We start from the raw sequence: 141,894 nt of genomic DNA on the forward strand, positions 1-141,894 counted from the left end.
AAACTCCAGAATGCCAGGGCTCATGTTGTCTTTCCTTCTGAAAGCTCCTGCTTCTAGGGCACAGGGGTATCCTCAGTCCCCATCACTAGTTGACCCAGGAATATTTGGGGTGGGAAGGCGGGTGCTGGGGGCCAAACCCAGGGTGTTGTGCATGCAAGGCACGCACGAGTCCACAGCAGAGCTGAATTCTTGCCTCTTCCTCAAGAATTTGTATTTTCTAGGGAGAGAGAGAGAGAGAGAGAGAGAGAGAGAGAGAGAGAGAGAGAGAGAGAGAGAACAGCAGGTAGGGCATTTGCCTCATACGAGGTTGACCTGGGTTCTAATTCCTGGCACCCCACAGGTCCCCTGAACCCCACCAGAAGTGACCCCTGAGTGTAGAGTCAGGAGTAAGCCGCGAGGACCTCTGGGTGATGCCCATGTATCTGTGAGCCGTTCTGGGGTGTTCCCAAAACAAATCAAATTTTATTATTATTTATTTATTTATTTATTTTTTGCTTTTTGGGTCACACCCGGCAATGCACAGGGGTTAATCTATACTGGATCTATACTCAGGAATTCTTCCTGGCGGTGCTCGGCGGACCATATGGGATGCTGGGAATCGAACCTGGGTCGGCTGCGTGCAAGGCAAACGCCCTACTCGCTGTGCTATGTGCTATATCGTTCCAGCCCCCCAATCAAATGTTTTTTAAAAACTGTACTTTCTGTCATCGATGCCACAGGGCCATGTTTTGCTCTCCCTTGAACAAAGGCCTCCTATAGCAAGCTGTGTGTGTGTGTGTGTGTGTGTGTGTGTGTGTGTGTGTGTGTGTAGGTGGATACTGGGTCACTAGGATGTGGGAGGTGAGGTGTTGAGGGGTGTCAAAGCCTGAATCCCAGGAGGTATGTGTCAGGGAGTGAGGGCCCTCATCCTCGAGGAAAGGACGGAAGCAGTTGTAAGTCCCTCCATGGTGAGGAAGGGTTCAGGGGGATCTCTGGAGCAGGTTTCCTGCTGGCTGTGTCCTCAGGGGCTGACCTGCTTGTGATGAGGGGCTTGAGTTTCTCTCGGAGGTTCGGGAGACACATGGGAGACACTTCAGGGAGCTCCCTGCCTCATCTGCCAGCCTTCAGGGACACCAAAGAAGCCTTCCATCCGGAGAGCCAGGCACTCCTCCTACCCATCTGTGGCCCGGGAGGTTGGCCACCCCACACCGGACCCCCACTCTCCCTGCCTGCACCCCTCAGCCCAGCCTTTCCTGTCAGCTGCAGGCAGACTGGTTCCCCCTCAGCTGACGGCCCCCAGCGCCTGCCTTCCTCCTCTCTGTAAGGTCACAAGGTTGATTTTACCTCGGGCTGGAAGCTTCCTTAGAGCAGACGGTGGGCCCTCTTCTCAGTATCCACCAGACCTGAGGACCAGTGGGCACTGCACAAGTGTTTGCTGAGCAAATTAATTTGTTTCCACTTAACGAACTAGCTAGGACTTTCTCCTCTTCATAACTAGGAAGCAAGAAGTTTGCTTTTTTAGTTCTCCTGAAGGCAATCCTCCTTTGGGGGATGACGGCTGAACTGCAGACCCTGGCAGCAGAAGGCAGGATTCCTGGGGCACAGGGCCGGATCAGAAAGGCGGGTTGCAGCAGAGATAGTAGAGTGGGTAGGGCGCTTGCCTCATATGCTCGATCCCTGGAAACCCATAGGGCCCCCCAGGCACTGCCAGGATAAATTCCTGAGTTCAGAGCCAGGAGCAACCCCTGAGCATCACCGGGTGTGGCCCCAAAACAGAGAGAGAGAGAGAGAGAGAGAGAGAGAGAGAAAACAGAGACAGACACAGAGAGAAAGAGACAGAGAAAGAGAGACAAAGAGACACAGAGAGAGAGAGAGAGAGAGAGAGAGAGAGAGAGAGAGAGAGAGGGAGAGGAGAGAGAGACAGGAGAAAGAGACAGAGAAAGAGAGACAAAGAGACACACAGAGAGAGAGAGAGAGAGAGAGAGAGAGACAGCAAATGAGTGCTTGTCACTTGTGCAAGACAGCCAGCCCCGGGGCTGCAGTGATAGCACAGCGGGTAGGGCGTTTGCCTTGCACGCGGCCCGACCCAGGTTTGATTCCCAGCATCCCATATGGTCCTCTGAGCACGGCCAGGAGTAATTCCTGAGTGCATGAGCCAGGAGTAACCCCTGAGCATTGCCAGGTATGACCCCAAAACAAACAAATAAAAAAAAACCCCTCTGGGATGGGAGCAAAAATATAAAAAAAAATGTAAAAATGTAAAGAAGTGCTTGGCAATGCTCAGGGGTTACTTTTTTTGGCTTTTTGGGGTCACACCCGGCAATTCACAGGGGTTCTTCCTGGCCCTGCACTCAGGAATTATTCCTGGTGGTGCTCGGGGGGCAATATGGGATGTTAGGAATCGAACCTGGGTCAGCCTCGTGCAAGGCAAATGCCCTATCCGCTGTACTATCGCTCCAGCCCCCTCAGGGGTTCCTCCTGCCTCTGCACTCAGGAATCACTCCTGACAGTGCTGGGGGACCATCGGGGATGCCGGGACGGGAACCCCGGTGGGCCATGTGCAAGGCAAAGGCCTCCCCGCTGTCCTATTGCTCTTACCCCACATGGCTCAATCTCGCAGGGACAATCAAAATCTGATGGACACTTAGGTTCAGGGGGGTGTGCAGGAGTCTCTGTCCTGTGATGCAGAAGCTGAGACTGGACCCCTCTGTATCCCCACCCTCTGCCCTGCTCCCGGGTCCCCCCAGTAGCCCTGAGCCTCCTGCACAGACAGTTCTGGAGTGTGCTGCTACCTTCAGCCTGGTTGGAAGGGGGTGGGGAGAGCCCCACACGGCTCCCTGGGCCAGCCAGGACTCTTCAAGGGTATCCAGTCTTGCCCCCCATGGCAGCCCACCCATCTGCCAGCCTTCTGTGAGCACCATTCCCCCGGGCCCGGCCATCTGTCCCCACTCGGTCAAGTGACCTCAATGACTTTGGGATGCTCAGGCTAAGTGCTGGGGGCCGCAGGTCAGAGAAGAGCATCTCTGGGCCCGTGAGGCCACGAGAGCAGAGTGTGGGGCCGAGGCTGGCCCCGTGGGCGGGGGGCCACGGCTGGCACTGCATCCGGCTCTCCCTCTCCCGGCGCCAGCCCAGCCGCCGTTCCCCCATGCACTGCACACCCTTCTCCCCAGAGGCCATCAGCATGGGGGGGACTCTAGGCTCCCCTCCCCCACAAGTGGGACCCCTCTCTCTCCACAAAGACTCCTTTCTTTCCGCAGACACCTTCTCGTTCGGAGGGGCTGCCAGAAAGGGCCTTGAGTGGCCGGGACTCAAGGACTGGGCTGCTGAAGTGGCCTGGCCATTGTGGGCGATAATGAAGCCGGCACCTGAGGGAAAGAAAGGAAAAAAACAAAACAAAACAAAACAACAATAAAAAAGAAAAACAGGCCTGTGTTTCCGAGCAGCAGCCCTGGAGTGCCCCGGAGGTTATGTTCTGAGACAAAATACGGAGGCGAGATACTGTGCGCCAGCTTTTTTCTCTCTTTCTCTCTTTTTCCCCCTCAAAGAAACCCAGCTCAATTTTCCCCCCATTAATTGGCAGCAGATGAAAAAAGAAAAAGGAAAAAAAGCCCAAACAAAGCCCAAAGCATCGCCAGTAACCTGAATGAGCGCGCTGAAAGGGAAAAGCGGTTTGGATTGTTCGATGTCCAAGGAAACCTGGACACACGCTACCAGGGGGACAGTCACAAGTAGATGGAGAGGGGGAGAGAGTCACACGCTGACGGGGAATGGCTGTTAGCAGCTCCTGGCCTGAACGTGGGCTCCTCTGCCGGCCGCATCTCTAGGACCAGACACTGCTCTGCAAGGGAAACTTCGACCAGATGAAGGCAGGGTGCAGGGGTCCCTGGAGACGTGAGATGCTGGCGCTGCCATCTACGCTAGTAAAGCTACAGGCAAGTGTGAGCCACCGGTGGTACCTGCTGGAGTCAACACATTCAAAGAGCAAAGGCAGAGGCCAGAGTGACAGTACAGCAGGTAGGGTGTTTGCCCTGCATGTGTCTGACCCGGGTTCAACCCCTGCATCCCACATAGTCCCCTGGAGCACAGCCAGGAGTAATTCCTGAGTGCAGAGCTGGAAGTAAGCCTCAAGCATCACTGGGTGTGATCCCCAAATCAGTAACCAAACGAATAAAGAGCAAAGGCAGAGCTGCTGGGAATTCCCCTCCCATCAGGGGACCCAGCCTTTTCTGAGGACAGGACCTACTGAGAAGGGTCAGCTCCCGCACCCAGGACCCTGCAGCCCCTGGGGCTTGCTGGTGGGAGGGGAGGTGGGGCTGCCTCCCCTTTCCTGAGGTAGGACTGGGCCCTCTGGTCCCAGTCTCTTTGGTACTTCTGTTTGGACAAATAACTCCTCACTCGTCTTCTCATTCACACACACAACAAAGAAATCCTGGGACTAGACTCCCTCAAAGGACACTGAGGAAATCTGAGGAAAATGCCAGAAGAGGTGAAAGCTCAGCGCCTGTCTTTGAAGACGGCCTCGAGACGACTGACAGCTGTGTGTGTGAGGCTTGAGACGCATCAACAGCGAGGACCTTGGTTGCCAAGGAAACAGATTTGGCTACACCCCTCTGAAATCCTCAGCCGTTACCCGCAGGTACGGTACAGCCGGGCACCATGCCAGCCCTCTCTGTCTCCACAGCAGAACTCGAGTCAGAGCCACGGCGACTCCTCACCTTCCAGATACCCCAGAGATGGGCAGACTCAGACAGATCCTCCTCCGGGGGCCCCTAGCACCCACCTTCTATTCCACGGAAACTGGCTGGGCAGGCAGGGAAAGGTGCACTTGGAGAAAGTGCCAGAAATTGGTGGTAGCTGGAGTCCACAGAACCCAAGTCTGTGGGAACAACTTTGAGACCTGAGAGGCAGGGTGAGGGTGAGGGTGAAGACAGGGCTAGGGCTAGGATCGGGATTACACTTAAGGCGAGGGTTAAGGTTAGTGTGAGGGTGAGTTAGGGTAGGGTGAGGGCTAGGGTTTAGGTTGGGCTCTGGTATAAATGGAGACTAAAAATCAGGATGAAGGGCAATGTTAAATTTCTGGTGATTTGGAGGGTTTAGGCGAAGGCTAGGTTAGGATTGGGGTTCGGGTGAGGATTAGGGTTTAAGTTTAGCTACAGTGGATGTCGAGAATGAAAGTTATGGCAATTGGTAGGTTTATTTTTATTTATTTTTTCTTTTTGGGTCACACCCGGCGATGCACTCAGGAGTTACTCCTGGCGGTGCTCGGGGGACCGTATGGGATGCTGGGAATCGAACCAGGGTCGGCTGCGTGCAAGGCAAACGCCCTACCCGCTGTGCTATCGCTCCAGCCCTGCAATTGGTAGGTTTAGTTCAAGACACGGTAGTGGCTAGAAACTAGGCTGGGGTCAGGACTGGGGCTAGGATGAGGGTGAGAGTGAGCCATAAATTTAAGGTGATGGTTTAGGCTAGTGTGAGGGGAATTGTTAGTGCTAGGGTTTAGTTCAGGGTTAGTGTCATGGTTATGTCTGAGGCCGAGAACACCAAGGTTACTAGTTTTGAGAGTTATGGTTGGGGTTAGTTATGGTTATGGTTAGTTACCATTAGGTTTAGAGTTATGGGGAGGATTGGGGCTAGGGAAATGTTAGGTCCAGGGCTTGGGCTAGGGTTAGATATAGGGGTCGAATGAGGATGAAGCTGAGGATATGACTGAGAGGGTTAGGCTTACGTTTAGGGTTCGGTTTTTTGTGGGGGGGGGGATAGTGAAATTTTATTTTTACTTTTTTATTAGTGAAACACCATGACGTACAGTTGTAGACTTAACAATTTTTGTGCTTGGGTTTCAGTTATACAATGATCAAGTAACAAAATAGAAGACTAACACCCAAGAGTGGCCGAGATTAGTACCAGGAATTTTGCTCCATGGCTTGGAGGCCAGCCACACATGCTAGGGGGAAAGGGAGCTCAGATAGAGAAGGGAGCACCAAACAGAGGGTGTTGGGAGGATCCTCCCAGGATGGGAGAAGCATGCTGAAAGTAGACTATAGGGTTCGGTTTTGAGTTAAGGCTTGAAGCATCTTCCGAGGCTGCTGGTTTCTGAGAGTTAGAGGAGGGCTAAGGCTACAGCTGGTAGTTAGGCATAGGCTTAGGGTTCAGACGAGGGTGAGGATGAGCATCAGGGTTTGAAGTTGGCCTAGGCCTAGGCCTAGGGTTATGGTGAGGACTAGATCTGTGGCTCAGAATAGGTGCAATTTTGGGCTAGCGTTAGGCTGAGACAGAATGGGATGAGAGTGTGAGTATTAGGGTTATTACTGCGAGTCAAGTGGTGCTCCAGGGGACGAGACCCGGCTGGGCTGAATGAAACGCTATGAGCAGGATTTGGACTAGGTAGGTGAGGAGAGAACAGCCTTATCCTTTCTCTGTCCTAGCTCTCTGGCCTCTCCAACTTATTTTTTTTTTTAAACTTTGGGTTACACCTGGCGATGCTCAGGGCTTACTCCTGGCTCTGCCCTCAGGAATTACTCCCATGGCAGTGCTCAGGGGACCACACTGGATGCTGGGGATCGAACCCAGGTTGCCCACGCCAGGCAAACACCCTCCCCGCTGTAGCATATCACCCAGGCCCCCAACCTCTCCATCTGTGACTGCAGTGTGGTGACGGAGATACAGCAGGAGCTGAGGTATAGAGCAGCACCAGGTCACTTGAAACCTCTGCCCAGGGAACAGGCAGCAAATCAGAAGGTAGGATAGAATGGTTGGGGGCGAGATTTTGGCTACAGGTAACAGGAAGCCCCGAGTCAGCCCCTCTCTCTTCTCTCTTTTCAGAACACGCATTCTCTGGCCCCACCTCTCTCTTCCAGGACCCCCAGGTCAGTTAGGGCTGCGTGAGCCTGTAAGGGCCTGGTACAGGTGGGCGGCTCGTGGCCAGACAGGGGCAAAACTCAGGCAGGGCTTAGACGCCCGGGAGGGGATCTAGTGCTGAGCATGGGACCCTCACTCACGCACGTGATCATGGCCAAAGAGTAGGAAAACTGAGACTAGACTACAGGAACTGTTGGGACACAGCTGGGAGTCTCAGTGACGGCATGGAACACGGGGATCTTGTCCTCCCCACCCCTCCCACATACACATGGGACTGTGGCCAGGGACCGGGAAGGCACCCATACAGAGAGCAGCGTGGAACAGGAAAGTTGTTCACAGGACTGGGCAGCCCAGGGACAGGACCTGGTCATCATTCATGGATAAAGGAAAGGCCTTGGGCATGGGGGGAGGGACCTGGAGCCATCTACCTTTTCTGTAACAAACTTTAATATTTCTGAGTTTTGTATGCAAATTTTTCATACAATTCTTTTTTTTTTCTTTTTGGGTCACACCAGCGATGCACAGGGGTGGTTACTCCTGGCTCATGCACTCAAGAATTACTCCTGGTGGTGCTCAGGAGACCGTGTGGGATGCTGGGAATCGAACCCGGACGCCCCCCTACCCGCTGTGCTATCGCTCCAGCCCCTCTCTCATACAATTCTCAAGAACCCACCAGCACAGGAAAATCTGCTTTTGGGCTAACAGGGGGAAGGGGAAATAAACCCAGCACCTCAGGGTCTGTCAGTGCCTGCCTGGGGCAGGGGGCGCCTTGCTGCTAAGTTTGGGCTCAGATGGAGAGTGAGTGTGGGTGACCTGAGCTCTCCCCTGGGGTGCAGCATGACAATAAGGCCTAGTGGACCCAGAGCATCCCTGGCCTCTGGGTGCAAGTTCTGCTCATCTCAGAGAGGACGAGGGCCTGCTCCGAGCAGGGAGTGGGGCCAGGGCCTCTCCTGGACGCCTGGGGGGCCGGGCCCTGGAGGGCTTCATGCAGCGCTTCAGCCACGGGTGTGGACACTCCTGCACCCTCCTAGATGCTGCTCTGGGATGAAACCAGCAGGTGATGCCGCCCCCGCGCCCCCTCTGCCCCCATCCCCGCCGAGGTATAGAAAACAAAGGGAGAAGAATGTATATATATATATTAAATGACTATTTTATTTACACACCCTATTCATAAATAATTGAATCCTTGTTTGGACGACACAATGATTCCTTGATGGTCTAATGATTACACTTGAGTGAGTGAAAGTGGATCCGTGGGCTGGCTCATAGCAATGGTGGAGGACCATGGCTCTCACACCTCACAGGGGCTCCTTAGGCACCCCTCGGGGCTCCCAGCACTAGGGGGCGTGGTGGGGAGATCTGGTGGGATTCCGGAAAGCTTGAACACGGGAGACTCCACCTGGGCCCAGCCCTGCCCGCCTGCCGGCCCAGCCCTGGCCCCGGCCCTAGGAGCTGCAGCCTTTGTTCAGGTTGCAAGGCATCTCTTTGGATTTGCAAATATTTTAATTCACAGGAACTCAAGGAAGGGGTGGGGGCGGGTTGGTAGTGAGCAGCTGGTCCCTCGGGGTCTCCGGGTGTCTCCAGTGTCCGGTCCAGACTGACTCCAGCTCCTCTGCCCCACATCCGCCCCTGTCCCTCTCCCGGGAAGTGGCGACAGCATTCTAGAGACATGCGGTGGTGGCGTGCCACTACCATGCGCACGACACAAAGTGGACGGGGCCGGTGGGCTCACAGGGTCCGCACGGCCACCGGGTAGAGGAGGGACAGGTGCTCGGCTCCTTTGATGGGGAGCTTCCTGGTGGTGTAGTAGTGGATGACTTCTGGCACGCTGTCGAAAGGCGGGCTGTTCTGACCCAGAACGTATTTCTCTTTGGTTTTGGCCAGTTTCATGTGCATGAAGCCCTGGTTGCTCCTGTGGACAGAGCAGAGGATGATGAATGTCTGTCCTGAGCCATGCGAGACAACTCCCCCTCCCCCCCCAAACACACACCCGCAACGCAGGAAGCTGGGCAGTTGGTGCTCTGAACCTGTCCCACGCTTGGGGGAGACGCCCTTCCTCTGCTTCCCAAGCTCTCGGCCAGGACTTTCACATACCCCCCTTATGGTTTTGTTGCCACCGCTGTGGATAGCTGCGTCCCAGGTCCACCTCATGAGAGGCCCCAGGTCCTATGTCCCTGCTCCCTGCCTCCACTGGACTCTGTCCCCTCGATAACCTGGGACCAGCCCACGGGGCCCAGCTTTAGGGAGGCCCGAGGCGGGCTGCAGGCAGTGTGCTGATGGGGATACTGGGTGGGGAGCCCGGGGGGGTGGGAGGGTGGGGGGGCGTGCTCTACTCAGCCCCTCCAGCCAGGTCCAGCCCCCCCACCCCCACTTAGCCATGTGCGGGTCTGGGCTCCAGGACCATCTCGCACTGGGCAGAGCCCCCTCGGTCTAATGAAGTGCGGGCGGCGCGGAGCAATACATCTGCGCCTAAGAACGTATTTAGAGATGTCACCCTCGGCTTAAAGGAAATCGTTCGGAGAGCAATTAGGCTCCAAGAGAGAATAATTCCGGTAAAGAAGTGAAATTTAAATCAAGCTTTTTTTTTTTTAAAAAAAAAAAGGCTGACAATGTTCTAATTACAGAGCCCGTGGCAAGCTCTGCTCCTCTGTGAGGGGTCATTCCGCGGGAAAGGCACCGGCTGCGGCAGTGAGCACAGGGGGCACGCAGTCAGGGCTGTGTGTGTGTGTGTGTGTGTGTGTGTGTGTGTGTGTGTGTGATGGGAAGGGGGCGGCACAGCTGTGCTGAGGGGGTCAAGGGGAAAGGAGACCGGAGCATGACGACACAACCCTGCACCCTCCCCAACACACGTGGAGAATCCAGGGGCTGCCCTGCCCACGAGACAAACGGGGTGATGAGTTGGGGTGTCGGTGACCTCAGGATTCTCTAGGGGGTATGGGAGTGGGGGGGGGCGTGCCATGAGCCCAGCTCTGTCCCAGCACCCTGGTGGGAAGGGGCAGCGCCGGGGCAGAACACAAGTGTTACTGATTTCAGTCTCCGGCAGATTTCGAGGACTCAGGGACCGTTTCTCTTTGGGGTCTAGAAGCTCTCAGTAGGAGCAGTGGCAGAGACCCATGAACAGTCCTGTCCCCAGGGGCCACCAGGTGTGAGGACGCCACGGGATGTGGCGCCAGCCAGGGAGGCAACCCCTGGCACCTCCCGCAGTACCTCCTGACATGGGGTTTCTGAATGTTCCCCCCCCCCCCCCCCGCCACCCCGACGCTCAGAGGCTTCCAACCCATCTGGGCGGGATGGATGCGGCGTGGGAAGTGGGAGAGGCCTGTGCTCTGGCCCTCACCCCGGAACCCCCGCAGGCTCCGACCTTACCGGTCTTGCTGTCCTTCCTCCTTGAGGGCTCCCTGTAGGAAGCGGCCTGGGGGCTTGGGTGCTGCCCTTTCCCTGCTGCCCGCGTTCTGCCATGAGCCAAGCTGGGCAGTGGGCTCTGAGGTGGGATGGGGTGGCCAGCCCCAGGCTCCAGAGTCCCCAGCCGGGCTGTGGCTTCTTTCTCTTCCCTCCCAGGTGAATTCAGGCCAGGAGAGGCCCGACTTAGCCCCCCCCACCCCTCTTCCGGACTGCGCTGCAGGCGAGACTCTAGAACCCCAGCAAGGGACTCTGTGACCCTAGTGAGCCCCAGTCTCTGGGGTGTCTCCTCGGCCAGACCAACGGGGTCAGGGGGGTGGTGGTGTCAGGAATAGGGGCCTTCTACAGCTCAGGCCAAGGTACTCCCAGACCCCGATCAGCCCCGAGGTCCCAAGGAGCCAGATGTCCCTGAACAACAACTGATTTGTTATTCATTTTTTGAGGCCACGCTTGGCAATGCTCAGGAATCCCTCCCTGAGGTGCTCAGAGGACCATTTATGGGACGCGAGGGTCGGCTGTGTGCTAGGCAAGCGCCCTCCCTGTTGTCCTATCTTTCAGGTCCAGCGGGGCTTTTTAATTTTTGGCTATACCCGGGGATGCTCCAGGGCCATTCCCAACTCTGTGCTCAACGGGGAGCACGTGTGGCAGGGACCAAACCCAGGACCCCTGCGTGCAATCGCAGCCCCAGCCCTTGAGCTATCTCTCTGGTCTGTGTGTGTAGCGTTGCGTCACTGTTGTTCATCGATTTGCTCGAGCGGGCACTGGTAACATCTCCACCTGGTGAGACTTGTTGTTACTGTTTTATCGAACACGCCACGGGGAGCTTGTTAGGTTCTGCCGTGCGGGCGGGATACTCTCAGTAGCTTGCCGGGCTCTCCGAGAGGGCTGGAGGAATTGAACCCGGGTTGGCTCACCCGGGTGCAAGGCAAACGCCCTACCCGCCGTGCTATCGCGCAGCATTGTGTGTGTGTATGTGTGTGTGTGTGTGTGTGTATATATATGTACGTATATGTATATTTATATATTTTGCAGTGCCGGGAGATGGTACCCATGGCCTCTCACACGTGAGCTGTATCTCTGACCGACAGCTGAAATTTGGCTTGGTTGATTCATAACTTCCCACCCCAGATACATACGGCCAGAGGAATTTAAAGGCCGGCTTTCCAGCATGGGTGTGTGGCCTCAGCACAGAGAGTGGGGGTCGGGGGGGGGGGCGGGGAACACAGCCCGGGAAAGACTTTCCATCCAGGGGGGAACTGGGAGGAGAGTGAGCTCCGAGAAAGCAAAGCAAGACTCTGGACAAAGCCAAGACCCAGCAAGGTGGGCCACAAGCCTGCCACGGAACCTGGGGGTGGGGGCCCTGGCCCACACTCTCACCACCCACCGCATTCGTGCGGAGAGCGCCTGACTTGCTGGCTCCCGCATCTCCTTTGATCGGCGTCTTTTGAGGCAAATCACAGCGAGGCGTGTCTCTGGCGGGTGACCTGTGTTCACGCGTTCTGTACGGCGGCTGGGGGCCAGCGTGCGGGGCTGCGTCGCACACACATCCCCTCATTATCATCACAAAAAGGCTCCCCCTTGTCACCAGGATTATCAAAACGTGCCGCGTGTGTGCGCGCGCGCGCGCCGGGTCTAATGACAGGCCCCCTCTCCGGCTCATAATCACGGGCTTTAATAAAACATCACTCAGCCCGCAGCTGTGGGGCCGGGCAGGGTGCGGGGAGGCCTCACCTCTCTCTTCCAGACCTAATTGCTTGATGCATATTTCATGAAGATTCCCGGGTAATAGTTATGTTAAATCGCTTCTTTTCATGATAAAATGACTTAAAAAAATACTTGCATATAATATTTATGCGGGAGGAGGCAAGGAAATTGCCCTTTGGGAGGGGAGCTGGGCTGGCAGGAGCCAGGGTGCCCCCCCCCTCACAGAGTGCACACGGGGAGGGGGCTTGGGGGACACCTCCACTTCATCTCTGAGGAAAGGCAGGAGGGGGCGGCTGTCCTTCTCCAGGCTCTCCCAGAATGCTGGGCACGTGGTTCCCGGGAGCCACGGCAGATGAGTGTCCCTCGATACCAGGCAGGCCCTCTCCAGACCCCATAGCCCACTGAGGCGACACACGCCGGGGCTGGGGCTGATTATCACTATTCATGGACAGGAAGAGGAGGATACGGAGAGGTGGAACCTGCACTGGGGTCCGTCTGACTCCCAAGCACACGAGTTCTCATGGCAGCCTGATGTTGGCGTCCCGAAGTGCCCACAGCGGTTCCATCTTCCTGCACGCTGCCTGCAGCCCAAGGGGCCCAGCGCCCTGGGGTTGGGGTGGGAGTGTGCTCGGAGGCCAGTTCCGTCCAGAAAGGTGCTCCCCTGAGCCCCGAGAACTTCTGGACCAGGAACCGTCTTTTCTCTCTCTCTCTCTCTCTCTCTCTCTCTCTCTCTCTTTTTTGCTTTTTGGGTCACACTCAGCGATGCTCAGGGGTTACTCCTGGCCTTGCACTCAGGAATTACTCCTGAAAGTGCTCGGGGGACCATATGGGATGCCGGAGATCGAACCCAGGTAGGCCGCGTGCAAGGCAAACGCCCTCCCGCTGTACTATTGCTCTGGCCCCATGGAACCGTCTCTTTAATAGTGACTTTTCTTAGCCTCACCAACTTACTTCTCCCCCAGCCCTTTGCAGGTGCCTGGCACACGGACTCTCCATCCAGTCCATCCAGTCAGCCAGCAACTGGGTCTGCTTGGGGGGCCACATCTTGCTGTGCTCAGGGCTCACTCTTGGCGGGGCTCACAGACACTATCATCATGGGGGCGCTGGGCATGGGACGGGGCTCAGGGAACATGCGTAGTGCCAAGCAAGAGGTGGCACTCCTGCTCTCTCTCTCTCTCTGCCCGGGCCCCCAATTCTAAGTCCCACACCTCCCTCATCCATCACCACAGATTGTTCTCCTTGGAGAGGGCACTAGAGGTCCCCCTGCCCACTGCCCCGCGGTGACCAAGGTCAAGTGTAATGCCCACGGGGTCATGGGCCTGAATCAGCCTGTCCGATTCCTCGGTGGAAGGGACACAAAGCAGAACTGGCTAAAGAAAGCTCCGGAACGGGGCCTGGGTGACAGCACCTGCCAGGGAGAGGGTCACACTGGCTTTCTCAGCAAAGGGCAGCTGGACCGTGAGACCAGGGGCCCCTCCTGGGTGAGGAGGGCGCAGATGCGAGATCTGAGACAGGACCCACTGTGGGTGCCTCTGGACACTCAGGGACAGGCCTGGCCATAAGCCCAGGTCCCGGAGACTCCCCAGATCTGGGTCCGAGTCTCTGCCTTCTCAGCTGAGCTTCTCTCTGTGCCTCAGTTTTCCCCTGGTTCACCCCACCAGGAGGATGGCTCTGAGGTCTGAGCTGGACAGTGCTTGCTGGGCACTGGCTGGCTAGCAGCTGCGGCGGCGGCTTACGGGGAGGGGGCTCTGGCAGGGCTAGTTCTTCGCCTGCCCTGGACCCCAGGAGCCTGAGCCCGTTGCTGCCCATCTGGCGGGGCGTGCTGGCTGGGCACTGGTCTGTCTTCCCGTCTGTCTGCCGTGAAGCTACAGCTAGCCAGACACAGCCGGCTCCAGCGCCGTCCCCCAGCACTCCTGCAGGCCGGGAGGCCGGGGATCTGGCCCCGCTCTGCAGCAGGGGGCCCCCGGGAAGGATGTTTGCTTTCCTGAGCTCAATCTCCCCAAACAGCAAAAGCGGGAGGGGTGTCCAGAAACCATTTTAGCACATTGTCACACCTTGGAGGTGGGGGAGGGGGGCACAGATGGGCCACGGGGCAGGAATCACGAGGAGTGGGCTCTCGGGTCAGCCACGCTGGCCCAGGATTGAGGCAGCACAGAGTTCGGGGACATGCCCCGAGCCTGCAGCCAGACCCGAGCCTGGCGCTACATGCCCCGCCAACACCACAGGCCGCAGTCCTACTGGCCTCTGGCACGGCACGGCCCTTGCCTTGAACCGCCAGCCTGGTTGGCACAGCTTGGAGTGAACTCCTGACCCTTGAGTACTACCTGGGAGGTTCTCCTCCTCCCCCCTCAGACAGAGTGGCCATTGGCGACCGATGGCCCTACTCAGGGCCCCACTGCCTGGAATGTTTTGGATTAACATTCCCCAGGCAGAAAGATGAGGCTTCTGAGATTCGTCCTGCCGAGATACGGCTGGGCACAGGTGTCCTCAAGTTCCACTGCCGGTCACGACCACTCCTTCTGCCCCAAGCACCCCCAAAGCCTTAGAGAGCAGAAGGCAGAAGCAGCTCTGGGTCTCAGGCCAGCCAGCCCGTCCACCCCCATCCCGGTCCTCCCTACTGCTCACCCCCACCTGCAGCCTCTCTGTGTTCATGATGGCCAGTGTCCCTGTATCACAGCTGCATCTGCCCGGCTTCGCCACCAGCCCTGGGACTCCATCTATGTGAGTATCTCCAGTCTTGGTGGTCTCCCCGGACCCTAAAGTTTGTATCTCATTAACATGAGAGTATCATGAGCCATGGGGCTGGAGCGATAGCACAGCGGGTAGGGTGTCTGTCTTGCACGCAGCTGATTCGGGTTCGATCCCTGGCATCCCATATGGTTCCCCGAGCACCACCAGGAGTAATTACTGAGTGCAGAGCAAGGAGTAACCCCTGAGCATTTGGGTGTGATCCAAAAAGCAAAAAAAGGAAAGAGAGAGAGAGAGAGAGAGAGAGAGAGAGAGAGAGAGAGAGTGTATCATGGGCCACAAACAACACGACCTTGATGAAAAGGGTTTTTTTGTTTTCTTTTGTTTTTGTTTCTTTGCAGCATACCTCCTGATGCTCAGGACTTACTCCTGGCTCTGCACTCAGAAATTACTCCTGGCGGTGCTCAGGGGACCCTATGGGATGGGGGATCGCACCTGAGTCAGTTGCATGCAAGGCAAATGCCCTATCCACTGTACTATGACTGCAGCCCCCCCAAAAGTGTATTTTTTGGGGGAGTAAGGTGGAGGGGTTTGGGCCATACTGGCTGCACTCTGGGGCACTCTTGGAGTTGCTTGCATGACCGTGGGGTACTAGGGATCCAACCTGAGATTCTAGCATGCACACTGCCCTTTAAGACATGCCTCCTGGCCCTGATATCAACTTGACCAGCACGAGTGCTGTGTGTATGTGTGTGTGTATGGGGGTGGGGGCGCAGTGCTCAATGCCATGGCTTTGCATACAGGGAGCCTGGGTTCTAACCCTGGCACCACATGGTCCCTGGAGCACCGCTGGGGAGTAGCCCTTAAGATCATCAGGTGTCCCCCAACGAGAACCAAGAGGGCATGAGTCGAGATCATTAAGCAGAAGGTCGGGTTGCAGAAAGGCTACGAGGCTTAAGGCACATGCCTTGCCTGCAGCCGACCAGGCTCCATCCCCAGCACCGCATATGGTCTTGCAAGTCCCAGCAGGAGGGATCCCTGAGTGCAGAGCCAGGGGTAAAGTCCTGAGCTGGGTCGGGTCCAAGACCAAGCAAAAAGTAAGAGTCCGCTGGCTGTGGGAGGGAAGTGATATGGAGAAGCCGCTAGGTGCAGGAATCTGAACTCTGCCGGGAGAATGCTCTCCTGGGGGCATGGGGGGGAGGGCGGGGGGGGGGGGGGGAAGCCTCATTCTCTGCTGCCTGAGAATCTCTTTCCACAGGACCGAGCATTCCCTCAAAATTAAATCTCTGGTTCTCTGCTCCCTAATGAAATTGATTTCTGCTTTGATATACAACAAAGCCTCATTTTATGATTTGGCTAGAGCTTGACCACATTACTCTGTGTGTGTGTGTGTGTGTGTGTGTGTGTGTGTGTGTGTGTATTTGTGTGTGTATGTGTGTTTCCAGCATGGCTGCAAGAAACTGGAATTCCCTTGAGTTACTTTGTATTGGAACAGATTTGCCTTCTATTTTTAATTTTTTTGTGTGTGTGAGGCAGCTTACTCCTGGCTCTGTGCTCAGGGATCACTCCCAGCAAGGCTCAGAGGACCATATGTGGTACTGAGGATTGAACCTGGGCCAGCTGTGTGCAAGGCAAGTGCCCTACCCACTGTGCTCTCTCTCTGGTCGACCAATTGCTTTTTTTAAGAGCACAACTTCCGCAGGAGTCAAAGGGGCAGCCCTCCTATCTTTCTAGGACAATTTTGGGGGGTGAAGATGATGGGTCTCATTCTCCTAAAAAGCCTTGAATATAATCTCAGGGCTAGGATGAAAGAGACGTTACTGGGGCCTGCTCGAGGCAATCGACGATTAACAGGATGATGAATGAATGAATGAAATGAAGATGGAGCACTGAGAGGCAGGGGAGAAGCGTTTTCCTAGCCTGAAGTGAAGTGGGTGACGGGGGAGTGGGGACCGGGTGCGGTTGTGCGGGAATGCCGTTCTCAGGCCTTGGTTGACTTTGCCAGCTTCACCTTCCTGTGTCACAACTCATACACGGCCCCAAGTTTGACTCGCGGCTCCTGGCATACTCTGACCAACTGGCTCAAATCCTCTTTCTGCCTCTGGATACTACTGACAGCGGGTTCGCTGGCACCGTGTGAACACACACCTCCCCACTGCGTCCACTTCTGGTGGGGAACACATCTTTATGGTCAGGGGAAATGATAGGCACAAGGTCTGGGGGTGGCGAGGGGCTGCAAAGGGCCCCCCAGACTGGGCTGGAAGAGCTTGGGGGGCCTCAGGCCTCTCAGATCCTGAGGGCAAAGAATGGGGGTTGGCCCAGGGCAATTGTTTCAACCTTTTTTTGTTTGTTTGTTTCGGGGTGCTCAGGAGCCATCTGGGATGTCAGGGACCAAACCCGGGATGTGAGGCAAGTACCCTACCCCCTGTATTTTTTTTTTTTTTTTGCCTTTTGGGTCACACCCAGTGACGCTCAGGGGTTACTCCTGGCTCTGCACTCAGGACTTACTTCTGGACAGTGCTTGGGGGACCACATGGGATGCTGGGGATCGAACCCAGGTTGGCTGCATGCAAGGCAAACACCCTACCTGCTGTGCTATGGCTCCGGCCCTGCCCCACTGTATTACTGCACCGTCCTTCAACCCTTTTCAATACCTGCAAAAGGGTGGCTGAACCCCACAATGGAGAGCCGGGGAGACAGCTCACAGGACGGAGCACATACTTTGCACGCAGGTGCGAACTCTGCCACGGGGTCCCAAGGGCCTGCCCGTGAGGAGCAAGTGAGTTCCCAACACGGATCTGTCCCCAACCTCTTTTCCCCCTTCTGAGGATGTGGAAAGACAGAGGCCCTCACTGTACCCGCGGCAGAAACCCAGAGCGCACCATGAGCAGGAGGCGAGAATATGAGTTGCAACAGGCAATCCGGTCACCCCGAGTGAGAGTGCCCCGGATATCAGAAGCAATGAGAAGGATCCCCAGAGACAGTCCAAGAGACGGAGTTGGGAGCAGAACCGGGTGGTCTCACATCACAGCCCGGAGTTGAGTTTCCTACTCTGCCTGGTTAAAAGCAAACCACAAGACCTAATTATCAGAGAGAGAGAGAGCACACCTAGAATACACAAGCTGACAGAGAGGACAGCCATCGGACACCCCTGGCCGCCTCCCCGCCTGGAGAAAGCTGGTCATTCACCTGGGCTTGGTGCCTCCCCAGCCATGTGTTGTGCGTACAACATTCTGGAAGCAGGGGTCGCTGGGAGCTGCCGTCAGTCACGTGCAGGCCTTGACCCCTGACCACTCACAGGGACTGAACGGGAACAGAACCTGCCTGTGGGGATGTTACAACTGGCAGGAAGGAGGCTGTCCCCAGCTGAGGCCAATGCCAAATGCTTCCAGCCAAGGCTGATTCCTGTTTCCTCCAGAGTTATTTACCTAGCTCTAAGGCAGAGTAAGACCACAAATGCTTTCCTGTGGTGATCTAAGTCTCCGCAAACAACCTCAGCTGCATTTGTACAGAGCTTTCACTTGCCCTGGTGGCAGAGGTGACCCCGGCAGGCGGAAGCCACAGGCGGGGTCCAGGCCTGTCCCCAAGCCTCGGGAACAATCTCCACCTGGCTGTCCCTCCCCACAAGGCCTACCTGCCTCTGGTCTGTCCCTCTGGCACCCCAAGTCCCAGATGGCTCTGGCAGCAGTATCGTTCCATCTGTCTTATTCGAGAAGAGTGACAGGAAGAATGCTATTTGGGCTTTGGAGAGATCACCTGGGGGCTTTGGGGGTGAGGGGTGCTGTGCCGGGGACATGGGCTGGTGTGTGGGTGCCAGCGTGACAGCAGAAGTCAGCAGGAAGTGGAAGCAGGTGGCTCAGATACTGGGGAACAGCTTGAGTGGCATGGCCAGGCCAGTGGCCGTCCTGGAGAGTGGGCTGAGTGGGCTGAGAGTGAAGAGGGACCCCCAAAGGGTCCAACCCTCCACCTCCTCCTCGCTGGGGTGGCCGGGATGACGCCAGCGCACACATCACCCTGGATAATTTAGCATAGGCCTGCATACCTGTGGGTGTAGGAGGCAGTGGTTCTTTTTTTTTTTTTTGTTAAAGCACTTTGGGTCACACCCAGAGATGCGCAGGGGTTACTCCTGGCTCTGCACTCAGGAATCACTCCTGGCGATGCTGGGGGGACCATATGGGATGCCCGGGGATCAAACCTGGGTTGGCCATGTGCAAGGGAAATGCCCTACCCACTATACTATCGCTCCAGCCTCAGGCAGTGGTTCTTATTCATTTCTTGGGCTGCATCCCGTGATGCTCAGGGATCACCCTGGTGGGACTTGGGGGACCAGGGGTTGAACCTAGGTCAGCAGCGTGCAAGGCAAGCCCCCTACCCTGTGTACTATTGCTCCAGAGGGCCCATGCCAGGGGCATCTGAGGCCACTGAGCCATTTTAAGGCTCTTGTCTTTGGGTTTGGGGTACGGTGAAAGAGGGAAGTGAGGTTGAAAGGTACAGTTTTCCTGAGTCTTCTGTTTTGCTGTGGTCTTGGGCCCACACCTGGCAGTGCTCAGGGGACCAGAGGTGGTTGGTGCCTGGGATCCAGCCCAGGCTGACCCACTGTCCTACCTTCTGTTTCTATTTTCAATTTATCTCCTGGCAAGCTCCCCGTGGCGTATGCAATATGCCCAAAACGGTAACAAGTCTCACAATGGAGACGTTACTGGTGCCTGCTCGAGCAAATTGATGAATAATGGGAGGACAGTGCTTCTGTGTTTTGGCTGCACCCTGCAATGATCGGGGGCTCCTCCTGACTCATGGTTCAGGGTCACTCCTGAGGGTGCTTGGGGGACTGGGAGGTGCTGGGGCTCAACTCTGGCACCCTTAGAGCATGTGCTTGGCCCTCCGAAGTCTCTCTCCGGCCTACCTTTCAACCTGAGGGGACTGGGGGTCACTGGGAATGGAGGAGAAGGCTCATCTTCCCTCCATCAGCTCCAGAGGACGTAGTCCTCCACATAACGAGGACAAAGTCACAGCCCACCGTGCTCCTCTACCCCGGCCCCCCACGAAGGATGACAGGAATCCAGGAGGTGGGCAGGCTTCACCCCCTCGCTGGGCCTCAGGCCCTCTGCCTGGAGCAGGGCACCGGGCCAGCTGACCTGAACAAGCCCTTCCCGCCCCCTGAACCTAGCGTGTACTCGCAGAGCGGATGCCCTGGCTGGTGACAAAAATGCTTCCCTGTGAGGTAACTGAGGAGACCCAACCACGGCCAAGTACCTGACTCACATCTGGAGTGAGTCACGTGCCAATACACACTCCACAAAGACCTGTGTCTCGTCACTGACAAAACTCAGGTGCCAATGGGGAAACCGAGTTTCAGAGAGCCCAGAGGCTGTCCGCCTGACCACCCTGCTCTGACACGGCAGAGGTGGGCATCCGGGGCCTGAAAGTGACCTGTCCCGGGGCAAAGGCATGAGTATCCATGCATGTGTATAGGCATGGGGTACATTAGAAACTTTTCTCTCGGGCCCGAGTGATAGCACAGCGGGTAGGGCGTTTGCCTTGCACGTGGCCGACCCGGGTTCAATCCCTGGCATCCCATAGGGTCCCCTGAGCACCACCAGGAGTAATTCCTGAGTGCAGAGCCAGGAGTAACCCCTGAGCATTTCTGGGAGTGACCCAAAAAGCAAAAAACAAAAAAACAAAAAACACCTTCTTTTCCCCTGGGCAATTCTAGGGGGGGGCCATTCCCACCCTCCCCCATCTCCATGCCAGTGTGGCCATCCCCCCCTCCCTCCCTGGCCCTCAGCAGCAGTGGCATGGTCGGGCAGCATGCAGCACTTCCCTGTGAGCCTGCAGGAGGAGGACTGGGGGCCCCAGGACCGTTCAGGTGGGTGGGGGCAGGGGGCTTGCCCACGGGAACAAGCTGTCATGGTGAAGCTCCGGAGCTGAACCGGCCAGGGGCGGCTCACACGATGGTGGGGGTCCCTGGGGCCAGGAGAAAGGCAGGCAGCCGGTCTGCGCCCCGCGCTCCCTTCCTGCTCCCCCACCCCGCAAACCGTCATTATTTCTTGCTCCTGGCTGTCAGCGCAACAAACTAAGATTAATCACTTGCCCGCCTGCTCAGACCCAGGCCAGCCTCCTGTTTGAAAACTCTCTCCTTCACCACTCTATAAATCAACGAGGGACGAGGAGCAAGAAAAACAACCTTAACTCAGTGCTCGTGCGCCCACCGAAGCCCGTCAGCGCGTCCCGCCCTGCCCTGCACCCACTACCTCCCAGGAGGGCCACAGGAAGGGGAGACTGGATGGGTGGGGATGTTCGGCACTGGATGTCCAGTGCAGGAACCAGGAGGCGCCGTGCAGCCAACAGAGGAGGACGCAGCGTCCCTCCCTGCCCCGGGAGAGATGGGGACCTTGGGCGGGGTGGGAGTATGTGCCAACCATCAGCCCTCAGCCTGGAAGCAAACCAAGGGGTCAAACTCCAAGGAGTCAAACTCCAAACTCTAGCTCCCTCCCCCTTGCCCCATCGTCCTGTGGCAGACACAGCCTGCATCCACCGCGCCTGGACCCTGCCTGGCACTGGGCCCCCTTGGCAAGTCCTAAAGGCTTCCGAACGGAGGGGCTTGGAAGACCATGGCACTCCGCTAGCAGCACCTAGCAGGTGAGATGGAGCCTGGATTCTACACTGGGGCTGTGTGATTGCTGTCCCCTCCTCGAGGAGGTGGGGAAGAGAGGGAGAGCTTTGGGGGCGCCAAGAACCAGCCTCTCCTCGCGGGGAAGCCTATCCCAGCGAGGTACCACTCGGCTCACCTTGGAGGGTCGCACTGTAGGCCATCCACAGGACACTCTTCCCACTGGACTTGGGATGGCCCAGTGCGTGGGGGTTTGGGGTCCCCTGGCTGGACTCCACATAGCTGAGCCTGACTCCTGCCTATCTGGTGGCAAACCTCCCGGCTCTGAGCCCCCTTCCCACGCCTAGTTGGGACATACATGCGTGCGCGCGCACACACACATACACACACTCTCTCTCTCTCTCTCTCTCTCTCTCTCTCTCTCTCTCTCTCTCTCTCTCTCTCTCTGCCGGAACTTGCAGAATCCCTTGGGACCCAAAGGAGCTTCTTCCCGGGACTTTCCAATCTTGGCCCTTACCGCTTTCCTCCTGGCTAGGAAACATCTATGGGGCGTGAGGTTCTCTTGCCAACCCTGCGCTTCCCTGGGGCTGGAGTGAGTGTGGCCCCAGGTGGGAGACAGGTGCTAGGGTCACTCCCAGAAGGGCTGGGGGTGGGGCGTCTTGCCTGCAAAGCAGGTGTTCCAGAGCTTGGAACCGCGGCCCCAGCAGTAGGATTCTTGTCCCCTTCCCATTTTCAGGGACCAGGCCCAGGGCCTCCTGCACGCAAGGCACATGCTCTCTTGGACAGCCCCCTCCCAGCTCCACCAGGAGGACGCCTGATGGATTTTCCGAGAAACACGGCAGCCTGAGGACACCTGGAAAGCTCTTCGTCCCGCGCCCCCTCTCGGAGCCTCTGTCTCTTTGCCCAGTACCAGGGACACACTCATCCGAGGGTGGTGGTTGGGTCCCAGGGGGCCGAGCTTAGACGCCAGCTGGGGCAGGCACCCCTCCAGCGGCGGGAGGAGTGCATGGGAGCGGGCGGGCCCCCCGCACTCACTTCAGGGAGAGGGAGTAGTCGTGCCTGCTGGTCTGGCTGTCCCGCACCAGGTAGCTGCACTCCTTGCACAGCCGCAGCAGGTTCTCGGCGTCTCCTCGGCTGATGGAGCCGTGATACCATCTGGGGAGAGAGGGCAGACCGTCAGGGCCCGCAGCCGGCCAGCACCCTGACATCAGGAGGTCCCGGGAGGGGGCAGAGAGAGACCCCGCCAGATGCCCGCATGGCCACCCGCTGAGTGACAGAGGGAACAAGCAGGCAGGGAGCACGGGGCTGGGCTGCGTGCCACCTGGGGGTGGTGGAGGGTGGGACGCAGTGCCCACTACAGAGAGGTGTCTGGTGTAGGGGCCCAGGCTGGCCAGGGGGCAAGTGCTGGGGCAGGGAGATGGGGGGTGGGAGGTGGGAGGTGGGGCAAGATGGGGGGGGTGGTCAGGATTCACTTTCCTGAGACATCAGCATGTGTGCCAAACTCCCGCATGCAGGGGGACCCCAGCATTGTGACCGGCATGGTCACAGCATGTGGCCCAGCGGGATGTACCCTCTAAGCTGTGGGCATTTCTCCCTGTATCACAGGTGGGGCAGGGATGAAGGGGAGGGGGCGAGATGTGGGGTCTGGAAGAGAAGCAGAGAGGGGCCAGATGGCGGGGCTGGAGCATGGTTGGGCTGCGGGCGGGGGGGTGGGGCACGGGCTGAAACAGCTCTCGCTCCACCTGTCTCTCTCAACTCCTGCAGAGGGGAGCACCCCTGGGGAGCTGCCACAGTTTCCCACAATCCCACTGGGAGCAGGTGGGCTCAAGTGACCCGCTGAGGAAGGCTGCCGGGGTGGCACCTGGGTACAAAAGGCCTGCTGACTGGAGCTGCTGGAGAAAGTGGGGCCAGAGGGCTGCCCCACCCGCGTGGCCCACCCCTGGCCAGGAGCAAGCCCTGAGCACAGCTGGGAGTCACGCAACACACCAATAAAGTAAAAGGCAGTGTGTGCATATGGGGGGGGGGGGGGCAGCAGGGTGTGGGGAGAGTGGGAGGGGAGCGTCACAGCTCTCCAGGGGCTGGGTGTCACTGGACACTGTTAAACAGACACCTATTATGTGTCAGGGTGGTGCTGGTCACTGAGGATGCAGGGGCCACCCAGACAAGCACCAGCTCTGACAGCTGAAACTCTCAAGGGGGGGCGGGAGCCGGAGGACAAGAGGGACCAAGGTCGTATATTGTCGTATATTGACACCAAAGATGCTTGCAACTAGGACGTGCTTGTGTGCAAGAGTGGCAGGAGCATGGAAGATGACCGGGTGTGTGTGTGGGGGGAGAGGTGTAGGGGTGTGTGTGTGTGTGTGTGTGTGTGCGCGCGCGCGCGGCGGGGGGAGGGGGGGTGGCAAGCATCTTTCCCCACGGTCCCAGGAAGGGAGGCTAGGGCTATGGGTCCCCAAGAGGATGTGTGGCCATGTGCTAAGATCTGGGGCAGCCCCTTGTAACTCAGCGCCCCCCGAGCTACGGGCATGAGGCGCACGTGTCTCCTCCTCTCTAGGGCACCACCAGCCCAGTGGAGGAGTGGGGGAGCCTCCGCTCAGGGCCACCTGGCTCTGCCCAAGAGGGGCTTTACCCCAACGTGCCTCTCGGGTGATGAGTCAGGGCCTCGGCGGGCCAGAATAATCCCCGGAGAGTCGGCAGCCAGACGAGAGGGGCGGCAGAGCCAGTCCCAACTGCCGAGAGTCTTGCTGGGCGGAGACAGGAAAGGAACGGGGAGTGGGAGGCCCTGGCGTCCCCATCCCCAGCGTCCCCTGCCAGGGTGGGAGGAGGGCGAGGGCTAGGCTAGCTGACCCCACAGACCATGGCCAGGGCAGGGCAGGGCAATCCAGGGGGCAGCTCCCAGGCCGCCGGGAGGCGCGTCCTTTGGGATCTTTGAAAAAAGTGGCGTTTGATGTTTGATGTGAAGCCAGCCCGGCCCGAGGTGCCCCCAGCAGGGTGGCGAGAACTGACCACCCCCACTCCCGCCAGCTGCGCATGTGCCCAGAGTGCGTGCTGGGGACGGCGGGCGTGGGGGCTGCAGCATGAGGTCACTCGGGAAGCCCAGCATCCTGCCCCGCCAGCAAGCGTTTCCTCCGGGCAGAGACCAGGATACCCCCCGGGTCCTGCTGCAGAGACTGGCCCCTGCAGGGCGGGGGAACTGAGGCTTCTGGCCTTGGAGGGTGCTGACAAGGTTCCAGGTGGGCAAAGGCAGAGAGGAGGGAGGAGAGAGAGAGAGTGGCACGCTTGGGGTCAGCCTTCGGGTGGTGGGCAGGGCTGCTGGTGGCCGCGGGAGGGGAAGGCTCAGGCCAGGCCAGTGGGTGAGGCTGCTGCTGATGCCACTGCGCATGCTGGCGTTGGGCCACCAATGCCCCCCGCCCCACCCCCTTCCCACTCTCCTGACTTACATTTGTTTCTCCAGTGGGACAGCGGGGTCCACTCTCTCTCCCAGGATCCCGCAGAACTCGGGGCTCCCGTGTTTGATGGGCTTGAAGCCCCCTCCAGGAGCTCGAAGCTGGCGCCGCCGATCCCGGGAAGGCGAGGGGGACTGACGCTTCTCGTTGCCGTTAAACTGGGCTGCAGGGGGGAGAGAGAGGGCGGGGGAGAGAGGGTTACCCAGGATCCACCCCAAGGGGTGCTGAGGAGTGCTGCACAGCACGGGGGCAGCCAAGTGCCCAGCTGGGAATGGATAGTTCCCCATGACCATGGCCTGAGAGACCAGGGCAGGGTCCTTCCCAGGGCTGGCTGTGTCTCAGAGGAGCTCTGCACGCTCTGCTCCCGGAGGAAGCCCCTGTAACCCCATACTAGGAGAGCAAGAGATGTGTGCAGATGCTTGGAGACTGAGGGGATGGAGGGGGGAGGTAGGAGTTCTGCACCCTGCACAGTTCTCAGGGGACAAAGCTGCTCCTCACTTGGTGCCTCTGGGCCAACCCTGCGGAGTTGGGGGCGGGGTGGGTCTCAGCTCCCTCTTTGCTAAGTGCTTCTAGAAGGCTCTCCGCACCGTACGCACCCTGGAGTATGGTCTGAGCTGCACACAGCATAGCGGGGTCCCCCCACCCAGGCTCCTTCCTCCCCAGTCCAAGCCTGAGGGGCTCTGGTCTCCCCTCGAGCTAAGGGCAACACCCTGACAGAAAATCCTGGACTGCCAGAGGGGTATGTACTGTGGGCACTGGTCAAAGCAGCAGGGTAGCACAGCTCAGACCTGAGCACCCCCTTTTCCTGGGTACCCCTGCACAGCCCAGGGCAATGGTGCAGAGATGGAGCTCGGGGTCCTAGCAAGGAGGGTAAGGGTGGAGTGTGGGTCACGGTACCCCACGCTGCTGACACAAAGGGGAAAGAGGGGAGTCAGCCTGTGGAAGTCACAGGGGACAGGTGACAGGCAAAGTCCAGTGCGAGTTTATTTCCTAGGGCAATAAGGTGTGTGTGTGTGTGTGTGTGTGTGCACACGCGCGTGCGCGGGGTGGGGGCTGGATGGAGGGCACCAGGGCCAGATCAGGGACACACGGTGGGCTGGCAAAGGACTTTGGCTTTATTCTCAGAGAAGTGAACAGTGACTCTCAAGTTTTGCTGGGGACAGTTTTGCCCAGGCACTTCTGAACATGATTATGAGGCTGGAGAGGAAGCCCAGGGGCAGATATCATGGGGACGCTCAGAGCCTTCTGCTCAATTTTTTTTGTCTTTTTGGGTCACACCTGGCGATGCTCATTACTTCTGGCAGTGCTCAGGGGACCATATGGGATGCTGGGGATCGAACCCGGGTTGGCTGCGTGCAAGGCAAATGCCCTAACCGCTGTGCTATCGCTGCAGTCCCCCTTCTGCTCGATTTTATCATGAACTACTCTTTAAAAACTACTCTTTAAAAAAAGAAAAAAAAAGCTATTTGATTACAAAATGAGGGGGGGATGGGTGGTCGTGTGAGCAGGGATAGGATAGCTCTTAAGGCGCTTGCCCCAAAGGTAACCGACCTGGGTTTCATCCCTGATGGTCCCCTGAGCAGAGGCAGGAGTGAGTCCTGAGCACTGCTGGGTGTGGCCCCAAAGCCAAGTCACAAAAGGAAAAAAAAAAAACACAGTAAAAAGAAAGGCGGAAGGTGGGTTAGCCCGTGGTGGAAGTCAGGCACAGCAGACATGGCACATGGTAGGGGTGGAGCTCGGTACGTGGCTGGCACCACATGTGGTGGTCAGCTTCTCTTCCTGATCCTGGCCTGGGGGGTTCACCATGACTCCCGCTCTGTGGACCCCACTTGTCCTTTCGGGAGCCTCTTCCAGGGAGAAGCCTCCTCTTACCTACCCTACCCTCAGACGACCTGGCTCTGCCAAGGGACTCTAGCTGCCAGTGAACCAGTCTGGCTCCCCATGCATGAGCTTCTACCCCCCACGCCCCGGGAGCAGAAGCTGCGCCCGCCCTTTGACCCCCACCTGCTCCCTCCCGCACATACCCCCAACAACACGGGCGCTCAGAGAGCGAGCAGAGAGACTTAATGAGCTGCTGTTCTGCGTTACTGGGAAAACTATCGGTTTTCGCACCAGATAAATTGGATAAAACCTAATAACGTCCTAGTCAACACCGTAATTCCCCACTGAATTAATTCATACATTCGCTTGCAAGCTTAATAATCTAGCCATATATTTTAGCAGGAACAGGTGGTGATGAATGACAGCCTTAATTAGGCAAATCACTTCACCTAAAAACACACAAACTCCAAGCACAGTGATTCAGTAGCACACAGGGGGAGGAAAAAATAAAAAACCAACCACACACACACACACACACACACGCACAAAACAGGTTAGGAACAAAAGCTCTAAACACAACTGCTTTCGTTCCTTCTAATTAAGTTTCTCTTTAATCTGCAATTGAAAATGGCAATTCTTTTAATTTAGTGATTTTTCTGTAGAGGATTAAAAAAAAAGCAAAAAAAAAAAAAAAAGCACAAGCCTGCAAAAGAAAATCTGCATTGAGGGAGGGGAAAATAAATCACTCCACCCCTGAGTCTGGTCCGAAAGAAAGAATCTCATTAATAGCCCCCGGCGATGACAGGTGGGGGCAGCCAGGCTTGGGGACTCGGTCTGGGCTGGGCCCAGTTCACCTGCCCTCGGGGAGAGGAGAATCCAGGACCTCCTGGTCGGATGCCAAGACCAGCCTCCACGAAGTACTCCAGAATCCCCCGTTTCAAGGAGACTTGCCTCCCTCTGGCTGAGAGGCCAAGACTGGGGGGACCCCGCCCCACTCTAACTTGTAGGTTTTATTATTTTTGTTATGGGGGCGGGGCTGGAGCGATAGCACAGCGGTCGGGCGTTTGCCTTGCATGCAGCTAACATGGCCGACCCGATTTCGATTCCTTCGCCCCTCTCGGAGAGCCCAGCAAGCTACAGCGAGTATCTCGCCCCCACGGCAGGGCCTGGCAAGCTCCCCGTGACGTATTCGATATGCCAAACACAGTAACAACAAAGTCTCCAATGGAGACGTTACTGGGCCCGCTCGAGCAAATCGACGAACAACGGGAGGACAGTGACAGTGACAGCTATTAGGGGGCGGGGTACTCGGTGGTCCCACACCCAGTGGTGCTCAGGAGCGACCCTGCACTTCTCACTCTGGACTCCTTATCCAGTCCATGATGCCAACTGGCCCCCGACTTCGATTCTTGTCGACATACGAGGCCCAAGATGCCACCCCTTACTGGGATGGGACGGGGAGAGATGAGGTTCCCTTTGGGGGTCTCTGAGGGGCTAGGGCAGGTCCGGGACTGGGGTGTCTGGGGCGAGGCTCACCCTACCCTGGAATCCTTCCCTACTGAGGACGGCAGGTGTCACTGTCCTCACTCTTCCGCCCCCTGCTCCCTCCTGCTCTGGTGGCTCCCCATCTCCAAGGCCAGCCCAGCCCTGGTACCAGTGCCCCTGCTCTTGCCCCTGGGGATGGCACAGTGGCATATGGTCCGCCTCTCAGAGCCTGGGGCCCCACGCCCCTCTCCCTGATCCGCCTGTGGGGTGGGGTGGGAATTTCTCTCCTCTTCCTCCTCCAGACACGGAGCTGAGGAAGTGTCGTGTCCACGCAGACGAAACCAACGTGTTCCCAGCTCCTGTCTGCCCGCTGGGCCTTGGCCATGCCAGCTCTCCCAGTGCCCACCTGACCTCCTGGATGTCTCTGCCCCCACACGACCCGCTGGGCTCCACATCCTCCCCACAGCGCAGGCCATGCTGGTTCCAAGTCCTCTTGAGCCCGGAGCCCTGTGTTCTAGCCATGCCCTCTACGGTCCCACCCCTCCTTGACTCCCCCGCCCACCCCATGATCCATGATCTCTGAGCTCCCCTGGCACGATATGCTGCTGGCCCTGAGGTGGTGTCCCTGGGAATGGTGAGGCCACAGTGGCTCAGCACCGTGGCTCGGCCGTGGGCTCTGGAGTCTGGAAGAGCCGGGTGTGGGGTCAGCCTCTGCCTTTGCTGGGCGATGCGGGGAAAGTCTCTAACTCTCTCTGAGCCGGCGCTGCCTTGTTGGCTGGCAGGGCGCTCAAACTGGAGTGGATGGAGGAGGCAGGTTAGTGGTGAAGCAGATGCTCTGCAGACAGGAGACCTGGGTTCAAACCCATGGCAACACACACACACACACACAACCCCTCTGGAGTCAGGAGACACACACACACACACCCTGGAGTCAGGACGGACACCCCTGCCCCGCCTCACACATGCAAGGCATCACTGCGCTGCATCTCTGGCTTGGATTATGGAGCTGGTGAGTGACAGGCGGCATGCAGGGGCCCAGCCTCGGAAAGGAGGGACTCTCCCCTCCCCCAGGAGAGCCCCTCTCCGTGGTCGGATGAGAATGGTTTCACGTCAGCATCCTCTCCGGGTTGCTGGTGCTTGAGGCCCTACTGCTGGGGCTTGAGCCCAAGGCCTCACACTCGACCGCCTCAACCCATCTTCTTCCCCCAGTGTCCACTGGAGTGCCAGACTACTTGGAAGCCTGGGAGGACAAGCCAGATTTTGTTCCCCTCCCCCCCTCCCCCCCCACCCTGGCCGGAGCAGGCCAGACCAGTGCTTGGAGCATGGCGGGTATCAGGACTAGCTCAACGAACAGATCAAAGAACCTGCATCTGCCTGTGGAGGAAGGACAGACTGGCCGGAAGGTAAGGTGGGTGGGGCAGCACTAGCTGCTGTGCCTGCCGGAGAGCCCGGGGGACCCCTGTCCTGGACACTCCTCTGTCCAGGAGGCCCTGGGTGGCCTCTCTTCACCTGGGGGTGCTGTGGGGTGCCTTGGCCTGGAGAAGGGGAGAGGGTTCATGGTCTGACCAACACCCTCCGAGGCATCCCAGGGAATAAATGGGGGGGGGCTGAGCAGAGTGACCAATGAACTCGGGGTTCAGAGACCTGGAGTCTTGGTTCCCCCTTGTGCTGGGCTGGGCTGAGAGCATGGGGTGGGCCACGCAGAGCAGCCTGTCCCTACTCTGGCTCCCCTGATGACCTTGTTTCCTTCCTGTCCTGTCCTATCACCTGACCCGCAGTCTCCTGCCGTGGCCCCAACTACGGGGTAGATGGGAGATGAACCCCAACAGGAGATGCCTAGGGATGTTATAGCCCCACAGTTCCGGGGCACCCCGTTTCTCGGAACTCACATGGGCGCGGCACCTAGCAGGGAGGTGCCGAGAAGTGAAGCCCCCCCCCCCCCCGCTGCTGCCCCCGAGGAAGGCAGAGGCTGCACCCACTTCCCCAGCTCACTTGAGTGGCAGAGTCTGGACCTGGCACCCGGCTGCTGGTGGCACGGCAAATATTTGGCCCATGCCCCCGGGCCCCGACAGAGGCCTCTGTGCTTGCTCGCACCTTGCAGCCATGCACAGGCCCTGGGGCGCTGCGGCTGGCCACACGCTGGAAGCGGGCCCCGAGAACAGAGGTCCCCATTGTGAGGGCAGATGGTGCCCGGCTACATTCAGGGAGGCTGCGAGGCTGGCGTCCAGCTGCGACCGAGGCCCCGGGAACATGGCCCGCACCAGGGCATTGTGCCTGGGCTGGGGATTGGGGGTCGGAGGTGGTGCCTGCACCAGGTGTAGGCTTATGCCCTCTTTCTCTGAAGCCCCCCCCACCCCCACAGAATGGGGGCATCCCTGCCAGGGGCAAACACCCTGCCCCGTGGCTGCTGCACGGCTTCAGGCCACGCCAGGAGAAAAATCCTGAAAAGAAGGACTCAGTACCCAAATGCTGAGGCCACAGCAGCTTCCGAATGTCTTCTGACTGCCTTCCTGGCTCACCAGGGCTGGCACACGGGCCGCTCAGCCTGACTCCACTCCTCAACCCCGTGAAGAGGCATGCGTTTCTCCCAATCGAATGGTTCCACACAATCCCTGACTGTCTGACTCCGAGGCCTGAGTGAGTTCACTGCAAATCCTGCCCACACGGTCCCTGTAAACCCTGGGATGGCGCGGGGAGGGCTCCCGTCATCCAGCACTTGCCTCCATGGGGCCCCTGTGGTTCCGCCACAAAACACTGTCCTCCCGTTGTTCATCGATTTGCTCGAGCGGGTCCAGTAATGTCTCCATTGTGAGACTTGTCACTGTGTTTGGCATATCAAATACACCATGGGGAGCTTGCCAGGCTTTGCTGTGCGGGCGAGTTACTCTCGGTAGCTGGCCGGGCTCTCCCAGAGGGGCGGGGGAATCGAACCTGGCTCGGCCGGGCTGGCTGCACGCAAGGCAAATGCCCTACCGCTGTGCTATCACTCTGCCACAAACAAACAAAAATTTAAAGCTCCTGTTAGTGGGCCAGAGCGATGGTACCGGGGTTAGGGTGCCATCTTGTCCACCCTGGTTTGATTCCCGGCAATACATATGATCCTCCCCCGAGCACGGCCAGGAATGAGTCCCCGAGAACGGAGCTAGGATTGGTCCCTTGAGCACTGCCAGGTGTGGCCCCAAGCCCCCAAAAAACGTGTTATTGTCGTCCTGGGTATCTATGAAAGGCAGTTTCTGGCTGGGGAGAAACTTAAAGGGCTGGAGCACCTGCCTTCCACGTCGGGTCCCAGGCTCCATGGAGACCCCCCCCCCCCCCCCCACCGCCGGGCCAGAGCACGTGAAAGCAGATTAGACCCGCGCTGCCCTCTGAGTGGAGCTGGGAGTGCAGCCCCCGCCCTCACCCCTGTTCCTAAGCACCGTGGAGTGTCCCCCTCCTGCCCCTCCCCCCCAAACAGCGATCGCTACAAACACAACTAACAGAAGCCAGCGACTCCGGGCACACGCGCCTGAGCCCAGATCTGCTGCCACCTTCCCTAGCCGAGGAGCCGGCAGCCTGCACCTGGCAACCGGTGCCTGGGGCTTGTACTCCTGCCCCTTCTGTGCCACCTGAACCTGCATGTCCCGGACACACTCACCCTCAGACATCCAAGGGAGCAGCCTGGAGAGGAACCGGGGGTACCCGCCTCTCCGGCCAGCAACCCACCCATAAAGCCCCAGCGCTGCTGCCTGCGGCCACGTCTCTCCACAGGGGTGAGAGGAGGCAACAAACCACCTGGCTGGCCATCAGGGGGCGCCCTGCCTCCAGGGCCACACCTGTGTCCCCACTCCCAGGGAGGCAGTGGGTCCCACGGGCAGTGACCCACGCACGCTCAGGGGCATCCTGAGGACCACCCTTGCCCTGGCCACTCCAGCAGGCAGACTGAGGCCGCCGCCCCGCAGGGTGCTGGCAGAGAGCGTGGAGTGTCCTGGGGGGAGCTCAGGTGGCCGGTCAGTTGGTCTCCTGAGCGGAAAGGGCTCCTTAGCGTTAGGGGCCGGGCACAGATCTAGGCGGGGGCCCGTGGGGGGACAAGGCCAAACCTCTGACCTCACTAGGCGTCACAATCTCTAGCCACAAGTAGCCCACAGACGCCCCCAGTGCCTGGCAAGTGCCACACTCACATCAGTGTATGTGTGTGTGTGTGGGGGGGGGGGGGTTCCTGGAGACAAAGGCATTTGAAGGAATACCTCTATCAATCTCATTAGCAAATGTATCAAGAATGTATCAAAACGATTAAACACTTGCTCCCCCCCTTCCCAGGTTACTAAATGAATTCATTTATATGTCAAACAGAAAACTCAACTGGAAAAACCTGTCCCTCCGTAACATATTAGCCCAGTTCTCTCCTTTAAACACGCCCCCCCCCCCACTCGCCCCCGCCCTCCTCGCTGCAGACCTGCTGTTCACACGTGTTAAACATTAATTACAACTGTTACTCATTACAGAGCAGAAAGCTCCCGGAACAAACACAATGGTGAATTTCCCCTCGCGCGGGGCCCAAAGCATGCTGGGAATGCCCTGCATGGGGGTGTGGAGAGGAGGGGGGTGCGCGGCAGGACGTCAGGGGAGCCGGGGAGGAGCGACACAGAGGAGGAGGAGGAGGGGGGCCAGGGGCAGTGGTGGCAGGGCTCAGGTTCCTGAGAGGCCTGGGGCACGGGGCCAGCCTGTGGGTTCTGCGCGGCCAGGAGGCTGAGCTTGGCACGAGGTGCGGCCGCGGCCCCATTCAGAGACCCCCCGCAGGTGAAAGGAAGATTCAGACGGGCCCCTGCCATCCCCGCGCCCGAGATGCCCTCGCGGAGCCCCGAGCAGAGTCATCAGCGGGATGCACGAGCCACACCTGCCGGGCTCTCACCTGAGGTGGGGGAGCCCATGCCGGTTGCGTAACTGGGCCTCGCTGGGCCCTCACTTCCTGTCCTGTCCTCCCCCTGCTCCACCCTGCCGGGGCTATTTCCAATCGGCCATCCGGGCTGGCTCAGCGATGACTCACGAAGTGTTTAGGAAATAGACGTGATCTGGGACCTTCCCTTCCTCCCTTTCTCTGCCCTTTTACCCTCTCTTGAAGCCGGCGGGAAGGTGTTAAAACTCCAGGGGGCGCCAGGCAAAAGGGGTGTGCCGCGCGGGCGCGCCTCTGGCGGGCCCACACGGATCAAAACTGAACACACGCTTGGGTGGCATGTGGCAGGAGCAGAGGCCAGGCCCGGCCTGGGGTGAGAGCGGGGAGGGGATGGTGGTGTCAGGGAGGACTTCCTGAAGGTGGTGTCAGGTTGTTCCCATTGCCCCCCCCATCCCGTCCCCCCAGGGAGCTCACTGGTAATGCCTGTTCTCATGCTTGGTACCCAGAACAGACTGACTCGAGAGCCCCAACAGCGCCAACCGGGCGTTTCACGTTTCCCTCGGGGGACTCAGACGCGTGCGCAGGACACGGGGCCTGATGCCACCCCCAGCACAGTAGGCGAGATGGGGCAGGCAGGGAGTGGGTAGCCCGCAGCCAGAGAGGGACTGAGGAAAGGGGCTGGCCTCGCCACCACACTCCTTCCGGCACAGACGGGTCCCCCGCGGCCTCTCACCGTGGCTTCACACGGAGCCGTTTTCACATCTAATGACCTGTCAACCCGGCACGCCTTCCCCGAGCATGGGTGACCTTTCAGGTCACTCAGAGCTAGCTCGCTTTCCCAGATCTTCACTGAGATTCTGGGCCACCGGGGCTGAGGCCACCCCGTTTCGTGGCTGGGGAAGGGAAAGCTGCCAGAGCTTTGCTGGGCTTCTCCCGGACAGGGGTAAGGAGGAGCCAGAGGCAGGTTTGGTGACAAGTTCTTTAGGATCACCTATGGAAGTTGCACACCCATAACCGGGGAGGGGTGAGGGGGACAGATTTTGGGGATGGGAAAGGAGAGGGGACAGAGCAGGTGGGGGCCTCGGGGTCCTTCTTACCGGCCAGGGCGGGGATGGTGACGCGGTTCCACTCCCAGGGCTGGTCGTACTCATCGGCAGGCCTGTCGTCGTCCTGGGGCAGCTTGCTCTCCCGCAGTCGGGGGCTGACAGTGCTCTCCGAGTCTGAGTCAACGCTGGGGGGGCCCGGCTCGTAGGGCGTGTCGTAGAGCTGGATGCCTCTGTGCTGGGACCGCACGCTCTCCTGCCGCTGGAACTCTGCGGGCAGAGGGGAGGAGGGCAGGGGTGGGACAGGCTGCAGCGTGGTGGGCTCCCATGCAGGGAGCTCGGAGCCACCAGCCGCTTCCTCCCTCTCGGAGCCCTGGACACGAGCCCTGGACACATCGCAGCCTGGACGGGCAGGGTTCAGTGGGTTGCACTGGGGGAGTGTGTGTGTGGGTGCGTGTGTGTGCGTGAGGGTGGGGGGCAGTTCCCTGTCCTCAGCGGCCATTTGTCCAGTCTCCTCACAGTCAGGGGGAATCCCGAGCAGCTCCAGACTCCCCCTTCCTGGCCGTGAGAGGCGAGGAGACTGGATAGATGCCCTCCACACCGGCGTTTCCCAGGGTAGCCTAAGGTGGGGGTCACAGCTGAAGAGCATGTCAGTGGGCGTGGGGGGGGGGCGCACATGAGACCAGGGGCGGGGCAAGGGGGGGCACTGCAGGAAGGAAACGTGGTAGGATGGTGGGGAGCAGGGGGTCGGGGGACAAGGCTTGAGAAGCTCTCGTGTCCATTCCATCTCAAGCCCAGTAAGGGGCCGGGCAGATGGAACGCATGCCTGGCCCCTGTGAGTCCCGGAGTTTCAACCCGGTTTTGATCCCTGGCATCCCATACGTCCCCCAAATACTACCAGGAGAAATTCCTGAGTGCAGAGCCAGGAGCAACCCCTGAGCATCACTGGGTATGAACCCCCCCAAAAAGAGAAAAAAGCAAACAAAATACCTCAAAGCCCAAAGAAGAAAGAACCCCCAAAATGAGGATTCTTTTAAGAAAAAAATCCACTTCCTTGGAGTGCAGGAGGAAACTGAGATCCTATTAGCTGAGAAAATGAGGCTCCCTTTTTTATGGGGGAGGAGAAGGAGAAGCGAAGAGTCAGGAAAGATAGGGCAAGTCGCTTTAAGGTAAATAATAATAATAATTAAAAGAAAACGTCACGTACTAGCCCCAAGTCTGTGAGTCACTCCCGAGCCAGGGGAAGGTGGATGGGGTCAGTCACGAAGGTCCCTGGCCGGAGCTGAGCCGGAAGCCTCCAGTCTTTGGAGAATGCCGTGGCCCGGGGAACCACTGGCCTCTCAGGCTTCCTCCCACGAGCCGGAGCAGCGAGCGGCCAGTGCACCCTCCACAGCACGCAGAAGGCCTTATACGAGCCCACGGGGCCTTACTGCCACACACGGGGGCATCTCCTGGACACCCCCCGCCCCCAAACTCTCCTGAGCACCCTGACCCTCTCACGGACCTCCAGTGTCTGTGGGTGGGGGTGGGTGAGTGATCAGGGAACGTCAGAAACTGCTGTTGCCCCCGGGCCCCTTCCAGCTCAGTGACACAAGCCCCCCACTGCCGCCAGCAGGCAGCTGGAGCCAGGCTGCCTGCTACAGTTTTGTGTCACACGGGAAGAGAGGGCGCTGCTCCGTGAAGCCGGCTTGGATGGAGAACTCTGAGGGGGGGAGGGGTAGGGAAGATAAGCTAAGAGACCCGAGGGGCGGCTTGGCCTGGGCACAGGACTGACTGCCCCTGCAGAAGCACCGACCCCTCTCACCAGAGAGGGCCCGCTGCTGGCGCGGGCCACGCAGGCAATCCCCGCGATCATTAGGACGCGCTTCCCTTGTGCTACACGACAAATTCAAGTTTTCATTAAGGCCCACCCGACAACAGGGAGCAGTTAAGTAAATTACGGCGCGCTAACTGGATGGAATATTAAGCGGCCATTAAAATGATAGATCTGCGGGAGTATGTGGCTACACGGAAAAGCGTGCATGAAATTAGGCGACGTTAAAGAAAGGAGAGCGCGAGGCTGGCTGTGGGTCGGAGGCGTGTCCTGGGGCTTTTCCAAACCAGCCACGGGCAATGAACACCACCGGGAAGGGAGTTCGACGTTTGCTCGGACCCTGAGGAACCTGTGGCCTCCCCCCCGCCCCCCCCCCTCCCGGCACTTTGCCCGTCGGATCTGTACACTGGGACAGCAGAGCCGCTGTTTGCACAAACAAATACACGTGACAACGGGCAGAAAAACCCGGTACAGACAAGGGAGCAGCTAAGGCGGGGAGGCAGAGGAAATGCTGCCTAATTATCTTGATAGCTGTTTTAAATAATGGATAAAGGATGCTAGTAAAGAAAAAAAATGTAATTAAGACAGGAACACGGTGAGATAGAAATGTTGGCAGGCTGGACGTAAAGGAATGGGGTGCTGAGGAGAGAGCTGCCTTTTCTGAGAAAATGCCTATTTAGGGAGCCTCTTCTCACCCGGGGGAGAGCCACCAGGGGCCCCAGGATGCTGACGCCTTCCCTTCCCGCTTGCCCAGGACAGTCCTGATCCCGTGGACCCCAAGGCCGTCCTCCCAACTATGCCTGCACCAAGACGGGTCCCAAGAGGGGCCGGGAGCCGCGTGAAGCCACGGGGGCTCTGGACGTGAGGGCAGAGACCTTGGGCGGGGAGGTGACCGGCTGGGGTGGGAGGCCTCTCGGGAGGGAAGCAGATGGGGTGGGCAGTGTGGCTGCTGCCTCCAGAGAAGCAAGTGGTGTGAGGAGAACCGTGGATGGAGAAGGCACGCGGAAGGACCAGGCACTCTGCAGAGGCAGAGAGTGCTGGAAGGGACCTGGGCACGTCCCGTGGGCTTGGGGGCGGGGGTGGCAAACCAGCACCCCCCCCACGTCCTCTCAACTCTCCTTTACTCCCTCACCCATTCTCGGCCTCGTTCTCCCCCACTAGCAAGCTCTAGTGCATTCTCTTGCTCTCTGTCACTCTCTCCCTGGCTCTCTCTCTGCTCCCCCCACCTCAGCCCCATCCGCCCCCAAAGCTCAGAGTTCACTGTGGGCTGAGCTCCCACAGCTACGTTTAGATTAGGTGCCGGTGTGCCCACGGGGACGTGGATTTAAGTATCATGATACCCGCCTCGCTACACTCATTCTTTAAAGAATACAATTATGGATAGCCTCAAACCTAAATGCCAAAACACAGATGGATATAAAACTAAACCAACAAAATGACTGACCGTGCTTTATGGCAAGTATCTCTCATTCATGAAGAATAAGAGCGTGGGGGCCGGAGCGATAGCACAGCGGGTAGGGCATTTGCCTTGCACACGGCTGACCATATGGTCCCCCGAGCACCGCCAGGAGTCATTCCCGAGTGCAGAGCCAGGAATAACCCCTGAGCATCGCTGGGTGTGACCCAAAAAGCAAAAAACAAAACAAAACAAAGAATAAGAGGGTGGGGGTTGGAGAGATAACAGAGGGGTGAAGTTGCTCACTTTGTCACTGCTGACCCTGGTTCGATCCTGGGCATGACACACGGCCCCCAGAGTCCTGCCAGGAGTACACCTCCCCCACCTCAAAATACAAAAGCAGGCAGGAGGAACCAAACCCCTTTCCACACCCACCCCCTTCTCCCTTCAGGCACTGAGCGAGGAAATGGGCAGGGATGTCCGATGCCCTCACCTCTCCCTGCCATGCCAGCACCCACTGACCATGCGGAGGGGAACCAGGGGGCCGTCAGGAGATATGGGCACAGGAGATATGGGGAGAGACTGGGGAGGGCCCTGAAACCAAGACCTGGGGTCAGGACACAGGATGGTGGAATTGGAGGGAAGGGGCCAGCAGACAGGCTTTGAGTGCAAGAGGAAGCAGATGAGGCCCAGGGGAGAGCCGGCGGGCCGGGCACACACAGGATGGACCCCCCATCCCCGCCCTGCCCGACAGGCTGGACGGGGCTTGCCAGAAACGATGGAGGTGGGTTGGCAGGCCTCACTACTCAAACCTGCCACCAACCCCGCTCACACCCGGGGTGGTGGAGCTCAGAAGTCAGGGCGGAGGGTCCACAGGGCCCTGCCCAGAGAGCCACCAGGATCCAGGTGCAGACAAAGGTACAGATGGGCCCAGAGACCAAGGCTGTACCTGCCATAAACCATGGCTGTGTGGTCACAGGTGCTGCCACCTGCAGACAGGCCTGAGCGGGAAGGTTCAGCGGGCGGCAAAGGGGTGGCAAACCCTAATGCCCCCCAACCCCATCCCTGACCAGCTGAAGCTGGAAACCAGCACAGCCGCACAGCCTCCTCACCACCGAGGGTTGGACACACAGCCCGCCTCGGAGAGAAGCAAATGAGGACGGAATGGGTTCCCCACATGCCACAATGGGTTCAATGTGCTCAGGGCACGGGCCCTGCTGCCAGACGCCAGCCCCCGACTCCTGCCCATCAGTGTCCACCGCTGAACCCACAACTCTGCTCTCGGATGTGGCCTAGGGCCACACCTCTCAGCCTGGAGCCATGGCCAAGACTGGCCTGTGTGCAAGGTAAAACCTCCAGCAAAGTTGCAGTGATGGGGGACATTTTATGGAAGTGGCAGGTGGGGTGGGGGTGAGGGGCCCGGGACCAGGTACAGATCTTCCTGCACCCTGGCCCCTCCACCTGCCCTTCCCGGACATTCCGACGTCTCTATCAGTCTCTCTTTTGCTTCTGTTCTGCAGGTGAACCAGCCAGGGCTTTTTCCCCCTGAATGACTGTGGAAGCAGCAGCAGGACCCCCTGGGTCCTGGGACGTGTATATGCACGCCTTGATCCAGGGGGACCTGGGGAGGGAGTGGGGACGAGGGGCCTGGATTCAGTCTGGGCTGACACAGGAAACGTACTCGTGTGCATGCACACACAAAGACACAAAGACAGACAGACAGACACACACACACATCCTCTTTTTTTTTTTTTTGCTTTTTGGGTCACACCCGGTGATGCTCAGGGGTTACTCCTGGCTCTGCACTCAGGAATTACCCCTGGCAGTGCTCGGGGGACCATATGGGGTGCTGGGAATCGAATCTGGGACGGCTGCGTGCAAAGCAAACGCCCTACCCGCCGTGCTATTGCTCCAGCCCCCACATATCCTCTTTAGAAGGCTTTGATTAGATGCTGACGACAGCCTGAGGGTTCCATCCTCCAAACAGAGAGGACCCCCATATTTGGAAGTGGAGAGAAGATATCAGGGGCACCTGTAAGAAGACCACAGTCCCGGGAATGGATCGAGAGTGCTATGGGTGAAGCATTTGCTCTGCATGTGGCCAACCCAGGTGTGATCCCTGGCATCCCATATCTTTCCCCCAACCCTGCCTGGAAGTGATTCCTGAACGGGGCCAGAAATAAGCCATGAGCATCACTGCCCCCCCCCCAACAAAAAAGAAAAAGAAGAAAAAAGAAAAATATGGTCCAGCGACAAAGCCCCTCTCTTGCCCTGCCTCCCCCTGCCCCTGCAGACCTGTGAGTGCTGCTCTGGGGATTGGATTGGGGGCACCTGTGCCCTCAAGGCTGGCTGAGAGGCGGGCACCTCTGCCAGGGCCCAGCAGGGGGAGTTTCTGTACTCTTAGGAAGGGCCATACTCCTGGAGGGGGCTGGACCGGCCGCCCCACGGGGGCATCTTCCAGTCTGCTGGGCTCAGCGGGGCTCGGCACGCAGAGGCCTTGGGCTGCACGCTAATGGGTAAACACCACGGGGGATGGGGCCCGGCTCCCCACAACTCCGGCTACACTTTCTCACGAACCTCAGGGAGACTGTCTTGGGGGAAGGAAAACGGCCCCCGCCCCGCCATCCCCCAACCCCCGCCCCAGGCCTTCTGCCACCCGGCCAGCAGCAGGGAACATGCTGCTTGGACCAAAGGCTTGATAGTCAGCCATCCATCAGGCTGCGGGGCGGGGGGCTCTTGGCTGAGAGCATCCCCAACCCCGCGGGGGGGTGGGGGTGCGCTAAGTGCTAAGTGCTTTCAGTCTCAGTCTCACCACCGCGGAGCTCCTCGGGGCTGAGTCATATGGCCACACGCCGAGGGGGTAGTACAAGGGGCAGCCCGGCCCGTGCTCACCTACTTGCTCTGCTTTTTTTTTTTCCTGCTTCTGTGTTTGTTTCAGGGCCACACCCTGAGATGTTCAGGGGTTCCTCGGGGCTCTGCACTCAGGGATCACTCCTGGTGGTGCTCAGGGACCACACAGAATGTCAGGAATCAAAGCCAGGCGAGCCCCAGGTCAGGCAAATGCCCTCCCCACTGTCTGATTGCTCCAGCCCCTTGCCCTGCTTTCCTTATTTATAGGCGTCCCAGCCAGGGACACGGGGAGCGGGGGTTTTCACTGCTCAGGTCTGGGAGGAGGGACCCTAGCAGGGGCTCGAGGGGCCAAGGGGAGCAGGGAACTGAGCTGGCCTTGTGCATCCCAGGCATGTCTTCTACGGCTTGGAGCCGCACCCCAGGGTGCTTCCTAGCCATGTATTGCTGGGGATTGGACCTGGGTGGGGCCCCCACATACAAAGGCCTGAGTTTCCAGCCCTTGGAGGGACCCAGCCAGGTCCCCGCTCTAGAGCCGCCTTTGTACCACTGTCGGAGCCACGTCCCCGCTCTGGCTCATGAGCCAGGGTAGCTGGGGTCACCGAGGGCTTCCTCTGCAGCCCCAGGGGTTAGGGGAAGCAGCCTCGGCGAGAATGGAGAAGGCCGGGCAGCCTGGGACAAAAGCTCGGGGTGCCATCACCCCGAGACGGAGGCTACCGGGCCAGCGAATCCAGCGCATTCCGTATCTTCCCGGGGCAGCCCGCCCAGCCGCCCACACGGCTGACCCCCGCCTGAACAGGGTGCGGGCCGCCAGCCTCCCTCTCCAGGGCACAGCCCTTCCTGTCCCTGGGACCTCGCGGCACCTCATGCCACACACCACGTCTGTTGTCCATCGGTCACACCTTCACCTGTCCCCACTGGGCTTGCTCACGGGGTCACCGTCCTGTACCAAGGCGAGTTCTTGGCTTAACGCCCAGTGCAGCTGCCCGGCCGGAAGAGCCTGGCCTTGGAAATGCTTCAGGAGAGCAGCTAATCTCCCCCAGGCCCGCCCCCACCCGCTGCCCAGGGCAGGTGTGTCCCCGGCCCTGGGCCTTCTGCCCACCCATTGGCTACGCAAGCCTGGCCAGCTGCCCCACCCATCAGGGACACCACACCTTGCACAGGGTGTGTGTGTGGGGGGGGAGAGCAGGGGAGAACTTGGTGATCTTGGAGGCCTTTCAGCTCCGGGGTGCCCCTGACTGGTTGTGGGAGGCCGGGCTGCCCAGCACCAATGTGTGAGGAAGGAGACTTAAGAAAGGGGGTTGAGAGGCTGGAGCAATAGCACCGCGGGTAGGGCGTTTTCCTTACACGCAGCTGACCTGGGTTCGGTTCCCAGTATCCCATCTGGTCCCCCAAGCACCGCCAGGAGTGATTCCTGAGAGCAGAGCCAGCAGTAACCCCTGAGCATTGGCTGGGTGTGACCCAAAAAGCAAAAGAAAAAAGAAAGGGGGGGCTGGTGTGACCCTCTCTGGTGGAGTTAGTTGCAACCTTCCATTCAACACTGCCCAAATCTGACCACACACACACGCAACAAGACCCTGACACACGGGTCAGGGGTGGGGCTTCTATTTGGGGGCCACGGCAAGCAACTCAATGAATCATGGGGTGCTGAGCACCGAACCCGGGATGGCCACATGCAAAAGCATCTCCTTGGCTGCTGAAATGTACCCTTTGGGGATGTGAGGGAGGGGGAGTGGAAGTCTGGTTCTCGGGGCTTCCTTTTGGTTCTATACTCGGGGATCACTCCCGGAAGGGTTCTGGAGATCATTTATATGCAGTGCTCAAGGCAAGGGCCTTAAATCCTAAGACCTACCTTTCGAGCAGTATGCCAATAAAGCGGATTGAAGAAATAGCTAAGAGGACGAAATAGCGGATTAAAGAAATAGCTAAGAGGACGAAGAACCTCCGGCTCCGGGCACATCTCTTTGATTCCACTGTTCTTCCTGCATTAACATACGCCTCAGAGACCTGGGCCCTACGCAAACAGGATGAGAACGCTATTCGAGTCTCCCAAAGAGGAATTGAAAGAGCTATGCTTGGAATATCACGTTTCACTCAAATGAGAGAAAGAATCCGGAGTTCCGACATCCGTCGACGATCAAGAATCAGGGACACTGTCTCATTTGCCAAGGTGTCAAAAATCAGATGGGCTGGTCACGTAATGAGGTTTAAAGACGACCGCTGGACTAGAGCTGTTACTGACTGGATACCATGGGATGTCAAAAGACCGCGTGGCCGCCCACCTACCAGATGGTCAGACTTCTTCAAGATCATGAACGATCGGTTTGAGGCCCTTCATGTTCCCAGAGCGAACAGATGCCATTGGGTTACACTAGCACGCGACAGGGACAAATGGAGACGTTATTGGCGCCCGCTCGAGCAAATCGACGACTAACGGGAAGTTAAGTGATTAAGTGTGATTAAGCCCTCGCTCCTTCTGCCCACAGAACGGAAGGCCCATAGAGAGCAAGTATGGACCCAGAGAAGGGAGAGACAGAGCACCACAAAAAGGCTCCTGCTTTGCAGCCTGGCCCCCTCGTTGGAATCTCTACCACAAATGTCAAAGATGCTTTGATCTCATTGGATGACTGTGGAGGCCTCTGGGCCCTGAGGACCACCAGGGGTCATTCTGGAGCACAGAGCCAGAAACAGCTCCTGGGCATTATTGGGTGTGCCCCCCCCATCACCCACACCTCCGCACACCCACCCACCCACACACATCCACACTAACTCATCCAAACTTACTCACACACTCACACCTACCCACCCGCCCACACCTACTCACACCCTCCCACCCACACACATCCACACTAACTCATCCAAACTCACACCCACCCACCCATACCTACTCACAACCTCCCATCCACATCTACTCACACCCTCCCACCTACCTCCCCCCAACTCACAACCCCACCCCCACTCACTCAGGGACCTTTTCCCTAGTCTTCCTCCCCTCAAATTTGACCGGAAATGCTGTGCTCCCTGGTCTCCAGCGTGGAGTCAAACCAGTAGTCCCCTGGGGCCTGCAGAGGCCCTTTGGCCTCAGACTGGGCTCTCTTGCGCTCTCCAGCTTGCGAGCCTCTCAGGTCAGCTGAGCCCATTCCTCCTAGGGAACCGCGTTGTGGTTTGGAGAGAGAGCGGGTGTGTGCTGCGTCTAAGGCCCAGGCTCCGTCCCTGCCAACAAGGACTCCTGACTGCCACACTGGGAGTAGGAGCCCCCAAGCACCCAAAGATTGCCTCTCCCCACAACAAAACAAAACAAAACAAAAATATTCTCATTCGTCGTGGCTCAGTTGCTGTGGCAAAGCCTGGTTGAGCCCTGCTGCAAATCCTGAAGCATCCTTCCCCACCCATGGGCCTCTCGGGGGTTGGGGGGCTCTGTGGGGCTACTTCCCCCTTCCTTTTGTCTCCAGAGTGGGCTGGGATTGTGGAGCGACCCATTTATCACACTCCAGAGAGGGGCTACCAAAGTTCTTTGCTTTTCTTTCCAAGACTTTCTTGGAGATGTGGAGGTGCGTGGAAGGGGCCACCAGAGCTATGCCCAGCAGTGCCAGGGAGCAAATCCGGGGTCCTGTGAGTGCCATGCAGGAGCCCCAGCCCTTTGAGTGGGCTGCTCAGTCTGGGGACTGCCTGAGCCTGCAGAAGCATGAGCACAGCCCTGCCTCTGCTCCCTGAGAGGCACCCGCAACCCCCATCCCAACACCCCCCCCCCCCATCGACTCAGGAGACCCAACCAGAGCAGTCATCTGGAGATGGGGGTTGCTCACTGGTGACCCCCTAGGACCCGTGAGCCAGCAACCAACCAAGGGCCAACTCACACTTGGCCTCAAAGGCCCAGCAGCCGGGCCCCGAATTCTAAGGAACCCTTTGGGCCCACAAGCCCCCACCTTTGGTAGGTCCTGATGGGATTCTGGCTCTGGTGGGCTGCCCCAGCTCAGAAACCCAATAAAGCCCCCCGTGAGGAGTCAGCACGGTTCTCTACTGTGGACCCTGCAGGTCTGCCAGGGCCCTGAATGATTTCTGTGCCCGTCTTTCCCGTAACAGCCACTGCAGATGACACCCTCCACTGCAAATGCCGCGACCTTCGTCTGGAAGGAAACATCTGGACAATGAAGGTGTTCAGGCTGGAAAACAGCTCCTCCTCCTCGGGGCCTGAGGAAAACATCGTAGAGACTGGGAGAGCTTCTACCATGTTCTCGCCATCTGCACGCTCAAGACAGCTCCCACCCCTCCTCCCCTAGCACCCTCGGGACCATCTTGGCTTCTGAAGGCCAAGTTCAAGCCCATCAGAATTTAGAGGCGGTTCCCCCGTGATTTACATCCCAGAACCCAGCTCCACCAATGTCCTGAATACACCGGGCTGAGAGAACACCCCCCCCCCATTTGTTTGAAAACAAACAAAAGACTATGTTCACCACATCTGTCTAGTCGAGGAAGGGAGCATACTTTGGGGGATCAAATGGGCGGATCTCACCAAGCTTAAAGATGGAGGGAGGGCCTGGTCAGTTTCCACTGAGAAAAACCCAGTCCACAGAAACCCCCAGAGCCAACTGCAGAAATCAAGGTATGTGACTGTTTGGGACAGTCCGGAAACAACAACAACAACAACAACAACAACAACAAAAACCAGTTCACAGCGAATGGCTGGAGAATGACTGACTGCAAGAATACAGGCCCCGTCAGAGAATCACTCCTGGGTCGACCCCCGATGAGACTTATGACGCAGAGTGCTGTTTAAAAGCCCAGCCTTGGGGCTGGAGCCATAGCACAGCGGGTAGGGCATTTGCCTTGCATGCTGATGACCTGGGTTCGATTCCCAGCATCCCATATGGTCCCCCAAGCACTGCCAGAGTAATTCCTGAGTGCATGAGCCAGGAGTAACTCCTGTGCATCGCTGGGTGTGACCCCCCCCCCCAAAATAAAAGTAAAATAAAAAGCCTGGCCTTGACGGAGGGGAAACGTGTGTGGACAGGCAGAGATGTGTATATTTTGGGAAGTGAATTAACAAGGGCTAAGGGAGTACCCAGTATACTGCATGATGCGAGCGCAGAAAAACAGCAGGTGAAGCACTTACTTTGCATATGGCTGGCAGTGATTGATCTGGGTTCAAATCCCCAATACCACCTGCGGTCCCCCCCACACTGCCAGGGGTCACTCCTGAGCTGGGAATAACCCCTGAATATCTGGTGGGGGTCCCTTCCTGCAGTGGGCGATGTGGTGCCAGGCTAGAGCCCGGTTGTTCAACATGGACTTTTCTTACTCAGAGCACAGGAAATGCGAGCCCAAGAACTGGAGATGCTCAGGGTTTCCTCCTGGCTCTGTGCTCAGGGATCACTCCTGCTGGGGCCGAGGAGAACATATGAGATGCCCAGGACTGAACTTGGGTGGCTGCGTCCAAGGCAAGTGCCTTCCAAGGCCAGTGTGCTCATGGTTCTGGATCCTCGAAGTGTCAAGGGGTGTTGTGCATGGGTGTGGCGCCCGACTCCACCCCCCCCCCCCCCTCCACAGCAGCATTGATCCTCATGGCTGTACTGCTGGGGGGTCTGCTCTGAGCCCTGTGCTCGGCGGAGAGTCTCCCCTGTATCCGGCACAGAAGAGGAAACTGAGGCTGGGACGGGATGGGCAGAGAACCAGTGTGGCTCAGAGGAGGGGTGGGCCAACTCTTGCCTTCTGCTTCACACTCTGCAGGAACAGATACCAGAGTTCCTGCATCTTCCCAAGCCGCCTCCACTTCGTCTCATTGTTCCGCAGTAGCAGTCCCGGAGTCACAAGGAAATGATATCTTTGAAGTGAATTCTCAGATGTACATTTTAATTGGAACATGGCCCCAGATATGCCCCTGGTCATCCTTGGATGAAGTACTTGACTCTTGGGATTGAAGCCAGAAGTAGGGCGCTTGCCATGCACGCAGATGACCTGGGTTTGATCCCCCCGCTGCCCCCATACAGACCCCTGAGCCCGCCAGGAGTGATTCCTGAGCGCAGGAGGCCTGAGGACCACCCAGTGTGATTTCTAATGCTGTTTCCCCTTTCAACCAATATATATTTAAAAAAAAAATTTTTTTTTAAATTGCACTGTAGGGGCTGGAGCAATAGCACAGCAGGTAGGGCATTTGCCTTGCACACGGCTTCGATTCCCAGCATCCCATATGGTCCCCTGAGCACCACCAGGAGTAACTCCTGAGTGCAGAGCCAGGAGAACCCCTGTGCATCGCTGGGTGTGACCCAAAAGGCAAAAAAAAAAAATTGCACTGTAGTTTAGGTCACATGGTTACCATAGTGTAAACACGGTTTTGATGCACCACGAGAGTGGACAGGACATCCTGCCGCTGTCCCTGTGCCTCTTTTACCGTGCCACACCCTTCTTGGTAATCCGAGTTTTGCAATCCAAAGCCAAGGGTTTGCTATCCTTCAGTGCTGTCTTGTCCCTTGCTTTGTTTCTCTATATACCTCAGATGAGTAAGACCATCGGAGACTAGTCCTCCCCAACTTACCTTCACTTAACACAATGCCTTCTAGTTCCACCCAAGATGCAGTCAACTGTGGCGTGGTTTCAACTCTGCTTACGACTGCACTGGATTCCACTATGTAAGTGCATCACAGCCCCTTTAGCTGTCCATCCCTCACTGGACACGGGGTAGTTCCCACATCCTGGTGACTGTACTCAGGGCTGCAGCGAACACAGGGGTACGTGGATCTTTTAGAACTAACGCTTTGGTGTTCTTGGGAGAGAGGCCAAGCAGAGAATGAAACTGCTGGGCTATAACTTCCATATCCTAAGAGTTCTGAGAAGTCCCCATACTGTTTCCCACAAACAGTACTGGATCTGGGGTCGAAGAGTTAAAGCTCTTCAACCCCACACTGGCTGCATGTGGCCACTCCCAATTTGATCCCTGAAACTGCATATGGCCTCATAAACACTGCCAAGAGTAATCCTTGAGCGCACAGCCAGGATTAAGGCCTGAGCACCACTAGTTATGGAACTATTCATTCCTTACTCCCTCCCCTCACTCCCCAATCCTGCCCAGACACTAGACTAGGCATTATTCCTGCCAACAGGCAATAACGAGGGACCTTTCCCACCCCATCCCTGCCAACACTAGTTGTTTACAATCTTTAAGATACATGCCATTCTCACTAGTGTGAGACAATATCTCAGATTTTTGTTTGTATTTCTCTGAAAGTAAGTGACATTGAACATTATTTCGTGGAGGTGCTTGATTTGTTAAAGATGCATAACGTTACAAGTCTTGGCACCTCGGTGAATGTATGCCCCCACAATACAGCCACGAGGCATGGCCTAATCACTCTTGGAGACACAGGTTTCACAGGAAAGGTCCCTCCCTGGGAGAGTTCCCAGGAGCTTATTATCCTTTCCTTTCAGTTGTTTCCCATCAACTGAACAAAGTTGATTCCCATCAACCAACAAAGACCAGCAAGTCGTGAAGCAAAAATCAGCCCTCAGCTGATGAGAGCCAACAGGCTCACTCTGGAACAGGGTCCTGTAGACCCTGGAGGTGGATGAGGCTACCTCCTGAAGGGCAGTTCTCTGTTGTCCGATTGGAGAATTTTCAGAAGCAGAACCAGTTCGCACCCACAGGACTGGCAAGGGATTTTGACACGGGAATGAGCCGGGAGAGGGAATCCACGCCTGAGCAGTTGGGGGAATGCCAGAGCCCAGCCAGTCTTCATTTGCTTGTTCTGCCCAGCCGGACAGTCCCCCTTGTTGGCTTGTGGGGAGACACGGGTTCCCATCGAACCCGGCCTTGCTCTGGAGAAGTTCAGTCTTCTCGGGGGTGCTCCTTAGTCAGCATCTGCTCGGGTACCACTTGGCTAAGAGGTGCACATTCCAGCAGAGAGAACATGGGGCGTCTCCACCGGCGGGGGCTGCCTCCCTCACAGTGCTTTACCTACTGTTGGCCAGAGGCCATGGCCTGTGACCCCACATTTTAGACGCTTCGTCACCACACAGAGGGGAGAGCAGCCAGCACGACATGGACCACATGAGTAACAGCAGAGTGGTATGTGGAGGGGTCTGTGAAGGCCTGTGAGGCAGCATTAAATGCTCAGGTACCAGAGACAGAAATTGGGCCTGTGTGTATGTGTGCACCTGTGCGCGCGCGTGTGTGTGTGTGTGTGTGAGAGCAAGAGAGAGCACGTGCATGTGTGTCTGTGTGCAAGTGTGCATGTGTGAGTGAATGTATGTGTGAGTGTATGTACAGGTGAGTGTAAGTATATGTGCGTGTGAGTATAAATGAGTGTGAGTATTTATTTATACCTGAGTATTTATATGTGAGTGTGTGCGACTATGTGCATGAGTGTATGTGTGTGAATGTGTTTGAATATGTGAGAGAGAAAGCAAGCATGTGTGTCTATGTGTGTGAGGTGTATGCATACATGAATGTATGTGCATGTGTGAGTATATGTACATGAGTGCATGACTGTGTGTGTGTGTGTGTGTGTGTGTGACTGCGAATGTGTGTGCTCATGAGTTTGTGTGCTCCGTCACACAGACACGTGTATGCACGCATGACGGCAGCACTCTGGCAGGCTGACGGTGCAGGCTCCCTCTAAGGCATCCCTGCCCCCCCGCATCCCAGCTGGGACTCACGTCCACAGGTTGTCCCTAGGCAGGGTGGTGGGGGGGACAAAAGGGGGGTGGGCTCCAGGGGTCAGCAGCACTTATCAGGCATGTAGGCGTTAAGTGTCTGTGCCGGGGGAGCACAGGGTGAGTGACAGGAGAGAAGATTTGAATGAAATGAGTGGTGGCCCATGGTACAAGCAGGGCCAGGCACTTGCTGAAGCCGCCTTTTTTTTTGTCTTGCAGGAATGAGATGAAGCTTTGTGCTTGCTTTTCGGATTAAGGCCTGTGATGTAGTGAATGAAAACCACGGGAGGAGGAGAGGGGGAGGAGGGAAAAGGAGGAAGCCCACTGGTATGTGTTCTGTGTTAAGTCAGGAGAAAAAGGAATTCTCAGGAAAAAAAAAAAAAAACAAGACCGGCTAAAAATAAGGCAGTTCCAACATACGTGCTAGACTGAAAACATAACCCAGCCACACAGGGAAGCCAAAGTGGGTCGAGAGAGAAAACAGCAAATTCCCACCTAAAAATAACCGGGCGTGTTCACGCGGGGAGGTCTGCCGGGAGCCGAGCCCCGAGCGCGGTCTCGCCTGGTGGGGCTGGTGGATTCGGCTGGAATGCGGGTCCTCTTCCAACCATGAGAGGCCTGACATCAGCCCCCAGAGCATTCCTCCCTGATGGCTCAGAGGCTCGGGGCGCGCGGGACGTGGGTCTGGAGGGGAGCCCGGGCTCCTGCTCGCTCGGGGCCGACAGACCCTGGGCAGGCATGTCCGGCCTGGCAGCTGCCGGCTCTGTCAAGTGACCCAGAGGTCTCGCTTGCTCTTGACTTGTACACATCGTCCTGACCCTGGGCTCCACTCTTCACTTGTACACTGCTCGGGAGCCATAGCAGACCAGTGGCACAGGCGAGTGGATCAAGGTGAGCGCTTGACCCTCAGCCAGGGGGCCATGGAGCGTCCTTCTACTTCCCTGGACCTCCCTGCTAAAACGACCCAGCCTCAAGGAGAGACAGACAGATGCCACTTCCTGTGCAAGTCAGCGCCTGCTCTTCTGGCCCATCTCATGCTCGGGTAGGTAGCGCGCGCCCCCCATCTCCTGGCAAATCAAGGCAGGGAGCACGGTGAGCCTCCCGCTCCACCAGACAGCGCTGGGCTTCCATCCCCAGCCCTCTGAGAGCGTGCGGGTGCCTCCAGGCCCTCGGGAGATGTGGGTTCAAGCCCCAGCGTCACCTCGGCATCCTGTGCAGTGGAGCGGAGAGAATACAAGCATCAACCTTGCAAGACTGAGAAAACAGAGCCGGACAAAGGACATAACCGAGCCTCGTAAACCGCCAGGTCCTACGCAGATGCCACAGCTCAGAGCGGGCACCCTGGCGTGTGCACCGAGTGCTGTGGCCTCCTCCCAGGGAGGTCCCCACGACTTGTTGCTGTCCACTGGGAGAGGAGCCTCATCGCACCACGCTCTGGTAAGTAGAGGCCAGGGACACTTCCCCTCTCCGAGGCTGCACAGACAAAGGCCGGCTTTTTTTTTTTAATATGTCCATCTTTTAATCCATTTCAATATATGGCAAAATTTGAAACACACACATACAAAAACATGTACACAAATATTTATAGAAATTGTTCTTGCAATATCTAGAGATAGAAGACGTCATGGGTGATGAATTTTATACAGTGAAATATTACTCAGCAATAAAACGGAATGAAGTATTGAAACATGCTATAAAAACATGCTCAAGAACAGTAAGCTAAGCAAAAACAAAACCAGTCATAAAGTACCACATATTCTATGACTCAGTTATATGAAATGTCCACAACTAGCACATCTATAGAAAGAAAGTAAACTAGTGGTCCCCACGGCTGAGGGGGAAGGAAAGAGGATGGAATGGGAATCACTGCTAATGGATATAGGGTTTCTGTCTGAAATGATGTGAATGTTTTGGGCTGGATACACAACAACTCCAGGCTTTCCCTCAGCTCTTTTGCCCCCCACAGGCCCCGCGGGAAGGGCCCTAAGCCTGGGACAGGGAGCAGGCAGACCCCTCTGTGCGCTGCACCTAACACCCCACAAAGCAGACACACTGGGGGCGCAGAAGGAGCCTGGCTGGAGGGGAGCAGGGCCCCAAGGTGTTGAGGGTGCAGCTGTGTGGGAAAGTGCCTGCCTGAGACCCGGGTTCGATCCCTCGCACCAGACACAAAATACATGCAGCGTACGTGTACACACACACACACACACACACATGATTACTCATACCCCCTGCACATACACAAACACATATGATCACTCACACACATATACACGCAACATGCACGCAAATACACATATGCACGTACACATAATCACACCAAACATATACTTGTGTGCACACACACACGATTTACTCACACCCACACATTCACACACGTGCATACATATACACACATGCATGTACATATAATCACACCCCCCACATATATGCATGCGTGCACACACACAACCCCACACATCTAAGTACAAACATGCATTCATGATCACTCACACATATACATACGTGGGAGCACGCACCCGATAACACACACACACACACACACACACACACACACACACACACACACCCCATCACTCACACATACCCACGCGAGAGCACATCATATGCCGGCGCTTGGCTGTTCTCCACAGGCTGGGAACCTACAGGAACTGATATGGAATGACAGCTGAGCTGGGGCTGCCAGACAAGCCTCCTCACTCACAAGCAGCAAGGGGCGTCCCTGCCGCCCCTCCCCCTCCAGCAGCTGTCATGTTACAGCTGCCACCGCGCAGACACTTCAGATTTCATTCACGTCCCCGACACAGGCCACATGACCGCGGGGGCTCCAGGCACATACATCCTCCTCCTGCTGAGACAAAGAGGCCGACGCAGGCCCCCAGCACCAATCCCCATCCTGGGACACGCGCCCCTCCCAAGGGATCTCTTCGCTCTCCCAGAGTGCAGGCTCTGCCCTGGCCCCGCGGGTAAACCCGTGTCCTCTGGGTGCTCCCCAAGGCCCTGGTTGCTGGCCGGTGAAATCATTCCTTGGCCTGTGGGGGGAGGGCTGGGATGCGGGTCACAGCATGCTCTCAGCCCCAGGGAGTGGGGGAGGCCCCCCTTCAGGCCTCCTGTCAAGGAGGCCCCTAGAATCTCTCTCGCGCCCCTCCCCAACCCGCGGAACAGCCTTTCTGCCCAGCCTGCTCTCCTCTGGGCCGTGTCCAGCGGCGGGTGTGGCAATGACACTGTGTGGGTGAAAGGAGGAGGGGGTGGAAAGAAAAGGGGGCGCTCCACAGGAGGGGGCCAAACTGTCACACATCTGCAGGGACCCCGGCTGTACCCCGACAGTGGGCTGGCTGGTCCCCTCCTGTCTCTGCAGAGGTGGTCTCGTCATTAGCCCCCGCCCCCCCGCCCACTCCATCCCACTCCCTGCCTGTAACCCGCCCCCACCCTGCCCCCTGATCCGACACTTATCAGAAGAAACGGCGTCAGATCAATTACCCCGAGAGCTGAACCGTCATGGCGGGCAGGTGTCTTTCAACAGCCAGTTGGCACGCACCCAACTGTTCCAACACCTGAGGTCAGATCGTTCAGTTTCCTGGGGCTTTAATTTGCCACTAATTTCTCGTGTAAACCGTCGGAAACGGCTTTTTGAAAACTGGGGCCTGCTCCTGCCCGGGGCAGCCTCCCCACCGAGCTGCTGGGCCACCTGTCCAGCAGAGAGACTCAATAGCCATCCAGGTTAGGCAGGGCTAAGGCCAGGGGGCAGAGGGCTGGGGAAGGGAGGGCTGTGCCGCCTGGCCAGGGCCCGGGTCCCAAACCGCTTTCAGTCCTGGAAATGGCAATTCTTCCGAAACAGCTGCAGGGTCACCCAACCCCTGGATGATCCTCTTCCTGGTAATGCACGCAGGACACATCTGGAATCACAAATGCCAACGTGCCTCCTCTGGGCAGAGCATTGGATCAGGCATGGCCAGAGCCGACTTCCTAGCCTCTGCGGTTGTGACTCTCCCTAAGGAGCCTCAGTTCCCACCTCCCACGCACCCTCTGCCCCCCCCCCCCCCCGTGTCGGGAAGCATCTGGTCCCCGGATGTCTCACTGGGTGGGTGGCATCTGCCCTGTCCGTCACACTCACCCTACCACATCTCCCCATGCCAACTTGAGGCACCCTGACTGTTCTTTATTGTGCTTTGGTTTGGGGGCCACAACTGTGGTCCTTGGGAGCTTTACCGGCTCAGAGCTTGTTGGGGGTAGGACGGCATTCCTGGTACTGCTTGCGGGGTCCATGTGATGCTGGGAACCAAACCCAGGTGTCCTGCATGCAAGGCCCGTGCTCAGTCCTCTGAGTCACCTCCCTAGCGTTAGGCTGTTTTTTTTTTTTTTGGTTTGTTTTTGGGTCACACCCGACGGTGCTCAGGGGTTCCTTCTGGCACTGAGGAATCAATCCTGGCAGAGCTGGGGGTGGGGGGGGGCGCTTATGGGATGCCAGGAATCGAACCCAGGTTGGCCCGTATGAGGCAAATATCCTACATCCTGTACTATTGCTCTGGCCCCTGGATTTTAGTTTTCTGGGAGGTGAGTGGGAGTGGGTTGGGCCACACCTGGAAGTGCTCCTGGCTAGTGCTCAGGAATCGCTCATTCCTGGAGGGCTTGGGGGATTCTATCAGGTGCCAGGGAGTGAACCCAGGTTGGCAGTGTGCAAGGCCCATGTCTTACTCGCCATGTTATCACTCTGGCCCTTGAGTTCTTGTCCTGGACTGATTTTCCATCACAACCCACCCAAGGCTGTCAGGTGCAGAAGTCAAGCAATACCCACTGACTGCCTTGGGACCTCCCCAGCTCTGTGCTCTGATTCAGGGACTCGAGAAAGGTACATGGAGTGTTTTGTGCGGTGGGGGGGTGGGGGGGGCGGGAGGGGCAGCCTAACTCCCAACAGCTCTCAGGGTGAAGCCCAGGCTGCCTTCTGGGGAATCAGCAAGTCCCTCGTGAGCTGCCCATTGGATATCCGGCAGTCATGCGCCTGCGCACTTTGAGGCCAGCGCCTCCCTCTGAGCTGGCACCCGGGGAAAGGAGCAAGAAGTAACCCTGGTGACCCCCAACCCTGCGCCTGGGAAAAAACAAACAAACAAAAAAAGATGGAGATTGAGTTTCATTCAACCTTTCCCGCTGCTGCTTCCTGGGGAATTGAGTGGTCACAAGCATGGGTGGGCACTGCGGCCCTACGAACTGTCATCTTGGATGCTTGGGGGCCCCCCGGGTCTCCTCACCGGCTGGGCACAGGAATGGGCACAGGTGTATGCATGTGGGCAAACCCAGGCCAGACACCCAAGGCCAAGTGGGGCTCTGCCCCTGTGCCACTTCCCTGGGCCTCTTAGAATTCTTTGACTTTTAATTTTTTTCCTTTGGGTCTGTCTGTTTGCTTTTGCTCTTTGTCTTTTTTGAGTACTGGAAGCTTTTCTTTTCTCCCGCCACGTTCTCAGAGGGCAAGTCAGGTCCCTAGATTCCCAGTCAGCAATGCTGTATGGCTGGCCCGTGGCTCGTCTGGAACACCGGCTGGGGGGTCCAGGGAGGCCGCTGGGAACAAGCTTCCTTTTCTCTGAAATCTGCGCTGGGTGTGTGTGGGTTGATGGCAATGAGTCCTGCAGCCGCAGCCGCCCTGAGCAGGAGGACAGAGGGTTAACAAAACCAAGGACCTTCCCACAGAATATCCGTGTATTCAAGGAACTGAGCTCAGGGCCTGGGGCTGGGACCCACCGAGGCAGCCCGGAGCTTTTCATTAGCCCCGGGAGCCTGGGGAATCCACCACAGTCTCCATCCGGATGAAAATTAGTTTCACGTCTAGAGGGTAAACAGGTCGAGTATATTAATAACAAACCAGCCCTTTGTCCTGATTTCTGGGTGTGAATTATGAAAACTAACGCCGCTCTCTTCTGAGGCTCAATTCCACAGAATGCCGCCTTTTGGGAGTGGGGTGGGGTGGAGGGGGTCGCACCTTGCAAGCAGCTGCCCCAGGTGGGAGATCCTGGAGCAGGGGTCTGGGACAGTTTGCCCGGCTCCCCTCTGCTCTGGCTACTTCCAGCTTTTGCCTTAGAGTGCAGGGCTGGACCTGCTCTCCCAGCCCCCAGCTCCCCTGTGGTCCCTGCTGTGCCTACCCTTCCCTCCCAAGGGGCAGGCAGCTAGGACTGGACAGGCCACATGGATCCACCTGGAGGACTTGGGGTGAGAAGAGGGAGTGAGGAAGAGACATGCGTAGGAGGAGGTCCCTGACAGTGTCAGGACTGTGTGGGCTGGGTTGGGGGGTGGGGCAGGATGGGTCAGGCTAGGATGGGGGGTTGGAAAAGATGGGGGCTCAGGTCCTAAGCAACCAGGCCCTCCGGAAGGGCGTGAAGGGCAGCTTGGAGCCCCCAGTCCACTGATAAGATGCACGAGAGGGGCCTGAGTGCTTGTGCCAGGGGGTGGCGCCAGGCCTGGGGGTGGGGGTGGGGGTTGCAGGCAGACGTCATTTGGGCAAGTGGGGTCAGAGCACAGGGTCAGTGAGGGTGACTCCTGTTCCTAGGACCCAAACACCTTTTCCTCCCTGGGCTTAATTGTTTACTGCTCGCTCGCACCCCAACCCTGCTCATCCTGACCAGGAAGTGATTCTCGGCGGAGCTCTGGGCTGGGCTGGCCAACACTGGAGCAGCCAAGGACCAGAGAGGCAGCCCGTTGTGGTGGGGGGTAGCGGGGAAGTGGCTCAGATGGAGGGCACATGTGTGGGGCCCTGGGGTCCATCCCCAGCACCGCCCAGCAGAGAAAAGGGGAGCAGAGTGGGCCCTGTCCGAGAGGGACTGTCATGCACCAGGCTGGGTGCCGGAACAGAGAGGCCCGGCCACTGAACCGGGAGCTGAGCCCCTCTCACGTTGCCCAGCAGCCCAGGAGAGCGTGTCAGAGAAGCTGCCCCCCAACCCCCCTATCAGGAGGCAGTGGGAAGGGCCAAGTGCGAGGGAAGCCCAGGTTCCATTCCGGGCACCTGGCAGGGAACCCCGTTGGCTGAAGGAAAGCACCCCCCCCAAACCCAACCCATATCATGCTACACTGCTGTCTCGCCCGAGTGCCGGGTGGGATGCCCTACAGGGAGACGGGGGCAGAGCGTGGCCTCCTTGTCAGTCAGGGGCAGCCGTCATGCTTGTCCCACTTCCTTGCGGCCGAGCGGGCAACCTCCCGCATCCTCGGAACACAGCCTCCTGCCTACCTGCTCACCCTCTTCCCCACAGCCCCGGAACTGCCTTATGACTGGGGCTGGGCTCAGTCACCAAATCTCCTGTGGACTCCTGGGGGTGCAGGAAGTGAGGCCGGCCACCTCCTGGAACAGCTCTACAAAGTGGTTTCCCCAGCCGGCAATGATGGGGCGGGGGGGGGGGGGGGGCGCGGAGCTGGCTCTGACCTGCCTTCATTACCCGCTCTAAGCCCGCCTCTCCCTAGAGACCCCCCTCCATCCCCTTTTGGGCTGGACTGACATCCCAGATCCTCCCTGGCTTTTGCCCAACGCACCCGATGGCTGGCAGGCTCTCCCATGCCTGCCCCCCCCACGGACAGCCCCCCAAACCTCCACATCACCTGTGACCCCCGCCCCACCCACCAGGTAGGCAGGATTCTCTGCTTGTGTGGAGGGCAAAGGTACATACGGGCGGGCTGCCCTTTGTAAAAACGTTTATCTGAGTCTGAAAATACATCACTCATGCACATCAGCACAGTAAAATTCTTAACCCACGCAATAGAGTTGTTAGGAATTCGCAGAATGGAGAATGACATTCTTCATCTCCTTTGCTGATTTGAAACTAGCAAGCTAAAAGCTTAAGATTTTATACACACACACACACACACATTTAAAAGTCAGGTTTTGAAAGCTATGGGGAGGGAAGAAAATCAACTGATGGTTCAAATCTAGGCTAAGGGCTGAGAGATAATACAGAGGTTAAGGCACTTCACTACATGGGAAGTATTAGTCCCTGGCACCCCACGGGGCTCCTGAGCACAGAGCTGAGAGCAGGTCCCCAGCACTGGGAAGTGTAGCCCAAACCTTTCCCACTCCCCTCAAGAAAACCCCACAGAAATATAGGCTCAAGCAATGAACTATAACTAAGATGAATGAGCTTTGACATTAAAGCACTGCCACTGTCACTGTCCTCCCGTTGTTTATCGATTTGCTCAAGCGGGCCCAGTAACATTGTGAGACTTGTTACTGTGTTTGGCATATCGAATACATCACAGGTAGCTTGCCAGGCTTTGCCATGCGGGCAAGATATTCTTGGTAGCTTGCCGGGCTTTCCGAAAGGGGCGGAGGAATCGAACTTGGGTCGGCCATGTTGGCTGTGTGCAAGGCAAACGCCCTACCGCTGTGCTATCGCTCCAGCCCAACACTAAAGCACATCATTGTCAATTGCGTAAACCCATCAGTCAGAGAGGACCAAATCCAATGACACCGCTTTGCTTGTGAAAAGCAAAGCGGGTTGAGTGCCTGTTTTAGTGGGGAAGGCAGGCAAGGTGGGTTTCAGGGCTGCTCCCTGGGGGTCTGGCACCCGGGGGACACACATCTCTGGAGGCCAGGCCTCTGCAGAGACCTCCTTCGGGGGAGCAGAGCACTGTGCTCTGCTCCTGACTGCCAGCTCCCCCAGAGGTTCCTGGTACCCCGAGTCCTCGGCGTTGATAGGACTGGCCTAGCAGTTAGATAGCGCCCAGGGATCCTGCCCAGTGGCCTCCCAAGACGGGGACCTGGCAGGGCTCCCAGCCCGAGCCGCGGGCCCACACGGGCCTGGCACCTTCTTCCCCGGGGCCCGTGGCACGGCGCGGGGTGTTGCTTTTAGCAGGCTGTCCACGTCTGTCCGCGCCTCGTCCTTCATCTACTCTCTCACTCGTTCACGATTAGACTCGGATTCCTGCAAACTGTCCTCCCTCGGGTGAGACAGGCCCGGGGTAGACGGGGAGGGCAGGAAGGTCCCTTCCTGGGAGGGACGGAGGGAGGGGGAAGGAGACACACAGCTGGACTCTCCCCCAGCACAAACAGCGCCGACCACCAAGGCACCCGTGCTTCCCACCCCACCCCCTCCCCCGGGGGCCCAAGCTCAGCAGACACGTCTATCTCCAGAAAAGGAACTCAGGGTGGCCATGACGCGGTGTGGGTGGGGGGGAGGGGGGACACAGCAGCTGTGTCCTCCAACTGGCCATTAGCACCTTATGGACGCGCACAGCTCAGGCTGAGTGCCCCACACGGTGGGTGGGAGCTCAAGGGTCAGCAGGGAGTGGGGGCGGGGGCCTCTCTGCCCCGTGAGCCCAGCAGGAAGATAGAGCGGCAGTGAGAGGCCCAGTTTCCTGCACAGTGGAGGGTGCCGAGGTGCTCAGGCAGGGGAACCAAAGTCATCTACGGCTGGGCAGACTTCTGAGGTGACACCCTCGGGTGCTGCTCTGCCACTGTCTCTGTGCGGCCCCATGTGGGTGCCCAGAGCTCTGTGTGCCCTCTTCAGGCTCTCTGTCCAGTACCTGCCTGCCGGGGCGGGGGGGGCATCCTTGCTTGTTGGGGCCCTGTTCAGCTCCGGCCCCCCACCCCCAGCCCCTAGCCCCAGGGCTGCCAGAGTCAGCCAGTTCTCTGTGTCTGTTTGTGCCCTGACCAACTTTCCTGAAAGGCTGGACAAGCGGGGCCTCAGGGGTCAAGGGGAGAGAGGACACATGGGGCGGGGAGAGAGGAAGTGGCTACCCCTGGTTGCCATGGAAACCCAGGCCTTAGGCTTCCCCGCCCCAGGAGGGCCGGGGCTCAGCAGGTGAGCCCCACCTGGCCCTGGGCATGTGCGAGGAGTTTCCCAAGAGCAGGAAAGTCATGGAGTGACTAATATGAAACCTATTTGCATTCGATTAGCTCCTTCCTGCCCAGTAGGTGAGTCCTGCTGGGCACGGGCGAGGCGGCCCAGAAGGCGGCGAAGAGCTGTGCCAGGCGGCAGGGACAGGGCAGGCTTCCGGGCCTCGGCGGGGCTGCCGTGGGACCCCTCGCCATGCCAGTGACCTCTGGGCCCTCCAGAGAGGGCGCTGGGCCTGGGCCTGGTGCTGTGGCGGAACGCTGCCTTGCATGTGTGAGGCCCTGCGGTCCCCACAGAGCAGGGAGGAAGGGGACAAACATGAAGGAAAGAGAGAGAAAGGGGGAAGGAGTGGGAGAGAGCAAAAGACGGAAGTTCCAAGCCTGTCCAGCCCGAGGAAAGCAGTGGCCACACCCGGCGGGCGGGCAGGGGAGAGGGAGGCTGTGGACACGGGGCCTCTGAGCAAGGGGTGGCCATGCAGGAGCACGGCAAGGAGTGCTTGGGGGAGCAACGCTGCAGAGACATCGTGGGAGCAGAGTCCCCGAGGACCGTGGCGCGGAAAGGGCCCAGCTCAGGGGCCACAAAAGAAGCAGGAGGCAAGTCACACGGTCTCCGACCGGACAGACAGCACAGAAGGCCAGCGCGGGAGGCAGGAGGCAGAGAGCACGGGAGAAGGGCTGGGCCGGCCAGAGACATGTCTCCAGCGCCCGGTCACTGGCAACCATCCTCCGGCCTTGACTGCAGGTCCCCGCTGCCGAGGGCTGGGGTGAGGGCTCAACGGGCCAGACGCGACTCTGCATGCAGGAGGCCCATGTTCTATCCCCCGCACACTGCCAGGCCCCCAGAGCACTGCCAGGAGAGACCCCGGCACCCAGCCAGGAGGTGCCCTCGAGCACCACTGGGGGCGGCCCCCCCACGCTCTTCTCCCGGTCCGGAGAGTGGAGGGCAGCGCGCCTGATGCCCGGGGAGGCCAGGGCCAGCTCTGCCCCATAAGAACCACGGGAGATGAGGGCTAGGGGAGAAGCAGGTGCTGCACCCCTGACCCAGAGAGAGCCTGAGGTGACCCCAGAAGTGGGGGATGCTCCAGGTTCTTAAAGGGCCTTGTGTGCCAGGGCAGAGAAGATTCAGAAGTGAGGACCCAGATGAGGACATGTAGAGGCCCAGAGAGGGGAAGGCCCCTGCTCGAGGTCGCACAGCATGGCGGGGCAGAGCCAAAGCTGGAACCCCACCCCTACCTCTCTGCTCCTGAAACAGGCCACAAACTGAACCTGAATGTAGAGGACTGGCCAGGGCACCCATTCTCTCAGGAAGGACATGGGGGTACCCCTATTCTCAGGAAGGGCATCGGGACACCCCCATTTTCTGAGGAAGGAACTCAGGCCCCATTCTCTCAGGAAGGACACAAGGGTACCCCCATTCTCTCGAAGAAGACACTGGGACTTCCAGTTCCCAATTCCTTCAGACAGGACACCGGGGCCCCCATTCTCTCAGGAAGGAACTCGGGGCCCCCATTCTCTCAGGAAGGACAAAGCTGCAGGGAGGTGGGATAAAAGAGGGACAACGCTCTCCAGCCTTCAGGGCCCGCGCCTGCCTCCCCTGGAGTGTGCAGGGCCGGGAGGGGCAGGGTTGGGGGCCCTGGAGTGTGCAGGGCCGGGAGGGGCAGGGCTGGGGAAAAGGGGCCCTCCAGGCAGCCAGGGCTGTGGGAAAGGCCCTTCTTCCCATTTCCTCTCATTATGCTCTAAAGTCGATTCAATAATAAAAACCCGCTAAGGACTCCGTAATTGCTCACATATTAAGATGTATCTGAAAAACACTCTCCATTACTGATTCCGCTGGCGATGGCACTGGGGATGGCTTTCTAGGGAAGGCGGGCGGGGCCACGGGGGAGGGTGCCAGTGTCACACAGAACAAGCGCCTCAGTCGCCTGGCGCAGAGTTCAGATTCCTGGAGCCCCTGTGGCCACCCCGGGGGAGAGGGGGACTGGGGAGAGGGGTGGACGGCTCCGGTGGGTGTGACTGTCGGGGCTCAGCCATGTGACCTTTCCGGAGGCTCAATGTTCTTGTCTGTGAAATTGGGAGGGGGGGAGAAGCACACGGCCCCGGCCCTCCCATGGGGGCAGGTGTGAAATCAGGGGGTGTGCTGGGAGTGCCCAGGTGAGCAAGCGGAGTGAGGGACCCCCTGGCAAGGTGCCCCTGGAGGAAACCTGTGTCTTTAGGCTGACTAGGGCGTCCAGGGCCACTCAGTCTTTTATGGGGGGGGGGGGGGGAATGAATGGTGTCACCAAGCACGGTTGAGGGCTACTCCCACTCTGTGAGCTGGGCAGATGGATGGTGTAGTGCTCGGCCGGGGGTGAAGGGCTGCTCGGGTCCAGCAGAGCTGGGCGCCCCCAGGCCCACCTGGAGCTTCAGGTGGGAGCTCACAGCACCAGCATGGGGCCTCTCACGTGCTCCAGCCTTTTGGGCTGTGTCCGTAGCCAGCCCGCACCCCCATCCGAAGCAGCCTCTCGCCCACCTCCCACCCCGCTCTGGGATGGCCAGCCCTGGTCTCTGAACTCCAAGAGAGGGAGATTTGCCCTCGGCGCTCCCACTCCTGACCACACCTGGCATGGACAGTGGGTGTCATGGGCGGCCAGAGGCAGTGGGGGTGTCTGTCCGGGACCCAGCCCAGTGGTCCAGCACAACCGGCCAGGGCACAGCAAAAGGGGCCAGGTCAGCCTGACCAAGGGCACCACTGGGGACTCGAGGATCCCCCAGGCTCCTGGTGTCCAGGTGGGGACCCCCAGAGAATTGGGCAGCAGGTGTCCCATGTGAAGGGCCAAATTCCCAAGAGCCTCGTGCCCCACACATAAGTGAAGCCGCAATGCCGCAGACTTCAAGGGTCAAGACCCCCGCAGGCACCCCTGGGCCTGACTCAGAGCCCAGTGCCCTCCCCACATCAGCCTCAGTCAGGGATGGGGTTAGGCAGAAGGGGTGCTGTGACGCCAGGCCGTGGAAGGCGGCCGGTTCTGCCAGCTCAGTGGAGATGTGCCAGGGACGTGCCAAAGGCCCAGGGGTGGGCAGCAACGGGCCCCAGACAAACTTACTTTCTTTTTTTTTTTTTTTTTTGCTTTTTGGGTCACACCCGGCAATGCACAGGGGTTATTCCTGGCTCTGCGCTCAGGAATTACCCCTGGCGGTGCTCAGGAGACCGAATGGGATGCTGGGAATCGAATCCGGGTCGGCCGCGTGCAAGGCAAACGCCCTACCCGCTGTGCTATCGCTCCAGCCCACAAACTTACTTTTTACGTGCTCAGTTTTGGGGCCGTTCCGGGTCAAGGGGGCGGGGGAGGCGCTCAGGGGACCGACTCTGGGACTCCCACACACAGCCCTGACTGCTGAGCCTCCCCCAGAAACGTTTGCTCTTCCTCTCTTCACTCGACACAGGAGGTAACGGAGGGCACAGAAAATGCCCGGATCAGACTGTGACGAGAGAGAGGATCCAGGTGAGGCCCACAGCTGGCCTGGGGCGGCCCCCGACTGCCGTGTGCCCAGGACTCGAGCCAACTGCCCCTCTGAACTTTCACAGACGCCATGTCCTCTTGCAGGATGCCTCCAAGAACAGGGTGCTCACTACCTACCTCGCAAGACAGCTTCCGGTCACATCAGTTGGTTTAAGATGGTGACCCTCAGAGGAATGAAGTCTTGTCTGATCCCTGGGTCCCCACAGCCAAGAGGACACCTGGGACAGATCTGCGATGGGATGGCCAGGGTTTAAGGGAAGGCCTGTGCACAGCTACCATGTCACCCAACCAATTTGCACCGAAAGGCTAAGCCCCATTTTCAGTGCCACTGCTATAACCCACATGCCTTCAGCTCACCAGCCTGAGCTGCGTGGAGAAGCCGGGCCCCTGGCTTAGGACAGCTCCAGGGACTGTCCAGGGGTGGAAGGGATGTGCACAGGTGGAGGTGATGGCACAGGGTGGAGGTAATGATACAGGGTGGAGGTAATAGTATACATGTGTAGGTGATGACACGGGATGGAGGTGATGTACACAGGGTGGAGGTGACAGCACAGGGTGGAGTTGACACAGGGTGGAGTTGATGACACTGAATGGAGCTGTGATGCACACAGGTGGAGGTGATGGTGGCACAAGGTGGAGGTGATGTGCACAGGGGGAGGTGATGGCACATAAGGAGATGATGACACTCAGCTGGAGGTGAGGCATGTGGCAGTGGAGGCAGGGCGGAGGGCGTCATACTGTCCTGAGGTGAGGACTCCAGCACCTGGCCGTATTCCTAAGCCTGGAGGCCAGCAGGCTGCCCCCTCCGTGGAGGCCCTGGCCACGAACTCATGCTCGCTCCCTCTGCCTCCTGCTGCCCATAGCAGCCGCTCTGCCAGAAAACAGGAAGGTGGCAGCGAGTATGAGGGCCCCAAAGCAGACCTCCGTCACTCTGACCCATGGCTTCCTGCCTCAGCCCCTCACTAAGTGGCCAGGTATGTGGGAAGCCACTCAATGCCAGAGAAACTGCAGGTCGTGAGTGCAGGAGGCTGCAGAGGGTCCTAGAAGCAGGGTCCAGACTTGCACTGACCCTTCGCAAACTGTCCAACGGGGTCTGGGCAGCCAGCTCGGAGCTAAGAGCTGGCACAGGGTCGGCTCATGGAGGCCGCTTCCTTCTCTCTCCTTCTAATGCAAGGGGAAGCGAGGGGTGGGAGAGACAGGGCACCAGACGAGGCACTTGGCTTTGCATAGGGCCAACCTGGATTTGACCCCTGGAAACTCCTATGGTCCCCTGAGCCTTGCCAGAAATGAGCCCTGGGCACTGCTAGATACGTTTCCAACCACCAGATCCCCCACCCTGACAAATATAATTAAGACCAAGTAGAAGCAAGAGCATGTCTGAGAATGAAATGAATGAAGAAACAGATGTGTATACACACACACATACACACACGCTTTTTTTACTGGGCCATAAAAAAGAACCGTCTTGTGGCTGAAGCAATAGTACAGCGGATAGGGCGTTTACCTTGCACGTAACCGACCTGGGTTCGATTCCCAGTATCCCATATGGTCCCCCGAGTACCGCAAGGAGTAATTTCTGAATGCATGAGCCAGGAGTAACCCCTGTGCGTTGCCAGATGTGACCCAAAAAGCAAAAAAAGGACTGTCTTTGATAACACGGATGAACTGCAAGATCTTTGTGTAAGTGAAGTTAGACAGAAAAGACAAATACCATCGGCTCTCCCTTACAGGGGGAAGTCTTCAAAACAAAACCAGATCAAACTCCTAAGAACAACCAAGGGTCCTCAGCAGGGGACAGGGGTAGGGTCGGGGTGTGTGTGTGTGTGTGTGTGTGTGTGTGTGTGTGTGTGTGTGTGTGTGTGTGTGTAGGGGTGGGAGGGTGCAGATAGGGGAGAAATAGGAAAAGGGCGTCAGAGGTACAAGCTCCCAGTAGCCAAACACATCTCTCCCAGGAGTGAACACGCGGCGTGAGGAGTGGGGCGCACAACACCCAAGAGTCTCTCCACAAGCGGATTGGAGAGGAGATCTCCAAAGTCCACACGCAAGGGTAAATAAAAGCCGACGGGTGTCAGATAACGTGCTCTGCAGGCGCACTGTGGGGGGCCTTTGGATCTCACGCACTTACACAGCATCCTCACGCTGTGCACGACACGACACAGGGGCAGCACAACCACGCTGACAAGGCAGCAGAGAGCAGGGCGAGGGAGGGCTGATTCCCTGGGCTCCCCGCCCGCCGCGGCCATTGCATGGCGCTTTCCACGGGACAGAGGGGGCCTGAGCGCACACAGCTGCTGGCCTTCTCTGGGCTTCAGGGCCACGAGGACCCGGGGAGGCGGTTTCCCCTGGAGCTGGTGGTGCCTGGATCAGTCGACCAGCCTGCCCAGAGAGCCAGTGGTTAGCCCATGCCCTCCTCAGAGAGTTAGTTTATCCTGCAGGGGCCAGAGATACAGGGCCCTCAGCCCCACTCTTCAAGGCGGGGCGGAAGGGTTGGATGGTGAAAGACAAGAGAAACAGGGCAGAGGTGGGAGGAGGGGGTGAGGGAGGCTCCCGCTTTCCCCATAAATCTGCTGCCAGAGCCCAGGGTTCTCTAGGCTGCAGGCACCCCACCTGCTCTGGTTTCGCAGTACCCTGGCGGCTAGGAAGCGCTCAGTTTTCTGTCCGATGTGCTGTATCTTTGGTGAGAATGCTCCCCCCACCCCCACCTCTCACCTGACATCGTCTCCCCCACCCCACCTCCAGGTTCCCCATCTTGGCCCTTATAAGGGTTCACTGGACTTGGCATCTCTACCCTGCCCCCTTCTTTCTGCTGCGGGTGAAGCATGTGACCTAGGATGGGTGGGTGAGTGCGGACACTCCTCACCTCCAGCTGAAATCCCCAGCCCATCCCTGGGGCAGCCGCTGGTGGGACACCCTCGTCCGGGCTCTCCGGGGCTGGGTCCGGCCCGAGCCGGCCTCTCCGCTTACCTGTCATGATCCTCTGCGCCTCGTACGGCTCCATGTAGCCTGCGCTCTCCCCCTTGCCCGCTTTGCTCTTGAGGTCATTCTTGGCATCGAAGGGGTCCGAATAGTCATCTGCGATGATCACCTGCAGGGAGGGACACGGCAGGGGTGAGTCCACCTATGGAGGCCTGGCTCTGTCCCTACACACCAGAGGGGCCTGTGCTGACACTCAGCTGTGAATTGTCTGTTGGGTTCTGGGACCCAAACCCGGTGGGGGCTTGGGGCCTATTCCCGGCTCTGCACTCAGGGGGCCAGACGGGATGCCGGGGACTGAACCCCGGCCCAGCCAAGTGAACGACAAATGCCCCAACCCGCTGCGCCATCTCTCCGGCCCTCACCAGTGAATTCTGCCCCTTCCGCCTCAGGGGTGACAAGTGGCACTCGGTGGCCTGTGTCACTGCAGGCAGTTTGGTTGCTGTACACCTGGTGGAGTGGGACCAGGTGCGTGAGGGGCAGAGAGGCACAGAGACAGGAACTGGAGGGCATCGGCGGGGAGGTGATGGGCAGCTGGGGGCTTGGGAAACACGTGAACCCTGGAACTAACCACGACCCAGGAGGGCAGTCGGGCAACACTGGGGGGAGATGGACACACTGCCACATGCCTGGGACCCCAGAGGGCCCTGCGCAAACGCAAAAGCAGCTCAGGAGTGGACGGTGAGGCCCTGGGTGCGGCAGAATGAGCCTGGAAAGGCACAACTTAGGAAGAGAGGGGGAAACTGAGGCCCAGAGCAGGTAGGGGTTCCACCAAGACCCTCTGACTAAGAGCCTCTGCCTTAGGGGCCCTCCATGGCCCACTCACTCGTTTTGCTCTAGGAAACAGCCCTGCCCTCTGCCCAGAGGAAAGTTCCAGAAACAGAGTAAAACACCTGGAAGAGGGTCAGGGCAAGGGGAGATTCCCCCCCAGACCCTGCAAACATGCTCGTCCAAGGGGAAGAGGGGCAGGAAGTTCATACCGCTGTGTCCCCCCAGACACACACAGACACGGAGACACACACAAAGACACAGACATAGACACACACTCACATACACACACACACACACACACACTCTCTTACTCCTGGGCTTTGTCCGGTTCTCTGTCTGTCCATCCCTCTGATCCTCAGCCTCCCAGCTGAGCCACCTGGCTGTTCCCCGCACCCCCACTGGGTGACATGCATTGTTATTTAAATGGTGGGTTTGATTAGAAACCCCAGGAGCCTCCGTCCCCCCAGGTCCTGGAATGTGAGGCATCCACCGGGCGGAAAAGCCCCCTTTGTCTGCCAGGCCGGCACAGCTGGTGGCAGCAGCCCTGTGGCACGCAGCAGGCGGGGGTGGGGGTGATGGCGGTTCACCCCAGACAAGATCCAGTGGAGCAGCAGCAGGGGCTGCGGCGGCAGGGAGACACCCATGGGGGGCACCTGCCCTCTGGGCATGCCTGCTGCAGCGAGGCCGGCCGGTCTGGGCTAAGGTGGGTGGGGGGCACTGGGGGTAGGGATGAGCTCGTCCTGTGGGGCAAGCGCCCCGTACCCATGCAGACCGCCCCAGAAGAACTGCCCAGACACACATTTTCACTCCCTTTTCTTCTGCGAGGAGGAGGAGGGGGAGGAGGGGGAGGAGGGGGAGGAGGAGGAGGAGGAGCAAGCAGGGGGCAAACAGGGCTTGCCACTTCCCCGTCTAGAAGTCGACCTTATAGATCTTCTCTCAAGTGCTCAGGGACGGGCAGAGGGGACTAGAGGCTTGCAGGAGAGAAACCCAATCTGGGCTGGCCCTGGACTCCAGCGGGCCCTATGTGCTCTCTAATTCTAATGAGATCTGAGCTGGGGCTGTCACTGGCCCGGGCGGGCAGCCCTGCTGACTTCCGCTGCATGCCGAATGCACAAATCCCAAAACCGGAGGAAGCCTCTGGTCTCGCGCTGACAAACAGCTCCAGTGAGACCCACTGACAGTTGAAAATCTTTCCGTTTAGAAAGAAGAAGGGGGAGGGAAAAAAAAAAGGCAAAACAAGAGAGCATTCTGATTCAGGGTGGGTTAAGCCGCAAAATCAGAAGGATCCTAAAATGTACATTTAATCAATTTGCTTTCCGACTTCAAAGGGAGGGCTGGTGGCAGGCAGGGAAGTCGAGCTCTGAGCAACCGGAGACTTGGCAAACACTGGGAGCCGCCTGACATTTTGCAGAATCGTGTCCGAGGTGGAGGGAGTCAAACTTTAACCAGCCCAGTCGGCTGGGAGAGTGGAAGGGGGTGGCCATGCAAAGTCACCGGCCCCGTGACAAGCACTGGGCAGCACGGCCAGTCTCAGGGCAGCTCACTGGCCGGACCCTGGGGCGGGCGTGTGAGTGGAGGGGTGCCGCTGGTCTTTATCCAAAGAAGGGGAACAAGGGCTGGGAGATAGGACAGGCGTTAGGGCAGATGCCAGGTACCACGTGGTCCCCTGGGTATCAACCAGGAGCACCAACATGATGGCCTGGGTATCCCGGGCACCTCGGGGCCCTCGCACTGACCCACCAGCCAGGTTGGTGGAGAATTGCGATGAACCCTCCCTCCCCCACACCACCTCCTGAGCACTGACTGGGAGATAAACAACCCCCCCCACACACACACACATACACACACACACACACACACACACACGAAGAGGGGAGGATGGGTTTCTCCAGCTATGGGCCTGGAGTCTGGCTTTTTAAAAAGTCTCACTTTGGGCTGGAGAGAAAGCAGCATAGGCTTTGCACGCAGGAGGCCAGATTCCACCCCAGAGCACCGCCAGGAACAACCCCTGCTCTCCGTCGACGAACACCAGCCCCTCACCCCTCTGGTCTAATGGAGCTGTCCTCCCCAGTCCCACCGAGGGGGCCTGCAGGGGCTTGCATGCCGCATGGGCTTCCTGGCTCCGGGATTCCCCAAGACCTCACAGGGCATCGAACCCCCACGAGGAGCCTGTGGTGGGGCCCTTGGGGAACTGGCCGTGGGACCCCATGGTTGCAGAAAGGCCAGCTGTGGGAGTGCAGTAGCCTTTCCAGATTGCTTCTGCCTCTTCCTCTGCTTGTTGGGCCTCTTGGACCGTGAGTAACCGGCCCAGTGCTGAAAAGGTGCAGGGCTGAAGCTAAGACCTGGGCAGTCTAGAGACACCTCCCACCCCCACAGCAGCCCCCTTCTCTTCAAGGACTTTCATGGGCTCCCAACAGGGGAAATGGGGGAGGGGGTCCCCCTGTAGAGACCTGCTCCAACCTCCCTATGTGAGAACGCCAACACGCACGAGGCCGGAACAGAGCCCCAATGAGCTCGGAGCATCCATCGGCCAGGGAACTGGAACTCCACAGCCCATGGGTGCCTGCCTATGTGGGGGACACGAGGAACGGGATCTCTGTGTAGGCGCTGACAGTGTTCCCCGTGGCACGGCTGGGGATGGAAGCCAGAAACGCAACAGAAACCTGCATTTCTTCTTACAGTAAGGAAAGGCTCGAGGGCTTTGCAGCTCAAATGCCACCCGGCCCTCTGGGAACAGAGCAGCTGGTGATGGTGCTGGTCGTGGCGGGGGGTGGGGGGGGACATCAGAGGAGACCACGCTGGGATGTGACCACGTTTACTCAACCACGGAGAAGAGACTCATTCCCTCTTTCACAGAACGGGGCTTTCAAGGCATGCTCTTGGAGGGCCGCCTGGGTCGGGCCTCGTTTCAGGCCACTTTCCCAAACCTGCCAGAAGATAGGAATGCTCGGGACCACCGGTTTAACCAGCGGGCTCCTGGCCCCAATAATTGGTGTGTTTCCTACACAACCCGGGGATCCTTATCAGGACAGTCTGGGAGACGGAGACGGAGCATCGGCTCCGTGGTCTAATGCAAAGCCTCGAGGCCAGTGTTTCCCCAAGGGGGTGAAACCTGCAGCAAATCCACTCCCAGGACACTGGCAGTCTTGAGGGGCGACTGGGAGGGGGGAGAGGGGGAAGACCCTGTTTGATCCCTTTGGGGAGGTGGCTCTCCAGGAGGGACACTGAGCCCCCCCATACCCCACCCCCACCCCATCCGGGAACTTCTACCCCAGCTATGTCTGGGGAATGTCACTTTTCCCGGCCATCTCTCAGCCCCGTTTATAGAGGTGAAGCAAGACGCCTGGACGAGCTAGCCTCTCCGCTTTCTCCCCTCGGGGTCAGCAAGCAGTGAGCAATGACCCAACACGCCTTGGTCCAGGTCCAGAATCTCAGACGCAGAGGGAAAGGCATGCTCTGCGCAATCCCGGGGGCCGGCACCAGGTTGAGCAATGGGGCCCCGCCGACGACAGGGGGGATGCGGGTACGGCCGCGTCCTGCCCCCAGCGTGGCTGCCAGCCCGAGGAGGCACGGGGCTCTCAGGTCAGCCTGGCCTCCCCGGCCAGCTCTCCCCATAGCTCGCTCAGCTCAGAGCCGGAAGGCGGAAGGCAAGAGCAGCTCTCTTCTGGGGGCAGGGGAACCCCACCAGCACCTCCCGGGGGCCTCCCGTGGGCTCTGCTCTCTGTGGGAAACTGGGCTGGCCTTGAGGCAAGAGGAACCTGCCCAGGGAGCTCTGTCTAGCTGCCCTCCTCTCTCTGCTAAGAGGAAGGGTGACACCGCACCTCCTGGGAACTTTCTGGACCCTGCAGCGTCCCATGGGCGTGGTCTTCATGCTGCTGTGACCACTGGCAATTGCACACTTGGCCGTGGCACCTGCTCGCATATGCAGGGCTGGGGTGTAGCGTGGGGGCACCAGTGTGTGCTGCCGGGAGCACATGCCTGGAGAGCCCTCTGCATGGGTGGAGTACCGGAAAATCAAACCCACAACCTCACGCCCACGGCTTCTTTCTGCTTTCCTCCATAGCTGGGAAGGTCCCGTGGAAGCCCCTCGAACCACGTCCTGATTGCCCCCTCCCCCCACCCCCATGCCCCAGAAACACCACACAGCTGCTTGCTCAGTGCTCAGGAGTACCACACTCCACTGGTGGTTCAGGGTGGGGGCCCGAGGACACCGGCCTGCAGTACCAATATTGTTCAGGCCACCCCCTAGGCCTAAGTCCCCGCTTGGGGATGGAGGTGGGAGATTACTGGGGTCAGTCGCTTGCAAGGTAGGTGCCCCAAACCCTGTCCTATCTGTCTGGGCCTCTTCTACTTTCTCAACAGTTCTTTGGGGGAAGATCAGGTCTCCCAGGGAACAGATGAGCGGTAAGGCTGAGGCCCCCTCTGTGCCAAGCAGCGAGCACATTTCACAGTGGTCAGCAGCCCAGGGCCAGCACAGCAATATGCAAGCCCTTATAGAACAGCTGGGGGGGGGGGGGGAGGGGAGATGACTCAAAGGGCTGGAGCACATCTAGGGAGAAGCCCCAAACTCCATCCTTAGCACCTGACGGTCCCCCAAGCACCAGTGGCTGTAGGCAGGGAAGGGAAATGAAGAGATGGGGAGGCTTGGGGGGCATGAGGTGGAACTCTTGGAGCTCCCGGGGTCTCGGCTGCCTGAGTAAGAAGGCGGCTGCTGTGTATGTGCAGGGCCTACTACTGTGAGGCGGGGACGGCTGGAGCATGCCATGGATTGTCACCTCGACACCCAGGAGCTGGGCTAGAACAGGTCACGCAACCAAGAGGTGGCTTTGAGGAAACTGGGCTACGGGGGCAAGAGAGGGCGTTTACATGACTGGGAACTGGAGATGGGGGGCCAATTGCCCTCTGCACAGACCTGGAAATGACAGGAGCCAGCTCGGGGAGTCACGCAGGTCCCAGACAGGTTGCCCGGGGAAGGACGGCCGTGGCTGGGGTCCAGGCGGAGAGATAAAGGCAGTCAGTGTTCCCAAGGCCCATAGGGTGGTGGGAGCCAGCTGGGCTGCCCGGGGTTGTGAGAATACAGAGTGGGTAGAGGCTGAGGCATGGCAGAGAGGACCCAGTCAGGCTGGGACACTGGGCACCAGGGCAGCCAGCCCTCCCAGGCCATCCACTAGGGAACTCTGGCCACCAGCCTTAGGTCTGAGCTTGAGCAGTGTGCTTGTGACACCGAGGGGCTGAGCGAGGCGAGTCCCAGGGCTGGGTGCACGCTCCGTCTGCAGGAGGCCCCTAACACCAAGGCAGGAGCAGCCCCCGGGTACCACCTCAAAACCAGAAGAAGGGCGGAACAAAAAAAGATTTGGGGTCAGTACCCAGAGGCCTGGTGATAGCACAGCGGTAGGGCGTTTGCCTTGCACACAGCCAACATGGCCGACCCAAGTTCGATTCCTCCGCCCCTCTCGGAGAGCCCGGCAAGCTACCGAGAGTATTCGATATGCCAGACACAGTAACAGCAAAGTCTCCAATGGAGACGTTACTGGGCCCGCTCGAGCAAATCGACGAACAACGGGAGGGCCTTTACTTTACTTTACCCAGAGGCCAGGGTGGTCTCAGAGAAACTGAAAAAAACAGAACAACACATGACGGGGAAGACAGAGGCCAGGAGATGCTTGGGCTGGTGACGGCTCATGGAGAACACTGTGAGGTCTGGCAACAGCTGCTTGGTTTCCCTGCCAGGGAAAGGAGGAGGTTTGGGACGGACCCTTGGGTCCCCTTCCCCACTTTTAGGGGAGATGCACCACCTAGTCGGGCCACCCTGCAGCCAAGAGCTGCAGAGCTTATGGGACCCTTGGGGTCCCCCACCGCATCCTGGGAACCACTACATGCCTCAGTTCCATAGTCAGGGTCCCCAAAGCCCACAGCCCCACCCATACACACACACACACACACACACACACACCCCTCGCTCAGTCTCCCCCTTCCCGGCCTCAAACAACTCCCACCCTGGGCCAGCTGGGAACTCACATCCCGCCCACCGGGAGAGAGACGAATCTGAGGAGGATGAATTAGCGAGGTACCACCTGCACCTCAGCCTGGGCCCCTCCCCCATGCCTGCAGGTCCAGAGCTGCTGCACCCCAACACCTGCCGTGGCCAGGACCCCCACCCGCTCCAGAGATCCACCAGCTCCGCGGGGAACATGGGTGCTCTGGGGTGCTCCCAGATCAATGACCTGTCCCACGGGCCAGGAGAGGGGGGTGGTGGCTGCCGTTCAAGGGGTCCCCACTGGTCTTTCCGGTCCTGCCCCTCCCACGGCCACAGCTGCCTGCCTAGAACCTGCAGGCTCCAACCTGTCAGGAAAAATGCATCCAAATTACAGCCTGTCAGCTCCTCTGGGCCTCTGGCTCCCCTCCCTTCGCCGACCCCCCCACCCCGCCTTCGGCCCAGCCCCCCGCGTGGAGAAGGCTGTGGGCCCTGAGTAGGAGGACACTGGAGAGAGGCCCGAACCTAGAATGTCTTTGGTTTCGAGGAGCCGGGGCATGTGCACGCTGGTGGTCCTGCACATGGGCATGTGTTCAGCCCTCCAGGATCACCCCCACAGCACCACTCCCGGGGGGAGAGGGGGCTCCAGGGGCAGAGTCTAGGGTGGCCCCTCCCTAGAGCACAGCTGAAAGGGCCTGGCAGCTGGATTAGAAAAGGGTCTTGGGGCTGGAGGATAGCACAGTAGATAGGGCATTTGTCTTGCACGCGGCCGACCTGGGTTCGATTCCCAGCATCCCATATGGTCCCCCGAGTACCGCCAGGAGTAATTCCTGAGTGCAGAGCCAAGAGTATCACTAGGTGTGACCCAAAAAGCAAAAGCAAAGAAAAAGGGTCTTGTCTGCTCTCTGCGTTTCAAACCTTCTGCAGGTGCCCTGGGCCCAAGAAACATCCCCGGGCACCACCAGCTACTGTCTGCAACCCCTGGGAGAGGATGAAGGTCGAGGCCAGAGACAGGTCAGGTTCCCTCGGTCCCTCTAGGGGTCACTTGGTTTTGGGGATCCCTGCGTGGCTGGGCCAGCTCCTGTTTCTACAATCAATCCCAAGTGGCCACAGAGATCGTCCAGGGTGAAAGGCACTCGCCCTGCAGGTGGCGTCCCTGGTGTGACCCCTGGCGCTGCCTATGGACCCACCAGCATCACCAGGAGGGATCCCTGGGCACAGAGCCAGGAGGAAGCCCTGAGTACCAATGGGTGTGAAGCTCTCTCCAGAGATCATTCCCAGGAGGGCCAGAGAGATAGGAGGGGGGGTTATAGTGACTGCCTGGCATGTGGCAGACCCTGTTTCAATCTCTGGTCCCTGACAACCACCAGGAATGATCCCCAAGCATTGCCAGGTGATGTCAAACACACAAACATTAAAACAAACAAACAAACAACAACAACAACAAAAACACACACACAACCTTACATATCTTTCCTGAAACCCTGGAATATATCACGCCACCCCACCCTTTCCAGAAATGGCCCCTCTGTGCCCTTACAAGGACAAATCTCCACAAACATCCCCTGGGAGAAGCCAGCCCCAGGCCAGGCTTGTTATTCGTGGGACCACTCCCCCGCCTAGCCTTCCTGGGGCCAAGGCCAGAGAGCAGAGGTTCAGGGGCCAGCAAAGCCCTCCATGGGCTCAGCCCTCCGCCTCCTCATCTGCAAAATGCCAACAGGGTGGTGACCTACAAACGGGGGCTGTGCAGCCAAGCAGATGTCCTTTCTGCTCCAGTCCTTTCTGCTCCCACTGTCACAGCCTAGCCCTGCCGTAGCAACAAGGGCTATATATGGGTGCCCACAGGGCCGCCTCACAATTAGTAACATCATGCACAGGAAATAAACGTCTATTTATTTGCTCGTGAGAAACGCAGGGAAAGTGCTATGAGGCTGAGTGAGTTGAGTGACTCCACCCTGCGCCCCCCCCCCCCCCCCCCACCACAGAACTAGGAGTAAGTCTCAGTCTCAGGCACTGCCAGGAGTAGCCCAAAAACAGAAATAGAAATTTTAGTTGGTGACAACCAGTTAATTCTGTGGTTAATGAACTTTGGATTTCTTTACTGAGAAGATATCTGAACCCCTGACCCCTTTTGATTGTACTTGATGATGAGCTCTCGGGATACTGGTTTTCATGGGTCTGTTAGCCGTCTATTCTGTCTTCCCTAAAGAGATTTACTGAGAAGAGACTCAGCACTGGCCCGAGTGCCAGCACCCGCTGCCCTGGAGAAGCCCCAACGCCTTCCCTTTAACACAGACCCAACATCTCGGAGGGCTGAGGCACTTTCAGATAAACTGAGTCGCCCTTGGGAAGCCCCTCACTCATTCTCAAGCGCAGCCCTTCTTCCTGGCCAGGAGGCTCTACCTGAACCCCAAAGCGTTCCCCATGTGAACCCAGTAACTCCCTATGTTAGAAAAAGGTCACGGGGGCGGGGGTAGGGATGGCACACACACAGTGCTCTGCAAGGTCTGCCCGGCCCAGAAGGGAGCCACCGGCTGGCCTCAGGCAGCACTGCCTACCAGGGGGCCACACCGCGGGGTGGGGGACCCAGGAAGGCCAGTGACCTGCCAGAATCTTCGGTCTCTCTGGGAGTCAGTGGGACTCAGGTTGCCTCTCTGGTGAAGGCAGGTGGACAGGGGCAGAGTTGGTTACTCAGTGGGCCTCTGCCTGCGGGGACTGGGTGTCTGGGCAGCTCCCCCCCCCCCCCCCACTCTGCCTGGGAGCACAGCTAAGGTGTCACCTCATGTGCTGTGCCATCCACACCGTCGCTGACCAGAGCTCAGGTATGAGTCGCAGCGGTTGGCCAGGAGCTGGACGGAGGGGGCGTGCATAGTGGTCCTGGGTTCAGGGACCAACAAACAGCAGTATCCCCTGGTGGCTCACTGGCCACGGGGCTGGGGCCCTATCTCCCGCCTTCTCCCCTAGCTTCACGAGGAGGAGGAGGAGGAAGAGGAGGAACAGGAGGAGGAGGAGGAGGCCAGCGGGCAGAGGATGAAGGGGTGTCGGTGTGGGGACTGGGTGCTGGCCTTCTCCCCTGAAACAGCCCAGGCTGGGGCTGCTGGGGACCCTCCATCCACAAGATGCTGCCCCTGAAGTGGACACAGGTGCTGGTGACTAACCTGGAGTGGGTGGAGACAGAGGCCAGGGAAGGGAAGGCAACTCTGTGCAGAACCTTCCCCCTCCGGTTTTTCATTTTGGGGGACACTCGGTGCGGGGGTCTGCAGGGGGAAGTATGCAGCACTGGGGGTGGAACCAACCCTTCTCTATGCAAGGCACACGCTGGGCCCTCTGAGCCATCTGCTGGCCCCGGTGGTTCATTTTTTCTTCAAAAGGCCCTTGGAATCACTCCCCCCTCCGACCCCGCCCGTGACAGTGCCCAGTTCAGGTGGGCAGGGGGCGTGCGCCCGGTCGAGGCTCTCCTCCCAAAGTCCTCAGGCGCAGGGGAGAGGAGATGGCCAGGCTGCGGGCAGAGAAGGAACAAACAGAGAAGGACGCTCCCTGTTAGTGGGGCACAGGGCGAGCAGCAAGGAGGGGGCGGTGAGCGGGGTCTCCTCTTGGGGGTGACTCTGAGGGATGGGAGCAGCGGAGGCCCTGTGGGCCCCCAGGAGTGGTCCCTGAGCACAGAGCCAAGGAAAGCCCCCGAGCACCACCGGGCACGGCACAAACGACCTCCCAAGTGACTAAAACCTTAAAGGAAAATAAGGGGCTGGAGCAATAGCACAGCGGGTAGGGCGTTTGCCTTGCATGCGGCCGACCCAGGTTCAATTCCCAGCATCCCATATGGTCCCCTGAGCACCGCCAGGGGTGATTCCTGAGCGCAGAGCCGGGAGTAACCCCTGTACATCGCTGGGTGCAAAAAGCAAATAAATAAATAAATAAATAAATAAAGGAAAATAAAAGGCTTTAGAGAAGGGTGCACGGGAAGATGCTGTGCAAACCCGGGCTTGGGAATCAGCAGTGGGTGCTTCTCTGTGCTGAGAGGGGCGCCTGGTTCTCAAGAACCTTCCCCCGCCCTGGCCTCAGGCCAGTTGCCTGTGCTCCGTACCTCAGTTTCCTTGTTTGTAAAACAGGGACCTTCATAATCACCCTCCTGACGGGTGGTGCCTCAGTCTCTGTCCCATGCTTCCCTCCACCCATTTCTGTGCCCGGCAAACCAGGGCACTGCAGCACACGTGTTTGTCACCATGGTCGTCCCTGCAGTTGCCCACCAACTCGCTCCAGGACGTGACCTCGACTAGCTTGCTCAGCGTGTGCTGGGAGGACAGCTGTGTACCTCCCCCACAGCCCATGGACAGAAGTAGCATGCAAGGGCTGTCATTTGCCCTAAGTCAACAGCAACAACAACAACAACAAAAAATAATAACCAATCCCGTGAGCAAAGTCCAGCACGGGCCAGCACACCCTGCTCCCCTGCACTGACCCGGGCATCTGCCCTGCTCCTGGCACGAGGTGCAGCATCTACCCAGGCCCAGCCGGCGTACACAGACCAAGGATCTGGCACAGTGGGGGAGATGAGAACGAAGATGATGATCCCCTATTTTGTCCCTGCGGGGAACCGGGGGCGACCAGGGCAAATGCTGGCAGGAGAGGGAGTGGCCCTGCCCACCCCTACAGAGTGAGGATCAGCCTCTTCCATGGTGCACCTGCTGCTTCCTCCCAGGCCCTGAGAGTTTCCTTATAGATGTGCAGCCAAGGAAGCTGAGGGAAAACTAGGATCGGACATTTGCAGTGCCCAGGGTCTGCGTCACGAGCAGGCGGGGGTCTTCACAGCTGCAGGGGGTGCCTCATACCCGGTTTACACTCTTGCTATTATTACTGACTGGGACAGGGTGAGTGCGTTTGTGAGTGTGTGTGTGTATGTGTGTGTGTGTGTGTGTGTGTAGTGAGGGGTGCCTTCTCCGTGACACTCTGGGGGAGCCACGAGGACCACAGGAAGTGGTGCTCGGGACCATGTGTACCAGGGTTCAACTCAGGGCCTCCTGCATGCAGTCATGGACTCCCATCCTCAGAGCCATCCCCTCAGCCCTGTTATTCAGGGGTCGGTCTCTGTGCTGAGTGGATCCCACAATGACGGTGCTGATCCTGATGGCACGCTTCCTCATCGGGACCTTGGCATCCCTGGTGGTCCCCATAGGGAAAGCGGGTCATTGGGGTTAGAAGTCTGGATTTGACAGACCACTGTGCATAGAGAGGAGACGCAGGGTCATGGCCACAGCTACCACCTGCCCTGACCAGCACTTAACAGAGGGAAGGATGGGGCCGGAGCGACAGTGCAGCGGGTAGGGCATTTGCCTTGTGCGACACCCAACCCCAGTTCAATCCCTGGCACCACATATGGTCCATCCCGAGCACCCCTATGTATAACCCCTGGGCACCACGAGATGTGTCCCTACCACAAAAAGTTAAGAGGAAAGAACGATGCGCAGTCAAGAGGAAACGGAGACAAAAGCATAGTCCTTTAAAGTGAATCAATTCAGTATCATAAAAAAAAAAATACCCTCCCCAACTGCTCACTCCTTGCCTTATTCTACTGATGAGCCCATGTTTGGGGACAATGAGGGCCTGACTCAAGACATTCCAGTCCTCCCAGGATCATTTTGTCACGGTGGACCCCCAGAGCCTCCTGCAACGAAGCCCATGCTCTGTCTACCACTGAGTCACCTTCCCGACCCGCCTCAGAAAGGGAGCCCCCATGGACCAGAGCGACAGCTGGTTTGGTCCCCAGCATCTCATGTGGTTCCCAACCGCTCCCCGAGCCAGGAGTGAGCCCTGAGCACAGCCAAGTGGGGCCCCCAAAAATCGTTTGGAATCTGAATGTCTGGATGTTAGCTATCCACCCCCACCTCAGCCCCTCCCTCTGGGGCAGGTTCTGGATCAACGTGAAGGAAACGGGGACCAGTGGGCAGTAGCCTCAAGCGTCAGGCAGGCGAGGGTCCTTCTTCCTGAACACACACCATTGAAGCCCTGTTGGCAGGGAAGGTCATAAAACAACCTCCTCCCTCCGGAAACAGGCCGGCTTCGAAAGGAGGCAAAGGTGGCTTGAACCAAATCCCAGACGTCCCGGTTTCACGGGGCAAACTGTGATCCCCGCTGCCCTGGAAACCGGGACGCAGCGGCTGCACCCAGGCATTCCCAGCCCTCTGCCTCTGTCCTGCACCCTGCCAGGCCCAAGGCCCAGTGCCAGGCGACCCCCCCTGACCCCCCTGCCCAGCGTCCGGGCCTTCGGCCCTGTGCTCTGACAGGCATCATCTTCCAGCGTCCAAACTCCACGTGTTCAGATGAGAAACAAAGTTCAGAGAGGCTGAGTCACTTCCCCCGGGCATCGGAGCGAATGGGAGCTGGGCCCCGCTTGTGGACTCTGGTTCTTCCCAACCTCCCGCAGAACCCTGGGGTTTCTCACGTCCAGAGGTGGGTCTGGGCTCCTTCCCCGCCGCAGCAGGCAGAAGGCTCTGAAGCAAGGGAGTGCTGCCCACCAGACCCCGCTGGGCCAGCCCCACGCAGACTGGGACCCTCACTCATCTGGGCGCTGGAGGCGTCCCCTGTCCAGGCTGCCACCTGTCACCTTCCCGGGCCACATCTGCAGCTTCCTCCTGCCCCCTGTGCTCCACCCCCACCCCCAGCACTTCCCCAACCGTCCTCTCCTGTCTCGGCCTCACCCCTCCAGTGGGGGGGGGGGGGTGTGGGGGTGGGGGGAGGTGTTGCTCCCACCTCCTACCCCATGGGCCCCGAGTGGCATGATTTGGGGGAGGAGGCACTCCAGTCTGCATGGTTCTGGGACGGTGGCGGGGGCGTGGGGCTGGGAGGGGACCTCGGAAGAACATGGAGCTCTCCTACACAGGCCCCTCCAAATCAGGCTCCCAAATCAGGCCCCCTCCTGGGGCGTCAGACGGGTGGGTGGGGCCTCCTGACAGACACAGAAGGACTGCACTCATTTGTGGAATATAAAGTAACAGAATGGGAGACTAACACCCAAGGATAATAGAGGTAAGGGCCAGGAGGATTGCTCCATGGCTTGGAAGCCGGCCTCACACGCTGGGGGGAGGGGGGCAGCTCAGCTAGAGAAGGGACCACCAAGTAAAGGGTGCTTGGAGGACCCGCTCGGGATGGGAGATGCAGGCTGAAAGTAGACTATAGACCAAACATGATGGCCACTTAGTACCTCGACTGCAAACCACAACACCCTAAAGGAGAGAGAGAATAAAAGGGAATGTGCCTGCCACAGAGGCAGGAGGTAGGGGGGACGAGCGGGATGGGGGTGGGGTGGGGGATGGGTGGTGGTGGGAGGGATACTGGGAACATTGGTGGTGGAGAATGAGCACTGGTGGAAGGACAGGTACTCGATCATTGTACGACTGAAACGTAAGCATGAAAGTTTCTAAGTCTGTAACTGTATCTCACCGTAATTCACTAAAAAATTTAAAAAAAAAAGACGAATATGCTCATTGGAGAGACTTTAAATCTCAGCTAAGCAATTCCTTTGATGCTTCTGTCCAAGGGGCATGCCCCCAAAGAGCTCAAAGAGTTCAGGGGTCCCTGCTGGTGCCAAGCCAAGATGCCAGGTCCCCTGCTGGCAAAGCACCTACTCAGCCCTCTGAATTCTCTCTCTGGCCCCTCTTTAAAAGGCTCTGTTTCGGAGCACGTATGGGGACTGACCCACCGTTTCCCAGGGGCTCCGTCTGGGCGCAGGGCGTGTTCTCTCTGTTCACTCTTCACCACCCCCGGCCCCATTTCCTCGTGCCCATCCTCTGATCTGGTCTGACTGGAGCTCCCTACTACTCACCTGGGCCTGTGACAAGCTATAGAGGCCCTGGATTCTGGGGCCGAGAGACCAGCTCGGGCAGGACTAACTCCTCCACCTGCCCTGCAGCCCTGACCGGGCGAGCTGCCGGAGTGATTAAAGCAGGGAGGACCCACGGGGACAGCCCGCCGGCTAGGAGCCTTTTCCACCCCAAGAAAAATATGTCGTTAAAAAAAAAAAAAAAGAAGAAGAAGAAGGGGACACCCTCCCCAGAGCCAGGAAGAGCCGCCTCCCAGATTTAAGAAGGGGAGAGGTAGCTTGGGTTTTAAAGAGAAAATTGGATCCCCATTCATGAACTTCCCCACACCACGGGCGCCCAACAGGTAAAACGGGTTCCGCCATTGATTAATGAGCTGGGTAATAATGGGGCTCACCCTTTGCGCCATTAAAAACATTAACCTCGGTCTTGGCTCTGCTATGTCATAAGCCCACGGAGCCCTCTCCAGTCCACACTCCCCATCCACGGAGCCCGATGGGACAGCCAAGGACACTCCAGCGAGCCCTCAGCAGGCGCGCAGAAAGGGGCGGAGAAGGTTCGTGCCCAGAGATTCATTTGGGTCCAGCAGTGGCCCCCTGTAGCTTCCCACACCCCTGTGAGAAGGTGGGGGAGGGGATGCCTGTCCCCTAACCCTAAAGATTTGGCAGCTGCTGGACAAACACATGCAACTCCAAGCTGTCAGCTGCAGGGCAGACGGAGATGACTGCTCGCCACCCAGGAGCGGGAGCGTGTTCTGGGGAAGTTCCCGGACATGTCTGCTGGACAGTGATTCTGCCCTGGCAGAGTGGGAGCAGGAGGACACACAGGCTCTGGTCAGAGAACACAGTGGGAACAAACTGGGAGAGCAGGATTCCCTAAACTGGCCCCTCCACCAGTAGGGAGACAGTGGAACCTTCCAGAAGGCAGCGGTCATCACAGGGACAACTGGGGGACACTGTGTATAGGCTTAAAGAAGGCAGATTTCCACAGGGCCGCCGAAGGACTTTCTGCAAAGGGGGCGTCTGACCAGTGGGAACCTCTGTGGTAGAGGTATGAAAATGATTCCATCTTTGTATTTTATTTGAGGGGAGAGCCTGGGAGGGTACCATGCAGTGCTTGGGGGGATGAAACAGGGGTGCTGGGGCTCCTGTGATTTTTTTGGTTTTTTTGGAATCCCAAGGCTCAGGGCCATGGTCGGCAGAGCCAGTGCCATAGAGGGGTTGGCCCAGCCCAAGAAGTGCGTGCCTCTGTCTCTGTCCACACAGAGCCCACAGACTTTCCTGGCTTGGAGGGCCCAGAAGAGCTGCTCTGGCAGACCACCTGCTCACCCCAGCACTGAGTGAGGGGGACAGCTAGAGGCTGCGTCACCACCGCCACCCACAGTAGCAGAAGGGGGTGGGCTGCCACTCAGACCACAGGGATGGCCCCAAGGGATGGCTGAGACCAAATCACTTCCATCCAGGAATTCAATGCAGGCCCCCTGGTGGGTGTGGCCAGACCCCAGGAGGGGACAGTCCAGCAAGAGGGGACAGTCAGCAAATTTCTCCTCCAAGAGAGCCCAACGGTAAAATATTTCGGTTGCAGGCAACACAACCTGTGGCAATCACATCACTCCACTATGCTATTGTCATTCAAAAGCCTCCATCCCCTGAACTGAATGAACAGGCGTGGCTACATGCCAATAAAACTTTATTTACAAAAATAGCAGCAGCTGGCCAGGGCCCCGCCCCATCCTCTTCCCTCTGGTCTGGGCCCTGCCTTGTCTCGAGACAGGGCACGCCTAAGGATTACCAGGGTAGCCTGTGCGAACCACCCCAATTCACCCCAATTCAAGGGGCCCCGAGGTGGGCCTGGCATGGGCGTCTACTGGTTTGTTTGTCTGTTTTTGACCAAAGCCCTCCACAACTGTAGTGCATATGGCCATGACTGAGACGCTCTCATCCAGGACAGGAATGTCAGGCAGGACCCCACACTGTCCCTTTACTCTTATCCACAGGCTGTCATGGACCCCAACCCCAGAGACGCAACCGGCTCAGGGCCACCCCATGAGTCCAGGAGCTCGGCCCATGAGCGCTCCTCTCCCTGTGTGCACCAGAGCACACCCCCTACCCCTATCCCGGAGCTCGGGGTGCTGGCCCCTGCCTGCTCACTTCATCGTTGCAGGCAGAGGAGGATGTTCCTGGAGAGACACACACTGGGAGGGCAGAGTGGCACCGGGTGGATCCAGGAGCTGCAGCAGCCCCCTCCTCAATCACCCCCTGGGGCTGTCAGGGAGGAGCACAGGATTCTGGTTGCCCCCCTTCCCCCAGCAACCCCCTCTCCAGAGAAGCAGCATTTTTTCGCCCCATTTTCGCCTGATTACTAGCTCCTAGGAGGAACAAAAGAGGGCTGTAAAAGCTGCATTTCCTCAGTCCTAACAAGGCAGCCACAGGAAACTCTTAACCAATGACACCATGAAGGACCTGCCAGAACGTGCAACCTGCCCAGAGCCCTGCCCACGCAGGCCTCTGGCACAAGGCACCCCCAGAGTCCTGGGGATGTTGCGAGAGCGTGGCCGGCAGCGATGAGCTCAGCGTCTACAGCGCCAGGTCTCCCCGGCCTCCCGAGGGGCCCAGACCCTTCTTGCTCTGCCGGGATCCGGGGTCCCAGTGCGCCCGAATGCCCACAGACACAGCACAGCCGCCATGGGGGCCTCCACCCAGGTTTCCTGCTCCCGGGCAGGATCACCCTGAGAGCTGTGTGTTCCCACCTGCAGGTGAAGACACCTGCCCTGGGGTTGTGGGCACTGCGGAGTCAGGACCCAGGCCCCCTATCCCCTAAGGGTTAGACCTAATGACTTGGGAAGTGATGATATTAACGCACAATGCTGGTGCAGGCCACACACACACACACACACACACACACACACACACACAGCGCCTGGAACCAGAGTCACCCAATGCCCCTTCCCATGGAGGGAGGACCCAGGGTCAACCTCCTCTGCCCTATCACATGAGAACCTGATGAAGTGCAGAAACCAACTCTGCAGCCGCGGCACCTGCAGCCCTCCAACACCCCCTACCCCAGGAACACCTTCGAGGAGACCCCCGGTCATCCCGGGACTTCCTGTCGTCTCAGGCTGAGGAGGGCTGTGTTGGCTCCTGGGTCCCTGTCCCCACCTCCTGACCCAGGACTCACCGACCAGCTCCCCGCAACCCCCACAATCACTTCAAAATCATACCCAGACTCACAATGTTACTGGGCCCGCTCGAGCAAATCGATGAACAACGGGAGGACCGTGACCGTGACCCAGACTCTAAGGCCTGATTTCAGAAAAACACGCGCTGGAGTCCAAAGCCTGGCTGGGTCATCTAGGGCAGCTCGTGGGCTGCCCTGGGCCACCCCCTCTGTCCCTTCATTCCCCCCCCCCCCGCCCCGTGAGCAGAAAGAGGAGCCCTCCTCAGTGCCCACAATGGCATCGTCATGGACCAACTAGGCACTGCCCTTGGGGACACACACACACACACACAGAGGCAGGCGTGAACCCCACTTCTGTCTGCCTGCACCTCCCCTCGCACCAGGGGCTGGGGAGAGCGCTGGAGGGCCGAGAGGCAGCTGCCCCAAAGCTGGCTTGGTGCCGGCCAAATGAAAACATTCTCCCTCTCTCGTGACAGGCTGGACGCAAACTCAGTGAAAAATCACATTTGAACCGTATCTGGAGAGCTGTGCAGGGCTCCCAGAACCAGGCCCCCTGCACCCCAGGCTGGTGCTGCCTGCATGGTTTCCGGTCTGTGCCCTTGGCCCACAGTCCACGCAGACAGCAAGTCCAAGGGCCTTGGAACAGAAGGGACACACACACACACACACACACACACCCGCAGGACTCAGTCACAGAGGCAGAGGGGTTTGCCCCCCTGTCCCGCCCCACCCCCCACCCCAGAACTGGGGCTCTTTCCATTCACGCTGGCAAAACTTTTGCAACTCTGCCAAGTCAACAACAGCACTTGCTTCTCCCAAACACCCATGACGCCATCGTGACTACGAAGCCCTCCTAGTCCGAGCGCCCCAGGGAGAGGCCTGGGCCTACACGTCTCGCTGGGTCCTGGTGTCTCCTGTGAGAAGACGGATTGCCACAAGGGTGGAAACCGGCTCAGAGAGGCAAAGAAACTTGCCCCGCAGCACACAGCAAAGGAAGACAGAAGGTCTGCTCGACTCGACTCCCCCTGGTGTCAAGCTGTCCACCCGGGGTCACTAGCCAGCCCTGCTATCTCTGCTGATCCACATGCTGGCCGGGCATTCAGGGAGAATGGGGTGGGGGAGGAGAGTTGACAGGGGGCAGAGGCCCACTCACAAGGGCAGCGGCGAGTGAAAAGTGACAAAGAGAAGGGGCCCAGGCAGGTAAAGCCCAGGGACAAGGAAGGGGTGGCATGGAGCTGGGCCAAGAGCAGAGGGGGCGGGCTGGGCGTTCTGAGCCAGACTGTCAGCTGTGAAGGAGAACATGTCTCTGAATTCCTGAAGCTTATCAGGCCGGGCTGGGAAGAGGGTGTGTGGCGTCTGAGGCCAGAGCAGAAGGGCGCAGGGCAGGGCCTGCCACACGCCCGCCACCGGCTTCTGCCATGGAAAAAATGCGGGTGACGGGCTGTGCTATTAGGATGAAAGTCATCCTTTTATTATTTAGAAACAAACCACCAGGGAGGGAGCTTCACATGGGGGGGCGGGGGGGGGCCCGTGCTCAGTCCCTGGCACAGGGCACTCTGAGCACAGAGCCAGAAGGAACGCCGGAAGCAAGCACCCGGGTGTGACCCAAGAACATAAAAGACAAAAATAGCTGCAGGAAGGCAGGAATAAGCCCTGAGACCGCCAACTGTGACCCCAAACCCAAAGAAAGGGAAGAGAGAGAGGAAAAAAAAAGACAAAGAAGGCACTAACACTTTTCACATGTGCAAGCATTTCTCAGCGGCATTTCCAGGCGACAGGCACACGTACTTCCCCTGTTCGGTTAGGCCACCAGAGACACGCAGAAAGTGATGGGATCTCCCCACTTCCATCCGCGCCGCCCCCTTCTGTGACCCAGTGTGAAATTCATTCATACTAAAGTGCTGTCACATGCCCCATGTCTCTCCAATACTGTCCCCAAACCAGTCAATTGAAAGATTCAAGACTCTTCTCTGCTTTGTCATTACATCTAACTCTGAGGGAAATCAGACAAAAATGGGCTCTTTCACCAAAAAGAAAGGAAGGAAGGAAGGAAGGAAGGAAGGAAGGATTTTGAATGATAAACCCAAGAGGAATCCCACCTGCAAAGGGCTCTGCCACTAGCCTATTCGGGTAACTGCACATTTCGGGATTCCAACATCCAAATAAAAGGGGACTGAGACCCCCCAGGATGCTCCCACCACACCTCACTGTGTGGACCAGCGCAGGCCTGCGGGTGACGGGCCCTGGTGTCTGCGGGTTTAGACCCTCTGATCACAAAGCCCCAGGATCCCCTTGTAACACACTTCAGGGGATGTCAGTCTGATTTCCGAACCCTTAGACTCTTTGACCACAAGGCCCACCGCTGTCTGGAAGCAACTGATGGATGAATCGGCCCGGACAGCGCGCTCTGTCCCAGGGCCAGGCTCCAGCCCGGCTGCCCATCACCCACCTGTCTGGAGACAACCCAGCCCAGCTCCCTTCGGGGGGCTGCTCATGTGGGGGGGGGGTGCTCCTCCGGAGAGAACATGGAATTCCGCCGAGTGGCCCTGCCAGGAGTCCACTCTGCTCGCAACTCATCTCAGCCATGGTTTGTTTTGGGGCCGGGACCATGTGTGGATCTGGAGGTTCTGAAGCCACGTTCAGGACTGCAGTGTGGACAGGGGTGCTGGGCAGCCTGGTTCTCGCACCATGACCACTCAGAGCGTGGGGACATGACGTGGCCTACGGCAAGAATGGCCCCTGCTCCCATTTTGGCCCACTGAGGCAGGGAGTCAGAGAGAGCAGAGCGGGTAGGGCGCTTGCTTTGCATGAGGTTGACTGGGGTTTGATCTCGCGACGCCCCAGAGGGTCCCCCCTAAGCCCCGCCAGGAGTGATTCCTGAGCACAGAGCCAGGAGCAGGCCCTGAGCACTGCCGAGTGTGGCTCAAAACCGAGGCAAAACCCTGTGTTTCTGCTGGTCTAGGGGCAGCGTGGGGCAGAGGAAGTTCCCAGGTGGACAGACCCAGCCCCTCCCCGCACCCCTCAACCGCTCTGTGAACACACAAGAGTGAGAAGAGGCTTAGGAGCATGGGCAGACTGGGGGACAGGCGGGCAGGAGGCCTCCCCTGGGCTCAGGTGGCAGGAACGGGGTGGGGGTGGGGGGTGGGTTCCAGCCTCTGGAGGGGTTTGTGGGAGCGAGAGCAGGGAGACCTGCTGGAGGGTCTCTGTGCCCAGGAAGCAGAGATGGCATCGGTGGCGGAATTTGGGGCCTGTGGGTGCTCAAATCATTGAGGCTCCCTCCCCCCCACCCCCCACGCTCTCCTTAAAGAGAACATGGTAGTGCCATGAGGCAGGAGGACGTCACTTCGGGTGTGACTTGGGGGATGAGGCGGGCAGAGAGGGGCTGCAGCTCCCTGTCCCATCTGCGTTTTCTCTGGCCAAAAAGCCGTCCTTGGGTTTCTTTCCACAGGATGGTGAAGGGTCAAAGTGCAGTTTCTGTGGCCCTTTGTTCTCTGTACAAACAGAGCCCAGATAACCTCACACCTGCCAGGACCTTCCCGGGTGCACTGCTCTGCCTCTGCCACCACGGGCACCTTCTGGGCAATGTACTGCCCTGTTTAGGAGCGTCACGCACACACACACACACGTGTGTGTATGTGTGTGTGTGCACATGCTTATGTGCGAGGGGCCAGGTGCACAGACATAACACCGCACACCACACGTGTGTCTGTTTGTGCGTGTGTTGGGGGCAGGGAGCACATACAGAAACACCCACATGCAGGACCCCGAGCCTGGCGCCCATGAGTGTGAGACAGAAGTGAGAACCAGCGTCAGAGTCGCAGGGAGGGAAGCTGGGTGTAAGCGGAACTTGCATATGCTGGGTGTGCTGGGGGCTGGAGGCGGGGAGGCCAGGCCAGGCTGCCCTAGGAAGGAAAACGGTGCCCGGAGAAGGCCCATGAGTTCCTGGAAGGAAGAAAGTTCCCTGGCTTCACAAGCGAAGGAGACCTTTGGGCTGGGGGCTCGAATGTTAGGTTAAAGCACCTCCCTGTGAGTTCAGAAGGAAGCTGGAGAAGCCACAGGGGGTTCGAGAAGCTACATGCCCCCCAGCAGGGTGGGGCAGAGCCCATTACGGTGGGGGCCAGCCAGCCAGCCAGCGTCACTTTCAAACGCATTTTTCAGGATAGCACTTTGGGTTGCAGAGGAAGCCACCTCCCTCTCCGCTGAGCTCCTCTCTTTTCCTCTGATTTTCCCCCTGAGTTTCTGCCTTTGCCTCCCATGAGGAAGCCATTAGCAGGAGCTGAGGTCTGATCTAATTATAAAGCACGCTAGGAAGGAGGGCCGAGGCGGGCGAGGGGCTCCTACCCAGATCTGGCCTTGCATTCAGAGCAGGGGTGGGCATGAGGAGTGTGGAGTGTGGCTGTGTGTGTGTGTGTGTGTGTGTGTGTGTGTGTGTGAGAGAGAGAGAGACAGACAGACAGACAGACAGACAGACACCTCCCACCCCCAGAACCAAACTGTCCCTTCTTCAGTCCCATAACAGACTGCTGTGTGACTTCAACTCCAGTGCATGGATGTCCTGGGTGAAGATAACAAAAGAACCCCCTCCAGGAGCTCACGCTGGGTCTTAGTGAGGAAGAGCTTTAGCATGGCACCTGGCGCACAGTAGGGGCTTCATGTGTGCTCGTGTGGCCAGAAATCACCCACCATCTGCAGCTGTTGTTTAATTGCCACCCTCACCTTGGAGCTGGGCCTGAGCCCTTTAATTAGCGCGGGCAGCCCTGGGAGCTGACTCAGGCCCAGCCAGCCGGCCGGAGGACGTAGGATGGCCCGCATCTGCGGGGACTAGAAGCCTTCGCCTCTCCGGCCCCCAAATGACAGCTGGGAGCCGCCCGCCCTCTTCGCCCCTCCGGGGCAGCGGAGACGACCCCAGCGTGTGGGCTCAGAGTGACTTGTCAAGTGCCCGGGGAAGGGCCAATGCTCCTCTGCCTGCCCTCCCCACCACCCCTGACCCCCGCAGCAGGGAGTGAGGCAGGGCCTTGTCCCCCTGTCCCCATGTCTGGAGTCGCTGTCACAGGAAGGCAGCCCCAGGAAGCACAGGCATGGGGAAGGGTCTCAGGAAAGGCCTGGCCTGGGCTTCTCTGGGTTCCCTCGGGAAGCCCCTCAGACAGCAGGGAATCGCCTGGTTCTCACGCTGGTCATCCTGGCACCAAGCCAATGCCCATCTCTTCCAGATCCCCCATGACCCCACACCCTTCCCATCTGATCCTATCCGGGGCTGGCCAACCTCCAGGACTCCAGCCATGCTGGCCCTGCTCAGCCTAGGGAAGGGAGGGGAGGGGCTCACTGCTCCCCCAGACACCTCTCAGTCTCAGTGCCAGAACCATACCCCATTTCCACTGGCTCTCTAAGGGGCCTGCCCTGGTCGCCATCTCCCAGGATCGGTGAGTCCAGCTATGGTACAGTGCGGTGGGGCGCCTTGCTGACCAGCTCCCCGCCACCCAGTCCAGAGACTGTTGTGCATTCTCCAAGGTACCCGGGCAAAGATCACCCACTGCTGAGACTGAACACACACACCCAAGGTGCCTGGGCAAGGCTCACCCACTGCTGACACACACACACACAGACACACACACTGCATTCTCCAAGGTGCCTGGGCAAGGCTCCCCCGCTGCTGAGACTGAACACACACACACACACACACACACACACACACACACTGTGCATTCTCCAAGGTGCCTGGGCAAGGCTTACCCACTGTCGACACACACACACACAGACACACACACACACCTCTTACTTGACTTTTATTTGTCTGGGGAATTAGTGGCGAGGGACGGAGGGATCACACCCGACAGTACTCTGTGCTCGGGGATCACATCTGGCCTGGTACTGGAGATGGACCTCAGGCCTCCAGCCTGCCCTAAAGCACATGCAAACATCATGGAGCTCTCTGTCTCTGACAGGGTTACTGCCCTGCACGCAGACATACACACCCAGCCATCCTGTGCATCTCCCAGTCTAAAACAAGGAGTCGTGGGCCAGAGGGGGGACCAGCCGCATACAGAATGGACAAGCAAAGTGAAACAAGAGCCTGGGGGCCTGGAAGCAGAGCAGAGGTGGGGAGGGGGAGGGAAGAGGAAGGACATCAACACACACACGCACACATACACACACGCGCACACACACGCACACGCCCCCAAGCTGGCACATCCTTTAATCCTCCGGACCAAGGCTGGCAGCAGAGACAGCTCAGAGGGGCTGGCCAAGGCGCGGCCCCGGCCCCTCTGCCGCAGCTGGCAAGCTGAGGCGGCAACCTGGAGAGGCAGGCAAGCCCTGGCACTGCGGGCCAGCCCACTGCAACCTGCCACACTGCACAGAAAGGACAGGGAGGAGGCCGATGGCCAACTGGCTCCAAGGCCGGCCCTGCCTCTCCGGCACAAGGAAACGCTTTGTGCCGTGCCACCTCATTATCTGGCATCTGGGCCACACCGGAAAGGGCAAATAATGGGGTAGGCCCAACGCGGGGTGTGCAGACGGCCCTCCCCCACAGACCTGTCGTCCCGGGGGGGTGGAGGCCAGGCCGCTCCTGAGGCTGGCATCCGTGGCCCGCCAGTCTGACCATGATGACTCGTTCAGACTAAGCTCCTTCTCAGGGCCCGGGGAGAGAGCTCAAGGGGCTGGAGTGTGCCCCCTCCCGGCACTGCCCCCTCCCCCTACGCCCTCTGGGACATGGTCCCCCAACACCCCTGGGTCCCACTAGCGCTGTGTTGCTGGGTCCAAGCACTGAACCGACTGCCTGGGCCAGAAAGCCAGGCCAGGTATCATTAGGGGTAGACCCCCAGGGACCTCCCCAAATTCTGCCAGGGTAACCCAACGGAAAAACAAAAATAAGAGACCACAGAGTCTAATTTGATTCACTTCCAAACCATCTGTCAAGGGGCCGAAGCCCACACAGCCCGGGCTTACAGCTCTGGGGCTATAATCATCAGCACCCCACGTGGCCCTTGGGAGGGAAGAAGCCGCCCACCCCGATGCCCACCTGAAGTCTCAGTGACCACAGCAGAAGGTACCTTCCACCTGGACGCCCAGCAGGGGCCTGTGACTGCACTGTGGGCTGCTGTGCCGGGCAGCCAGCCTGGGGGCAGGTTGCGGGGGGGTGGGGGGATTCCCTGCACTGGACTCACTGGACACTTGGGAGGATTCTGAGCCCACCAATCACTTTCTCGAGGCCACTCACCTGGCAAGGCCCCTGGACAAGCTCTCACTGTGGGATCCTAGGGGGTAAGGGAAAACGGGGGCCCAATCTGATGTGACCAACTCTGCCACGGAGCCTGGGCCATGTATGTGGAAAGACAGAGGGTGGGAGGGCCGGGACGACACCCAACAGGATAGGCACAGGCTTTGCACGCAGAACCTTCAGCTTCCATCCCCAGCACCACACAGGCAGCCCCTCACCCCGACCCCCAGCACTGCTGGGTGTGACAAGTCAGGAGTAGCCTCCTGGTATACCCACCAGACATGGCCTCCCAAACCAAAACCAAAACGAAGCAACAACACCCAGCTACGTAAAGAGCAGAGAACAAGTCACCCTGGGCTGTGCCCGTGAAGAGGTGGGCCGAACATTTTTGCGCTGACACCTGCCAAAGGTTTGCTTCTACAAACCACGTTTTATGGGCACCGGCACACCCATTCCGGATGGTACTGCCTAGAGCCTCTTCCATGCGATGAGGGTGGGCCCCAGCCACAGGAACCGTGTGGGCCCCAAAGCTTAAAATACAGTTGACGGGGCCAGATGGACAGACAGCATAGGGGTAAGACGCTTGCTCTGCATGCAGTCAACCTAGTTTGGCATCCGGGCTCACTTAAGGTCCCCCAAGCACCTCCAGGAGTGATTCCTGCCTGAGCACCTCCAGGAAGGACCCACCACAACAAAGGCAAAAACACTGTTCAACAGGGGCTGAGGCCACAGTACGGCGGACAGGGCAGTTGCCTTGCACCTGGCCAACCCAGGTTTGATCCGCAGCACCCCATAAGGTCCCACTAAGCACCGCCAGGGGAGCGCAGAGCCAGGAGTGACCCCCTGAGCACTGCCAGGTAGGGCCCCCAAACCAAAGGTTCAACAGCCACGTCACATACGAGGTCCTAACACGGAGACGCCTGCCTCCTTGGACGTGTCTGGCGGTTGCCAACCACATCTCTGTCCTCCACTGGACTGAACTGGACGCACGTGGCCCAGGCTTCTGCAGACCAACTCGGGTTTGGGAAAGGTGGGTGAGAGCCTGAGAGGGGCGAGCCCGCCAGGCCGCAGACCTCCCCACTGGCGCAGGAGGGCCGGCACTGCAGCGTGAAGTGTGGTTTCGCCGTCGGCTTGTGCAACGTCTTCCCACGTGTCTCATTAACTGGGGACAACAGGGACCACAGTCATCTGCTGTTTGGGCCTCAGCCCGACGGTAAGAAGTGTCTGTCTCTGACAAGTCCAACTGCATTCCACGGGAGCTCGCAGTCCGCAGACAGCTGTTCCAGACTGTCCCGTGAAGTCCGGGGGGGGGGGGGGGGGGCGCATGTGTGGCGAGATGAGGCCCAGTGGCAGGAAATAATACCTGGATGCTTCATAAATGGAGCCTCTCTGTCACCATCAGGAACCCCCAGGTTCATTCATGCGGGGGGGGGGGAGGGGGGGGAATGTTCCAGGTTCTGCGGGGGGATGGATGGAGGGATGAATCCGAATGAGCACACAGGCTCCAGAGCCAAATTCCTGAGATCCTCTAAAAAGAGTCTCGAGGGTGGGAGGGAGTGCACGCTTTGCAAGAAAGAGAGCGGTCCGGGTTCGAGCCCTGACACAGCGGGACCTGGGCACAGAACTCATGCAGTCCCCGAGCACTGCACAGAGCACTGCCAGGGGAGCTCAGAAACAAAAAATATAGAAAGAAGATTCAAAGAGTCGGTAAGAGAGCTCAAAGGAGGCGGGCACGTCGCTCTGAACACCACTGCCAGCTGTGGCTCAAAATACGAGAGAGAGAGAGAGAGACAGACAGACAGACAGACAGACAGAGAAAGAGGAGAGAAAGAGAGAGATGCAAGAATCAGAGTGGGGGAGGGAGGGAGGGAGGGGGAGAGAGAGAAAGAGAAACACACAGAGAAAAAGAGAGAGAGAGAGAGAGAGAAAAGCAAGGATCAAAGAGGGGGACAGTGGGAAGAGAGAGAGAGAGAGAGAGAGAGAGAGAGAGAGAGAGAGAGAGAGACTCAGTAAGACAGAATTCCGGCAGGTCTGGGTACCATCCCTGGCATCTCTGCATCTGTTTCCTCCTAGGACACAGACGGCGTCCTTCTCTGCAGGCTCTGGGGAGGCCGCAGCCTCTGAGCAGAGCACAGGGCAATGCCCCTGAGCAGCAGCTCACGCTTCCTCAGTGAGCAGCTCCGTGCGAGGACAAGGTGATTTCCAGGGCCACGTCCCACTTCCCTTCCCACACGGCCCACGCGCCCACATCCCCCGCCTGGCACACACACACCCGCATCCCCAGCTTCTGCGCAGCCCCAAGGCCCTGCCAGGCACCTGTCACAGGCAGGCAGGAAGGTGCCCACCTCCGGACGAGGAAGTCAACAGAGGGGAAAACCCACGGGCAGCCTACAGGGCAGCACCACGTCCCCAGCCCCTTGCCATCCCCCCCAACTCTAAACACAGCCCAGGCCCGAGGGGGCTCAGACCCTGGACAGACATCAAGTGGGGCTTCAGCATCTGGAGGTGACTGACATGGATTCCTTCCAAGGGGGGCATGGGGAGATCCCTGCTCCTTCTGGACAGGAATAATGCCCAGAAATCCCTTCCCCGAACCTCTCCCCACCCCAGGGAAGAGCCCCAGAGGGCAGCAGGAGTTGAGGGGGAGAGAGAGAGAGACAGACAGACAGACAGACAGACTGTGTGTGTGTGTGTGTGTGTGTGTGTGTGTGGAGACTTCCCTGGGAGAGCAGGTCCCTGCACAAGGGAGCCTGCTTGAGGCTGCGGCTATGAGCACAGAACCAGCCAGGTGACAATCGGGGACCAAAGGCCAGCAAGCCTAGGGAGCTGATGTTAAAAAAAAAATAAAGAAAAAGGCACTTGTCACCACTTCCTGTGATCCTTGCTGCCCACATTCCAACACAATGAGACGCATCTCGGCCCAGGCTTTGAAGTTCAACAACTCAGATGGCCAGAGAGGAGGGAAGGGGCCACGGGGAGCAGAGCAGAGAGAACCCACACTGGCTCAGCCCTCATTTCCCTGGGTGCTGGGCGTACTCCTGCGCCAGCTTTCTCTCCCCCTCCCCCGCCCCGGCCCCTGCCCCCTCTTATCTCTCTCTCTCTCTCTCTCTTGCTCGCTCTCACTCTTATTCTCTCGCTCCCTCTCTAAATGTACCCTTTGGACCAGAAATAGCTTCAGAGGCCGAGGCACAAGGCCCTGCACATAGGCTTGATCCCGAGCTTCCTAGGGCCGGGCTAGGAACAACCCCACAGCACAGGGAGGAGAGAACGCTCTGAGCACTGTGGTACCAACACAGAGAAGCACCACCACCACCACCACCCCGCCCCCAAGTAGCTCTGTTATGACATAAACAACGTGTTTATTTATTTTTGTTTTTTAGGCTACACCCAGAGATGCTCAGGGATCACTCCTGGCAGTGCTTGGTGCTCAGGGACCCATACAGGATACGGGGATCGCGCAAGGTAGGCACGCCCCACGCTGTACTATCGCTCTGATTCCCACCGTATATGTTTGCTTTAAACGCTTAAACCACATACCCTTCTTCCAGTGAAAACCACTATTCACCTCTGGGTCTGTTCGCTTCCTGCTATTTTGCTACCTGTGCGTGGGAGGAAAGAGATACCCAGTTTTGTGAAGAAAAAAAAAAGACCTGCTGCGAAACTGTCTCGGGGTGGGAAGAGAGCAAGGCTGAGCCCCGGCACCTCTGGGCCTGAGCGGGAGCATAACCTGGGCGCAGAACCCGAGTGCCTCTGGGAGCAGCCCCACACTCTGTAGGCGCGGCTTGCATTTTATTTATCTATTTTTTTGCTTTTTGGGTTATATCCGGCAATGCACAGGGGTTACTCCTGGCTCTGCATTCAGGAATTACTCCTGGTGGTGCTCGAGGGACCATATGGGATTCTGGGTATCAAACCCGGGTCGGCCGCGTGCAAGGCAAACGCCCTCCCTGCTGTACTATTGCTCCAGCCCCTGCTTGCAATTCTTGTCACTCTCTGCACATGTCCCACAGCGGCCATTTCTCACGGACCAGATATTGAAGCAACCTCCGGCTCTGGATTTTGTACCCCCCCCACCCCACCCCCATGTCCCGACCTAAGGCTGTAAGTTACTGGTGCCTCAGTCACCTCCATCGCTGGCCCTTGGGTTAGATCCCTACGAGGGGCCTGGGGCTCACCGAGTCCTCCCTATGAGTTTAAGCATCTCCACACTGCGCCTCTGCTTTCCAACCAGGAACCAAGCCTGCAACATTTTTTAGGGCAATTATCGCAAAGACCTTTCACAATGGCCTCATGCTATAGGGAGGAACATCCTCAGAGCTGGACAACAGGCTCAGGGTCATGGGCCTGCAGTTGAGCCCGGGTTCACGCACTGTGGGGCCCCCTTCAACAGTTCCATGCCACGGCGCTCACCAGCAGCTCAGCCGGCAGCACAGCAGGGACTGGGGCATCTCAAAATCGCGGGCACAGAGATGGGCAGTACATGGAGTCTGCGGCGAAACTCCAAAAGTCTTGCCCTGTGATTCCGGGTCGGGCTCTCGAGGCTCCGTGCTCCGACCACGGAATCCCAGAGGAGGCAATGTCAAGCTCCTTCAGCCAAAGGACTCCAGCTTTCTCCTGGTCCGGCTGCAAGGAGGAAGGTTTCCTTTCACCGCTAAAACGGCAAGAAGTTTCAGGGCTGGGGAGGTAAGCAAAGGGAAAGGGGCTTGCCGTGCACGTGATCGGCCCTCGTTCAATCCTGGGCACTATTTATGGTCTCCTGGACCCTGAGCATAGAGCCCCGAGTATGCCCTGAGCATCACTAGTCCCCAAACAAAACAAAACAAAATAGCAGCTGCAGGGGCCAGAGCGATAGGACAGCGGGTAGGGTGCTAGCCTTGCACACAGACCACCCAGGTCTGATCCCCGGCATCCCGTACGGTCTTCCGAGCTCTGACCCCAGAGTGCTGAGCACCACGTGGTGTGGCCCCCAAAGTAGCAGCAAGCAGTGGGAAATGCCATAGGCGCCTCGCGGTGACAATCTAACCGGCTCGCAAGTGACAATCTAACCCACGGCCTGAGTTTTAGATGGGGAGTGTGAGATGACCTTAGATTTCACAGTCAAACAAGTCTTTGAAATTCAAATATACAGATCTGGAGAGGAAGCCAGGCCTCTTCCTGCAAAGGAAGGTCTGACTTCCCTTCACGATTTTTTTTTTCCAAGAAAAGTTGGGGGAAGAGGCAGTACGTGCACTTCTTGCTTTATTTCAGCATCCATCACAGATCCGAAGTCCTTTTCCCGCCCATAACCATGGAACCGGCCATCAGAAAAATACCCCAGTAGGAAATGACTCTGAAAGAATGAAAGTGTGCGACTGAAATTTATTTCCAGAGCAAGAAACGGCTGAGCCCCAATCGAACCCGACAAGCCGCTGAACTCGAAGGAATGCAATGTTCTGAAGAGTCTGCGAGGCAGCCGAGAGATGGACCCAGCACGAGCAAGAGGATGATTACATTCTCGAGAACAACCACTCCCTAAAAGATCAGGCATGGATATATACATAGAAAAAAAAAAAGACCCAAAGTAGGCCGAGACAGTGCTGCGGGTAAGGAGCTAGTTATGCAGGCAACCGACCTGGGTTTGATTCCAGGCACCTCACGAGGTTAACTGGAGCCCAACCTAGGAGTGATCCCTGAGCGCGGAGCCAGGAAAAAGCCCTGAGCACTGCCAGGTGCAGCCCGAAAAAAAACAACCAAAAAGCGGGGAGGGGGAGGCCCAAGGGGCTGGAAACACGTTCAGTCCCTGGCACAGTCCCTCCCTTCTCCCCAAGCACCGCAGAAAGTACCTCAATCCAGCACTGATGACCGTAGCTACAAGCAATAACAATATGAAAGGCTTTCAGGGGCCAGGGTCCTTGCTGATTGTGTTCAAGGCCCTGACTTTAATTCCCACCTCGAATGGCTCCTGAGCACAATTAGGGGCGGTCCGGGTGACCCCCCAGCACTACCACGTGTGGCCCCTCCTAAACTTTTCTGGAACTGGGGCTAGAGGGACAACACAGGGCTTAAGGCACCTGCCTCGCATGCGGTTGACCCCAGTTGCGCCTCCCGTCAAACGGCCTCCTGAGCATCCCCAGGTGCATGCAGCACCGGAAGTCTCCCGAGCACAAAACTGGGAACCACCACCACAGCAGGAGTCTTCCTCCCGAACAGCTGTCCATGTTAGCAACAAATCATTGGGATGGGCCACCAGGACCATATGAGCACCACTTGGGAGACCCCCTCCCACACACACACACACACACACACACACTCACAATTTTTCTTTTTAATTTGACTATTTTTTTAAGCTCTTATATTTAAAAAGAAAAAGACATTTCTCATTTAGGGTAAGAGGAGTTGGATATTACCCCCTCCCCCACAAAAAAAGCACCTACCCCACCAGGAGTGATCCCTGAGCACTTCTGGGTATTCCCCCCCACTGCCCGCCCCGTGCACTCTCACCCCTGTCCACCTACCCCAGACTGTTTACTCAGAGTCCCCTTGGGGAGCTGTCACCAGCAGCTTCCTTCACTGAGACTTCATGTCTCATCATCTTTGACGTACACGCAAAACCAGCCAACTCAACCGGTGGGTCAGTGCTTGATCCACAGATGTAGTCCCGCTGGCTGTGGTCCCTGAGGTGCTGGGGATCAAGCACTGACCCACCGGTTGAGTTGGCTGGGTATCACCATGGGTAGCCCCTGAGTAGCCCCGACTACCACTTGGGACCACCTGCCCCCCCCCACCCCATCCCTGGAATAAAGGTGCAGACAAAAAATGAGATTAGGGGGCCAGAGAAATAAATAGCACAGCAAGCAGAGAGCTTGCCTTGCACGTGGCCGACCCAGATTTGATCCCCAGCATCCCATATGGTCCCTCAAGCCCACCAGGAGTGATGCCTGAGTGCAGAGCCCCTCCCCCAAAAAAGCCCTGAGCATTGAGGGTGTGGCCCAGAAACCAAACACCAAAACGAAATCAGGTTAGGGAGCAGGCAAGCAGTAGGAGGCAGAGACCCCAGCCCTCTGCCAGCCCTCTGCCAACGTCTGGGCGCAAGGCCTGCATGCACTCAGGGCTGTAGCTGTCCTACAGGGGGCGTGATGATACGATTCCTGGTCATGCCACAGATGGCCTTCCTGAGCCCACGGCTCAGCCAGAGCAGCTGATGGCCCTGGCCTCTCCCTGCTGTGCCTAGTGAGAGTGCCTGCCGGGGGCCGGAGGGGAGGACTCGGGACTCAATTGACCAGCCAATGTCCCTCCCCTCCTGGACTCCCTTCTGAACTGAGAGTGCGCAGCAGGGATGCTCTGAGTCAGCAGTGAAGGCGGAAGGAACCGAGGGGGTCCTCCAGGGGGCCTTTGATGGAAGCGGTGGTGAAAGGCTTCATCCAGGCTCATGTTTCTTTCCCTCTAGGGACCTGAGGGCTCCGAAGCACTTACTCAGAGAGTGGCTGCTTAGAGAAGGTCCCCTGAAGGTCAGCGTCCTGGGCCCGCCCAAGCCCCAGAGCTCCCTGCTCCCTCAGACACTCCCTGCCTCCGAAGCACCCCCCCCCCCACCCGCCTGACCTCTCCCCTCCACCTTCTGGGACTCTGTGAGGTGCTGCTATCGGAGCCACGCCTGGGGTCTCCAGGTCAGGTGATGGGTTGCGTGAATAAGTCACCACCCCACCCTGTGCTCTGCCCTTCCAGGCTGGTTCCTGCAGATGCAAGCAGCAGGAGGAAAGCAGGGAGAAACTGACATCTGGGTCCGAACTGCATGGAGGACCCTGACCTGACACCAGTCACTAGATGGAAGTGCACCAGGTCCCTCCGCTGTGGAACCTGGGCCCTGGAGGCCCCCTGTGCCTCTCCAGTCCGGGCAGGACAGAATGTGACAGGTGCTCTAGGTAACTCCCAAGCCCCCACAGTGGACAGCAGGGCTACTGACAGGAGCGATGCAGAGAAATCTAGCCCTCTGTCACACGTTTCGGGGGCCGGAGCGACAGTTCAGCGGTAGAGCAGGGAGGGCATTTGCCTCGCACACGGTCCGCCCAGGTTTGATCGTCGGCATCCCATACAGTTCTCCAAGCAATGCCAGGAGTAAGTCCCAGTACAGAGTAAGCCCTGACCTGGACTGAAAGCACACAGCAGGGAGGGCAGGAGGCACCGCGAGGGTCCTCAAGGGGGACTTTGATGGAAATACATCATTGGATGTAGCCCCCAAACAAAACAAAACAAGAAAACATTATTATATAAGGAAGTTTAGTCAACTTCCGTCTAGTGACTGGTGTCAGGTAAGGGTCCTCCATGCAGTTCGGACCCAGATGTCAGTTTCTGGATGTAGGCTGGGGCCACGCCCTGGCTTACCTGCCATGCTCCCTCCTATCCCCCCATGTCCTTCTCACCAAGTGTTCCCACCTCCAAGCTCAGCGTAACCTCCCCCCACACCCCTTTTTTATTTCTTGGTTTTGGGGGGATCACACCTGGCAGTAAACTCTATGTGGTATCACAGAACCCAGCTCTACATGCGCAAGGGCAAGTGTCCTACCCTCCATCCTCCCCCTTCAACCCTGGGTTCTCCCAAAGCAGATGGTCCAGGAGCTGCCTTGGCTCCACTCCCTTCCCTATCCACAGTCCAAACTCTGGGGCACAGCTCTGAAGACCTGCTGACTTCCGGCCAGCTCTCCAGTGCCACCACACCTCTGCCCCAATTTGTTTCAGGGCACACTCCACCAGCCCACCAATCTCCGATATCCAAATCTTCCTTATTCACAAAGACCCAGCCCCCACGCCACCTCCACCAGGAAGGCCGCCTGCCTGCCTTCCCAGTGTTTACTTGCCAACACTAGCCTGAGACCAGCATCTACTAAGAGTGAGTGCCCAGCCCAAACTGGGCTCTCGGGGATGTAAAACTCATCCATCCTTTGCCACCGCCTATCACAGAGAGGATCTTATAGTTGATTTCTTTGTGCTGTCTTGGTGAGAGGGGTGCACCCATTGGTGCTCTGGAGCTACTTCCAGCTCGGCGCTTGGGGTGGGGGGCAGTGTCAGGGTTTGAACGAGGACTGCCCGCATACAAAGCCCACGCTCTAGCCCTCAAACTGTCTCCACAGCTTTAGCACAGAGGTCATGGGCCGACAGGAGAGAGAACGCCTGCCTTGGGTGTGCCTTGGATGTGCCCTCCAGCCTCTTACCAGCCTGCTGGAATCTATTCCCCTACCTGGGACACGGGCCTTTCTTTGGAGTGCTGGGGCTGGAGCTCAGGGCACCCCTCTGTGAGGCTCTATCTCGGGTCCCCTCTCCTCCTAACCACCCTCCCCTCCTAGGGAGTGTTGTGGAAATCTGTCCCCTCATACAAAGCAAGCAGGCAGAACAGACCGCCAATCCCTTCTGATCTCTGGCTACGGGGAATCATCCACAAACTGACCTTCAAGGAAAGAGAGGTGCTCTGAGGGAAGGGGGGCAAACCCAGGCACTGTTCAGGAGGCCCAAAGAGCCCTCCTGGTGGGGAATGGAGCGATAGCACAGCGGGTAGGGCATTTGCCTTGCACGCGGCCCACCCAGGTTCGATCCCCGGCATCCCATATGGTCCCCCGAGCACTGCCAGGAGTAATTCCTGAGTGCAGAGTCAGAAGTAACCCCTGTATCGCCAGGTGTGACCCAAAAAGAAAAAAAAAGAGCCCTCCTGGCATTGCTCAGGGTTTATTCCTAGGCTCCATGCTCACAGGTTCCTTCTGGAAGTTCTTGGGAGACGTGTCCTGGTGGCAGGGATTGAACCGAGGTCCGTCATGGGCGAGCACCATAACCCCTGCCCTATCTCACAACTTGCCCAGGCCTCAAAGGGCTGCTTTGAGGAAGCTCCAAATTCTGGGTTGGGCTGAGGCTCAGAGCCGACTGTGGCCAAAAGAACATCGCAACATTCATAAAGCTCTGACTTCACCCTGGGCACTGTGCCCAGTTGCTAAAACACATGCCTTTCCTGCACCAGGTCCTGGGGGGGTGGGGGGGGGCGGGAGGGGAGGCAGCTGCCCCTGCACCTCACCTACGGAACACTTGACCAAACCTGTACTGGGGTGGGGGGAGTCATCCCAGCTATCCCAGCTTGAAGACCAGCTGTGAGGAGGGTTCATGGGCTCAAGGCAGGGTTGGGCAGCTGAGGCATCCTGGGCCTAGAGAAGTTAATCACTTGTCCAAATGACTAAGAGTCCCAGGAGTTGGGCCAGGGGCTCGGCCCAGGGCTTCTAATCCTGGCCACAATGGACAGTGGGAATGCAACTGGGTCAGGAGCAACCCCCGGCGCCCAGCTTCCCTAGCTCCCCCACCTTGAGGGGAAGGGGACAGAGAAGGCCCAGGCCATGCCACCAATATGCAGCCAGGCAATGTCTGCCCTCGCCCCTTGCTAGAACCTGGGACTGAGGCCTGGATGTTGCACTCCCCCCACACCCACCTCTCTCTCTCTCTCTCTCTCTCTCTCTCTCTCTCTCTCTCTCTCTCTCTCTCTCTTTCTCCCCCCGCCCCCCACACTGGAATCCAATCCAGACTGGTTCCCTACTCTCTGCCCGCTGAAACCCACGTGGGCATCGGACTTTGCTCCCTGCGGGGTCTCTGTCAGCACAACCAACTGAGTGCCAGCCTTCGGCCCACCTGTCTCCTTCTTCCCAGGAAGCTCCCAGCTCCAGGACACGGAGTTCATCCATGCCTCACCACCTGGGATCCCGCAGGGGGACAGGGGGAGCCGTTGCCTGGAGAAATGGGGGACCTACCTGGGACCTGGCTCTGGGGCGAAGGGTTGCGGGACGTGAGGTCAGATGCGTTTGCTGTGCTCGACCCAAGAAGCCGAGGGGAGAACGTACAGAAAGTGAGAGGCCAGCCAGTCACGCTCCCGCCTGCCCCTGGAACTCAGTGAGCCCGGGTTGGACTTGCAAAGAACGGCAGAAACATTCTGAGGTCCACTTGCAAAAGAGTGACTGGAGACGTGGCCCAGAGGTGACAAACCCCCTTCCTTCTAGAAGTTTCCAAGTGTGGAGAAAGGAGGTGCTGGACTGAGTAATCCCCAGTGCTTCCCGGAACTCAGACAAAAAAAAAAGTTCGAGGGCTCCGCTTTCACCCCTAGCTGGCTGCCTATCTGGGGTCCTTCCAGATTCTATGTGGTGGGGAGACTGGGTGATGGGGGATTCTACAGTAACTAGTGGACAGCCCAGATGAAGCCGGGGGGAGGGGGCCACAGGGCAGGCCAGTTACGTGGTCCCCCCCAACTACACCCAGACAGCCAGCCTGCAGTGGGGAGCTGGCCTGGGCAGAGATGGGCAGAGATGGGCAGAGTTCTCCAGGCCTCTTCCCACCCACGGCGGCGGCTCTGGTATCCAAAGATGAAGTGCTAATACCCAGTTACTTCTCTCAGGTGTCAGGAGCTGAATGTGTAATAAGCACATGGATATCTGCAGACGAAAGGTGTCATTTTATCAAGACAGGGCGAAACCATCATTATCATAATAGCTGATGGGGTCTAAACACACCCAGGGCGAGACAGAGTCAAAATATTGAAGTCTAAGAAGGCACCTGCAGGAATACAGATCAGAGAGCAAGCCACGAGAGGACAGTCAGACAGACTAGCCATTCAGAAAAATGACAGTGAAACCTGCCTCCTGCATGCCCTGAAATCAAACCCCAGGCAGCTGTGAATCTCAATGTGCAAAAAAAAAAAAAAAAAGAAAAAGAGAGAGAGAGAGAGAACCCACCAACATATCAGAAATACAGGGAAATCTTGGAGAAAAGATTTTTCTAAGCAACACACTTAAGAAATCATGAGGAACATCAACACTGGTTTGAGGGCTGAGGGCAGGCTCTGAGTGAAGGGGGTCCAATCCAGGCAGTAGACATTCCCCCTGCACTCACAGGTCCAATCCCTAGGCAGAGCCAGATGTGGACAAAAACAAAATCAAAAAACAAAACCCAAACTTATTTAACAGTGTCATTCTGTGTAAACAGCCACTGGCAGATGCAAAGTCCAGAGGTCCAACACAAATCTATGAAAAAAAAAAAAAATCCTGCAACTCAAAAGGCTGGCAATGGCTTGTGCTCCTGACTCTACACAGCTCTGACAAGTCATCAAGAAACAAATCTTGGGCTGGACATGTGGCTCAGCTCTAGAGAATCTGTCTGGCATGTGCAAGACCCTGGGTTTGATCCAGGCACTGGCCCCACAAAGAGAAAGAAAAAAATTAACGTTTAAAAAATTCTGCAGGAGGGGGGCGGAGTGAGAATACAGCGCGGGTAAGATGTTTGTTTTGCAAGCCGGTGACCTGGGTTCTATCGCCAGTATCCCATAGGGTCCCCTGAACACCGCCAGGAGTGATTTTTTAGAGTGCAGAGTCAGTAGCAACCCCTGAGCATGCTGTGTGTGGCAAAAAGAAAAAAAAAAATCCTACAGGAGAAAAGAAAAAGACAAAAGATACAAATAAACAGCTTTCGGAAACAAATACAATTGACTGTACCTGGGCATCAGCAGCCCCAGAAATTGCAAATCATTATAGCAGTCCCATTCCCAGCAGGGGGACAGGCAGAAACTTGTTAAGTGTTTCTAGAAAACAATTTGAAAGCATCGATCACAATTTTTACTTTCTGGGCCAGAGAATAGCCCCATGCTGGAGTGCAGGCTTTGTGTAGACACTGGGTGTGGCTCAAAAAAGAAAAATTTTTTTGTTTGTCTTTACTTTCTTACCCAACAATTCTCTCTCTAGGAATCAATCCTGGGGAAGTAATCCTGGTCCTGGGAAAGAATTAAGTCACAGAAGTGTTCGTTGCTGCACGATCAAATGAGAGGTAACCAGGGAGAAGACAAAGCCGCCGAAGGAGCACTACGCAACCGGGAAATTCCGATAACAAGGAAATCTTTCCGCCTCTTTAAGTAAAAAGAAAATAGAGAGGCACATTTCTGTCGCATGGAGACAGACGGGTGCACCGGAAGAGAGGAGGTGGAGGGGTAGGGAGCTGGTAGAGAGCTGCAGATCAGTCTAGCCTGAGTCCCGCCCAGTGGCCCTAGTGGCCGCTTGGCACCATTGGGTCAGGCAGCCTGGTGGTCAGGCCTGAGCACTGAACCCCCACACAGCTCGGCCGAGTGTTGTCAGGAGTGGTCCTGGGGTACCACCTGAGACCCACTGGGGAGATTCCCTCACTCCTCACCGCCTGCCTGCCATACACACAAAGTAACACAAAGAAGCAGGTGGGGAAACAGCCAGGTGAATGTTGGTGGTGGTGGTTTCTCTGACTTACTGAATCAGAGCTGGGTTTTCTATCTCCGTTTTGTTTGTTTTTAACATATGGACGTGTCCTCTCCTGAACATCCCTGGGTTTAAGTGGAAAGCAGGAGAAACGCGCTCCCACCGAGAGGATCGGTGCGAGGTGCGGACCAGCCAGGCGAGCGAGGCCCGGCCTGCGAGCACGGCCCGCCGGGGCCCGCCCGCTCGGAAGGGCAGGTAGGGGCTGCGCCATTCCACAGATGCCACGCGGGCCCCGCGCGGGCGAGCGGGACTCTGGAATGCACCCGAGGGATTAGGGGGCTGTCTGGCTTCCTGGGAGCCACGGCCAACACAACAGGGAGGCGGTCGCTGCAAAGAACTTGCCGGTCAGTTTCAGTTTTAGATGTTAGCCAGGGCCTGGAGAAGTCCAGAAACTTCCATTCCTCCTCTTTCTCCTCCTCCTCCTCCTTCTGCTTGCCCCAGAAACCAAGCGAGTCCCCAGAAAAGATGGGTCTCTCCTGACCACCCAGGAGCTCAGTGTGCAGTGCTCTCTGCTCAGCAGCAGTGTCCCTGGTGGCCCTGGGGTCTTTCTCGCTTCCCCCCCACTTGCACAGGGCCAGCTCCTGTGCACCTTGCAATAGGGCGAGGCAGTTCCCTGAGTTGGGGAAACTGAAGTCACTTCAACCCTTCCCACCCCAGCCTCTGCCCCTTTCTGGTCTTCAGGCAATCCCCAGGCTCTGCACTGCCCACCCCCTGGCCCCGGCTAGCACCCTGGCTTCAGAAGCTTCAGACCTGATCCCGCCATTGTCCCCTGAGCCATTTTCCGTCCCCCCACTCTCCCATGGGTCACTACCTACAGGAGCAGCCAGAGCGATCTTCAAACCCAAGTCCAACATTATCTTGTCGCTGCTCTGCGCAGAACCCTCTCTGGGGCTCTTCGCTGACCCAAACAGGGTCTCCAAACTGACCATCACCTCCCCATTTCCCATCCCACTTGGTCTCCATGAACTGCCAAGAGCACCTGGGGCTCTGGTCTCCAAGAGCCATGTGAGTCACACGATCTCCAGGGACCCCCCCAGAACAGCACCCCTTTTTGCCCTTTTCTCCCTCGTCTCCACGAACATAGATTATTTGCTCGATTCCTCTCAGGAGAAAGAACATGAATGTGGGGTGGGGGTGGGGGCAGGGAGACACACCCAGAGGTGCTCAGGGGTCACTCCAGGCGCTGTGCTCAGGGATGGAGCCTGGATTGGCTTGGCTGCTGCTTCCAAGCCAAGTGCCCTACCTACTTGAACCATCTCTCTGGCCACCTGGATTTCTGTTTGTCCCCAGCCCCTAAGGAGAGCAGAGCCAAGCATTGGCACCCACTCGGCAGAGGCTGTCTAACGGATACAGGAGAGGAAGGAGGACCTGGTCTGGGCTCACCTGGCCCAGCAGAGAACCTGGTGTCTGGCCTGCAAGCCAGGGGCTAGCTGTAAGTCCCTGCCCTGCCTCTGCCGCACCCACCTGTCAAGTCACTTCTCCCTGTGGGGTCCCGAGAAGCCCCTTTTTGGCCAATTCTCTAGAGTGTTGCTTGGAAAACACGGGCGCCTGAGTCATTCCCCTGGGCCCTGACTAATTCCCTCTCCCTCGGCAGACCCACCTCTTGAGATCCTTCCTCTACAACATAATGGGAAATCCAGAGAAAAGCACCCCTTGGAGAAAGAGGAAAGGCACTGGATGCGTTAGAGGAAAATGAGGTCCTTCCTGGCTCCGCGGTTGAGAAAGTCAACCTCTCAGGAAGCCAGTGCCTCTGAAAGTGAAACATTAATAGAAATATTACTGGAAAATACCAAACAGGAAGAGAAGGAAAATTCCATTGTGGAAGCAAGTGCCGCAGTCAACGCTCCTCAATGGCTCTGGGGCGGCATTTCAGAATCAAAAGCGGAAAGGACTAGAAATCCATCAGGCTGTCACCCTTCCTGCAGGCTGGAGCTCTGGCCCAGCTGCCTCGGAGGGCACCAGGCTCAGAACAGGGGGCTGCCGGCCAGGCTGGGTGGGTAGGAGGGGTGTGTTCCCTATGCCTCCTGTCAGCCAGGGATCACAGCACCTCCCCGCAGTAGTGGCTGGGAATCTCACTGATTACGGGAGTGATTCCTATTTTTCTTTTTTGGCTTTTTGGAGTCACACCTGGCGATGCATAGGGGTTACTCCTGGCTCATGCACTCAGAAATTACTCCTGGCAGTGCTCAGGGGACTGAACCCAGGTCAGCTGCGTGCAAGGCAAATGCCCTAACTGCTGTGCTATCGCTCTAGCCCCTGATTATGGGAGTGAATGTGTGCTTTAAGTTGCAGGGCACAAACCTGTAGGAATCCATACCTTTTGGGAAATGCCGGAGCATTTTCAGACAGAGGAATTCTAGCCGTAAACAAAGTGACTGCAGTGTAAGATGTGATGGTGCCCTGGTTTAAAAGTCCAGTTCTGGTGGCAAATCTCATCTCAGCCATCTTCAGCTGGCTGTGTGACTTCTGACAAGTTACTCAAGCGCTCTGTGCCTTTGTCTTTCTCCTGTATAAATGGAAACTGAGAGCAGTCTCTCACTCTTAGGACACCAGGAGTATTTAGGGAGTAAGAGTTCACACCCACAAAGCACAAAGGAGCAGAGCCTGGCTGGGCGCATGGGCAACACTTTCCTGACTAACGCCACTGCTGGGGAAAGACCACTCTTTCCAGACTCAAATAAAAGCCAGCGATTCTTCAGTCAACACAGGCCCAGCTGAAGTGAGGACCCAAGGTTGCAAAGTCCACGGCAGCCTCTGTCTCTAGCCAAAGGGATGACCACCCTCTCCTTGTAACTAGCTAGAGCTTCGGGGCAGCCAGCAGCCCAGCAGTCCAGTAATATGTCTATACATATACACACATACACACACACACACACACACACACACACACACACACACACACACATCTCCACTTATTTTCTTTTGTTTTTTCTTCTGGCTCTGCATTCAGGAATCACTCCTGGTGGTGCTCCAGGAACCATATGAGATGCTGGGGAGAGGAGCAAACCGGAAATCAAGCTTGCCATGTGCAAGGCAAGGCCCAACTCGCTGTACTGTGGCTGCAGCCCCAATCTCCCCATTGGAGGGCAGAACCTCTCTCCTCCTTCCCCACAGGCCACCACCCTTGGAGCTGGCCCAGCTCATGCCAGGAGCTGCCGGCTCCTGGATCAGCTGTTCGGGGCGGGCCGGATGACGGGCAGGCAAGTTCAGCTTTGCTCAAGGCCACACCTGTTTCAGATTTGCCTTCCAAGGCTCAAATTTTCATGGGTCAGAAATGTCCTGCGGGCCCGAAGAAGACCGGGTCAGGTCTCCGGGGCTAAGTCAGGGGAACTTGGTCACGCTCTGACATGGTCACCAGATCAATTTTAAGGAAACCCTTGTGGACCCAGGCTTCTCCCAGAGAACAAACGAGCGGGCAGGCCTTGCCGGAACTTGAAGAAAGCCCGCACTTGGCACGAGGATGAGAAGACATGATGGTGACAAGACACACGCTTTGTACAGCTGTCCCTTGGGAAGTGCCAACTCTGGCGCACAGAATTTTCTCTATAAAATACCCCGAGAGTGCTATATTAACTTCTCAAGCACGGAAGTGTAAGGCAGGCGGGGAGGGAGGAAAGAGGGGCCAGACTCCCCAGGAGCACAGACTGGAAGGCATGAGTATTTGGGCAGAAGAACACTCCATGAGGTAAGAAGGGGACGTGGCACGCTCGTGCAAACTGGGGCCACAAAGTAGCCCCCACGCATGGAAGCTTGAACCGGCCTGTGGAATTGTGATGCTGGGTCAGTGAGCTGGAAGCCGTGAAGTCATCATGTGCATCACCAACCTCTAAACCTCAGGCTCTGGGCCAAAGTGATAGTACAGCAGATGGGGCGCTTGTCTTGCACGCAGCTGACCCGGGTTTGATTCCCAGTACCCCATATGGTCCCCCGAACCCTACCATGAGTGATCCCGGAGTGCTGAAGATAGCAGTAAGCCCTGAGCACCACCAGGGGTGCCCATCTCCCCCAATTCCCCCACCAAAAAAAACAATCTCTTTACCTGTCTAGTAGTTGATGGTTCGTAGTGAAGACCCACCACCCATCCCCTGCCACAGCCTACATACATCTCTGGCCTTCAGAACATTACAGCCCCCTTCCTGCCTGGACCCTGGCTGGCTTTGGGACTTCTGGATCAATAGGATACCACAGAGGCCACTGTTTACAGCCACTAGAATCCTGAAGGACAGGGCTGGGGAGATAGCACGGTGGGCAGGGTACTTGCCCTGCATGCAGCTCACCTAGGTCAATCCCCAGCAGCCAGCAAGAGTGATATCTGAGCTCAGAGCCAGGAATATGTCCTTAGCACTGCCAGGCGTGGCCCCAAAGCAAACGGAAAGGGAGGATGAAGGAAAGGAAGGAAGGAGAGAAGGAGGGAGAAACCTGAAGGGCTTCTGTCCTTTCTTGGACCCCTGCCATATTACGAACAAAGTCAGCTCACTTCAGGACAAGTGACCTGCAGGGAACAGAGCTGAACTGTCATTGTCATGGCCATTGGAAACCAGCTGCCCCCATGTTTGCATAGAGCCAGCTGGGGTCAACGCTGCAGGGGAAACACCCCATGCTGACTGCAGGTAACTGGGAACCCGGCTGAGGTGGGGAAGCTGCTCAGCGGACACGCAGGCTCATTGACAAGACGTCTCATTCAGTGCAGAGCTTCGAAACGACAGCTCCCAGGCTAGCCCCCCGTTTTCTAGAAATAAGATTTTACTGGAACACAAAAACCCTTTAATTCGCATGTTGCTTAGGCCACATATATTATTTTTCAAATTAACTTATTTGGGGTTGTTTAGGGGGGGAACACACTCAGTGGTGCTCAGGGCTCATCTTCTGACGGGGCTTGGGGGCCCATATGGGGTGCTGGGGGATCAAGTTCAGGTCAGCTGCATGCAAGGCAAATGCCCTACCCACTATACTATGGCTCCAACCCCATATATGGTTTGTAAGTGCAGGTTCACGAATATCTAGTACCAGTCCGTAGGTATGAAAAGGTTGCAAACCTTTGATCTTGGGTTGCTTTCAAAGGACAACATGAGCATGGGACAGCGGTGCTGGGGACTGTTGGGCCTGCAAGCTTAATACATTAAAGACCAGGGAGCTGCCTCCAGGGGCTGCAGTGCATATGGGAGACCTGGGTTCAATCCTGGATCACCACATGGTCCCCCATGCACCAGCAGGTGTGACTCCTCCATAACATATATATATATATACATATATATATAAAATATTTACTGTCTGGTCCTTTAAAATATATATATCTGCTAGGGGCTGGAGCAAAGCACAGCGGGTAGGGACTTTGTCTTGCACGCAGCCAACTCGAGTTCAATTCCCAGCATTCCATATGGTCCCCCGAGCACCACCAAGAGTAATTCCTGAGTGCAGAGCCAGGAGTAACCCCTGTGCATTACCAGGTATGACCCAAAAAGCAAAAAAAAAAAAAAAAAACACCCTGCTTTGGGCAGAGAGCAAGGACTCAGGCTGAGCACACACACAGGGGCTAGACCTCAGCCTGGACCCACCAGCATTAGCAGGAGCAAGCCCAGAGCACCAGGACAGGTGTGGCCACCAGTACAGCTTGGGTGTGTCCCATTTCCCCACCCCCCCAAAGAAAGAAAAGTCTGCTCAACCCTGGCTTCAAACCACGGAGTGAGGGGTGATCTGTTATGCAACAGAAGCTCACTAACGCAGGTCTCCACCACCTCTGTGGGTAACACCGGACTGGTGACCATGCTGAGCCAAAAACCTGGGGACTCACCCTTGGGGAGCCAGGGGCTTTGATCTGCCACGTTCCTCTCACCCTACTTTCCCAGGACAGGACTTCAAAGGAGAAAGTGTCTAAAGCCAAACCACAGCTACCAAGCCTGGCTCTCACTTTTCCTTTCTAAGAATTGGAGGAAGTGGCCGTTAATCACATGGAAATGACTGACAGTGACTCGCATCTGACAATGACTCGCATTTGATCCTGGCTTCCATCAGACCCCACCTCAGGGATTTTATGTGAAAAGGACACCAGGGCAAGTCACCACACCGAGCAAGGCACCCCGGACCCCGGACACTGCCTACCTTCTGCCCTCCCACCACACTGGCCCAGCGAAGCCTCCCTCCCCCTTTCTCGCCCTTGTCCTATCCCGGCTGCCTAGAGCGCCCTCGACTCAACTTCCCAGCTTCTCCTTCCAGGGCCAGCTTCAAAGTCACCTCCTCCTGAAAGCCCTCTCTGACTTTCCAGTGGATGTCCTGGCTTTTTTTTTTTTTTCCTGAAATTTCCCAGGTGGCCATTTGGAACCCTTAGCTGACCCTGTCTCCATCCCAGACCAGACCCAGAGAAGCTGCGATTCAATAGCTCACTGAGAAGCTTTCTCCTTGGAGACCTGGCCACCCCTGACTTTCTCTCCCGGGTCCCACCACAAGGCCAGCAAGCCACTCAGAAACTGTGTGCCGAGTGTCAGAATAAAAAATTAGACAAGAACGTATCTATTCCTCAGAAAACATGTTCCCGCACTCCACTGTGTATTCCCACAAAACAGAATGTGTTGGTCCGAGCATGTATTTAAAATGGGGGACACGGATATTATGACGCATCTTTGCCTTTCTCAGGTTGGGTGGAAACAACATTTAATTTAATTATTAGAAAAGAAACAAGACTTCAGCAAAAACATGCCTGGGTGAGTCCTGTTTGACCGCAGAGGAGAACTGGCGAGATGCTGTCTTTTGTCATCAAGATTCTCTACACAGATGATCTTAGAGAATAATCAAGCTGCCGAAGTTCCCTGTTCTATCCTGAGGTTCCGGCACTGGCTGCCTCTCACTAGGATGGTACTGCAGTGGGCCCCTCATTCAGACCCACCCCCTGCACAGCTGCTTCCTGCCCCGGCTTGGTGGCATTCCTTCCTGGCCCAAAGCCCCCACCACGACCAGGACTGTGAGAACAAACCCTGTCCCACCTTACTCCCGTCACCTCCATCCCCAAGAGACACACCGCAAGAAAGCTCTGGTTTCCCACAGCACCCCCATGTCAAGGTGTGTCTTGCACACATGCGTGTACACACACACACACACACACACACACACCACACACACACACAGAGCACTGCCACATTCAAGGCTCCTGCAGGCTGCACTCACCTCATGTGCTGCACTGAAATCTCTCATCTATTTCCAGCTCCAAGCCACCTCACCAGTGCCCCCCAAGACAAAACCAAGGGGGAAAGCAAAGATGAAGTGAGCAGGTGCCTCAGGTCCTCTGGGAGGCCAGGAACCTGAGATGATGAGCATCTGAGGAGGTCCCGGCCCTCCAGGCCCACCCCCGTGGGGTCAGATCTCCCAGCACCAAACTAGTGCTGGTGAAAGAAGCCCCACTCAGAGCGCGTCCTTCCTTCCAGAAGGGGTGCTCTGGCTAGAACCAGCGGCAGGGGCTGGCTGCAGCAGGGCTGTGCAGGGAGAGGAAGAGGAGGCCTGGGTGTGCCGTGGCTCCATGCAGGCCTGCTGCTGTTCCACGCACAGGGCACAACCCCCGGGGGTGCTTCTCCACCCTCACCAGAACTGCTGAGAGAAGGCTGAGGGTGAGCAGGGTTTTCCTGCCGTCCTGGTGGGGAGCAGAAGGCAGGCCCTCGGAGCCCAGGGCCAGGTCAGCAGTGGACCTGGCCACGCAGAGGCTGGCTGGCTGGACTAATGTGAAAACCAGGCCTCCTTCTGGCTGCCCAGCCAGGAACTGGGGTTGGGGGTGGGCCCCTGGACTATCCGGCACTCCCACTTTGAGGGGGAGGGCAGGAATGAAAACAGCTGGGGTCTGGGCTGCCCAAAGGGGTCTGTCCTGGCTGAGTGAATGGTGCTCCAGGGGGAGCCCAGAACCTGTGGAGGAGAGAGATGGCCAGAGGAGAAGAGCCAGTTCCCAGGACCACCACAGGTGCTCTATGGCAGGCAGCACTGCCAAAGGCTGAATCCTGGCATCCTGCCTCCCCAGACTGGATCCCAGCACCCTGCCTGGATCCCAGCACCCTGCCTCCCCCAGACTGGATCCCAGCACCCTGCCGCCCCAGAATGGATCCTGGTACCATGCCTCCCCCAGAATGGATCCCTGCACCCTGCCTCCCCAGACTGGATCCTGGCACCCCACCTCCCTCCTCCACACTGGATCCTAGCACCCTGCCTCCCCAGCCTGGATCCCGGCACCCTGCCTCCCCCAGAATGGATCCCCACACTCTCCCTCCACACACTGGATCCCAGCACCTTGGTTCCCCCACACTGGATCTCTGCACTCTGCTTCTGCCAGCACCCCTTGACCACAGCACCATGCCCCTCCTGTGGGGGTAGTATGGAGTCCCCTCCTCTAGCTAAGAAAGAGGGGACATTCCCCACAGTACCCCCACCCCCACCCCACCCCCACCACGGGGACCAGAATAACTGTTCAGAAGACCCACGGGCTCACAGTCACAGCCTGGTAGGCAAAACACAACCCAGGAGAGCTTTCCAGGCGCCTCACAAACACTATCAGCTCTCATTCATAAACTTACAGGTGCTCTCTGACCCGCCCTGCTGCTTCCTGCCCAACCCTACCCAACCCTGACCCCACCTCCAGCAGCTTTGCCAGCAACTCCCTGAACAGCCAGGCTCTCCTCGCACAGGGCCAACCCTGCTGCCATCCCTCCCCCAAGGTTCTGCCCCACAGGGTTGGGAGGTGGTCCCTCTTCAGCCCACCCCTAACACAAAGGGCCCCCACCGTGCTCTTCCTGACTGTACCATGGGGAACCATGTCACTCCCCAAGAGGGCCCTCTAGCCCCCAGCAGGGAGGGCACAGAGAAGCCCCAGAGAAAAACCAGAAAGCCAAGGAGAGTCAGATCTTGGGATTCCTGCTATAAAAGAGATTATTCCACAGGGTCTGGGCTAGCCCTGATTAAGAAACCATGCTTGGTTCCGGAAAGTCTAAGAAGGGCTCTCGGGAGCCGGAGGGAGGAAGGGAGGAAGGCTTCAGCCCCCATACCCCAGGGGGCATCACAAGAACCAGGCCTTGGCCCCCTCGTTGGTGCCCTGGCAGCGGAGAGTTCCCTGGCCGGCCAGCACCCAGCCACACAGAACCTCCCCCTCTGCAGAACAAGCCCAAGCCCACACTTAGGAAAAACGACGCCCCCACCCTGACCCCCAGCAGCTCCAGCTGGCCACCTGGCTCCCAGCAACTGGTCCTGTGGGCGTGGCTGTCCAGAGCTTAGGAAGCCCAGGGTTCACAGCCCAGGTGAATTCTCAGGCGGGGACCCTGGAGGAGAGGAGCACCTCCAACACCTGTACAGCGCCATACCAGGAGGGCAGGCGGGAACATCCCCCCTGACTCCTCCTGTCTGGGAAGCAAAACACAATCCCTCTCCAAACACCAGCTGGTGGGTTTTGGTCCCCCTCCACTCTAGTCTGGATATCCAGCCCCCAAGACTGCTCAGGGTCCCCAACCCTGCTCTTCCCCCCATGAGCTTGGCTTGGCCAAAAGTTTCCCTCTGGGACATATAAGGTTGGGAGGAAGAACAGGAGGTCAGGCACTGAGAGCCAGAGCAGACCCCTGGGCAAAACAGGCCAAAAAAGACAGGCAGCGCGGGAGGAGAGCGAGGCTCGTTGGAAAGGGCGAGGTGAATGCAGGCCCAGGGTCCGGTGCGGCCAGTCAGGCTGCAGAGCAGGTGGGGAAGATTGAGCAGGAAAGCGGTCGCCGGCAGCCCCGGTTCCCGGAGAAGGGGGTGAGAGTGGGGTCAGGAAGGAAGGGCTGTGCGGGGGGGACAAGGAGCGGGACCGCGCGCTCTTGAGACTGCGCCCTGGTTCTAACCCGAAAGGCCCCTCACGCGGGGAGCCCCCGGGGGCAGCCCCAGCACGAGATGCCCCGGGGATTGGGAGTGGGGGCACAGCAGGGGCGTCCGTGGACTCGTTTCCGAGGAGCGCGTCGGGACCTGCCACCGGCGCGAGCGCCCTGCCAGCCCCGGACCTGGGGGGATCCCGCGCGCGGGGCGGGGGCGGCGCGTGGGGCCAAGACCCGGGCAGAAAGCTCTTTGAAGTCGCTGACAGGTCTGGGTGGGACCTGGCTCCGCGGCCGGCCGGAAGGGCGGGCGACCCGGCTCCTCCCGGGGCCGGGCGGGGTGGGGCCCCGACCCGCCGGGCACTGGGCAGCGGGTGCACGGGGCCGAGCGGGGCGGTGGGGCGCAGCGGCCGGAGGCGCACGGGAGGCCGACGAGGCCGGGAGAGTGAAGGCGAGGAGGCCGGCCCGCCCCCGCCCCCCGCGCCCCGGCACCCGGGAGGGAGCCAGGCGCGGCGCGCGGCCGGCGGGCGCCTTACCTTGTCGCTCTTCTTGCCGGCGCCGCTGTCCTCGGCGGCGGCGGCGGGCGCGCACTTGTTGAGCAGCTTCTTGGCCCCGCAGGTCGTGGGGCTCCAGGTGCGGCCGCCGCCCGCGCAGGCGGCCCCCGGCGGGTCCCCCGCGCCGCCCGCCGCGCTCTCCACTTTGATGAGCCGGTGCTTGGGCGAGATGTAGCGCACCTCGGCCGGCGTGGCGGGCCGGCGCTCGCTGCTGCTGCGGTAGAGGTGCGGGGAGCCCGAGGCCGAGGAGGCGGCGGCGGCGCCCGCGCCCGACGCGGCGCAGCAGCAGCCCGCGGCGCCCGACGCCGACGAGGCCGAGAAGGCGCGCTGGCCCCCGCCGGGCTCGGCGCCGCCGCCGCCGCAGTAGTCCAGGCGGCACATGGCGCGCAGCTTGCGCAGCGACGAGCCGGGCCCGTTGTAGGGGTCCTCGAAGTCGCGCTCCTTCTGCGCGCGGTAGGCGCGGATGAGGTCGCTCGTGCTGCCGCTGTCGTCGGGCAGCGAGCCCGAGGACGCCGAGAAGCAGGAGGCCCCGGCGGGGCCGCAGGACGCCGAGGAGGAGGAGGAGGCGGCGGCGGCGGCGGCGGCGGAGGGCGCCGCGGGCACGGCCTGGGGGGGCTGCGAGGGCCGCTCGCCCCGGCGCCGCTGCTCGCGGTAGTCCGGGCGCGGGGGCTGCGGGGGGCTCTTGGTCTTGCTGTTGCCCAAGCTGAAGTACTTGTTCAGCCACTTGGCCATGGCGAGAGGCCGCCTAGGGCCGCGGCGCGGGAGCCCAGGCCGCCGCCGCCGCCGCGGCCATCCGGGGGGCAGCGCCGCCGCCCAGCGTCCCGCGGGGGGCGTCCGTCCGGGGCGCCCGCTCCCGGCACCAAGTTCAAGTTCTCTCCGCCGCCTCCTGCCGGCCGCTCGCGGGCGCGGGCAGCTGCAGCGCCCCCCTCCGCCGCCGCCGCCGCCGCCGCGCGCCGCCCGGGCTTCGGATCTCGCGCCCCTCGCGGGCGCGTCTCATGGGATCCCGGGCCGGGGCACCCGCGCCGCGGACGCTCCTGCCCCGTCGGCGCCGCCGCCGCCGCCGCCGCCTGGGCCGGGATCCGCGGCCGCTGCGGGGAACTTGTCGGTGTCCTCGGCGGCGCCCCGCTGCTTCTTCCTCCGCCTCCTCCTCCTCCTCCTCTCCCTCCCGCTCCCCCTAGCCGAGAGCGCCGGGGCGACGCTCCCGGGCCCCTCGCCGCCAACGGGCAAGCGGGCGGAGGGAGCGACCGAGCCAGAGAGATCGGAGGAGGCAGCCGGCGCCTGCCCGCCCGAGCCCGCGCGCTCGTGCACGTCCCGGCCGCCGCCGCCGCCGCCTCCCGAAGCGCCGCGTGTGTGACACTCGGGCCGCCAGCGCCCGCCCCGCGCCGCGGCCCCGCCTCCCCGGCCGGCGCGCGCCCCGCCCCCGGGCCGCCCAGGCCCCGCCCCCGCCCCCGCAGGCACCGCCCCAGACGGCCCGCGCGCCCCGCCCCGGCCGCCCGCAGGCCACGCCCCCTGCCCACTCCCGGGCCGCCCGCAGGCCACGCCCCTGGGCATGCCCCAGACCGCCTCTCGCGCCCCGCCCCCTCAGGTCACGCCCCTCCCACCCGCAGGCCACGCCCAGATCGCCCCGCTGGCCACGCCCCTCCGCCGGTCGAGCTGCGGGACCAAGGCCTAAGCCCCGCCCTCCCAGTGCCCCCGACCCCCATCCCCGCCCTGCCGGCGCACCTCTGGGCTTCAGCCCGCCGCCACCTCCTGGGGCTGCCTTGGCGCCAGCCCCCCGGGTCGTGCCGCCGGGCGCCGGGGCTCCCTTGGCGCCCCCAGCCCGGCCCCATGTACGCCGCGGGCTGAGGTCAGACGCGTGCGCCCGGCCCTGGGACCTGTGCGCGCCAGCAGCGCCCTTGAGGGGGTGGCGCGGGGTGCTTTAAAGCGAGTCGGTTGATGGTGGGTCTGCGCGGTGGGGAAAGGCGGTGTCGAGACCCCTTCTTAGGGATAAGGTGCCCGGCCCCTTCTTAAAAGAGCCTCCGTGCCGCTTGTCCGCAGGAAATCTTGGTGCTAGTGCCGGGACTTGCGGTCGGGAGGACAGATGCGGCCGGGGTCGGCGGCTTCAATCAGGGGCTGAGAGCTGGAGGCCGGAGTGTTTGTTTGCTTCCCTTTTCACCCCAGGGAAGTCGTAGCTTTGTCCCAGGGCACTGCCAACTCGGGACGATAGAGCCGTGGGAACGATGAGTGCCAAGGGTTGAAGGAGCGCAGGCATGGCTCTGTCGGGAGAAATGGTCCAGGTTTAGAGCTTGGGGGTCCCCGCGGTTAACAGTATGACTCCAAGTCTCTTCTTGGTACCTCCTGTTGCTCTTTGGTTATGAACCAAATAAGGTCCGTGTACAGCCCCTGTGCGTTCTCTCGCTCTCGCTCTCCTCTCTCGCTCTCTTTCTCCCCTCCGTGTGTGTGAGAGAGAGAGAGAATTTTTCCTGGGGTGCACACTCAGCACACAGCCTTGTCCCCCACTGAGCATCTCTGGAAATGAGGCAGCTGTCTCCAGGGCCCTTGGCCCTGGAATGTGACTGGACATCCCAAGTGGACATCACTTAGCTTGAGGTGTGAGAACCAGAACTCAGCTCCAAGAACTTCTCTAAGAACATTGATTTCCTTGGGTGATAGCCTGAATTGCCTGAATCATTCTTTTCCTGGGTCCTTGTGTCTTCCAGCTGGGCCCTCTGCCCGGCGTTCTCCCCTCTATCCTGTAGGGACCGTGGCGCTGTTAATGCAAGACTCTAATTTGGCTGCGTTGGAGGGGGTCTAACTGCCTGCGGCTCTGGGCTGGGAAGGGCTGGGAGCTGTGTGTGTGTGTGTGTGTGTGTGTGTGTGTGTGTGGCGGCTTCCCCAGCCTGAGACCAGAGGGCGGCAGGGGGCAGAAGCTGGCTTCCAGCTTGGGTCTGATTTGGTCCACTCAACCACACCACATTGGTGATGCAATGGAATTGACAGCAAATGGGCCCTTCGGGATATAACTATTTGCTTTTTCCATCTCCACTTACACAGAACTGTTATCCTCCATGAGCCAGTTTAATTTCCCCAAACCACCATAGGAGCCCCCACAACTCATGGCCCCTTCACCTCCCGTGATCTACTTGCTCTGACATTTCCCGGGAAATAATCTGTGTCTGTGTGCGTGTTCGTGTGGTGCGAGCGTGTGTGCGTGCATGAGTGTGGGGGTGGGGGGGATATGGCGGAAAGACCCAGAAGTTGACTTGGACTATGATGTTTATTTTGGGTCTCCCTAGACTTAAATATCTCAAATTACACATTAAGTCGAGTTTCTGCTACACAACTACTTAATTACCCAGCAGTAGGGGAAGCCCAAATAGAAAACCTGAAAGGCAAGGACATCCTCATTGTCAGCCCCACCTTTCAAGCAACCGCAGAAATCCTCCCTGGTTCCCTCCCTTCCCATCTCTGCTTTGAGGTCCAGGAAGGAGAAGCAGCCAGATCCTGGCTGCAGGCCAGGCCACCCTGGACAAGAGTTTCCTCTTTGGGATCCGGAAATGTATTCCCTCCATGTGGGTCCCACATGCAAGAGTTCATGCTGCCTTTCCCAAAGGTATCGGGGGAGTCGTCCAATCTCACAACTTATTTTTTCCATTTCACTTTCTGTAGGCCATGGGGTCAGACCCGCTTTTCCATGTGATGCCTCTGCTGGGGTATAATTTGCAAGCCAGAATTATTGTAATGCTATAGTATTATGCCAAGAACTTCTAGAACACTTGTGTATCTGCTCAACCCCTGCATGCTCTGTATATAATTAACCCTCCCCAGCACCCCTGCAATCTGCTGTTATCCGTAGTTTACAGATGGGGTAACTGGCCTAAGGTAGTAGTTATTCAAAGCAGGCAAAAAAATAAAAATTTAAAAATAAAAAAACACTGGGATGTTTTCTTTTGAGAACTCACAGAAACACACCTTGTAAGACTCAGAGTCAAAAACAATTCAAAAGAAAACAGAAGTTTCCTCAAGACCAGGTTGGAGGGGCTGAGTGTCAAATGGTTTGAGGAGACAGGCCTGTTGGAAGAGAATGGGAGCATTGTGGCTGTGTAGAGTAGGGCAGGTGCTTGTTTCAGAGGGCCAGCATCTCATTTTATGGAGAAAAAAATGAAGAACTGTGGAGGGCCTGGAATGAGTCAAGATATCCAGAGAAGGACCGAGGAGATGATTCAAAAGCACATGCTTTGTAATTGGGGGCCCCAGGTTCAATCTCTAGCACCATGTGGTCCCCAGGCACAGCTAGGAGCACCCCAACACACACACACACACACACACACACACACACACACACACAGAGCATAGCTGAGATCTAAATGTCATCAACCCAACATTACAGCCATCATCATTTTGGCCTTTGCGGATTTTGTTTTGTTTTGAAAGTGTTCTGCTCTCTAAGCCTCTGATTTTCTTATAGGAAGGGTTGGGCATGACCCTGTTTCTGTCCTTCCTGGTATCAGCTTCTCCCTTTAGATGAAGAAACCACCCCCTCCCCTCCCAGGGGCCTGAGCAATAGTACAGTCGGTAGGGCAGGGCGTTTGCCTAGAGCCCAAAGTGAAGAGTAAGCCCTGAGCACCACTGGGTGTAGAAAAAAAAAAAAACACAGACAAAAAAATAGATGAAGAACCCCTTAAGGATGGAGGCACTGCATTGTTTCTCTGCATTTCTTTCTGCTATGTAGAACTTGGCTCCACATGGGTGGGGAACTGGAAGAATGGTGCCATCTACCTAGTAGACATCTGCTTCTTTCAATTCACTCCATCAAATGCCCTTGTCCGTGTGCCACACACCAGGAAACAAAGAGATGATTCAGACAGTAATTCTGATGCTCATCAATAATGTACATTAAAGGCAAAAGAAAAAAAGAAATATAGGATAGAACAAGAGTCCAAGGGCTCTGGTGCCATGGGAAAGGAAGTTGAACTCTGAGGGATGGTAGAATCCAAGGATGTTTTTTTATAGAAGGCCATGTCTAAGCAGGGCCTTGAAGAAGGTTATGGGAATATGGGAAGGATATTTGGAAAGGAGAGATGGACAGGATATTTTATTTGGAAATTTAAGCAAGAACATTCCAGACAGAGGAAATAACCAAACAAAAGCACAGGAGTGGGATATATGTAGTTGGAGTGTTTGAGGGTGAAGAGCTGACTTTGCAAAGGCATCCAGCTGTATCAGGTAGAGAGGTTTGTGCCCCCTCAAGAAAAGCTTTTGTTTGTTTGTTTGGTTAGTCAGTTGGTTGAGGCCACAGTGGCGCTTAGGGCCTATTGGCTCCGTGCTCAGCGATCACTCCTTGGGGTGCTGGGAGGACCATATGCAGGGCCAGGGTTTGAACTGGGTTGACTTTTTTGCAAGGCAAGGCCTTACCCAATGTACTATCTCTCTGGCCCTAAGAGGAGCTTTATCTTTGAAGGTCTTTGAGCAAGGAAATGACCTAATTATTTCTGCATTTTATCAAGGTCATTTGGGAAGCAGTAAGGAGGATGAATTTTATGGGTGAGAGAAAAAGTAGGCAGAATAGTTCAAAGAATATTAAGGGACCAGAAAATAGTGCTTAAAAGAGTAACTGGTACAAGAAGGCACCTGGTATCTAAAACTGTTAAACCTTGGGGCCAGAACCATAATATAGTAGGCAGGTCATTTGCTTTGCACACGGCCAACCCAGGTTATATCCCTAGCATCCCATATGGTACCCCAAGTATTGCCAGAAGTAACCCCTAAGCAATGCCAGATGTGACACCCTCCCTCCTTCCAAGGAAAAAGCTAAAAGTTTTAAGCCTTGGGGCAGAGAAGTGTGTTTGTATAGGGGGAGTCATACCCCACAGTGCTTGAGAAACCTGAGCTGGGAACTGAACAGGGCCTCTTCCGGGTTACCATATGGTCCAAGCCCTTCCAGCTATCTCTGGGGCCCTTTGGGGCCCTTCTTGTGAGTCAACCCCGCAAAACTCCCAGGTCTCTTGACTTTGAACTTTGGGCTATTTGATGGGTGAGGCCAGTTCTGTGTCCATAAGCAAAAATGCTTCAGGAAGGAGAAAGAACATGGGTGGTGAGTGATGGGTGATGGGGGGGGGGGGGGTGAGGAAGAAGCCAGTTGACTTGCCATTGGCCACCTTGCATAAACAAATGCAATACTCAGGGCAGGAGGCAGACTAGGGACAGATTTGAGCATAATTAGTGCTCATAAAGCTCTGAAGCCCAAGACCCCAATCCTCTTCTCTTCTCATTCCTTGCCCATCCCATCCACGAGCCAGGGCTATGCAGACTCCTGCCACTGCTCTCCACGTCCCCAGCCTCCACCTTGGTCCTACACTCTTTCTTATCTTGACTGGATCACACACAGCAGGTATCTCTCCCTCATTTCTTTGTTTCTGTGTCTACATTATAGCCAGTAATCCAGCTGAAAAGGAGTCTGGACTGGAGGGATAGTCTAGAGGTTAGGGCACTTGCCTTAGATATGGCTGCAGCCACAACAATGGTAGAAAGCCCAGCGTCGCATATTTTCAGCTGAGTACTACTAGAGTGGCCTCCTGAGCACCAGGGAGTACTCCCCCCTCAACCAGAAAAAAAGGAAAAAAAAAAGATTGGAGGGAGAACTAGTTTGGATTAGAGAAATAGTTAGTATAGGGGTTAAGGCACTCACCCTGCATGCAGTTGACCCTAGCACCACATTATTCCCGAGCACCACTGGGAGAGACTCCCAAGCACAAAGCCAGGAGTAAGCCCTGAATTGCACAGGGTGCAGTGCACACGCGTGAGTGCATACACACACAGACAATAAAATAAAAAGCAATTGGGGGGCTGGAGTGATAGTACAGCGGGTAGGGCGTTTGCCTTGCACACAACTGACCCGGGTTCAATTCCCGGCATCCCATATGGTCCCCTGAGCACTGCCAGAAGTGATTCCTGAGTGCATGAGCCAGGATTAACCCCTATGCATTGCCGGGTGTGACCCAAAAGGAAAAAAGAAAAAAAAAACAACAAAGCAAAAAACAAAAAAAGCAATAGGGCAATCAATTATGTTGCTTCTTTGCTCCCCCCACAATCCCTGGCTGTACATTTTAAAATCTGTCCTGAAGATCTTATGTGACTAACACCGCCCTCCCACCCCCCCGCTTTTTTTTTTCTTTTGTAACCAGCGATGCTCAGTGGTTACTCCTGGCTCTGAGCTCAGGGATCACTCCTGGTGGAGCCTGGGGAATCCTATGGGATCCTGGGGATGGTACCTGGGCTGACTGCATGCAAGGCAAGTACCCTACCTGCTGTACTATCACTTGGACCCAAAGACAGTTCCCCTTAAATGCTTGACCTCATCTTGTTTTGTCCTCTCTCTGTTCCCTCCTACCTATCTCTCTCTCCTCTTCCTGGACTCTCCCTTGCCTGGGTTGCCCTGTCATCCCCATGACTCACCCTCTCCTCTCCTCCAGTCTTTATTGAAGTGTCAAGTGCCCAGGAAGTGCTCCCTGGGCATCAACTGTAGAATTGTTGTCCACCCTCAATTTCCTGTCTTCTTCCTGGCTGTGTTTCTTTGAGGATGGGTTTCCCTATTTCACACCCTGCAGCCTTTCCTTATCGTTCTTGTTTTATCTTGCCCCACCCTGGGACAGGCATCTCTGCTCTTTGTTCATTGTTGACCTCAGTGTCAGACACCCTGTAGATACACAATCAATGTTTATCAAATGAATGAATGTATAAATAAAAGCAGTGGCTCAGAGAGGGGAGCAGGGCCAGGCCTCTGAGTTCTCCTTTTTTCTGGAGAGTGGGGGTGTGAGGGAGCACACCTGGCAGTGTTCCAAGCTTATTCCAGGCTCTGTGCTCAGGGATCACTCCTGGAGATGCTCAGGGGACCCTATGGAATGTCAGGCATCAAACCCAAATTGGCTGCATGCTAGGCAAAAGCCCTACCACTGTACCATCACTTCGGCCCCTCTTCTGAGTCCTCTGCTTCTGACAAGCTGTCAGCAGCTGCCTGTGGCTGCTGGTGGCTACTGGTGGCCGCTGACTGTGGTCAGTAGGTGTGAGAAGGTTAACCGTCTGTGGCACGGCCCCAGATCCTCCTTGTCACTTGTCACTTGCTCTTCCATGCAGGAGGTTTGTCTCTGTTTTCTCAGCATCTAGAGAGGCCGTGGCTTCTAGCAGGCAGGCTCTGGGCTCCGTGGACACGTGAGCCTCCCCCACCCCCCATGTCACTGAGCCCGCTCTGTTCTCTCCACCTCAGGTACAACTAATCTCAGGAATCTCATTAGGGTGGAAAGATAATCCTCAATATCTCGATTAAAGGCTGTGTTTTGACCATTACCTTGCATTGAGCACTGAGCCGACAGTTTAATTGAGCTGTTTATGCCGCTGCCTTGATCTCTTCCCAGAGAATTTACAACTAATTCCAAGTGTCTCTGTGAATTAAATGGGCCTCTCCCAACATGCTTTGCCTGTCGTTTGCCGGTGCCAAATCCCACTTGTCCTTGTGTTACCTAATTATGGCTGCATGCTCACAGCTGTCTGGCCGGCACCTCCGCCAGCCCCCTTCCTCCCAGAGGTGGCCACAAAAAAGCATGGCCAGGAGAGCCTCTGGAAGACCAGAGGAGGCAGAAAGGACATAGATCACCGTGACCCCTTGAAAGTCACCTCCAGGCAACTGCCCATCACCGCCTGGCAAGAAGAGGTTCCAAGAGTCTTCAACATGGGGACCTGTAAGGGAAGGACATGCGTGTGGGACAAAGGTCAGGACTCCAGAGCTCTTAGCTCTTAGCTCTGCTCTCTTGTGACTTCCCTGTAACCTCTGGGATAGCGGTGCCACTATTGGTAAGGTGGGGCCTGGCTGGTATTATTTCTCATTCTGTGTTAGGGAAGTATGGGTGGGGATTGAGGGAAGGATAGCATCTGTCATGTTTACAAAACCAGAAACAGGACTGGAGAGATGATTGGAAGTGCCGAGCACAGGCTCTGCAGGAGGGAGAGCTGGGTCACATCCCTGGCATTGAATAGTCCCCCAAGTACTGATGTGATGGGAGAAATCCCCCCAGCACCACTGGTACCCATCCAGAAAAAAAAAAAAAAAGAAGGAAAGAAGGAAGGCAAGCAGAAACAGTCATAGTTTTAGTAAAATAATTGTCATCTGAAACTCTGCTCTATATTTAATCTGGTGAGCTCACTCAGGGGTTCCTATAAGGGGGATACAGAGACCTCCCCCCAGTCCAGTCTCTGCTGATGTTTGACCCCAGTCAAGCACTAGAATCTCCTATAGAGCACAGACAGTGTCCAGTGACCAGTCTGGAGTTCAGACCGATTAAATCAGAATTACTAGGATGGATCGATCTGTCTTTTTTTTTTTTAATTCCCCAGGCGAGTCCAGTGTGCAGTCATGTTTGAGAATCACTGGACTAGTTTCCTTTTTTGTTTTTTGGGGGGGGCCACGCTTGGCAGTGATCTGAGGCTCAGGGGTGGCTCCTGTCTGTCACAGTGCTGGGAGACTGTGCACTGCTGGGAACGGAGCCTAGTACTCCTGCATGTGCTTCAGCCCTGGGAACCATCTGCCTAACCCCAGAAGCCACTTACTGGAGCAGGGGTTCTCAGAGTGAGGTCCCCAGGCTAGAGCATCAGCATACATTATCAGCTTCACCCGAAAACCTGGTTTTGTTGTTGTTACTATTGTTGTTTAGGCTTTTTGGGTCACACCCGGTGATGCTCAGGGGTTACTCATGACTTTGCTTTTGGAAATTACTCCTGCTGGTGCTCGGGAGACCATATGGGATGCCGGGGATTGAACCTAGGTCGGCCGCAGGCAAGGCAAACACCTTCCCCACTGTCCCATTGCTCCGGCCCAACCAGAGAACTTGCTAGAACTACAGATTATCCACCTGACTTCTGGGCCTTCAGAATCAGAAACTGGAGGCCCAGTGAGCCATCCAGGTGATGGTGCTGAAGCCAACTAAAGAATTGGAGGGACCTGGGGATGGAAAGTGTGCAAACATGGTGCCTTGAGAACATGAAGCCCAGAGTTTGATGCCAGCACTTATCCACATGTGCTGAGCACTTGAGTCTTAGCAACTCTGCTGTTTGGGAGGCCCCAGGACAACCGAGGGTGTGATGTCCAGAGCACAGTTTGTGTTCTGCTCCCGGTCATTGCCATAATAAAGAGAAGGGGGGAAGGGCTGGAGCGATAGCACAGCAGGTAGGGCATTTGCCATGCACGCGGCCAACCCGGGTTCGATTCCCAGCATCCCATATGGTCCCCTGAGCACTGCCAGGGATAATTCCTGAGTGCAGAGCCAGGAGTAACCCCTGTGCATTGCCAGGTGTGACACCCCCTCCACAAAAAAAAAGAGAGAGAAGGGGGGAAGGATATGTAAGTCCCTTTGATGACAATGGGACATTGTCTGGCGAGACCTGATGTGCCAATGGGTGCTAGACAAGGAAATGAGTTGTGGGTGTGGGTGGGGGAGATAGCTCAAAAGGCCAGAGTGTATGCTTTGCATGTGAGAGACCTGGGTTTGATGGGAATAGTTCCTGAGCACAACTGTGTGTGGTCCCAAAACAAAAACAAAAAGCAAATGAGTCAAATTACTCTGCAGAGAAATATCTCAGTGGCCTAAGAACCTGCCACAGGGCCATTTTATCCTGAATTAGAGAGGTTGTGAACACATTGTGGAGGGGTGTTTAGGGGTAACTTCCCAGCTCCAGGCATCAGTCTGATGGCAGTTTTGAAGGCCACGACTGGCACCAAGACCTGACTGGTAATAATAAGTCGGGAAGAGCCAGGCTTGGACCACAGGAACCACAAAGTTCTGGATCCAATGGCCAGAAGGGCCTGGAGCTTGGGGTCCTGCTGGAAAGGAGCAGGGGAGCATGGAGCAGCAGATTCTGGGGTGGCTGCAGGGCTGGGGGGACAGGGTCACGCCCTGCACTGCAAAGAGCCAGGACCAAGCAAGTCAGAGCACAGGCCAGTGGCAGAGACAGGTGTCATCAGAAGCAAAAGGTGAGCGAGGACCATAGCAGTGGAGGACAGAAATAGGAGTTCACTAGCTCCATTTGATTTTCTTCCAAGTGGCCTCCCTGTTGCAGGCTGACGGTGGTTGGGGACCAGGACATAGGAGTGACTTTCCTGTCCTTCAGAGACACCTGGCAGCAGGAGCGTGTAGTCCCCATTTTTTTGCACACCCTCCGGATTCAGTGACACCAGCAAGCACTAGGCACCGAGGGATACATGTGGCTTTGAAGCCGGCAGAAAGTTATCGCATCGTGGTTTCTAACCAGGAGTTCCTGCCCCCGGCCTTAGTATGCCCCGCTGTGAAGAAACCCAAGAGTCCCAGCCGCCAATGCTGGGGTCTCCCCAGCAGTTGCTGAGTGTGGAGTGGGGATTCCCTGGGTCCATTTCTAGCAGTGCAGTGTAGGCCTGATGGTCAGGGGCTCGGACCCAGCAATTGCTGAGCCCCACTGGGGCTGAGTGTGGGCCGTGCACTCGGGGGGTGAGGGGACAGGAGGGCTCACACAGACCATGCCTGGTCTCCAGTCTTCTGAGTCTCTCCCCAGCCCCAAGGAATTAAGTCTTTAATACTAAGCTGTACCCCATAAAATGTTCTCCTAATGAAATTTCATCCTCACTGTAATATTTAAAGACAATTTCTAAAAGACATTTTCCCTGGGAGACTTTTACTTTTTTTCATCCTTAAATTAAAATGGTTACCAGGCTGCCATCTAAGGCTTTCCTAAGTGGGATGCATTGGTCTTTGCGAGTTCCAGCAAAGAGTTTAAATGGTAAATGGCTTTCTATCTGTCTCTTGTTCCCCCTCACACCCCCGACATAGCCTGTCCTTCCTCCCTTAGGGCTGAGGGCAGGTTTTCGGACATCCCCAAATAATCCAGACACTGTGCATGGATGCCTGTTGGGAGCTGGTTTGGACTCTTAGAATCTGTAGAAAATGTTCCTGGCTGGGTCTCCAGGATTAGAAGACAGAGGAGTCCAGACACCATCTCAGCCAGGCATCTACTCAAAAGCCCAGGGAACCAGGGTGACCGCTCCGAATCTCCTTCCCCCAGGGCAAAGACAGGGGACAGAGTGACCATCCCCAGGGAATTCCATCAGACCAGAGGGCACAGCTTGGAGAGGCTCTGCAGATGTGAGGCAGAATCCGAGTGAGCTGGGGATCTTGGGGAACTGCTAGAGGTCTTGGACTTTACAAAGCGACCTAGGATCTTGGCGCATCGCACCTGGCCAGAGGTGAGAACTTCAGAGGTGACGTGAAGTGACTGTACAACAGGTAGGGCGCTTGCCTTGCATTTGGCTGGCCTGGGTTTGAGCCCTGTCACCACATATGGTCCCCCAAGCCCTAGTGGGAGTGATCACTGAGCACGTGACCCAACAAACAAAAACAAAGCGGGGAGAATTCAAGTTTACAGCTTTGCAGTCCTGCCAGGCTTCAACAACCCCCACTCCCAGCCCCGACCCACCTCCCTTGCCTATTTGTTCACAACCCAAGATACAGCAGTGAGGAATCTGGGGGTTCTAGACTGCTGACTCTCCTTACCCCAGGCGGAGGGAGGGGGGAGCAGCATTTCATTAACGAGCTGAGCACAGAGAGAAACTCTGGTTCTTTCCAATGCCCTCCTCCTCCTGGCCCCCTCTATCCTCACATGCCACTCAGTTGAATTTCCCTTTGCTCCCATTGTGGGCATTTCTGTGGTGGCTCTAGCCTTTAATGTTATTATTAGACTCTAACCACAGGCATCCACTTCTCCAATGGTCCCAGTTTGCTATCAATTTGCACATCAACTACAACCAAGGTCAAGGGCAGCCAGACTTGAGTCTGACTCAGAATCATTTAGAAAACAGTATTTAAGGGACCAGAGATAATGCAGTGGATGGGGCTCTTGTCTTGTAGGCCCAGGTTCGATCCCCGGCATCCCATATAATTCCCTGAGCACTGCCAGGAGTGATTCCTAAGTAAATCACTTGTGACCCCACCCTCCCCCCCGAAACACAAAAAAAGAAAAAAAAAGTGTTTAGAGGGCCAGGGACAGAGAGCGGAGTAATGGAGAATATGCCTTTCCGACTTGAGACCTCCTACCCTTCACATCCCATGCTTGATACTGCAAGTCGTTCCTGTCGCACTGTTGGGGAGACCCCCTACAAAGAAGGCAGTGTATGCGCTGAGCACAGCTGGGCATGGCCCAAACCCCTGCCCCTGCATAAAGAAATAAAATAAATAAAATAAAAACAAAGTATTTTATTTTTTAATTAATTTATTTTATAAAATTATTGCTTTAATAGGGCTGGAGTGATAGCACAGCGGGTAGGGCGTTTGCCTTGCACATGGCCGACCCGGGTTCGATTCCTCCATCCCTCTCGGAGAGCCCGGCAAGCTACCGAGAATATCCTGCCCGCACAGCAGAGCCTGGCTGTGATGTATTTCATATGCCAAAAGCAGTAACAACTCTTACAATGGAGACGTTACTGGTGCCCGCTAGAGCAAATCGATGAGCAATGGGAGGACAGTGCTACAGTGCAGTGCTGTTGTTTTAATAATTTAATTATTTGGGGGCTGGAGCGATAGCACAGCGGGTAGGGCATTTGCCTTGCACATGACCGACCCGGGTTCGATTCCCAGAATCCTATATGGTCTCCCAAGCACCCCCAGGAGTAATTCCTGAGTGCAGAGCCAGGACCTGTGCATTGCCAGGTGTGAACCCCCCCAAAAAAGCAAAAAAAAAAATAATTAAATGGGTTGGAGCAATAGCACAGCGGGTAGGCCGACACAGCCTATTCCTCTGCCCCTCTTGGAGAGCCAGGCAAGCTACTAAGAGTATCTCGCCCGCACTGCAAAGCCTGGCAAGCTACCCGTGACGTATTCGATATGCCAAACACAATAACAAGTCTCACAATGTTACTGGGCCCGCTCGAGCAAATCGATGAACAATGGGAGGACAGTGACAGTGACGATAATTAAATTAAAAATTATTTTATTTCTTAATTAATTTATTTCTTAAATAAAAGAAAAAGAAAGTAGTGTTAGAATTCCCATTCCTAGCACCAGGGCAGAGAAGTCCCCTCGGCTGCAGGACTCTTGTGAAAACCCCAGCTGAGTCTGCTCAGATGCCCACAGCCCTTACGGGAAGCCCTGACAGTGTGTGAGCTTCTCCCCCACGGAGCGGAGGCATTTCTGTCTAGCCTATCTGTCATCTGACCTTCGGGGGCTCAGCCCACCCGCCTCTCAGGTGAGCAGTCAGGCTAAACTTGGGGGGTCCTGCTGTCTCAGCTGTGCACTCCACGGGGTCCTCACATTGCAAACGTGTTCTTACTTCTCCAGAGCAAATCTCCTGCTGTGGCCCGTTGAAAGGATTCTGAGAGTTACTGGAATCATCATGTTGAGTTACTCCTAAATATTTCAGCTCATTTCAAAAGCGCGAGAGATTCTTCCATAAGCCACAATACAGTGATAGCACCGGCGAGGCTTAACACTAATACGTCTCTATTTAGCCAATCTCTTATGAATTCCTTTATAGCATGGATGCGGGCAGGGATGGGTGGGGAGGGGAGTTCATACCCCTAATCCAGAATCCCTCACCATGTCTAGTTGTGTGACCAATCTACAATGATATGCCAATTTTTAAAAATAACATTTGCACTTTTTGTTTGTTTTTTGTTTTTGGGTCACACCCGGCAATGCACAGGGGTTACTCCTGCCTTTGCACTCAGGAATTACTCCTGGCGGTGCTTGGGGTACCATATGGGATGCTGGGAATCGAACCCCGGTCGGCCATGTGCAAGGCAAACGCCTTACCCGCTGTACCATCACTCCAGCCCCACACTTGTGTTTTTTTACACTTCAATACAGGCATTTATTACTGAATCTAGTGTTTGAGCCTTACCTGACAACATATATGCATGTATAGTGAAGGTCTAGCAGATTATGTATATATACTTGAGTTTAAATAATAAATTATTAATTCTTAGCCTGGTAGTGCGGGCCTGTTGCTCAGGAGAGGCATTGCTGGAACTCAGGGCTTCCTACATGCCAGGCATGTGCTCAACCATGTGAGCTATGTCCCTAGCCTGTACTAAAGTTATTTTTTTATCCCAATGGGGCTCAAGAGGAAACTCTCTGGTCAGTCTTGGGAGTTGTTCCCACCAGTGCTGGAGACATACAGGGATGGAACTTGGGGCCCAAACAAAACCCAAAGAGGAGACTGAGACAGCCAACCAGACACAGAGACACGGAAGGAGGGGAGGGGTAGGGGAAGGGGACAGAGGGAGAGAGAGGGAGGGAGAGAGGTAGAGGAAGAACTAGTAGTTAACACTTGCAGTGTTTCTGGAATTGGCTGTTCCTCTGTTGGTGCTACCAAAGTGCTTCTCAGTTCAATTCATAAATTTCTGTGTTAGCCTAAACTACTTTATACTGATTTTTTTTTCTTTTGATTTTTTGTGTCACATCTGGCAGTGCTCAGTGAGGCTTACTCCTGGCTCTGCGCTCAGGAATTACTCCTGGCAGTGCTCAGGGAACCATATGGAGAGCTGGGGATTAAACCTTGGATTGGCCAAGTGCTAGGCAAGCACCCTACCCACCATACTCTCTCCAGCCCTACGCCGGATTTCTGTCACTTGCAACTCAGAATCCTAATGAGCAGAGGGAGCTGTGGCAACCTTAGATTAGAGGTTGGGTGTGTGCACCAAGAAGCACCACGGACGGGCAGTTCCACCTCACCTTGTATCACGGAAACGTAATCGTAGCAGTAATTCTGAACTTTCTTTCCTCCCTTCTTCCTTTCCCTCTGCTGACTTACGACTCAAAATATGCATCTGGCCTTCATCTGGTTCCTTGCCCAGAACTCCAAAAACCCTTGGAATTTCTGAGGTGTTAAAAGCACCGAGAGTGAAGCGGTTGTCTTTTGTTATGCATCGCCAGCCCCTTTCAAGCCCCCCAGAGTTCATGCTAATGAAGTGACTTTGGAAAAGCCCCCAAGGATGGGGGCTGGTTGCCAGAGGAACCAACCCTGGGATCAGGAGGTTGAAACTTTTGGCCCCTGCTGTCCCTCCAGGAGAGGGGGAGAGAGGCTGGAGACTGAGTGAATCACCGATGCCAGTGATTGAATCAATTGTGCTTAAGTAATGAAGCTTCCACATATCACTAAAAGGACAGGGTGGGGGTTCAGAGAGCTTCCAGGGTGAGCCAGTTCATGGACATATTGGAAGATGTGAGCTTGGAGAAGCACGGAAGCTCTGACCCTTTCCACGGGGCTTATCTTTTCAATTGTGCCTGGTGCGGCTCCTTTTATAGGAAACTGTGTCTGGGAGCTGATTTACAGCTCAAAGAAAGAATTGGAGTGGTCTGCATGCGGGAGGCCCAGGTTTAATACTCAACACGGCTGTGGTGCATGAACATCACCAGAAGTAGGCCCTGAGAACCACCTTGAGTCACTCAAAAACGAAAAGGGGGGGGGGGGGAGAGAGAAGAGAGAGAGAGAGAGAGAGAGAGGGAGAGAGAGAGAGAGAGATAAACAGAGAAAGAGAAACAGAGAGAGAAGAGAGAAACAGAGAAGAAAACAGAGAGGAAGGAAGGAAGGAAGGAAGGAAGGAAGGAAGGAAGGAAGGAAGGAAGGAAGGAGAGAGAAATCTTTATCCTAGATCCTAGTAAGTTGTAACATTTCCTGAGTTCTGAGTTTCTGCAGCAGATTAATCAAACCTGAGCAGGGTGTGTGTGTGTGTGTGTGTGTGTGTGTGTGTGTGTGTGTGTGTGTGTGTGTGTGTAAATTTTCCAGTTGAAGCTGGTAAGACACAGACATTTGGGCAGGAAACTGACATGTGAGTTGAGGGGTAGGGAGACCATGGGCAGCCTCGTTTGACTGAGCCCATATCCCATGGGAGCTGCCCCTGTCTGCACATAAATTATATCTGAATTAAGTTGTAGGATTCATCCAGCTGGTGTCACTGACTTGTTGGCAGTGGGCAAGGCCCTTCCACCTGCTATCAGAAGCTGTTGGTAGTAGGCCTGTGGGTAAAGGAGATGCTCAGGAAGGCTTGTCCTTCTTTTCCAAACACCACCTGTCTATTCAGAGGTGCTCTACCCCCAAGCTTTCTAGCCCCTTGAACTCATTTCTTCAAATCTTCAAGTTCTTGGCACAGAAGAGTTGGATGCGGAGTTGATGTCTTCTTTCCAGGGTGTTGTGTGCATATTCCCACCCCATTGTTGACTGTAGACTCAAGGTCCTGGGTTGCGTTCTAGATCCTCTCTGTGTCCCCCCCCCCCCCCCCCCCCCCCCCGGTCCCATTAATACTTGGGCCGATTGCTCAATGGAGAGGCTGCGTTGGCCCTGCGGAATTAACTCGAGGTGTATTGGTAGAAGAAAGGGATGCTGCCTGTGAGGCCTCCGTGCAGGAATTAAAGAAGCCTTTCCAGAAAGAAATAAATACCCAGTTGGCTCTCCTGTGCTTGGCACCCAGGTCTGGGCCTTTCCTGGTCACCACAAGGGGGAGGCAGAGAGCACAGTCCAGGGATCAGGTTGTGGCTATGGTTGGCTGTACCAGTCGTCAATTTGCTGAGCCTGAGTGGAAAGGTCTTGGTGGAGGTCATCTGCATGCCCGGAAAGCAAAGTGCTTGGGTCTGGGTTGGTAAAACAAGTGATGAGAAAAGTGGACGAGGACATCAACAGATATTTAAGAACAGAGCTGGAGGGGCTAGATAGAGACTCTGAGGGGCCAGGCATGTGCTTTCCCCATCATCATTTGGTCCTCTGAGCACAGAGACAGGAATAGCCCCTTGACACTACCGCTGATGCGACCCCCCCAACAAACAGAACAGCTGCTAGGGTCCTCCAAAATCAAAGTTGTGAGCGCACTAGAAGAACTTTAGATATTTTGCTAACAAGGCTGTTTCCGTGCCTGAGTGACCGAAGCAGGAAGTCTGGAGCCAGCGGCTGGCAAATGTATAAGGTGACTAAGCGTCCAAGCACTCAGCTCAGTCAGGGGGCACCTGAGGAACGCTCGTTTTCTCTGCTTTCTCTCTGTGACCTCGAGACTGACCTTCCCTGCTCTGAGCCTCTGGGGTCTCATTTACAATTCTCCATACAAAAATGGATTGGTGTCTGGAGAACAGCCCTCTCCTGTGCACCAACTCCACAATGGCCTGGGATGCTTCCAGCGTAAATGGCCCCTGGGGGGTAGAGCAACAAAGACATCTCTTCATTACCTCCACCGTGCACACCTGCTCCCTTTTAAAACTTGGCCGGGGCCTAAGAGTAGAGGGGTTGAGGCAACTATAGCCTTGCAGGAAGCAAGTAGCTTTTAAGGGACACTGGTTGTGTCCTTAAACCCTCACCCCTAAATAGCAATAAAAATAAGAAAATGTTTGATGGGCCCTGCCCGGGGGCCAGGTTCATCACTTGTATCACTTGTCATCCAGTTGCTCATCGACTAGCTCCAGTGCACACCAGTAACGTCTCCTTTGTGAGACTTGTTGTTACTGTTTTTGGCATATTGAGTACGCCACAGGGAGCTTGCCAGGCTCTGCTGTATGGGCGGGATACTCTCGGTAGCTTGCCGGGCTCTCTGAGAGGGACAGAGGAATGGAACCTAGGTCGGCCATGTTCAAGGCAAACCCCCTACCCTCTGTGCTATCGCTCCAGCAGGGGACCAGGTTCATAGATACAAACAAACAAACAAACAAAACTCTTCAGAGGGACCCAGAGAGAGTCCAACAGATAACTTGCCTCGCATGCAGTCGACCTGGGGGTCAATCCCCTGCATCCTGTATGGTTCCCTAATCTTAACAGGACTGATCCTTGTGAGGAGAGCCACGAGTAAACCCCAAGAATAGTTGAGTATGCACCCTCACCCCCCAAAAAAACAAGACAAAACAGAGCAAAACAAAAATCTTTGTAGGATTCTGTCTCAGCCAGGTCGTCTGTCCTTCCTTGCCATAGCACCTCCGGGTGACTCCATGTCTACCTGTATAGTCATTCTAGGGACCACACCTGCCGGTACCACCTCCAGCAGTGCTTGAGAACCACAGAGCAGGGACTTTACTGCTGGACACTGAGCTCAGGTCCCAGCCCATGTTTAACACACGCTTCATCACAGGGGTTATCTCTCTGCCTTCTAAGCACAGTGAGGTGACTCTAAGCGTCCAAGCACTCAGCTCAGTCAGGGGGCTCCTGAGGAACGCTCGTTTTCTCTGCTTTCTCTCTGTGACCTCGAGACTGGCCTTCCCTGCTCTGAGCCTCTGAGGTTTATTTTTAATTTTTTGGGTGTTTGGGAGAGACACTGCCTTCCAGGTCCCTTGGGTGGGGGGCACATGGGGTTTCAAAGAGAGTGTGAGTAAAAGCCGAGGGGGGGAAGGACGAGGAGGAAGTTGTGGGTTGACAGAAGTCGGAGGGAAATCAAGAGTTAAGGAGGGGGTGTTCCAGGGGCTACAGAGATGATATCAGGCTCGCCATGGTCTTTCTGCTGTCCAGGTTCCCTGGTTGACTCATGTTCTCTCCACCACCTCCACTGTCTCCACCCGTCTCTCCATGAGGTTGACCTGGATTCAATCCCCAACATCCCATAGGGTCCCTTGAGCACCACCAGGAGTGATTCCGAGAGCAGAGCCAGGAGTAACCTAGAACATTGTTAGAAGTGGTCCTAACAAAAAAAAAAATTTTTTTTTATTTTTATTTTTTATTTTTTGGAGCTACACCCGGCAGTGCTCAGGGGCTACCCCTGGCTCTGCACTCAGGAATCACTCCTGGTGTACCATATGTGGTACTGGAGATCAAACATGGGTTGTTCACCATGCAAGGCAAATATACAATCCTCTTTACTATCTGCCTGGCCCAACCAAAAAAAAAAGAATTTTTTTTTCTTTTTAAATTTATAGGGGCTACAGCTGGCAGTGCTTGGAAAGATCAGGTTTTGCAAGGAATTGAGCTCAGGACTTGCCCATGTGAGGCTTCTGCTCTACTTCTTTTTTTGTTTGTTTGTTCGTTTCTGATTTGGGGCCATACCAGGTGGTGCTCAGGGTTTACTCCCAGCTCTACACTCAGGGATCACTCCTGGTAGGCTCAGGGGACCATATGAGGTGCTAGGGATCAAACTGAGGTTGGTCATGTGCAAAGCTAGCTCCCTACCGGCTGTACCATTGCCCTTTTTTTGGGGGGGGTCACACCCGGCGATGCTCAGGGGTTACTCCTGGCTCTGCACTCAGGAATTACTCCTGGAAGTGCTCGGGGGACTATACGGGGTGCTGGGAATCGAACCCGGGTTGGCCGTGTGCAAGGCAAACGCCCTACCCCTGCTATCGCTCCAGCCCCTGTACTATTGCTCTTGCCCCTTCTGTTGTTAAGCCAGAGGTTGTCTCTTTCTTTTTTTTCAGGAATGTTTATTGAGAAACTGTGTTCATCTTAGAGCTGTTTCCGGCATACAGTATTCCAACAACAATTCCACCACCAATGTCCCCCTCCACCAATATCCCAGGTTCCCTCCCAGCTCACAGTCAGCCTGCCTCCTTGGAAGGCATATAGCAAATTTATTTCCTAGAACATGTTCCAATAAAATAAAAATAATGGAAAATAGAATTATCAGAAAATAAATCAATAAAATTTCATTTGTGGTGATCAATTGCTACATGATGTTAACCTTTCTTAATCTAGTAGAGGGCAACCATAGGCACCATTAGTGAGTGACATATTCAGCGTCACATGATGGAAGTTTTTCCTGTCCTTTAAAGGAGCTCTTTTAATGCTTCTTGCAAAGCTGGTTTCAAGGCTATGAATTCCCTGAGCTGTTGCCTGTCTATGAAATTCAAATCTGAATGATAATCTTGCGGGATAGAGCATTCTTGGCGAGAAGTTCATTCCATTGAGTTTTTGTATTATAACCTTCAATATTATTTTGGCTCCTAGAGTCTCATTTGATAGATCTGCTCCACATCTTATGAGCTTTCCTTTGTATGTAAATCCCCTTTTTTGATCTTGCTGCTTTCAATATTCTGCCTTTATCTTTCGATTTTGTCATTTTGAGTATAATATATCTTGGAGTTCTCCTAATTGGGTCTATTTTCACTGGGACCCTTCTGGTCTCTTGGATCTTGGTTCCTGTAATCCTCAACTCTGAGAAGTTCTTATCAATCATTTCTTTATTGTTTCTTCACCACATTTGCCTTTCTGTTCTTCAGGGACTCCAGTGATTCTTAAATTGTTCCTCTTGAATTCACCCCACAGTTCTCTGTTATGCTGTTCATTTCTTTTCAGACTATTCCCCACTTAGCAGTGTTTCCTAGAAGTTCCCTCCTTTTCATCTTTTAAAGAAAAATTTATCGACATTTTGTATATGCAGATTCTGGATGTTTTTTATAGTTTGTCATTGTTCCTTGGTCCTGGAAATAGCAGTTCTGTTCAGGCCTGTATTTCTTTTTAAAATAATGGGAGGAGGAGAAACATTAAAATTGATTATTGGGGCCTGGAGGAATCGTGGCAGTGGCTTATAGCTCCTGCCTTGCAAGCACATGGTCATGAGTTCAAATTCCGGTGTCAAGTATAATCCCAGCAGTTTGGGCAGTGGGGCCCCCAGCCTCACCAGTGATTTCCAGCTGCCCTGCGCCACGTGTGACTGAGTATCACAGGAAGTGGGGAATTCTGAGCGAGCATAGCACCTACAAAGAAGTGTGTGAGTACCATAGCCAGGAAGTGAGAGCCTGGAGAGCATGTGGAGTGAGCACTGTCGCAGCCCCAGTGAGCACCAGAACTGCCTCATGTGCTTCCCTTCAGAGTCCGGGTCCTGGAGAGCACGGGGCTTAAGGAGTGCAGACCTCAGTGAGCAGACTTCAGTGAGCCCCACAGCGGAGTGTGCGGGCAGCAGAGGGGAACAGGAGCAGGGTGGAGGGTCCCAGGGCTGTGGGAGGGCCAGGAGCTCTCTCGTGGGTGAGTTTGACGAGATGAGAAAGTTCCAGATTCACAATGCTGTGAAGGAATATAAGTAAATCTAATGGTTAAGATGAAGGCTCAGGGCTTGGCCTCAGTGGCAGAGCAGGCTTGGGCCAAGTGCTCCATGTCTGGCACTGCCTCTCCTGCTGATCCTCGGGGGCAACAGAGGGTGACCCTGGCAAGCACAGCACCCGTGGGTGAACATCACAGCCTGTGTTAGCACCCAACCCAGTGTTCAAGCCACTGGTCGTTACTGCCACAAAGGGAAGGGGAGGGGAAGATGGTAAAGATGAGCCATTCTCATTTATTCATGTTTATCCCCTCCTGCCTCTTTCCCTTCCTTATTGTTGCTGGTGCTGTCGTGACCATGACGGAGTCACACACGTGCTGGGTTATGGTGCTCCCACACTCAGCTACAGTGCTTGCGGGGACCAAGTCCCTGCTCCAATGTCCTTGCTGTGAGCCCTCCCTCACACCCCCTGCTCTACCCTGGAGGTCACACTCTCTGTTGCAGTGTAAGGAAACAGACAGCACAGCTGGGTGTGCTAGGGCTGTGTCTGGGAAGGAGAGCAGTTCCAGGATCCAACTCAAGTTCTTGCGTTTGCCAGGCAGGCACTTGTGCAGATGCTACATCATCCCCAGGTCCCATTCTATTTCTTTTTTTTTGGGGGGGGTGGTCACACCTGGTGTTGCACAGGGGTTACTGCTGGCTCATGCACTCAGGAATCACTCCTGATGGTGCTCGGGGGACCATATGGGATGCTGGGAATAGAACCCAGGTCGACTATGTGCAATGCAAATGCCCTACCGGGTATGCTATCGCTCCAGCCCTCCACATTCTATTTCTCTGTCTATGATTTCAATGCCTTTATGTACGGCATAGAAGTGAGCACATTGACTAACTTTTTGTGTTTGACTTACTTCAGTCAGCTTAAGGTCCTTAAGTTTCATCCACGTTGTAGCATAGGAGAGAATGTCCTCTCTTTTAAAGAGTAGCACTGCACTGTCATAGAATATGCAACAATATTCCAGGGCCCTAGTGACTTAGCCACTCATCTCTTGATGGATGTTGGGGTTGGATCCCTATGTTGATGCTGCTGCTATTAAGAGCTGTGCTGAACAGGAGTGAACCAAGATCTTCTCAGGGTCCTGCTGGTCGCTCTGGACATACAGCCAGAGGTGGGATGGCTGCATCGGACGGTAGCTCTAGCTGGAAATATTTGGGGAAATCTCCTTACTATTCTCCTTGGCACTGGTACCATTTTACATTGCCACCAGAAGGGGACAACGCTCTGATGCCTCCACGTCCTTATCAACACTTGATATTTTCTGTATCTGACCCCCCTCTTCTCCCTGCCTCCCAATAATCATTCACCTAAAGGGGGTGAGTTGTCGGAACTCTCTCTTCCTAAGGAGGTGTGTTCCGGAAGAGTTCGAGTCATCTCTACTTAGTCACTGGGGTTGTGCAATGGGAGTGCAGATGGCCGTGCCACAGGCAGATTCCCTGGAGACTCTGAGCGCCAATGACTGCAGCTCTGGGAGTTGAGCAACCGCTGCTTTTCCAACTGCTCCTGGGAACGAGGCCTCCACCTCCTCCTGCCTCTGCCCCCAGGGCTCCTCCAGGAACAGACAGGAAGTGAGAGCCAGGACAGGATTTGTTTGCCAATCGCCTCTTGATCGTAGCACCCTTCACCCCATGCATTTTTTCTTTCTTTTGGCTACCAACATAATGCACACTTAGTTTTTTAAATTAGAAAACCGAGGAAAGCACTAATACAAGAAATGCTATTTCTCCCTTCCATTCCCCATGGCAACCACGGATAACATTTTGGTTCATTTCTTGCAGATTTTTTCCCCCCCAAGTGAGGCAAACTTTTCCAATCCTTGAAAGCCCCCCGCTCCCCTCCCCCCTTTTTTTTTCTAAAGAAGAGCTACTCATTTTCACGGCAATCAGCTGCAGAGTTAACTGAGCTCTCAATTTCTTAAATATATCTTCCTTTGTGCTCACTGCCTTCTTAGACGTGTCACTTTGAGTGAAAAGCAATTAATTACAGTGGAAAGGCTGCTTGGAGACGTCTTATGAAATTATGCTAATATGTGTAGAGAGAGGGAAAGAAGGGGAAAGAGAGTTCATGGGCAAAACGACTGGTCTATTTAAGTGGATAACTTCCTTTCCTTTCAAGTTTCAGAATGGGAAGGTCTCGGTATTTATGAAAGGACTAGAAAGCTATTATTGTAGCACCCTTTTGTCAAAACCAGTCAGACCCAACTGGAAAGCAAAGCTGATGCACCAGAAAAGAGGCAACAAAAGAATGACTTGGGTAAATGTCATTGATTTATTATTACCATTATTATTTTTTAAAAGAATACTGATGGGATGGGGATGTGACTCAGTGGCAAAATGCATACATGTGTTGCTTGCAAGGGATTTGGGCTCAATTGCTGGTTCTGCAAGAAAAAGAAAACAACAACAACAACAACAACAACAAAAATACTGCTATAATTAGTTTAAAAAATCTAAATAATAATCTGAATTTCTTTTTTAAATAGGGATGTGGGAGTGTACAGAATATCAAGTTCTTTCACTCTCTCTCTCTGAAAGTTAGTCTCAGGAAATGACTCTTGGGGGGCTGGTGTTGCGTAAAGGGCTTGGGCTTTAGGGCTGGGGGTGTCCAGAGGGTTGGAGTTCATGCTTTAATATTTGGGATCCCTGGTTTGCTCCCAGCTCCAGATAAATAAAGGGATTGGGCTTTATTTAGGGCAATGAAGACCCAGATCTGCTGGAACTTCATAGAGGGGTCTGACCTATCTCCAGGCTGATGGAAAGATGAGAGGAAGGATTTTCATACAGGCCTGGCCTAGAGGATGTGCTCCGTGGTTTAGGATATAATGGCCTTTAGCTGGGGTGGGTGAGGCAGTGGGATTCTTTCTTCTTGGCCACGTGCTGGAGTAGAAAGAAGCCCCCTAATGGGACTGTGGAGGGGGCTCAGTTAGTCCCACTGTCTACTTTCTAATTCCACCCAGTGGGGAAGGGCGTGTGTGGTAGCATGTACCTATATGTGTGTGTGCATGTGTGTGCGTGCAAGTGCATGAACATGTGTGCAAATACCTGTGTACTTGTGTGTGTGTGTCTGTGTGGGGCATGAAGAATGTCCAAAGGGTTAGAAACTTATGCTTTGCATGTTGGAACCCTAGTAAGACTGCCAACTTGCTCGGTCTGGTCCCCCCAGCATAGCCCGGAGTGACACTGAGTTCCAGTGGGAAGGAGCCCCCAGCATGAGTGTGCTCAGAAGCCAAAAACAACAACAACCACAAAAAAAATCTCACGAGAGAGGTTAGGTAACTTGACTTAGCCTTTGCACCCAGCTTGTCAGCCTGGCCCAGTTAACTACAATAAAATATCACTGCCTCATGGACGAAAAGCCAACTTTCTTTTCCTGAGGTCAAAGGTTAGAATCACTGGGAGAAAGAAACTCGTCGGGAGAGAGCTTAGAACTTTCCTTCTCCTCCCAACCCAACTTCGGTTTTTATGCTGCTTTAGAAAGTGGGATATGCTCCATGGAGGAAAAATTTTACATGTGAAGCAGTGAAAGGCATGTAGCTTTTGATTGCTCGCTGCAATTCCCAATATCCTGTCTACATCTGCACTTCGAGATGTGTTACCACAGGCTGGAAGCCTTCTCGGTGTCAGGAAATGCCAGTGCAGTGAGAAGGATGCGTGGCTGGAGGGTGTCAGGGGTTAGGGTGACACCCTCTGACCTCTCTTACCTCTGACCCTAGGAACCAGAATACAGATGGGTACAGCCACCATTATCAAAAGCCCCCCACAGCTTCCCCCACCTTCATGGCTGACCAAATAAACCAACGACCGTGAAAATCTCCCTCCGTTTAGATTTGGCTCCACACCCCGAAGGCAGAGCAGAAGCACTGTGCTCTGTTCTCTGACCTTTTGCGTGACTTTAGCTCTGGCACTCAAGCCTAGCCCTTCCCCAAGTGAAGCTCCTAGAGACAGTTCTGCAGTTCATGAATAGTTGGACACTGCTTTGGGGGTGTTGGGTTTCTCTGCCAGGCACACGGGCCCACACAATCTCTGCTGCCCTCCAGCTTTCTTTCCTCTCCCTTTCCCCATTTAAGTTGGTCCCCTCCAATGGCACAATTACAGAACTTACATATTAGGCTATGGGCTCTCTCTTTGGGGAGGTGGGGGGATTGTGCCCCACCTGGCAGAGTTTGGGGGCTATTTCCGGCTCTGTGCTTAGGGATCACTCCTCATGGTGCTCGGGAAATCATGAAGTGCCAGAGAACAAACCTACATGTGGGGCCTCTCACATGCAGACACTTGAGTGATCTCTCTGGCTCCAATGGCATTTCCTTCCTCTCTCCCTCCCTCCCTCCCTCCCTCCCTCCCTCCCTCCCTCCCTCCCTCCCTCCCTCCCTTCCTTCCTTCCTTCCTTCCACCCTTCCTTCCTTCCACCCTTCCTTCCTTCCTTCCTTCCTTCCTTCCTTCCTTCCTTCCTTCCTTCCTTCCTTCCACCCTTCCTTCCTTCCTTCCTTCCTTCCTTCCTTCCTTCCTTCCTTCCACCCTTCCTTCCACCCTTCCTTCCACCCTTCCTTCCACCCTTCCTTCCTTCCTTCCTTCCTTCCTTCCTTCCTTCCTTCCTTCCTCCCTTTCTTCCTCCCTTTCTTCCTTCTTTTTTATATTGAAACGTTTTTAGAAAGATGTGACTGGAGAGGAAAGAAAGTATGTGTTCAAGAGAGAACACCAGCGGGACCAGAGTGATAGTATAGCAGGTAGGACATTTACCTTACACACAACCAAACCAGGTTTGATCTCCAGGATCCCATATGGTCCCCCAAGCCCCCCAGGAGTGATTCTTGATTTCAGAGCCAGGAGTAATCTCTGAGCATCACCCTGTGTGACCCAAAAAGCCAGAGAGAGAGAGAGAGGAAGGGAGGGAGAGAAAGGAGGGAGGGGGGAGGGAGAGAGAGAGAGAGACAGAGAGAGACAGAGAGAGAGGAAGGGAGGGAGAGAAAGAAGGGAGGGGGGAGGGAGAGAGAGAGAGAGAGAGAGAGAGAGAGAGAGAGAGAGAGAGACCAGATTCTCCAGAGTGGACAAAAGCAAAGAAACAGAGACCAGCAAGCAAGTCAGGTGTTCAAGGGAGAACACTGTCTTGAAGAGTGAGCCCACTAGCATCTTTTGGATCTTAATAGGGTTTTGCTCAGCTGTTTTTTGGTTGCTGAGTTTGTCAATTGGACCAGTCAGGTGGTGCCCAGATTGCATGTTATTTCCAGTTATGTCTGAGAGTGTTTCCAGAAGAAATATGTATTTCAATTGGTTGACTTGGTAAGAGGGGTTGTCCTTCACACTCTGGGTGGGCGCCTTCCAGACCACTGGGGGCTGAACTAGCTCAGGTGGAGGAAGGAGATCATCTCCTTTTCTTGTCTCCTATGGTGGGACATCTCGTGCTTCTTGGTCTCAGTGGAGATTGGCACCATGCTCCTATGCTTTGCGTGGGTCTCACTGCTGGCTTTCCTGAGCCTCCAGCTTGTGGATGGTGGGACTTTTCAATTCTGTACTCAGCGGGGACAATTCCTCCTAATTAATCTCTTTTTAGGTTTGGAGATTGAGTCCAGTAGATAAGGCAGTTGCTTTGCAATGTGGCTGACCCCAGTTCAATCCCTAGTACTACTATCCTCTGAATACTGCCAGGAGTGATCCTTAGCCCAGAGTATGCCAGGAGCATGCCAGGAATATGCCAGGAATATCCCTGAGCACCGAAGGATGTGATCAAATTTCCCTCCCCACTCTCCCACCCCCACCCCTCACACACACACCATTTCCTCAGATATCTTTCTAGGTATCTAGATTTCATTGGTTCTATTTCTGGAGAATCCTAAATAAAAGTGGTTTAATTCCTTTTATTATTTGCAGTCCCTTGAAATCAAATGAATAAATGAAAAGTCAATGGATGAACTCAACTCTTTCCATCAACAGAACATTCCACACCTATTCCACACAATACATTACTCCCTCTGCCTCTTCCTCTATCTCCACTTCAACCTGTTTCTGTCTCTAGCTCATCTTCTAGTTCTATTTCTTTTACACATGTGCATAATAAATTTTTCAATGTTATTACATCTTCTCTAATATGTGCAACCATTTCTCATCTGATTATTGCATGACACATGTCAATTGAAAGTTAAATTTGTTTTTTTTTTCTTTTTGGGTCACATCTGGTGACACTCAGGGTTACTCCTAGCTCTGCACTCAGAAAACACTTCTGGAAGAGCTGGGGAGAGCAAGTGGAATGTCAGGGATCAAACCTGGGTTGGCCATGTGCAAGGCAAATGCCCTACCCACTGTAGGCATCCTTCCGGCCCCGAAAGTTAAGTTTGCAAGTTTGTTTTTCATGGAGTGGATTTTTTTTTTGTTGTTGCTGTTGACTGCTTTTCTAGTCCTTCACAATAACATTAAATAATGAAAGTGGTAGCATTATTTCACCCTTCTGATGTTCAGAAATG

The 141,894-nt window shown here is 56.7% G+C and overlaps 1 protein-coding gene across 1 annotated transcript; it reads right to left on the bottom strand.

Moving 5' to 3' along the window:
• Positions 1 to 7,969: 7,969 nt before the first annotated feature.
• On the bottom strand, positions 7,970 to 114,783 carry SHB (SH2 domain containing adaptor protein B). Its single transcript, XM_056117115.1, is given in 7 exon segments — positions 7,970 to 8,749; positions 22,274 to 22,393; positions 24,679 to 24,847; positions 33,958 to 34,173; positions 64,869 to 64,989; positions 113,440 to 114,357; positions 114,359 to 114,783. Coding segments are annotated over 7 exon segments (1,824 nt in total). The 5' UTR covers positions 114,455 to 114,783; the 3' UTR covers positions 7,970 to 8,565.
• Between the last annotated feature and the right edge of the window lie 27,111 nt (positions 114,784 to 141,894).

The sequence above is a fragment of the Sorex fumeus genome, unplaced genomic scaffold (genome assembly GCF_029834395.1).
Source record: "Sorex fumeus unplaced genomic scaffold, SorFum_2.1 ptg000034l, whole genome shotgun sequence".
Classification (NCBI taxonomy): Eukaryota; Metazoa; Chordata; class Mammalia; order Eulipotyphla; family Soricidae; genus Sorex; species Sorex fumeus.